At 49.2% G+C, this 144,179-nt stretch overlaps 1 protein-coding gene across 4 annotated transcripts; it reads right to left on the reverse strand.

Moving 5' to 3' along the window:
- Positions 1 to 10,315: 10,315 nt before the first annotated feature.
- Positions 10,316 to 99,179, reverse strand: ATP10A (ATPase phospholipid transporting 10A (putative)). Of its 4 annotated transcripts, none has more exons than XM_029046665.1 (21): positions 98,698 to 99,179; positions 73,854 to 74,058; positions 59,955 to 60,040; positions 57,579 to 57,685; positions 57,350 to 57,481; positions 54,239 to 54,372; positions 50,963 to 51,215; positions 44,483 to 44,700; positions 41,621 to 41,815; positions 40,212 to 40,491; positions 35,275 to 35,378; positions 34,495 to 34,621; positions 32,534 to 32,718; positions 30,310 to 30,547; positions 25,064 to 25,140; positions 23,259 to 23,384; positions 19,887 to 19,973; positions 15,968 to 16,048; positions 15,781 to 15,885; positions 12,693 to 12,880; positions 10,316 to 10,557 (listed from the first exon to the last, which is right to left on the reverse strand). In XM_029046665.1, the coding sequence occupies exons 1-21, from the start codon at positions 99,114 to 99,116 to the stop codon at positions 10,392 to 10,394; spliced, it is 3,513 nt and encodes a 1,170-aa protein (XP_028902498.1). In that variant the 5' UTR covers positions 99,117 to 99,179; the 3' UTR covers positions 10,316 to 10,391. The 4 variants fall into 4 exon arrangements, with proteins under 4 accessions (XP_028902498.1, XP_028902496.1, XP_028902500.1 ...); XM_029046663.1 differs by having other exon boundaries at positions 19,887 to 20,087; XM_029046667.1 differs by lacking the exon at positions 23,259 to 23,384 and having other exon boundaries at positions 19,887 to 20,087.
- Between the last annotated feature and the right edge of the window lie 45,000 nt (positions 99,180 to 144,179).

Genomic DNA, 144,179 nt, shown 5'->3' on the forward strand with positions numbered 1-144,179 from the left:
GAACTCTCTCAATCCGAAATCACACCTCCGTGCCCCTGTCGACGGAGCTGGATTTGTCTGGGGCCGTGAGCTCTCGGCCCGGTGCTTTTCGACAGCGGAGTGCGGTGAAGTCACACAAGCCCTGCCCTTCTCGCTCGGGCTCCCGCAGATGGGAGAAATGCGATGGAGGGCGTATCCGTGGAGCTATTTTAATGCCGCTCAGAAATACAGCTCAAGTCATGCTGCGTTAAAATAGCTCAGTGTATGCGCGCTGAGGCTTGTTTTCCATCCGCAGGAGCTTGAGCGGGAAGGAAACTTCCCTTTCCCTCGGGAGGTAATAATAATAATAATAATAATAATAATAATAATCACAGTAATCGTTAAGGGTGTAAATACACTGCTAAACACTGAGGTAGAGAAAATACGATCAGATTAGACTTCTTCCCTGTCTCACCCGGGAGCAGCGCATGAGCTCGGGAGTCAGAGGTCGTGAGTTCCAATCTCGCCTCTGCCACTCGTCAGCTGTGTGACTGTGGGCAAGTCACTTAACTTCTCCGTGCCTCAGTTACCTCACCTGTAAAGTGGGGATGGAGCCTGCGGGCCCCACGTGGGACAACCTGATCACCTTGTATCTATCCCAGTGGTTAGAAGAGTGCTTGGGACATAGTAAGCGTTTAACAAATACCGTTGTTATTATTATTAAAGGGGAGGGAGACCGGCTATTTAATCCTCATGGTACGGAGGAGGAAACTGAGGTACAGAGCAGGGAGGCACCTTGCCCAAGCTCACCCAGCAGACCAGTGCAGAACCAGAAGACCACACCGCTTCTCTCGCTGGGACAACCGGCCACTTGGTAGTCGCCGGTCCGTAATGATCGGCGCGGAATGCGGTGCCTCCCACCGTGGGGACGCTCAGTCAATCCCTGGTATTTATTGAGCTCTTACTGTGTACAGAGCACTGTACTTTTTCTTTATTATTACTCCTAAATCTTCTAATACTATTATTACTATAACTATATCATTACTATTATACTATTATTACTCCCATGATAACTAGGAAGGCCCGAAGGCTTGTGGTAAAATCCCGCAAAACATCAGTCTTGTCAGCCCGGAGTGATTCCCGTGATTGTTTCCTCAGCACCAAAGATCGGGCTACCCCAGACAGATTTGGGTCAGAAGAAAATTTTCCACTCGAAATTTCTTTTCCGAGAACAGTTCTAGCCCCTGCAGACTCAGCCACCGCGTTAACCTTTCTGTTGGAGAGAAACATCTCCCGACTCAGAAAATGAATTTAAGAACTCCTCATTAAATAGGCCTCTTCACGTGTTCATCCGGTTGGAAAATCCGCTTAATGAGCAAATTGAAGCTCGGGGAGCCCATCATCCCGGCTCACCCACTGAAGGAGGCTCCTTCGCCTTCCATCCGATCGTCCCACGCCGAAGACGGCGGAGTCGGAGGGCCACATCTGATGGGGAGACTGGCCCAGTTCTTTGCTGGCTGTGGTATGACAGTTACTCTGGAGGCATCTATGCCGGACATCTCCATCCTCTCTGGGTGCTGCAGAGGCTGCTTTCAGCGGGATTTCCCCACGGAGCCCTTTCCTATGGAAAATCCCACCATCTCACCCGCTGGTTCCATTTCTCCATCATTCAGCTCCAAGGGGTCCCAAGGTGACCCCGGGTTGTCACCATCTCAAGGTCAAATGCTATCTCGTGACCGACCGAGTCAACAGGAGGAAGTGGGAAGTGCGGGCGGGATCCCGTCCCCTAGACCAAAACCGCTAGATTGCCTGCCCAAGCCGGGAATACAGAAGGTGCCGATCAGATTAGGCACGGAGGAGGGGGGAGGGAGGAGATCGGATAAACTGAGGCCAGAAGCTGGAATGGCCTAGGAGCACAGGTGATAAATACCTGCGGCCTCTGATCTGCGGTTCGAGACTCGCAGCAGCCGGCTGCGGGTCGCCTCTGCCCAGAGCGTTAGATGCCCGCTCTGCTCGCGTCAAGTGAGGAGCCGTGGGATGGGCGAGTGTCCCGCTGAGCGCTCGTGGGACTGGAAGCCAGGTGCTTCACCACGTGTGAACAAACCTCCTGGGTGGGACCTGGGTATTTCTGCCACACGCGAGTAACACATGTCTATATTCTTCCCAATAGGGAAGCTCTAATATCATTAATCGTATTCCTCCTGAATGGGGAGCTTCAATTCACCAAAACAATCAAGTAATTCAATTCGCTGCATCCACAATAATCTAATAATTCAATTCGCCTCGTGGAATAAATTCTGTATAAAACTCAGCCTGTCGCCGCTCTCTCCCTCTCGCCATGCCGATTCCCCAACGAACCCGTCCCCGGGTGACGGGGTGACCCGAGGGTGTCGGAACGCGGCTCGCCAGCAGTGAGCTTTCACTCTATCTAGAAGACTTCGATTAATACTGTATTTTCAACGCTTTCTGTGTGCAGCTCTCAAGCTGCTTACAATCCGCTAGGAGAGCAGACACTAGAATCACTTAGAACTAAGAGGAAGAAGGAATCTCTATGACCTAGAGAAGGAGCGTGGCCCATTGGTTAGAGCACGGGCCTGGAAGTCGGAAGGACCTGGGTTCTAATCCCTGTTCTGCCACTTGTCTGCCGTGTGACCCGAGGCGAATCTCTTCAATTCTCTATGCCTCAGTTACCTCGTCTATAAAACGGGGATTGAGACTGTGAGCCCCATGTGGGACAGGGACTGTGTTCAAACTGATAACCTTGCATCTATCCAGGCGCTCAGTACAGCGGCTGGCATACAGTAAGTGCTTAATAAACACCACAGTTCTTATCGTTTAGAGCTTCAGTATTTGCCGGTGTAAGGTAATAAGTAATTACTACTGGTGGCTGGAGAGGAGTTCCTGAAATGGCAGTGGGGGAATGTAACCTGGGAGAGTAACAATTGATCGGAGAAGGCCTCCTGGAGAAAATGCCATTTGACGACGGGGTGGCTATGAGCCATTGGATTTAAAAATGAAAGGAGATGGTGGCAGAGGGGAGGATATGGGCCCTAGGTCAGTGGGGGACGGGTATGAACGAGGCCCCACGAGTAGGTCAGTTACCTTGACGAGAACGAAGAGTGTGATAACTGGCTCGGGTGAGAGAACAGAGTTGGCAAGTAACGGGGAGCCGATTCCGATCGCGCGCTCGACGCCACTGGTCGGGATTTTCCGCCTGACGCAGAGAGGAACGGGTGGCCGGGGGAGGTTTACGAGGAGCGGCCAGACGGGAGCAGAGCGCCACTATAGAATGGCAGCAGAGTGAAGTACGGACTGGAGAAGGAACAGATTGGAGGCAGGGAGGCCGATGCTACTGGATGTTAGTAACGAGGATGACGATGACGGTATCTGTTAAGCGCTTACTATGTGCCAAGCACTGTTCTAAGCGCTGGGGTAGACACAAGGTAATCAGGTCGTCCCACGCGGGGCTCACCGACCTACTCCCCATTTTACAGATGAGGGGGCAGAGAAGCTAAGTGACTTGTCCGAAGTCACCCAGCTGATGAGTGGCGGAGCCGGGATTAGAACCCACGACCTCTGACTCCCGAGCCCGAGCTCCTTCCACTGAGCCTTGCTCCTTCTCTAATAATAATGGTAATTTTTAAGTGTCTACTTTGATCATGAGCCTCATGTAGGACAGAGGACTGCGTCCAACCTGATTATCTTGATTCTACACCACTATTACAATTACAAACCCCATTACTATCATTAGTGATAACAGTAATAATAAATATCAATCAATCGGTGGCATTTATAGAGTGCTTACTGGGTGCAGAGCACCGTACTAAGTGCTTGGGAGAGTACAACGGAGTTGGTAGACACACTTCCTGCCCATAAAGAACTTACAATGTAGAAACTATAGTAAAGAGTAATAAATCAATCAATAGTACTCGTTTTGAGCACTTACTAATAATGTTGGTATTTAATAATAATGTTGGTATTTGTTAAGCGCTTACTACGTGCAGAGCACTGTTCTAAGCGCTGGGGGAGATACAGGGTAATCAGCTTGTCCCACGTGAGGCTCACAGTCTTCATCCCCGTTTTCCAGATGAGGTAACTGAGGCACAGGGAAGTGAAGTGACTCGCCCACAGTCACACAGCTGACAGGTGGCAGAGCCGGGAGTCGAACCCATGACCTCTGACTCCCAAGCCCGTGCTGTTTCCACTGATCCACGCTGCTTCTCCGCTGCTTCTACTCTGGGCAGGACACAACAGAGTCATTATTAATGATGGATGAGTTCTCATTTTGGACACGGAACATGTCTGCCAACCCGGTTACACTCTCCCAAGCAATGAGTACAGTGCTCCGCACACAGTAAGCGCTCAATAAGTACGACTGGCTGATTGACCGATGAGCCTCAGTCCTGAGGCTTCTGAACGGAGATGGTGCAGAGAGGGGTGTCAGAGGCTCCCTCCGTGCCACGTGGACTTTCTTGCGCTCCACCTAGGGAATGGAGAACAAATTCACGGACGGGGAGGCAGCCCGTTGCAAAACGCCGTTGCCGTTGTCACCCACATTTGCCTCCGAGCCAGGACTACAACCCAGGTCCCCCGATTCCCAGAGCGGATTCTAGCTACGGGCCCACCGGCAGGTAGAGATCCATGGTGAGATGGCAGGTCGTGAGCGAAGCGAAGCTGGAGTCAACTGGAAGATGGACGGAGGGAAAGCAGCGTTACGCAGAATTCTGTTCGTTGCACGTAATGGAGTTGTCTCCCCACTCATGTCGTTTAGGTTTTACTGACCCTCCCTTGTGGGATTTTGGTATTAGTGTTTGTAAAGCCATTTATTATGTGCCGAGCACTCTACCGAGCACCGGGGTAGGTACGAGCTCATCCCTTTGGACGCAGTCCATGCCCGCCCTGAGCTCGCGGCCCGAGAGGTAAGGAGGGAAAATACTTAATACGAGATCGTCCCTTTGGACACAGTCCATGCCCACCCTGTGCTCGCAGTCTGAGAGGTGAGGAGGGAAAATACTTGATCCTCATTTTGCAAAAGAGGAGATTGAGGCCCAGAGCAGTGAGGTGCCTTGCCCGAGGTCCCACAGCCCGGGAAGGGCAGAGCTGGGATTCGAGCGGAGCCATCCTGACTCCTTATCCTGTGCTCTTTCCGCTAGGCCGAGGCGTTTCTCTAATTAGCTCATTTGGAATGAATTGGTTTCAATTCCCAAATTCAACCTCTGATTCCCTTCCCGCAAGCCCCAGGGCAAAAGACGGCTCCGGGGTTTGATATGGAATTCTACCCGGGAAGCCCCGGGGGAAAACTGAGACGCCATGTGTCCTTAGGTGGTTCTCTGGCAGGGGCACTGCAAAGAGGAATTTTAGCAATTAAGGGAGAAGAGCTGATATAGCAGAGTTTATTTTAGTTACACCTGACATCAATTAGTGGCACCGGGATTTCCTCCTTGCAAAGCCAAAACAGCTAATTAAACAAGTTTCCTTTTTTTTGCATTCAGCACTTCATCACAGATTTGAGGAGGGCGGGGGATGCGTGTGTGTATGTGTGTTTGTGGCCCGGGGAGAGAGGAGACAGATAACAGACTCTTGGTGGTTTCTCTTCTCCTCTCCTGGAGCTCCCGGGACTAAAGCAGCGGGATCCGTCTCCCGAGGCCATGGAGAATCGCAGGATCCACTACCGGGACTTTAGGGATCATTCGTTCACTCGTGTTTACCGAGCGCTCACCGTGTGCGGAACACTGAACTGAGCTCTCTGGGGAGCACGACGTAAAACTAGACTGACACGATCCCTGCCCTCAATGAGCTAGAGGGGGAGATGGGCATTTCTAAAAATGAATAAATGGCAGATATGGACGTAAGTGCTTTGGGGCTGGGAGCGGGGGATGAATAAAGGGAGCAAGTCAGGGCGACGCGGAGTGGGAGAAGAGGAAAGGAGGGCCTAGTCGGGAAAGGCCTCTTGGAGGAGATGCGCTCTCGGTAAGGCTTTGAAGGGGGGCAGATTGCCCGACTAATCAATCAAGCGTATTTACTGAGCACTCACTGGGTGCAGAGAATCCCTGCCGAGCAGGAGCTTAGAGTCTACTGAGGGAGACGGATGTTAAAATAAATAACAGATAGAGGAGGTAGAGATTAAGGACATGAATAAAGTATAAGGGCAATCGGACACGTGCTTAGAGCGGTGCTCCGTACGCCGCAAGCGCTCAATAAATACCACTGACTCGGGGATGGTAGGGTTGGGCATTTTGGTAGGGTTCACGTGGCTGAAGGAGGAGTGGGGGATGAAAACGTTTTGTGTGAGCCCCTTGGCTGACATGCAAGCCTCCTCCTTCCCTCTCTCGCCAGTGCTGAGAGCGGCTCTGAGATCCGCAAGCCGCCACGTGCGCCGGCTCATCCGCTTTAGGTCTTAGGCTAGGAGGCGACGGGGCCCAGTGGAAAGAGCGTGGGCCCGGGAGTCTTCTAATCCCGGTGCCGCCACTTGCCAGTCCGTCAGTCGTATTTATTGAGCATTTACTGGGTGCGGAGCACTGTCTTAAGCACTCGGGAGAGTACAGTACACTTTCCCTGTCCGACGAGCGATTTCGAGTCACTTCTTTGTGCCCCAGTCTCCTTATCCTAGAAGCAGCGTGGCTCAGTGGAAAGAGCACGGGTTTTGGAGTCAGAGGTCATGGGTTCGAATCCCGGCTCGGCCACTTGGCAGCTGGGTGACTTTGGGCGAGTCGCTTCACTTCTCGGTGCCTCAGTTACCTCATCTGTAAAATGGGGATGAAGACGGCGAGCCCCACGTGGGACGACCTGATTCCCCTGTGTCTACCCCGGCGCTTAGAACAGTGCTCGGCACACAGTACGCGCTTAACAGATGCCGACGTTCAAATGGGGATACGATGCTTGTTCTCCCTCCTACTTCTGGACTCGGAGTCCATGCGGAACAGGGACTGTGACGACCTGACTGACTTTCATCTACACCAACACGTAAATATATAGTACCGCTTAACAAATGCAACCCCTCTCAGGGTCGCACGTGGAGAGTTTCCAGTCCTCCGCCGGTCTCGACTACGGGAGGGAGAGTCAAGCGGAGGCCCGCCCGTCCCACTCCCGGCTTGGCCAGCGGCGAGCGAGCGGAAGGCCGTCTGCCACGAGTCAAAACTCAGCCGTGATGGGCGGCGGCGGCAGGGGAGAGAGTCGAGGGCGGGGACTCAGGTTTACCGCGCGGGAGGAGGCGGTGGTAAACCGCTTCCGGATTTTTACCAAGAAAACCGTATGGATCCATTACCGGAAGGATCGCAGATGGAGACGGGGCCTTCCGGGAGCGATGTGTCCATGGCGTCGCTACGGGTCGGACTCCACAGCATAAGACAACAACAGATGCGGTGATTATTATTAAGGTTTTAGCCTCTGTTAAGAAGCGATCATAAGTTCATCGGGGGCAGGGAGGGGGTCATGTCTGCCAACTCTCTTCTAATAATAGCAGTAATAGGATTTATTCGGCGCTTACTGTGTGCAGAGCATTGGAAAGAATACACAGGTGGGAATTAGATATGATTCCTTCCCTTCGGGGGGCTCACAACCGAAAAGACTCGCGGTCTTTAGCTCAGTGTTCTGTCCACAGTTAGCAATAAATACCACCCATGAGGGTGATGATAGGAGAGGCGATTGAAGCAGCTTTGCCATACGGCCTCAAATGCCCCCTTCGACCCCCCCCAACCACCTCTTCCCCCGCCCCGGGTCGATGTCAATCTGGACCCCGGGGGGCTGAGGGGTCCGCCCGCCAGCTTTTCATTCTGAATGCCAGGCGCTCTTCGGTGTGGGATGGGCAGGAGTGAGAGGGAGAGAAAGACGCGAGCGAGGCACCCGGACCCGACTGGTACGAGAGGAACACAGAGGGTGAGCTGGGGTGTAGCGGGAGCGCGGTGTGGATAAGTCCAAGGGAGAGAGCTGAATGAGTCTTTGGAGAGGGGAATGATCGGAGGTCCACAGCGACCCATCCAGGAGGCAGATGAGGAGCCCTTCCTCCTCCTCCTCCTCCTCCTCCACCTCTTCCCTTCCCCACGCTGCCAGGAGTCCCTGGCGGAAACCACGGTTAGCGAAGCAGCGTGGCTTCGTGGAAAGAGCCCGGGCTTGGGAGTCCGAGGTCGTGGGTTCTAATCCCGGCTCCGCCACTTGTCGACTGTGTGACTTGGGGCAAGTCACTTCACTGGGCCTCAGTTACCTCATCTGGAAAAAGGGGATCAAGACTGTGAGCCCCACGTGGGACAACCTGATGATCTTGTATCTCCCCCAGCGCTTAGAACGGTGCTTGGCACGTAGTAAGCGCTTAACAAATACCAACACTATTATTGTTCCTGTTGCAAAGACACTTGGTTCCGGGCCGAACACGGGGAAGGAAATGAACCGAACCCACGGCGGTTTCGCACAGAGTGACGTGAGAAGTGAACAGAAGCAATTTAGGAAGACAGATCTAGGGGAAGGAGCTCGGGCCTCACCATGAGGTGTGAGTTCTAATCCTGGCTCTGCCACCGAGCTGTCGGGTGACCTTGGGCAAGTCCCTTAGCTTCTCTGGGTCTCAGTGTCCTCATCTGTAAAATGGGGATTAAATGCCCATTCTCCTTCCCCCTTAGTCCGTGAGCCCGACGTGGGGCAGGGACTGTGTCTGATCCGATCGTAGGGTAACTAACCCCTCGTTTGGCCCATAGTAAGTGCTTACTAATATCACTATTTTTATCTGGCATCATCACTTGTCCCCTCTAGCCAAGCTCCCTCCCCTCCGAGACGAACGTCCCCCACGCAACCATCAGCCGGCTTCACCCCCCAGGAAGGAAGCGCTCGCCGGCCCAGAGGCCCGGAAACGGTGGGTAGGAACACCTCCTCTGCCCAGCCCGCCGGCTCTGAGTGGCGCCAGCTAAGGAACGCCGGGACCGGCCCACTCGCTCCCCAATTTTGCACTTGAAAACTCTCGTTCAAGATCCCAGAGACCCAGAACGAATCATCGCGGCCTAGCAGAAAGAACCCGGGCTTGGGAGTCAGAGGATAATAATAATGATGGCATTTGTTAAGCGCTTACTAGGTGCAAAGCACTGTTCTAAGCGCTGGGGAGGATACAAGCTGATCATGTCGCCCCACGTGGGGCTCACAGTCTTAATCCCCATTTTACAGATGAGGTGACCGAGGCACGTAGAAGTGAAGTGACCTGCCCAAAGTCACACAGCTGACAAGCGGCTGAGCCGGGATTTGAACCCATGACCTCTGACTCCCAAGCCCGGTCTCTTTCTACTGAGCCACGCTGCTTCTGGGTGGCTGATAGTGGGCAACCGTGGGCAAGTGACTTCGCTTTGGGGGGGGGCCTCTGCTTCCTCATCCGTAAAATGGGAATTCAATGCCGAAGCAGCGTGGCCTAGCGGGTAGAGAATGGGCCCGGGAGTCGGAAGGTCATGGGTTCTAATCCTGGCTCCGCCACTTGTCTGCCGTGTGAGCTGGAGCAAGTCGCTTCACTTCCTCTGTGCCTCAGTTACCTCTTCTGTAAAATGGGGATTTCGACAGTGAGTCTTAGGTGAACTGTGTCCAACCTGATTACCTTGGATCTACCTCAGTGCTTAAAACAGTGCCTGGCACGTAGTAAGCACTTAATAAATACCAGAAAAAAAACCATAACCTTGTATCTAGTACAGCGTATGATACACAAGGAAGCGCATAACAAATATCACTGTTATTATTACTATTAATAAAGGCATGAATATAAATTACCAAGTGCCATTCTTCTTTTTACTGTACAGTCTGACCGTCTTCGTTACAGCATTTAAATGATATCCTCATTACAGCATCTAAATACACATTTTCGGATGCTCTGACTTCCTGATTTGATAAACCCTAAGCGATCAATCCTGAAAACGCGTAGAGCTAATTCGCTAGGCTTCCGCACGTGTAGAATACAGAAATATCAACAGCCAAGGCATCAAACATCCATTTCAAGATCGCCTCAGCCTGCCCTTAAAGTTAAGCCGGAATAGTTCGGAGGACTGGAAGGCCAGATGGAGCTGAAAGTAGTTGGACCACATTTCTTAGCAGGTCAGAAAGGAAGCTGTTCCGGGGCTGACCCAGTCGAACGGTCGATGGTATTGACTGAACGCTTAATACGTGCAGAGCGCTGTACTAAGCGCCGGGGAGGGTACGACACCGTGACAGACACGTTCCCCGCCCACGGCTAGTTTACAGTCGAAGGGTGGCCCGCGCCGCTCAGATGACCCCGGGGCCTGGTTGCTTCTCTTTCACCGATCTGCTCCCAGGCATCTTATGTCATTTGCCGAAGCCCCGCCCGGGAGCAATTGAGCCTTGGCGTCCCCAAAGGGTCCGTCTCCCCCCCCCCCCGAAATCTTGCAGCTCCGGGTGACTCCCCCCCGCCGGAGTCCAGGCGGATCCCCCCGCCCGGAGGAAGCCCGGAAACCCATCTAGGAAGGGTCACCGTCCCCGGGGGCCGAAGGTCCTCGTCCTGCTCGGCGACGAGCCCCGCCGCGTGGTCCCGCCCCAGTTCCGGGCGGCATCGGGCGGTCGCGGAGGCGTCCCGACTGACGAGGGTCCGGGGAGAGGGTCCCCCGGATGGCCCGGCACAAAAACCTGGGGGAGAAAGGTCACGTGAGAAAGCCCCAGAAGACCCAAATCCCGCTGGACGGATCCGAAAGACCGTAACAGGAAAAGGAGTTGGGGTAATAGTGATGATAATAATGACGATGGCATTTGTTAGGCGCTCACTGTGTGCCAAGCACTGTTCTAAGGGCTGGGGTAGTACAAGGTAATCGGCGGTCGGGGGGGGGGGGCTTCATCCCCATTCTACGGATGAGGGAACCGAGGCCTAGGGGAGGTCACGCAGCCGACAAGCGGTAGAACCGGGATTAGAACCCACGTCCTCTGACTCCCAAGCGGCACCAGTGGGAATGAAAGCGGCAGCGGTAAGAGTCGTGGCAGTGCAGTAGTCGTTAAGGTCGTAGGAGGAGTGAACCTGGGCAAGTCACTTCCCTTCCCTGTGCCTCGGTTCCCCCATTTGCCAAATGGAGATTCAGGCCTTGTTCTCTCCCCTCCTTCTCCTCCCATGTGGGACCTGATTAGTACAGTGCTTGGCGCCCAGTAGCCTCTTTGCAGAAGCCACAATTATGAACTATTATTATTAGTAGTAACAGCAACAGAATTGGAGAAGCAGTGTGGCTTAGTGGAAAGGGCACGGGGTTGGGAGTCAGAGGATGTGTGTTCTAATCTTGGTTCTGCTACTCGTCTGTTGTGTGACCTTGGGCAAGCCGCTTAATTTCTCTGCGTCTCAGTTACCTAATCTGGAAAATGAGGATTAAGACTGTGAGCCCCACGAGGGACAACCCGGGGATTAAATACCTCTCCCCGCCACTTTAGACTGTGAACTCTATGTGGGACAGGAACTGTGTCCCATTTCATTCATTCATCCACTCACTCAATCGTAATTATTGAGTGCTTACTGTGTGCAAAGCACTGAGCTAAGTGCTTGGAAAGTGCAATTCAGCCATTTGATGATGATAGTAACAAATGTGGTATTTAAGTGCTTACGATGAGTCAAACACTGTATTCTAAATAGGAGGGAGAACAGATATTGAATTCCCATTTTCAGATGAGGGAACTGAGGCACAGAGAAGCTAAGTTCATTCATTCATTCATTCAATAGTCTTTACTGAGCGCTTACTATGTGCGGAACATTGTATTAAGCGCTTGGAATGGACAATTCGGTAACAGACAGAGACAATCCCCGCCCAATGCCGGGCTCACATCTAACCCGGGGAGACAGACAGCAGAGCAAATCAGAACGAAACAAAAACAAGACATCATCAAGATAAATAGAATCAAGGGGATGTACACCTCATTAACGAAATAAATAGGGTAATAAATAATATATACAATTGAGCACAGTGCTGAGGGGAGGGGAAGGGGGAGGATCAGAGGGCGGGGGAAAAGGAGGGGGACTTGCCCAAAATCACACAGCAGATCCGGGGCAGAGTTGGGATTAGAACCCAGGTCCTCAGACTCCCAGGCCTGTGCTCTTTCCACTCGGCCATGCTTCTTCTCTGCATTCTTGGAGCACTGAATGTACTCTAAATTACTTGTTTTCCGCCGTCCCCTCGATGGGTGCCCATATATCTTTCCCCAAGAATGATTATTGCGTCCCTTTTCGCCAGGCTTCTTAAGTCAGACTCACGTCAGAAAATGTTAGATAAATGTCGACCTCCGGGGTCAATCTCTCAAAGAAATTTACACGTCTACATAATATCTCTGTTTTCCTTCTGCTGTCTCTTAAAGGATGCCTACCTTACTTCAGGAAGTAATCTGAGGCGCCGGAAGAAGGGAATTCAATAAGAATCACCAAAGCAACATCATTTTAGTGATGGGAAGCAGCCTGGCCTTGTGGGAAGAGCCCAGGCCTGGGCGTCAGAGGACTTGGGTTCTAACCCTGGCTCCGCCACTCTTCTGCTGTGCGACCTCGGGCAAATCACTTTACTTCTCTGAGCCTCGGTTTCCTCAACTGTGAAACGGAGCCCCGTGCGGGATGGGACTACGTCCAGCCTAACTTGTGTCTACCCCAGTGCTTAGAGCAATGCTCGACCCACAGACAGCGCTCAACACCTGCCTCGAAACAATTAAAGCAAAATAACACTTGCGAAGCTACCAGGGCTCGGCCCACAGTAAGCGCTTAACACATACCGATATTACAAGACGACAAGCTCCGAGATACGTACCGGGGAAGCAGAGCTACCACGGGCGCCAGGACACACGTCAAATAAAAGACAGGGTCACCCAGGAGGTTCTGTAGGGTCCAGTATGGGTTGGATGGAGGGAAACAGGTTGAACAGAAAGCGTTGTACACCAAAGCCACCAGGAAAAACAAAAGGATGCTGCAGCCACAAGACACCACATGGAGCCACGTCTGGGAGGGACGAGGATAACAACAATTGTGATATCTGTCAAGCACTTCCTCTGAATCGGACACTTTACTGAGCGCTGGGGCGGGTACAAGAAAATCGCGTTGGATACAGTCCCCGTCCCGCATGAGGCTCACCGTCTCAAACTCGAAATACAGAAGGGGTAACTGAGCGCAGAGAAGCAAAGTGACTTGCCCAAGGTCACACTGAGCAGACAGGTGGTGGAGTCAGGAATAGAACCCAGTACCTTCTGACTTCCGGGCCGGTACTCTATCCGCTATGCCATCCTGCTTCTCAAAGGAAGGGTCTCTTCAGTTTCGTTTGCTCGTTGGGTTGAACGCTGATGGGCTCGGCCTTCGGGGCGCTTAGCGGAGCCACGACAGAACTCAACCCCGAACCCACTCTCAAGGTGAACTGCCTCCAGAGCGACTGAGCGTCACATCCCTCCTCGACTACCGCATCAGCCTCCTCGCTGACCTCCCTGCCTCCCGCCTCTCCCCTCTCCAGTCCATATTTCACTCCGCTGCCTGGATGGTTTCTCTGCACAGAGTTTCGCGCACATATCCCCACTCCTCAAAAACCTCCACCGGTTGCCCATCCACCTCTACAACAGACAGACACTCCATTAGCTCTCCCCGTCCTACCCAACTTCACCCCACTGCCCCTACGACCCAGCCCACGCACTTCATTCCTTCAACACCAACCTTCTTAGTTGCACTCCATCCGTCTGTCTCTTTTTTGGCCCCTCGCTTACATCCTCCCTCGAGCGTGGAACTCTCCTCCCCATCATATCTGTCAAACCACCACTCTCCCATCTTCTGAGCCCTACTGTAAGTCAGTCGATCGTATTTATTGAGCACTTAGGGTGTAAAGAGCACCGTACTAAACGTTGGGGAGAGTACAGTACAACGATAAGAAGACACATTCCCTGACCACAATGAGCTCACAGTCTTATCTTATGCTGTCAAGCTGTCTCCGACCCATAGCGACGCCACGGACACGTCTCTCCCACAACTCCCCACCTCCAGCTGCGATCGATCTGGCAGTGGATCCAGATACTTTTCTTGGTGAAAATCCAGAAACGGTTTACCATCGTCGCCTTCCGTGCAGTAAACCCGAGTCTCCACCCTCGACTCTCTCCCGTGCCGCTGCTGCCCGGCACGGGTGAGGTTTGACTCGTAGCGGATTGCCTTCCGCTCTCTAACCGCTGCTCAAGCTAGGAATGGAATGGATATGCCTCTGCTTGACTCTCCCTCCCGTAGTCGAGACTGGTAGAGGACTGGAAACTCTCCAGGTGCCACCCTTAGAGGACAGCTTACAGTCTAGAGGCGGGGAAGGACGTTACCATGAATAAATTTCAGATTTATACGTTAAGTGCTCTGGGGCTGGGAGGGAGAATGAAGGAAGGAAGGAACTCAGGGAGATGCAGAAGGGAGTGGGAGAAGAGGGAAGGAGGGCTTAGGCAGGGAAGGCCTCCTGGAGGAGATGGGCCTTCAGTAAGGCTTCGAAGGAGGGAAGGGTAACTGTAGGATTTGAGGAGGGAAGACTCAAGAATAACGCCAAAGTTATGGCCTTCTGAGACAGGAAGGATGGTGGGGGCATCTACAGTGATGGGAAAGTGACGGGGAGGACAGGGTTTGGGTGGGAAGATCTGTTTTAGACATATTAAGTTTGAGGTGATGGGCGGACATCCAAGTAGAGATGTCTTGAAGGCAAGAGGAAATGGGAGACTGCAGAGAGGGAGAGAGATCAGGGCTGGAGATGTAGATTTGGGAATCATCTGCATAGAGGTGGTAACTGCAGCCATGGAAGTGAATGAGTTCTCCAAGGGAGCGGGTGTAGGTGGAAACTAGAAGGGTGAACCTTGAAGGACCCCCACAGTTGGCGGGGCCTGGGGTGGGGGGAGGCAGAGGAGGAGCCCACAGAGATCGAGAATGAGCTACAAGACAGATAGGGGGAGGAGCAGGAGAGCGTCAGTAAAGCTGAGGTTGGATATTGTTTCCAGCTGATGGGGGTGGTTCACAGCATTGAGAACACCTGAAGCAGAGGAGGATTAGGATGGAGATGAGGCTGTTGTATTGGCAAGGAGGAGATCACTGGTGACCTTTGAGAGGGCAGTTTCTGTGGAGTTAAGGGGATGGAAGCCAGGTAGGAAGGGGTCAAGGAGAGAATTGCAGGAGAGGAACTTGAGACAGCAGGTGTAGACAACTTGCTCAAGGAGTTTGGAGAGGAATGGTAGAAGGGAGATGGGGCGATAACTGGAGGGAGATGTGGGCTCAAGGGAGGGTTTTTTTTTTAGGATAGGGGAGACATGGACATGACAGCAGTGGGGAAGAAGCTATCGGAGAGCCAACACTTGAAGATGGCAGTTAGGTAGGGAAGAAGGGAGGGGACGAGTATTTTGATAAGGTGCGAAGGAATAGGGTCGGACGCTCAGGTGGAGGGGGTGGATTTTGTGAGACGGCAGGAGATCTCCTCTAGGAGAAAGGAGATCTTTCTCTACTGGGAAAGATGGGAGAGTTGAAGAAGGGGCAGAAGGGGGGGAGAATGAAATCATATTTCCTCCAAGAAGCCTTTTCTCCCTCCTTTCTGTCTCCTGTGAACTCAGGTTCATACCCCTTTGCAGTTGCTACTCTCCCCATTTCCTCCCCCAGCCCCACCGCACTTTATGTACATAGCCTTCACTCTCCCGATTCCCCTATTTGTTTTAATGTCTCGTCTCCCTCACCAGCTCCTAAGTTCCTGGAGGGCGGGGATCCTATGGACCAACTCTACTGTACTCTCCCAAGCATTTAGTTCAGTGCTCTGCACACTGTGAACACTCAGTAAATGCCATCGAGGAATCGACGGATGGTTAAAGAGGACGGATGCGGCTCCGGGCGCTGGATCACCGGGGGCAGCTTACCCACGTCTTGGTTTCGATGCCCAGGTGTGATATGACGGTGAAGAGGGCGATGGTGGTGACGGGGGTCCCCCAGGAGAACACGTCCACGGTGGAGTCGGCGTAGGCCTGCAACGAAGGGGCGGCTCTCAGGGTGGGTCGCCCGGCCACCCGCACCCCCCGAAACCGGGGACGGGACGTGCCGACTTACGAAGTAGGGGATGAAAAAGCAAACGAGGCTTTGGTAGAAGGCGTCCACCATGGTGATCCAGAACATCTGAGGCTGGAATTCCTGAGAGACAAAAGTGAGCTGTGAGGTAGCGGGAAAGAGCTGGTCTCTTCCGAAACCTGTGGCCGTGAAATACGGAGCCTGAGTTTCCTGGCATCCCAGGATGGAGCCCGGTGGAGGGATCTATTTCCGGACGGGCAGGGACTATGGTATTTGTTAAGCGCTCACGTTGGGCCGAGCACTATTCTAAGCGCTGGGGTAGATACAAGGTAATCAGGTTGGACGCGGCCCCTGACCCAGATGGGGCTCGCGGTCTTCATCCCCATTTTACAGGTGAGGGAACCGAGGCCCAGCGAAGTGAAGTGACTTGACCAAGGACACACTGCAGGCAAGTGGTGGAGCTGGAGGTGCGGCAGCCGTGAGTCCGGTTAAAGGCCATCAGGGACCCGGGGATTAGGGTCCTGGTCGCCAGCCAAGGTGGCTATTGGGGGAAGCAGCGTGGCTCAGTGGAAAGAGCCCGGGCTTGGGAGTCAGGGGTCATGCGTTCGACTCCGGCTCTGCCACTTGTCAGCTGTGTGACTGTGGGCAAGTCACTTCGCTTCTCTGTGCCCCATCTGTAAAATGGGGATTACCTGTGAGGCTCACGTGGGACAACCTGATTCCCCTGTATCTACCCCGGCGCTTAAAACGGTGCTCTGCACATAGTAGGCGGTTAACAAATACCAACATTATTATTATTATTATTGGGAAGTTTTTTGTGACCCGGATTGACCTCAGCCGGGAGGACTTCTAGGGTTCAGCTGGACACAGGAGCAAGGAGCGAGAGACTCCTTTCCATCGGTGCGAAAGCACTCCGTCACCTTGCTCCCTCCTCCCCCACTTCCCTGATTTGCAGTTACAATCAGGCCGCCCACTTCGCTCCTCTAACGCCAACCTTCTCGCTGTACCTCCATCTCGTCTTTCTCACCGCTCACCTATAGTCCGCGTTGGGCTGCTGACCCGGAACGCCCTCCCTCTTCGTATCCTGCAGACAACTACCCTCCCGCCTTCGAAGCCTCAATGATGCACACCTCCTCCAAGAGGCCTTCCCTGATTAAACCCTCATCTCCTCTTCTCCCGCTCCCTTCTGCATCGCCCTTGCATCAGGATCTGCTCCCTTTTTTCTCCCCTCCCTTAGTCCCACAGCACCTATGTACACACCTGTAATTTATTCAAGTAATAATAATAATGTTGGTATTTGTTAAGTGCTTACTATGTGCAGAGCACTGTTCTAAGCGCTGGGGCAGACACGATATTACTTTCCATCTCCCCCTCTGGACTGTCAGCTCACTGTGGGCAGGGAACGCGTCCATCAGGTCGGTCGTAACGTTCTCTCCCAAGCGCTTAGTTCAGTGCTCTGCACACGGTGAGTGCTTCATCAATATGATTGATTGATTGATTGGTGCCGTCTGCCAAAGAGGCAGGGAAGCACTTCCCTATCCCATGATCCACCTGGAGCCCAGGGGACTCTCCCCTGCACACCTAGAGCCGGGTTCTTGCCTCTCTCCCCACTGTCCCTTGCCCAAGAGCCCGCTGAGCGAAATAATAATAATAACCGCATTTGTTAAGTGCTTACTACGTGTCAAGCACTGTTCTAAGCGCTGGGGTTGATGCAGGGTAATCAGGTTGGACACAGTCCCTGTCCCACATGGTGCTGACGGTCTTAATCCCCATGTTACAGATGGGGGAACTGAGGCACAGAGAAGTGAAGTGACTTGCCCAAGATCACACAGCAGACGAGTGGCAGAGCAGACGAGATAAAGTGAGAAGGTGGCATGAATCTACTTCTAGGGCTATTATTTCTACTAGTACTACTAGTACTCTCACGTGTCCGCTAAATCGGCTGTATTGGACTCTCACACGCGCTCAGTACATTGCTCGGCATCTAGTAAGCGCTCCATCACGTCCAGTGACTGATTACCATTCAGTCGTCTGGTGAATGCAAAGATGAAAAATTTTTGTTCCTTGATCTCCGGGAGCCGCAGAATTTGCCCATCCACTACGGGGCTCAGAGGGCAGAAGCCTCAGTGGTTATTACGGCTTCTACTGCTCACCCGTCCTTAGGGTCCGGGAATCAGCGGAAGGTAATTTTTCCATCTCCCAGAGGATCTCGACAATTCAACAGATTGGAAAGACCAGTTACTGGTGGCCGGTCTCAAGAGCCAACTGGCAAGTACTGTGAGGCCTTGAGATGAATCGCGGGTTTGAAAGCGAACGGAAGATCTACGGTTAAAGGTCGCCGCTGATAATTGTGGCATTTAAGTGCTTACTATGGACCAGGCACTGTAACCAAGCTCTGGGCTGGATACAAGCCTATTGGGTTGGACACTGACTACCGATCTCTTGCCCACAGCCTCCCTCTGGCCCGGAACTCCTTCCCACTTCATATTTGACAGACCGCCGCTCTCCCCACTTTCAAAGCCTGACGCAAATCTCCTCCAAGAGGTCCTTCCCGACTAAGCCCTCGTTTCCATCCTCCACCCCCCAATTCTGTATTGGATCTGTACCCTTAAGCAACTGGTATTCACCCTACCCTCAGCTCTACCAGCACTTGTGCCCATAACTATAAATTATGTATTGCAAATTACCTATTTCAATTCAGGTCTGTCTTCCCCTCTAGACTGTAAGCTCGTCGTGGGCAGGGAATGCTTCTACCAAGCACACAGTGAGTGATCACTAAAAGACTGGTTTATTGATTGATAGATTAAGCTAAGCATCACGCCAGTCTCTTGATTTACCAAAAGAGTTTTAAAAAGAGATGACGGCAAGCGAAAGATCAAATATAGCATTCCTTTCCAGGGCGGTAGTCGGCCTCCTAAAATAAGCACGCACTTTAAGACAGCCTTGCAGTTATCTGGCAAAAGATTCCATCCGACTGGCAACATTTCTGTTGGCTTTTCACCCGCCTGCTCTCATTCTATCCTGTTCACTTCCAAGCGAATACCATTTCCTTCTCCTGCTCTCCGGATTTCTAGGTTATGGGATCGAAATGATAACTGTGGTATTTGTATAATCCCTTCCCCACATGGGGCTCACGGTGTAAGGTGGGGAGAGGGGGAAGGAGAAGAGGAATGACTCCCCATTTTCCAGAAGAGGAAACGGAGGCACAGAGAAGTTAAACGACTTGCGTAAGGTCACCCAGCGGGTGAGTGTCAGAGCCGGGATGAGAACCCAATCCCGTGCTCTTTCCGTTGGGTTCCGCTGCTTCTCCAGGGCACTGGCCTGATGCCTCTCCGGTCCGCAGCGTCCGCTGAGTTTCCAAACGGTGGCAAGAGGAAGGAGAACCCCGTGAACAGTGGGTTTCCTGGAGGCCCAGTGAGTCTCCATAGCCCTGCCTCAACTGCCAGAAGCCCCAGGGCTAGGGCTAATGCATCGAGAGGAATCACATCCCTCTGCCTGGCGGTTCATTCACTGGTTCAATCATATTTAACGAGCACTTAACGTGGGCAGAGCACTGTATGAAGCGCTTGGGAGAGTACAATATAACAATAAACAGACATGTTCCCTAGCCACAGTGAGCTTACGGTCTAGAAGGGGAGACAGTCATTGATATAAATGAATTACAGATCTGTACATAAGTGCTGTGGGGCCGGGAGGGAGCAAGTCAGGGTGACCCAGAAGGGAGAGAAGAGAAAAGGGGCGCTTAGTCAGGGAAGGCCTCTGGGAGGAGATGGGCCTTCGATAAGGCTTTCAAGGGGGGGAGAGTCTCTGTCTGTCGGATTCGAAGAAGGAGGGCGATCCAGGCCAGAGGGAGGAGGCGGGCGAGGGGTCGGCAGCGAGATAGATCGACCGGATAGATGGTTCACGGAAATATCCCTTCCGGGATGGCGGGCCGGGGTGGGGCTGGGGTACTCCGGTTTACCTCCATCTTCCGGCCCCTTTGGTAGAGCTGCGGGAGGGCCAGCAGGACTTCGGCTGGAAGGTCCCTGTCTAGCATCCCGGTCACCAGCTGGGGGACGGAGGAGAACAGCAGATTGAAGAAGATCAGGTACCACGGGTCGATCATCGAAGACCCGGAGAAGCCACAGTAAAACTGATACCAAAACAGGAGGGACACGAACATCTGCAATGAAAGCAGGTGGTCTTGGGTGAGCCGGGAGGTAGCGAATTTTCGGATGAGTCGATCGTATTTACCCAGTGCTTACCGTGTGCAGAGCGCCGTACTAAGCTCTCGTGAGCCAACAATATAACAACAGACACCGGCCCTGCCCACAACCAACTCACAGTCTAGGGGGCTGTTTCTTAATCATGTTTAGGCACTTACTAAGCTCCCCTCTCAGGATCACCCCTGGAGAGTTTCCAGTCCAGCTCCGGGAGGGAGAGTCGAGCCGAGGCCTGTCCATTCCATTCCTAGCTTGGCCAGTGGCTAGCGAGTGGCAGGCCAACGGCTACAAGTCACAACTCACCTGTGCTGGGCAGCAGCGTCATGGGAGAGAGACAAGGGCGGACACTCAGGTTTACTGTGAGGAAGAAGGTAATGGTAAACCACTTCCCTAATTTTACCAAGAAAACTCTCTGGATCCACTGCCGGAACGAGTGCAAACGGAGGTGGGGCGTTCTGGGAGAGATGTGTCCACGGAGTTGCTGTGGGTTAGAAATGACTCAACAGCCTAAGGCAAGACTTACTAAGTCCTTCTAGACTGGAAGCTCATGGTGGACAGGGAATGGGTCTACTAACTCTGTTGTACTCTCCCAAATGCTTAATTCAGTGTTCTGCACACTGTAAATAATCCATCAATCGTATTTACTGAGCGCTTATTCTGTGCACACAGAAATGCTCTGCACCCAGCTGGGTTTTAATCCTGGCTCCGCCACTTGTCTGCTGTGTTACTGTGGGCAAGTCATTTAGCTTCTCTGTGCCTCAGTCCTTCATTTGTCAATGAGGACCCCTGGCCCGTGTCCCACCTCTGTCCTGGAATGCCCTCCCTCCTCAAATCCACCAAACTAGCACCCTTCCCCACTTCAGAGCCCCACTGAAATCTCACCTCCTCCGGGCGGCCTTCCCTGACTCACCCCCCATTTCCTCTGCTGCCCTTCCCCTCCCCATCAGCCCGACCCGCTCCCTTTCCTCTAACCCCCCTCCCAATCCCACGGCACTTGTGTATATATGTACATATTTATAATTCTATTTTTATTAATGATGTGTATCTACGATTCTATTTATTTCTAACGGTGCTACGGACGCCTGTTTGCTTGTTTTGATGTCTGTCTCCCCCCTTCTAGACTGTGAGCCCGTTTTGGGCAGGAATTGTCTCTATTTGTTGCTGAATTGTACCTCTCAAGCACTTAATACAATGCTCTGCACACAGTAAGTGCTCAGTAAATAAGACTGACTGAATGAATGAAATGGGGATGAAGACTGTGAGCCCCATGTGGGATAGGGACTGTGTCCAATTCTTCTAGACTGTGAACCCGTTGTTGGGTAGGGATTGTATCTATCCGTGGCCTAATTGTACTTTTCAAGAGTTTAGTACAGTGCTCTGCACACAGTAAGAGCTCAATAAATACGACTGAATGATTGAATTTGAATATCTTTTACCTACCCCAGCATTTAGAACACTGCCCGGCACATAGTAAGTGCTTAACAAACACCACTGTTATGATTATTATAATACACTAGAGTTGGAAGACACCTTCCCTACCCACAAAGAGCATTGTTCCCGTCTGTCCGTCTCCCCCGATTAGACCGTAAGCCCGTCAAACGGCAGGGACCGTCTCTATCTGTTACCGATTTGTACATTCCAAGCGCTTAGTACAGTGCTCTGCACATAGTAAGCGCTCAATAAATACTACTGAATGAATGAATTCAGTCCAGTAAGCGCTCCATAAACCCCGTTGCTTGATTGGTTGACTGACACACGTCAAGCACCGTTTTAAGCACTGGGGTAGATACAAGTTAATTCACTTAGACACTGTCCCTGCCGCACACGAGGCTCACAGTCTTAGTAGGAGGGAGACTGAATTGAATCCCCATTTTACAGGTGAGGAAACCGAGGCCCAGAGATGTAAAGTGACTTGCCCAAGGTCACGCAGCAGGCCGGCGACTCCTGGGTCTGTGCTCCTTCCCCCTAGGCCACTGCGCTCCTCCTTCACGCCTGCTGCATCAAGCATGACGGCGGAGAGACGCTCCGACAGTTGTCCCGACCGAGGCATCGGCTGAACAAAGCCCTCGGGGGAAAGGAGGTGCTCAGTTCAACCGCAGATTGGGGAGCGCTCCCGGAGATGGGGAGAAAAGGAGGCTCACGAGTCAGTGTCCAGTACAGACTCGGATGGAAACGGTCTGGCTTGGTTCTTGGGGTAGAGAAGCAGCGTGGTCTAGTGGAAAGAGCGGCCTGGGAGTCAGAGGACTTGGCTTTCGATGTCGACTCTGCCGCTCGCCTGCTCTGTGACCTGGGGAAGTCACTTCACTTCTCTGGGCCATCACCTGCAAAATAATCTGGTATCTTCCCCCGTCCTGGCTGTGTGCCAGTTATCGCTGAGATTATCCGAGGTACTGTCAGTGTCCAGATCAGCGGGGATGGCCTCCAGTACCTGCGGGCGGGTTCATTAAAAATAATAATAATAATTGTGGTATTTGCTAAGTACTTACTATGTGCCAAGCACTGAGGTGGATCAAAGCAAATCGGGTTGGACACAGTCCCGGTCCCAAATGGGGCTCACAGTCTCTGTTAGCCCTTCTGCTAATAATAATAATAATAATAATAATAATAATAATAACTACGGTATTTGTTAAGCCATGTGCCAGGCACTGTACTAAGCACTGGGGTAGAGTACGGTGCAGGGGATAGAACACGGGCCTGGGACTCAGAAGGTCATGGGTTCTAATTCTGGCTCCGCCACGTGTCTGCTGTATGACGTGGGGCAAGTCACTTCATTTCTCCGGTCTCAGTTTCCTCATCTGTAAAATGGGGATTAGAACTGTGAGCCCCACGTGGGACAACCACATTTGCTTGTACCCACCTCAGAGCCTAGTATGGTGCCCGGCATGCTTAACAAATACCACAGCTATTATTATTATTATAATTATTACAAGGTAATTGAGTTGAACACAATCCCTGGCCCACATGGGGCTCACAGTCTTAATCTCCATTTTACAGATGAGGTAACTGACGCATAGAGAAGTTAAGTGACTCGCCCAAGGTCACACACAGCAGGCAAGTGGCGGAGCCGGAATTAGAGCCCAAGTCCTTCTGACTCGGTGGCTCTTTCCCCTGAGCCCCGCTGCTTCACTTACTGCATTCTTGTAGAAGAAATAGAGCACCATGTTAGCCAGGCGGGAGTAACACCAGTGTCCGTGCACGAGCAGGAGCCTTTCCAAATGCCGGAAGCGCGGGACTGCAAAATCACTTGCCATCACCGCCTGGAAGGCCAAAGAGCGAAAGGGCCTATGGGGACCTAGGACTCTAACAGTGGTAGCCAGTCCCGGGAGAACCCAACCACCCGTCCCGGGCCGAGTGGCCGGTTCTCCCCCTGCGGCTCCCGGGAAGCCCCCCCCCCCCCCCGGATGTCCTCGGGCTCCTGGGGCTGGTGGTCTCCCCGGGCCCATAGAAGCTGGGCCGGAGCCCGAGGGCGGCAGAGCCCTGCGCCCGCAAGGAACCAGGAGGTCCCCCCAGAGTCGGGGCCCTGAGGGGGATCGCTCTAGCGTTCTCCGGAGTGGGGGTCCCCTCAGAGACGGCTCCAGTCCCCCCCAGAGCGGGGGCCCCGACAGAGATCGCCTCAACTATCACCAGAGAAGGGGCCCTGACAGAGACTGCTCCGGTGGCCCCCCCGGGGCGGGAGACCCCACAGAGATGTCTCAGCTCCCCCCAGAACAGGGGCCTTGGCAGAGAGTTCATTTTCCAGATGAGGAAACGGACACGGAGAAGTTAGGTGACAAGCCCAAGAACGCACAGCAGGCAAGAAGCAGCAGCAGTGTGGCTTCGCGGAAAGAGCACGGGCTTGGGAGTCAAGGGTCGTGCGTTCTAATCCTACCTCTGCCACTTCTCAGCCGGGTGACTTTGGGCAAGTCATTTAACTTCTCTGTGCCTCAGTTACCTCATCTGGAAAATGGGGATTAAGACTGTGAGCCCCAAGTGGGACAACCTGATTACCTTGTATCTACCCCAGTGCTTAGAACAGTGCCTGGCACCCAGTAAGTGCTCAACAAATTCCATCATCATTATTATTATTATTAAGTGACGGAGCCAGGACAGGAACCCAGGCTGCTTGACTCCGAAGCCCGTGATTTTCCCACTAGGCCTATCGAAGGGCTTGGCTCTCAGAAAATGCCGGGTCTTCACACGGGGGAAAAGAAAGGGTGGTTTGGATCTGACGTAGCTGAGGTCTTGAACTGATCCAGAAGGATCAGACGGGCAGAGTGTGATGCTTACGCAGATTCAACCCAAAGGACCTTCCGTTTTCTAACATTACGATACGTGGGGCCTCATTCCCTCTCAGAGGGAAAATGGACAGACCAGGTTAAAGAGTTTTTTCCTTCTAGAGGAACGGCTTGATAGCCCGGGAGGCGGTATTTCTTAGTTTTAGAAATAACCTATGTAATTAACAAATGACCTCTAGCAATGTTTGAGGGCTTCGTGGCCTAGTGGGTAAAGGAGGTGCCTGGGAATCAGAAGGAGCTGGGTTCTAAACCCGGCTCTGCCACTTGTCTGCTGTGTGACCTTGGGCAGTTCACTTAACTTCTCTATGCCTCAGTTACCTCATCTGTAAAATGGGGATTAAGACTGTGAGCCCCATGAGGGACAGGGGCTGTGTCCAACCCTATCAAATGATATCTACCCCAGCACTCAGTAAAGCGCCTGGAACGTAGTAAGTGCTTAACAAATACCACAATCATTATTCCCGTCCCATAGGATCATAGATCTCCAGGGCTGGTCGGGCACCGAAACCAGAATCTCATCACCCGGCAAGGAGACATTTTCACCGATATCTGAGCACATTTTTCTAGGACTCCCCAAGCTCAAGGTGCACCCAAGACTGAGGAAAGTTTGGCAAGACGGCAGACCCACGGTCCCCCTCGTCTCTGCCCCGGACAGACGTTACCTGCACGCCCTCCTGGCCGGCGATTCCGACGCCCACATCGGCCACTTGAATCATGCTGACATCATTGGCTCCGTCGCCTGGGAATGCAAAGACAGGATTGACCGATTCGGGGAGAGCCGGGGCCGGGACGCAGCTGGAATGGGAAGAGGATCTGAGGCACAATGTCGTCTGAGTCGACGGAATCTCACGTCATCATTTGGTGGAAACGTATTTTTGAATCATCAAGACGATGAGCGAGGCCCATCTATTTTCACCTCAAAAACGTCTAATGACTTGCATAGAAAATGTAAAATGGCAGCGGGGCAGGAGACGGTGGTTGGAAGCAGTCCCCTTGCCTCGGCAGTCCGTATCCCAGTTTGGGCTCACAGAAAATATGGCCCAATTAAAGTTATTTGTTTTCCATCCCTTAGGATTTTTCCTCCCTAGGACTCTTTTGAGTTTCTAACCCTGTGTCCCACATCCTTCTGTGGAAGGCAATCGCTCCCACCCTTCAAACAGAGTCAGTCAATTGTATCTACTGAGCACTTACTGCGGGAACAGCACTGTACTAAACTGTACTATCTATAACAATATAACAGACCCACAGTGAGCCCACAGCGAGCTTAAAGTCTAGAGGGCTGACGGCATTTGGAGAACCACAGATCCCTTCTGTAAGAGCAAAGTGAAATCAGAGCACTGTACTAAACTCTTGAGAGAGGAAAAGAAACAGAGTGGTAGACAGGTTCCCTGCCCACAAGGAGCTCACAGTCTAGAGGGGGGGACAGACATTAATACGAATAAATCACGGACTTCCCTCCTGCCCCACGGGGCAGCCGAAGAGATGAAGAGCGGCCGGCTCTTCCGGCCGTGACACTGCCCCACTGGGGGATGAGTCTCTGCTGTGCCGCTGCCTTCACCTGCTGCACCGTCAGTTGGGAATTCACTATTCTGGAGAGGCAGCGTGGCTCAGTGGAAAGAGCACGGGCTTTGGAGTCAGAGGCCGTGGGTTCGAATCCCGGCCACTTGTCAGCTGTGGGACCGTGGGCAAGTCACTTAACTTTTCCGTGCCTCGGTTACCTCATCTGTAAAATGGGGATTAAGACTGTGAGCCCCACGTGGGACAACCTGATTCCCCTGTGTCTACCCCAGCGCTTAGAACGGTGCTCTGCACATAGTAAGCGCTTAAGAGATGCCAACATTATTATTATTATTGTTCTGGCATCATTTTCTGCAGAGCTCTCCCTATCGTTTCAATTTGGTTCCTCCCTTTTTCACTTCAAGGAGACCCCCTAACGTCACCTCTGACCTTCTCGCCAAATCCAACTCCCTAGTTGTCTGTAGCTTCCCTGCAGTCCGGTATTTCCTCCTGCCTCCAGAACATCTCTACTCTTCGCTTCTTTTCCAGCTGGACCTCCTTCTCGATTCTCCCACCTCTGCTCAGGTTCTTCCCCCGGCCTGGAACTCCCTCCCGCTTCAAATCCTCCAGAGCACAGCTCACACCATCTCCGGGGTCCTTCGGAAATCATTCCTCCACCAGGAAGCCTTACCAAATCATTTCCCTTCCCCCGAGATTATATCCCCCCCCGGGATTCCCAATTTCACCACTTCGGTGCCAGTTACGCCCCCGTAGCTCTTCCGTGGACGTCTGACATTTCCTAATTATTTAGCTTGACTTAATGTTTTCACATATCTAAACATACCTAATTGTATGTTTATTTATAATCAACGATGATTTCATATACATATATGTATGAAAACACTGTTAATTATATTTAAATATATATGAAATACATAAATATATATGAAAGCAGCATAGCCTATTGCATAAAGCACAGGCCTGGGAATCAGACGGCCTGGTTTCTAATCCTGACTGGTGTTTGACCCTGGACAAGTCATTTAACTTATCTGTGCTTCAGTTTCCTCAACTGCAGAATGGGGATTCATTACCTGTTCTCTCTCTTCCTTAGACATGTGGGATAGGAATTTTAACGTGACCTGATTAACTTCATTCATTCATTCATTCATTCATTCATTCAATTGAATTTATTGAGCGCTTACTATGTGCAGAGCACTGTACTAAGCGCTTGGAATGTACAAGTCGGCAACAGATCGAGACAGTCCCTGCCCTTTGACGGGCTTACGGTCTAATCGGGGGAGACAGGCGGACGAGAACGATGGCAGTAAATAGAGTAGAGGGGAAGAACATCTCATAAAAACAATGGCAAATAAATAGAATCAGGGTGACGTACATCTCATTAAACAAAATAAATAGGGTGATGAAGATCTATACGGTCGAGCGGAAGAGTACGGTGCCGAGGGGGTGGGACGGGAGGGGGGGAGGAGGAGAGGGAAATGGGGGAGAAGAGGGTATAGCTGGGGAGAGGTGAAGGGGGGCGGGTAGAGGGAGCAGAGGGGAAAAAAGGGGGGAGCTCAGTCTGGGAAGGCCTCTTGGAGGAGGTGAGCTTTAAGAAGGGATTTGAAGAGGGGAAGAGAATCAGATTGTGGGAGGTGAGGAGGGAGGGCGTTCCGGGACCGCGGGAGGACGCGGCCCGGGGGTCGACGGCGGGACGGGCGAGACCGAGGGACGGCGAGGAGGCGGGCGGCGGAGGAGCGGAGCGTGCGGGGTGGGCGGTGGAAAGAGAGGAGGGAGGAGAGGTAGGAAGGGGCGAGGCGACGGAGAGCCTCGAAGCCTAGAGTGAGGAGTTTTCGTTCGGAGCGGAGGTCGATAGGCGACCACTGGAGGTTTTTAAGAAGGGGAGTGACGTGCCCGGAGCGTTTCTGCAGGAAGGTGAACTTGCATCTACCCCAGCGCTTAGAATAGTGCTTGACACATAGTAAGTGCTCAACAAGTACCTTGAAATACACACACACACACACATGCTTATTTGTATACACATCCACGTATATCAAACCTTCCCCTAATCTCAGTTCATTCTTACTGCTTTGGAGTTCTCATTCTCTTCCATTTCCTCAGCTAACACCTCTGTATGGAGAGCTCCCCAATCTATCCCACTAGGCTCAAACTCTCACGAGAAGCGGTATTTCCTAGTAGATAGAGCATGGGCCCGGAGGTCAGATGGACCTGGGTTCTAATCCCAGCTCTTTCACTTGTCTGCTCTATGACCTTAGTCAAGTCACTCACTTCTCTGTGCCTCAGCTACCTCATCTGTAAAATGGGGATTAGGACGGTGAACCCCATGTGAGACGTGAACTGTGTCCAACCTGATCAGTTTGTATCTACCCCAGTGCTCAGTAGAGTGCTTGGCACATAGTAAGTGCTTAACAAATACCATTTAAAAAAAACCCCTCGGCACTTAAGCGTTCACAATCAAATAATAATAATAATAACGTTGGTATTTATTAAGCGCTTACTGTGTGCAGAGCACTGTTCTAAGCGCTGGGGGAGAGGCAGGGTCATCGGGTTGCCCCACGTGAGGCTCACAGTCTTCATCCCCATTTTACAGATGAGGGAACTGAGGCCCAGAGAAGCGAAGTGACTCGCCCACAGTCACACAGCTGCCAAGTGGCAGAGCCGGCATTCGAACCCATGACCTCCGACTCCCGAGCCCGGGCTCTTTCCACCGAGCCACGCTGCTATCGCGAATCCTCTACTTTTTAAGCACTTATTTCTCTGCAGATCCACGTTTTCATTCTCTTCCTCATACCTGCAAATTATCAAAATGATCTTATCAAATCATCTTATCAAATTATTTCCTCCCCATTGGATTGAATTACAGAAGCAACAGAGTCTAGTGGAAAATGCAGGCCCAGGAGTCAAAGGACCTGGGTTTTAATCCCGGATCCACTGCATACTCTGTTGTCTGACCTTGGGCAAATCACTTAACCTCTCTAGTTAAGGGCCGGTAACATGTCACTAATTCTCCCGCCGAGCATTTAGTACAGTGCTCATTTTAAGGGCTCAATAGTTACCATGGATTGATCGACCGATTGATCCCCTGGGCCTCAGTTCCCTCATCTTCCAAATGAGGTTTCAATCCCTGTTCCCGCTCCTATTTAGATTTGGAGCCCCAAGTGGGATCTGATTATCTTGTATTTATCCCAGTGTTAGTATAGCACTTTGCACAGAGTAAGGACTATTTTAAGTTCCCCGAGGGGAGAGAGCCTATGGTTTCCCAAATGTTTCGGACACTACTCAGTGAACCGCAATGGGACTTGCACAAGCGGGGAGGAGCGAATAAATGTCTTGTAGACGGAACGAAGCGAACACCTCGGCAACACGGAACCACCGCAGGGTCCCGGTAGCAGCAACAGGGTCGTCCGGGCTGTAACGCTGGAGAAGGTTCACGCCCTCCCTGAGCACGGGTTTCTGGAAGGTCGGGAGATTGTGATTGTGAACCCCGCAAGGGATGGGAACTGAGTCTCATTCCCCCCTCTATTCTCTCCCAGCGCTCAGGACGGTGCTCGGCACAGAATGAACACTTAATAGATTCTATTTCCACGACCAGAGGCAGACCGGAAAATAATCAGAGAGGCAGCGTGACTTAGTGGAAAGAGACCGGGCTTGGGAGTCGGAGGTCGTGGGTTCTAATCCCGGCTCCGCCACTTATCGGCTGTGTGACTTTGGGCAAGTCATTTAACTTCTCTGGGTCTCAGTGACCTCATCTGTTAAATGGGGAGTATGACTATGAGCCCTTCGAGGGACAACTTGATTACGCCAGCGCTTAGAACAGTGCTTGGCACATAGTAAGCGCTTAATACCATTATTTTTATTAATATGATCATTATTAATAATCAATCCAATCAATCAATGGTATGTATTGAGCACTTGCCGCATGAACGGCAGTCTGCTAAGTGCTTGAGAGAGTTCAAGAAAGTTGGTAGACACGGTTCCCGCCCACAGCGAGCTTGCACTCTAGAGGGGGAGACAGACATTAATATAAATTAATAATTTATCATCCATAATTTATCATTTAAAATGGCAACAAGCAAGCCACCCACGCTTAAAGTGGGGGGCAAAATGTCGCTACTATTCTAAAGGGCTTCATTTGTTCCACGGCTGCTATCAAGAGGAGCCTCATCTCTGAATGTGAGGGAGCCCAGATAGTTACGTGGTTTATATTGGTTCCCTGAGGCCAACTAATTCCTTAGTGTCACATTTTTAAATGCAACAAAAATAAACAAATCCGGCATAACTCCTGGGGGTAACGGCTTCTCCTCTTGCGAGGGAGGAAATTTCACTTTTCCCCAAAAGGAAGGCGTTTTGCAGGGAGTGTGTTTCCCCTGCCCCTCGGGAAGGCTCGGTTTACCTACGGCCAAGGTCATGGCTCCGAGCCTGCTTCTGACCAGCTTGACCACGTGGCTCTTCTGGAGCGGGGCGGCGCGACAGCAGATGACGGCCCGGCACCTCCCGGCGACGGACAGGAATTTGTCTTCCAGGTGCTGGTCCAGGACGTAGGCCAGGGTCCTCCCGTCGATCACCAGGCCCGGCCGGGCCCCGCGGCCCGTCAAGCCAATCTCTTTGTCCAGCAGGGCCGCGCAGGCTGCCTGCCGCAGGTGGAGAAGGGGCACGAGAGCGGGACGGGATGGGACGGGACTCCGACCTTCCCGCCTCCCGACCGCGGGCTGGGACGGACGGGTCCGGCTCGGACGAGCGCGTGGACGAGTCCAGCTCGGCTCCCGCGGGGGCTCTCGGGGTTCTCGGCTCAGGGATCCCTCCCCGTGCGGCCTCTGACTCCCCTTCCCCCCCCGCCCCGCCTCCCGCCCCACGAATGGCTCTCTGCAGACCGCCGGCCCTCCTGCACTGACTCGTGCCGGGGCAGTGGGTTCTTTTAGTGAACGGTAAGCGGGCCAGGCACGTATCTGGGGGAACCTGCCCTCGAAAGGCCGACGACAGCTCCCTCTAGCACATCTTTCGGCTCTGGAGGTGGAGTGGTTGGGCAGCGGTGGCCAGGCCACAGCGAGGCCTCTTCCTCTTCCCGTTCAACGGTGCCAGCGGAAACCGCCGCTGCTGAAGTGGCCCATTTTGGGCCCTACGTCGACCGGTTAATCCATCGGTGGTATTTGTTGGGCCCGTACTGCATGCAGAGCGATAGCGGTGGTTTCCGGTGGGAAGGGAACTACAGCAGTGCCCAAGCGTGGCCCACGACCCACCAGTTCATCAGCGCTTAGAACAGTGCTTTGCACATAGTAAGCGCTTAACGAACACCATCATCACTATTATCATTATGAGGGGTACAGTCACTATCTCAGCTACCAACACCACCTAGGCATAAGGGCAGGGAGATGGGAGAAAGAAATGTCCCTACGACTTTTTCTCTCTCCTCTTCCTCTCTCCCCTCTTTCTTTGCCCCCGTCCCTCTCCGTTTCCTCCTTCACTCCCCTTTCCGTCTTACTTTTCTCTCTGCTACTCTCTGTTCCTCCCCCTCGCCCGTTGCCTGGCTCTGATTTCTCCCTCTCTGTTTCTGGACACCACACACTCTGGGTTTTCACTACTGGGCCCCTTTAGATTAGGCTGGACAGAGCGAGGATCCGAGAGTAGGAAGGTCACGGGTTCTAATCCCAGCTCCGCCACCTATCTGCTGTGTGACCTTGGTCGAGCCGCTTCGATTCTCTGTGCCTCAGTTACCTCATCTGGAAAATGGGGATTGAGACTGTGAGCCACAGGGGGGACGGGGACTGTGTCCAACCCGATCCGCTTGTATCCACCCCAGTGTTTAGTTCAGTGCCTGGCACATAGTAAGTGCTTAACAGATGCCGGATTTATTATTATTATTCTTAGTCTGCTTACAAGCCATCCTGGCTTGGAAAGATCCACAGATGCTTTTTTCCTGGAATCCTATAAGAAGTGACTTGGAAATGCACAAAACTGGGCTTAAAATTGACATGGGACTTGTTTATATTATTTAATATATAATATTATATATATAATAATAATTGAGGTACCGGTGAAGGTCGTCCATACGCCAAGCATTGGGGTGAATAGAAGATAACTGGATTGGACATAGACCTTGTCCCACTTGGGGCTTACAGTCTAAGGGGGAGGGAGAACGGGAGTTTAATCCCCATTTTTCAGATGAGGAAACTGAGGCCCAGTGAAGGCCCGAGGTCACAGAGCCGGCGAGTGGCAGAGTCAGGATTAGAACGCAGGTCTCCCTCCAGGCCTGTGCTCTTTCCAACAAGCCACAGTGCTCCTGTATGAGCCTATTTCCACAACCAGTTGGGAACTGCAGCTTGGGCTGTATTGGGGCCCGAAGGTGGGGTGCGGGGGTACTCGAGGCCGGATCGCTGAAAGCACGGGGGCACTCGCCAGGAACTCAGGTGAAGGAAGAATCGCTCTCACCCACATCCCACGCCCCAACTGACACAATGTGACAGCGAGGAAGGAGGCGGGGGAAAGAGACAGGCCCACGAGGAAAGGGAGAGGAGAATCAGCCTGGACTTGCCAGCGACCGCTGCCCTGAGGCCCCCCCGCCCCGCAACGTCCGTTAGCCGGTGTGGGCGCCGGGTCCCGCCCTCCCCTCCGCGGCCTACCTGGGAGTCGGCGTTCAGAGCGATGACGTCCTCGTCCCGATCCAGGAGTTTGCAGGCGTAAGCCACGTTAAGGGCCGTCTCCTGTTTGTCTCCGGTCAGAACCCAGATGTGCAGCCCGGCCCGGCACAGCGTAGCGATGGTCTCCGGGACTCCGTCCTGTAAGCGGTCCTCGATGGCGGTCACACCTGACCACACGAACAGGGGAGGTGAAAACCTTTAGCTGACCGCCACGCGGCCCACTGGGTTGGCCGGTTCTCCGTGAGGGTCGGGGACTGTGCCTCATCTGATTACACTGGATCTACTCCCGTGTTCTGTACGGTGCTTGGCGAACAGTAAGCACTCGACGAACCCCACGATCATTCACTGTTATCGCCCTGGCACAGAAGTGTGCCGGAAGCCTCTTCGCTGTCCCTTTCTCCAACACGGCATGATTTATGGGTGTTCACCCCAGTTGTCAGAGGAGCAGGGTGTATTTCTCCAGGGATGGCAAGAGGAGAGAAAGGTCTGGGCCAGGATCACCGGCCAAGGACCCGAGCCCACAGAGAAACCCGTGAAAGCCATCTCCAGCCTCGGACGGTCTCGAGCACGGCATTTCTCGACCGTTAACAGGAGGGTTATTTCTGGGGATGAACAGTAAGAGGGAAGAGTCCCTTCATTTTCACCTTTATCCTCCTCATCACATTTCTTCTTATAGATTTTTTCCTGAAAGAAAAGATCTAACCGCACAGTATCCTTCAGGATTGAGGGGGCCCAGGCTCAAGGCTCCTGGATCATTCGCTCCTACCTTGTTCAGTCCACCCACCGACCGGTTGTATTTATGGATCGCCTACCGTTTGTCTGACAGACGATTGCTCTCGCCCCCTTCAAAGCCTTATTGAAGGCCCATCTCCTCCAAGAGGTCTTCCCTGACTAGGCCCTCATTTGCTCTTCTCCCTCTTTCTTCTGCATCACCCCGACTTGCTCCCTTCATTCATTCGCCCCGTGCCAGCCCCACGGCACTTAGGTAAATATCCTTGATTTATTTATATTAATTTCTGTCTCCCCTGCAAGCTCCCTGTGGGCAGTGAATGTGTGTACTCTCCCAAGAGCTTAATACAGTGGTCTGCACACAGTAAGCGCTCAATAAGTATGATTGCATTGACAGAGTCCCTGTCCCACAGGGGGCTCACAGTCCGAGTAGTAGCATGGTGTAAAAGTTGAAGCACAGGTCTGGGAGTCAGAAGGTCACGGGTTCTAATCCCGGCTCCACCATTATGTCTGCGGTGTGACCTTGGGCAAGTCATTTCACTTCTCTGGGCCTCAGTTACCATCTGGAAAATGGGGATTGAGACTGTGTGGGGGCAGGGACTGCGTCCAACCCGATTTGCTCGTATCCACCCCAGCGCTTAGTACGGTGATTGGCACATAGTAAGCGCTTCATAAATGCCACGGTTATTATTATTCTAAATGGGTGGGAGAACCCCGTCTTAGGATTACATCTGGAGAGTTTCCAGGACTCTACCAGTCTCAGCCAAGGGAGGGAGAGTCATGTAGAGGCCTACCCATTCCACTCCTAGTTTGGGGAGTGGCTAGCGCTACCAGTCAGAACTCACCGGCGCTGGGCAGCAGTGGCACGGGAGAGAGTTGAGGGTGGAGACTCAAGTTTACTGTGCGGAAGAAGGCAGTTGTAAACAACCGCCGGATTTTTACCCACCACCAGATCCGCTACCGGAACGACTGCAGATGGAGGTGGGGCGTTCTGGGAGAGATGTGTCCACGGAGTCGCTGCGGGTCGGAGACGACTCGCCGGCATAACACAAGGCAAGGAGGGAGAAAATCCCCAGCTTGCCGAGAAGTGAGATGACTCGCCAAAGGTCGCCCGGCAAGCGGCAGAGCCGGGATTAGAACTCGGGTCCTCTGGCTCCTAGGCCCATGAGGCCACGCTTTTCCCCGGGATGTGAGCCAAGCCCCGGGGCGGTTACCTAGGAGATGCAGGTCGGTCTCCAGACGGAGCGCAGACTGAAACAGAAGTTCGTCATGGTTTTCCACTGTGGATTCGGCTTCCAGATGGCTTTTCCGCCAACAGGCGTACTCCTCCTGCCCTAGGACCTGTTTGAAGAAAGCGCGTTTTTGGTTGCTCAGGTCGGAGCAGTGGGGTCTACCCTGAGGAACCCAGAGAAGCCCCAGAGGGTCTAGCAGACTGCTGAGGCCTGTGCAGCGTGGCTCAGTGGAAAGAGCCCGAGCTTGGGAGTCAGAGGTCATGGGTTCGAATCCCAGCCCCACCACTTGTCAGCTGTGCGACGCAAGTCACTTAACTTCTCTGGGCCTCAGTTCCCTCATCTGTAAAATGGGGATTAACTGTGAGCCTCACGTGGGACAACCTGATTACCCTGTATCTCCCCCAGCGCTTAGAACAGTGCTCTGCACAGAGTAAGCGCTTAAATACCAGCATTATTATGTTGACTTTTAGAGGAGCAGCGTGGCTCAGTGGAAAGAGCACGGGCTTTGGAGTCAGAGGTCATGGGTTCGAATCCCCGCTCTGCCACTTGTCAGCTGGGTGACTGTGGGCAAGTCACTTCACTTCTCTGGGCCTCAGTTCCCTCATCTGTAAAATGGGGATTATCTGTGAGCCTCACGTGGGACAACCTGATTCCCCTGTATCTCCCCCAGCGCTTAGAGCAGTGCTCTGCACATAGTAAGCGCTTAACAAATACCAACATTATTATTATCTCCCCTCCCTCCAGAGAACCCCGTCCCCCTACCCTTTTGGCGATACAGAGGGTCCGAAGTCCATCCGCAGCATACCGGCTCAGGGACTTCTGCGTTTGGCTTTCAATTTTCCTTTGCTGTTCTGCCTCCGGGACATCTACACCAGAACACAAGACGGGCCGTCAGAGAGGGAGCAGGAGCCTTGTCCCGAGGCCGGGCCTCTGTGGAAATTGGAGCTGGGAAGTACCGAGCTCCCCGGGGAACGAATTTCTTCTTTCCTCCCCGCCTCCCCAACCCCAACACGCACATCCCATCACGCCCAGGATCCCCCAGCTCCTTGGCAGACTGGGACCAGGGACTCGGTGAAATCCAGGGACGGGAGAAATGAGGCGGAATGATTGGGAGTAAAAATTGTGAAAGTTGTTAAGCGTTCTCCCCCGCTCTAGATTCTGAGCTCGTCGTGGGCAGGGACCGTTACTCTTTATTGCTGTATCGTACTTTCCCGAGCACGCAGTGGAGTGCTCTGTACATAGTGAGCACTTAAGAAATACGATTGAATTGAATGGATTTACTTTGTGCCAAACATCATGCTAAAGGCCGGAGTACACACGGGACGATGAGATCGGACTTAGAGCTTATCGCTCAGGAGGTTCGACGTCCAAGGGGCTCGTTTCCTCATTTTACAGATGAGGAAACTGAGGTACAGAAAAGTTAGGTGACTTGTCCAAGGTCACAAAAGCAGCCAAATGGCGGAGCGAGGATTGGAACGCAGGCTTCCTGACTCCAAGTCCACTAGGCCATGGGCACTAGTAAGGGGAAGAGTGCCAGTGTGCCTGTTCTAACTGGAAACATTGCAAAGTGGGTGTGTTTTTTCCTTTCTTTCCTTTCTTTTCTTCTTTTGTTTGGTTCCTAATCAAGACTCCAGAGCTGCAGACTCCCTGCTGCCCTTGGCCGGGCATGGATTCCGAAGCTCGGACAAAGCCCTGACCCAGCGCCAGCCCCTGACCGAGGCCGCGGCTCGGGATCGGGGCTGTGGACTGACCAGGGGTCAGTTGGCCACCGACTGCCGGGAAGGAGAGCCGGAGCTGGGAGAGGAGCAGGAGGGGAAAGAGGAGAAGGAGAATAATAATAATTGTGGTATCTGTTAAGCGCTTACTATGTAAAATGTAAAATTCATCTGTAAAATGGGGATTAAGACTGTGAACCTCACGTGGGACAACTTGATACACTCGTATCTACCCCAGCGCTTAGAACCGTGCTTGGCACATAGTAAGGGCTTAATAATATTACTGTTATTATTATTATTATGTTCCAGGTACTTTACTAAGTGCCAGGGTGGATACCAGCAAATCGGCTTGGACACAGTCCCTGTCCCACGTGGGGCTCACAGTCTCAAACCCCATTTTACAGATGAGAGAACTGAGGCACAGAGAAATGAAGTGACCTGCCCCAAGTCACACAGCAGACAGAATGGCGGAGGCAGGATTAGAACCCATGACCTTCTGACTCCAAGGCCCGTGCTCTATCCACTACGCCCTGCTGCTTCTCACTACGCCATGAGAAGGAGGAGGAAAAAAAGGAGGAGAGGAAGAGGGCAAGGAGGAAAAAAAGGAGGAGAGGAAGAGGGCAAGGAGGAAAAAGAGGTGGAAGAGGAGGAGAAAAAGGAGGAGGAGGAAGGAGAGGAGGAGGAGGAGCAGCGTAGCTCTAAGAGAGGCATCTGCAGGTAGTAATAGCGAAAAAACAAAATTTCCAAAGCCAGTTTTACTCGGTAATAATAACGACGATGATGTCTCTAGACTGTGAGCCCAATATGGGCCGGCAGTGTGTCTGTTTATTATTATATTGTGCTCTCCCAAGGGCTTAGTACAGCGCTTGGCACACAGTAAGCGTTCAATAAATCTAACTGAATTGAACTGATGATGACGATGACCGAATAAGTGCTCACTATGTGCTAAGCACCGGAAAGAGCCCGGGCTTGGGAGCCAGAGGTCACGGGGTCTAATCCCGGCTCCGCCGCTTGTCAGCTGTGTGACTTTGGGCAAAGGCACAACTTTTCTGTGCCTCAGTTACCTCATCTGTGAAATGGGGATTAAAACCGTGAGCCCTACGTGGGACAACCTGATTATCTTGTATCCCCCCCAGCGCTTACAACAGTGCTTTGCACATAGTAAGCGCTTAACAAATACCATCATCACTGGGCTAGACAGAAGCTGAGGGGACTGTTAGCGCACTGTGGCCAGGGAACACGTCTGGCTCGCTGCCAGTTTCCCAAGTAATTCCAGGATGTTTCTTGTGGTTCATGAAATTCAACACCCACTGGAGGATTCTACCACCGCTCCCCCGAGCATCCACGTAGCATCACCACGGACCCCGTCTCCCTCGCCATCTGGGAAACGGGACACGGAAGCGGCACGGCCTAGCAGAAAGAGCACGGGCCTGGGAGGCAGATCACCAGGATTCTAATTTTGGCTCTACCGCTGCTGTGTAAAACCCGAGGCGAGTCACTTAACATCTGCAAAAGGAGCATTAAATTCTCCTCCCTCTGACTTAGCCTATGTGACCCATGTGGGACGGGGACGGTGTCCAACCTGATTATCTTGAATCTACCTCAGCACTTAGAATAGTGCTTGACACATATTAAGTGCTTAGCAAATGCCATAAAAGAAAAATGGGTCCACCACGAGATTTCTCCGCGATTAACTTTAAATGCTGGGAGAGATTTTGTTCATTTTTAATGGGCGCCAAATGTGTAATAGTGCGGTTGCAAAATTTGATTAAAATTAGAAACTCTAAAACAAAATGCTCCCTAGTAGTATCCTTGTACCTCTTAATGAATCGACTAAGTCGAGGCTCAATTTTTTTCCCATTTCATTAAAATCCCCAAACTTCCATTACACGGTTTACAAAAGTAATCATTGCACATTCCCCCACGTTAAAGAAGTCTATTTCAGAGAAGTAGAGAAGCTGCCAAGTAGCCTTCACAGAAGTTTCCCTAACTTTTGGGATTCTTTTTGGAGGGGTAAGGTAAAACAAACCCCCTTAGCACACGGGAATTGCTTTCTGTAAAGGGAATGTGGAGGATGAAAGGTGACCCTTAGTTAAGAAGAAGCTCAGAGCTAAAATCACTAAATCACACACAAACAAAAAGTCTGTGTTAAATGCCAGGTGATCAGCTCGGACACTAGTCTTTTTCCATCACGGGGATTGATGTCTAAGGGGGATGAGGAACGGATATTTTATTCACATTTTGCGGATGAGGAAACTGAGGCACAGAGCAGTCAAGTAACTTGCCCACGGTCAAACAGCAGGCAGGTGGTGGAGCCAAATTTAGAACTCGGGTCTCCTGACTTCCAGTCCTGTGACCTTTCCACTGCCTGAAGGTCTGGCCCGGCCAGCCCATCCCCAGTTCACTAAGAGAGACTGGCTGGCCAGAGAAGATCGACAAGATCAGTCGATCGACCGATGATTATTTATTGAGCGCTCACTGTGGGCAGTGTTGGAAAGTGCGATTCGGCAACAGATAGAGACAATCCCTGCCCAACAGCGGGCTCACAGTCTAGAAAGGGGGCAGACAGACACCAAAACAAGTATAAAGGCATCAGCGGCATCAACATGAATAGAATTCTAGATATATACAGCATTAATAAAATAAATAGAATTATAAATATGTACATATATAGACAAGCGCTGAGGGGCGGGGAAGGGACGGAGAGCAGAGGAAAAGGGGGCTCAGTCTAGGAAGGCCTCCTGGAGGAGGTGAGCTCTCAGTAGGGCTCTGAAGGGGGGAAATGTACTAGTTTGGGGGATGTGAGGAGGGAGGGCATTCCAGGCTAGAGGTAGGACGTGGGCCAGGGGTCGACGGTGGACAGGAGAGAAGGAGGCACAGTGAGAAGGTTTGCATCAGAGGAGCAGAGTGTGCGGGCCGGGCTACAGAAGGAGAGAAGGGACGTGAGGTAGAAGGGGGTAAAGTGATGGAGAGCTTCGAAGCTCTTTCTACCGCCCACCCCGCACGCCCCGCTCCTCCGCCGCCCGCCTCCTCACCGTCCCTCGGTCTCGCCTATCCCGCCGTCGACCCCCGGGCCGCGTCCTCCCGCGGTCCCGGAACGCCCTCCCTCCTCGCCTCCCTCAAACTCATTCTCTTCCCCTCTTCAAATCCCTACTTAAAGCTCACCTCCCCCAAGAGGCCTTCCCACACTGAGCTCCCCTTTTCCCTCTGCTCCCTCTACCCCCCTTTCACCTCTCCGCAGCTAAACCCTCTTCTCCCCCCTTTCCCTCTCCTCCTCCCCCTCTCCCGTCCCATCCCCTCGGCACCGTACTCGTCCGCTCGACCGTATAGATCTTCATCACCCTATTTATTTTGTTTAATGAGATGTACGTCACCCTGATTCTATTTATTTGCCATTGTTTTAATGAGATGTTCTTCCCCTCGACTCTATCGCCATCGTTCTCGTCCGCCCGTCTCCCCCGATTAGACCGTAAGCCCGTCAGAGGGCAGGGACTGTCTCTATCTGTTGCCGACTTGTTCGTTCCAAGCGCTTAGTCCAGTGCTCTGCACATAGTAAGCGCTCAATAAATACTATCGAATGAATGAATGAGGCCAATAGTGAGCAGTTTTCGCTTGATAAGGCTTTGAAGGGAGGGAGGGTCAATTTTCCGTTGGATTTGAGGAGGGAGGATGTTCCGGGGAAGAGGCAGGATGTGGGCGAGGGGTCGGCGACCGGCTAGTCGAGACTGAGGTACCGTGAGAAGGTTAGGGCGACAGGAGGGAAGTGCGCGGGCTGGGCTGTAGAAGGAGAGTAGCGAGGTGAGGTAGGAGGGGATCCAAGCCCTTCGGTGCTAACATCGAAAGCCAGGGCCACCAGAGGTAGCTAGCACGCCGCCGGAGAAGCGGAGCCAGAAGCAGGAGCTCCTAGGAGCCTCTCCGGGCCGCAGCAGGAGGAGACCGGAAGGGATGGGAAACGGGGGAGGGACGAGAGGGAGAACGCCGAACCTGCCGGGCAAGCCCGAAGAAGGCCCAGCATGACGGAATCCGCTCCTTTGGTGTACACGTTGATTTCCCCGGTGAGCGGGTGTCGGACCACCACGGACATCCTCTTCCTGACGGCGTCGAAGGCCAGCGTGTGGAAGAGGCGGAAGGAGAGCCTCCCCAGGAGCGGCAGGGTGACGGAGACCCGGCCCGGCCCCCGGCCGGCCAGCTCGCAGCCGTAGGCCCGGGCCGCCTGCACCAGGGCAGCTTCGTCCGGGCTCTCGGCTTCGTATCGCGCTTCTCCCTAATCATCGGGATAATGATCACCGTGGTGCTTATTATCATTAATGATGATAATAACAACTGTGATATTTCTTAAGCACTGACCGCGTGCCAAGCACTTTACTAAGCTCTGGGGTGGTCCCAAGGAAATCCGGTTGGACACGGTCCCCATCCCCATTCTACAGATGAGGGAATTGAGGCCCAGAGAAGTGAAGTGACCTGCCCAAGGTCTCCCAGCAGAGAAGTGGCGGCCCTGGGATTAGAACCCATGACCTTCTGACTCCCAGGCCTGTGCTCCATCCACTATACCATGCCGTTTCTCACGCTTACTGTGCGCCAAGCACTTGAGCAAAGAGCATGGGTTCTAATCGCGACTCTGCCGACTGCTTGCCGTGTGACCTTGGACAAGTCACTTCACTTCTCTGAGCTTCAGTTTCCTCAACTGTAAAATGGGGACTACAGATCCCACTCCCTCCTACTTTGACTGTGAGCCCCATGTGGAGCAGGGACTGTGTCCAACCCGATTAACCTGGATCTACTCCAGCGCTTTAGTTCAATGCTTGACGCGAAGTAAACACGGAACAAAAATGATAAATAACAATAATAATGATCTCAAAAGGGCAGAGAGTTACCATCTCATGTCAACCAAGGCCACATTCCCAAACCACTCTCCCTCCTGCCAATCTGCATGAAAAGAGACAGGAAAATCCTTTGGGAACCACATCCAAAATAGCAAGAGTGAGTTTCATGGTTTTGGTGATTCTTTTTACCAGGGCCGTCCCTTCGCCCAGTGGGCCGTTTTCCTAGCGACTGGGTGAATCACCGTCACGGTCCTCTTCCTCTGGGCAGTGTCAGATTCTAGAAGGCAGGGCCACGCTTACCTCACGTCGGATGGTCCCGGGGAGGAAGATTCAGTTTTACCGGTGAGGACCGGAGAGCGATGTTAAATAATAATAATAATAATAATCTTGGTATTTGTTAAGGGCTTACTATGTGCAGAGCACTGTTCTAAGCGCTGGGGGATACAAGGTGATCAGGTTGTCCCACGTGGGGCTCACAATCAATCCCCATTTTACAGATGAGGTAATAAAGCAGAGATAGTCCCCAAAGAGGACGTTCACTGGCTTTGTGGGCTCACTTTTCTAACTCACCTTTGGTTCGGACCGCCGGGGAGATGTCACCACCACCGTGTTGCAGATGGTCAAGGCTATGAAGAAATCCAAGACATCTGCCAGGTCAGGGCTGAGTTGGATTCCTGGCTGTCCCTCGTATCTCATGGTCTGCAGAACCCTGGCACATTCATTCACCTTCTCGAGCAGGACAGGATCAGGGCTGATGTCTTTTTCCTGGAGATGGTAATAATGATAATGAGAATAATGATTATTATCGTTGTGATACATGTTAAGCACTTACTAGGGGCCAAGCCCTGCTCTAAGTGCTGTGGGAGGACATCGTCCCTGTCCCACCTGCGGCTCCCATTCTAAATAGGAAGGAGTAGGATTGGACCCCCATTTTACAGACGAGGTAACTGAGGCACAGAGAAGGGAAGTGACTTGCCAAGGTCACACAGCAGACAAGTGGCGGAGCGGGGATTAGAACCCAGCACCTTCTGACTTCTAGGCCCGGGCTCTATATGGAAAGGAATCGGATAAGAGCGATGATGCAGTGATATAAACATTCTTCTCTAGTTGGGTCCTCCCATCAGTCAATCTATCAGTGGTATTATCAGAGTGCTTTCTGTGTCTAGGGCACGCAACGGGGCTAAGGAGAGGCAGCGTGACTTAATGGATTGGGCACGGGCCTGGGAGTCAGAAAGTCATGGGTTCTAATCCCGGCTCTGCCATATGTCTGCTGTGTGACCTTCGGCTAGTCACTTCACTTCTCTGGGCCTCAGTTACCACATCTGTAAAATAGGGATTGAGAGCGTGAGCCCATGTGGGACAGGGACTCTGTCCAATCTGATTAACTCTCATCCACCCTAGCACTTAGAACAGTGCTTGGCACACAGTAAGTGCGTAGCAAGTACCACGATGATTATTATCATTATTATTACTAAGTGCTCAATAGAATACAGCGGCCCACAGTGAGCTTAGAGTCTGGAGGCGGAATCAGACGTTAATATAAATAAATTACAGTTGTGGGGCTGAGGGTGAGGCATATACCAAGTGCCTAAGGATCTAAGTGCCTCCTCCCCCTCCCCCTCCCCTCAGCAGTGTGCTCATTTGTGTATATTTTTATTACCCTATTTATTTTGTTAATGAGGTGTCCATCCCCTTGATTCTATTTATCGTGATTATGTTGTCTTGTTTTTGTCCGTCTCCCCCGATTAGACTGTGAGCCTGTCATTGGGCAGGGACTGTCTCTATCCGTTGCCGAATTGTACATTCCAAGTGCTTAGTACAGTGTTCTGCACATAGTAAGCGCTCAATAAATACTGTTGAATGAATGAATGAATAAGGATACAGGCCCTTTTTTTTTGGCAGCCTTTTCGGTCGTTCGGTTGATCGAATGGGGCCTTTCGGGGCTTTGAGTGTTTGTCAAGTTGGGGGATCGGGGAGAGGCTGAATGTATCTAGGGCTGGAACCGTGGGGCTTAGATGTGATTGTGGAGGGCTGCGTTAGAGTGTTCGATTTTATTTTGTTAATGAAATGTACATCGCCTTGATTCTATTTATTTGCTATTGTTTTAATGAGATGTTCTTCCCCTCGACTCTATTTATCGCCATCGTTCTCGTCTGTCCGTCTCCCCCGATGAGACCGTAAGCCCATCAAAGGGCAGGGACTGTCTCTATCTGTTACCGATTTGTCCATTCCAAGCGCTCAGTACGGTGCTCTGCACATAGTAAGTGCTCAATAAATACTATTGAATGAATGAATGAATGAATGTACCGGAGAGGGGGGAGAGAGAGGGTTGATAGATTGTAAGCTTGCTGTGGGCAGGGAAGGTGTCTGTTTATTGTTATATTGTACTCTCCCAAGTGCTTAGTACAGGGCTCTGCACACAGTAAGTCCTCAATAAATACGACTGACTGATTGATCTGCTCCAAGAATCTATAGGGGTTCCCTTCCATTCCACTCAGCGCTTAGAACAGTTCTTGGCACATAGTAAACGCTTAATAAATACCATTAAAAAAAAAAATCCGTTCCCTTTGGGCACTTGATAGTCAGCACACCCTCAGCCCCGCAGCATATAGGGATAGATCTGTAAATGACTTATTCACATTATTGACTGTAAACTTGTTGTGGGCAGGGAATCTGTCACTCTGTATTCTCCTAAGGGCTTAGCACAGAGCTCTGCACCCGGTAAGCGTTTGATAAATACCTTTGGTCGACAGACTGATTGATCGACTGATAGGATTTGGGAGTGTAGAGGGGATTCCAGCCCACAGCCACAAGAGAAGCAGCGGCGTGGAACGTGTCTGCCAACTCTGTTTATTGTACTCTCCCAAGCACTTGGTAAAGTGTTCTGCACGGAGTAAGTGCTCAATAAATACGGCTGATTGATTGATTCGCCTCACTTCCTGAGACAGAAGGGAAGACAGCAAGTCTTTCCCCTTGTGTGATGACGCACGAATACACGCACCCACACTCGTACACATATTGAAAACGGAGGTGCTTCCCGTAGCCGCACGGAAGACCTTGGAAAGAGAAGCAGTTCGGGAATTAGGAGGGCTGGGATTTAGTTCCTCCTCTGCAAATGGGGCTTCAAACCCTGGTCTCCTCCCTATTTTAGACCGGGCAGAGAATGTGTCTGTTCGTTTTTACATTGTACTATCTCAAGCTCTTAGAACAGTGCCCTGCACACAGTAAGCACTCAAAAAATACAATAGAACAATTGAATGACTGTAAAACCCAGGTGGGACAGAGACCGCATCCGACCCGATCACCTTCCATCTACCCCGGCGTTTACCGTGCCTGACTCGTCGTCAGGGTTTAACAAATTCCACCATCATCGTGGTTGTCGCGGCCCGACGCAGCCCGTCCAGGGAAATGGTTTCCTGCTCCGAAACTCACCGTGGGGCTGCTGAACGCTGCGTTCTTGGACAGGATGCGGTCTCCCTGGGCTTCGGTCCTGCCGCCAGGCCGGCGGGGGGACTGGCTAGGCTGGAGTCCGGGGATGGTCTGGGCGCCCCCATGGCCGCCGATGTTTCCCCGCCAAGAGAGCGCCCCACCTGTCGCCGCTGTTTCCTCTTCCTCGGGGTCCACTTCCTGGTACATCGCTAAGCGCCTGGCTATTGTTAGAGGTTCACAAGAGAAAATGTTACATCAGAGGGGAGGGGAACCTAAGGTGACTTGTTTATGGTTCGGAAGGAAGGGAGTAGTCTCAGCCGAATAGCACAATCGATAAAGATGGAGGCCAAAATAATTGGAAAGATCACTCGGCTTCTGCAGTTTCTAGATTCTGACTGGGAAGATTATTCGAGTTTCTCATAATTCAGTGCTAACCCACCGGGATGTCAACCGCGACCGAGTGTTCTGTAATGCCGTGAACAAATAAGCAAGACTCAGGGATGGGTGGACAGAGTTAGACATTGAAGTGGAGGGTCCTTGTTAGAATTCTGCTTCCTAGATGGTTCTCCACAGTTTTAGAGAGCTTGAGGGTGGAGACGTCTCATTTAACACCTTTCGTAAACGATAAGGAAGAGGAAGTGTACGATGAAATCTTCAGGTTTGCAGACAGAGATTAGCTCTTTTGGGCAGGGATCACATCTACCAACTCTGTTGTATTGTACCCTTTCAAACACTCGGTACAGTGCTCTGCACACAGTAAATACCACTGACTGATTGACTGATGAAGTACTAGGCAGGTCAATCCACCAATGTTTTCGATCGAGCACTTACAGCAATAGGTCTAGACGATCCCTGCCCGTGAGGAGCTTACAGGCCAGAGGGGAAGACGGACATTGAAATAAATTACTGATGGATACGTAAGTGGGGGCAAAATGCAGGGATATTTCCTCTAGCTGAGGGATTGGACTGAAAAATGGCAGGCGTCGGCTTCACTCTGAGGGACTGCAAGGTGATGCAGCCAGAGAACGACCGTACAGATTCCAACTGCTTTTGGTGAAGGCTCAGAGCTCTCAGGTGGGATTCGGGAACAGATCTGAAAAGCATCGTTGGCCTTTCCTTCAAGCCATGTCCAGCGTGTGACGGAAGCCTAAAAGGCCAATTGGCTGACCTCCTCCGGGAGGACATGAAAATCAAAACTCTAGACTGTAGGCTAATTGTGGGCAGAGAGTTTGTCTGCTGTATTGTTATATTCTCCTAAGCACCAGTACAGCGCTCTGCTCACAGTAAGTGCTTAAGTAATAGGATTGAGAAAACTTAAACGCATAAAACTCCCCGAGCACCTGCATCTAACAATGCTTGGTACATAGTAAGAGCTTAATAAATACCATTGTTATTATCATTATTTAATTCTGATCCCAGACTCTCTAAGAAAGGAGGAAGAGGCCCAGGGCAAGGACTCGGTGGATGATGGAGCTTCTGTAGGAGGAAGAACTGATGAGGTTTGGACTCTTCAGTCTGGAACCTTTCCAAATACACTATAAACTGCTTGTGTCTACCAACTCTGCTGTACTATATTCTCTCAAGTGCTTAGTACAGAGCTCGGTACACAGGAAACGCTCAATAAATACCAATGATTGATTGACGTGCATGTGGGGAAGAAGGAAATGTGGTTTATGGACACACAATGGGTCCCCACTGAAGCTTGAAAGCGGTAGGTTCAGAACAAGGCAAAGGGAAACCAGAAATATGCCAAAATATAAGGATGAAGAAAGCCCCGAATAATAGCCTGTTAGAGAAAAACTTTAAAAATGGTTGGAGAGTGAGGGTGGGGGGAAGTTAGGCAAGTTAGATTGTCCATTTCTATTCATGAAATTCGATGTCAAGTTGGTCAGTTAGCCCACAGGTTTTCAAAATGTTGTGTCGCCACTCTTGGGCACAGAATACTGGGTTGAAGAATGAACCACACACAGGTAGAAAAGCATTAAAGATTCTGTTGCCTGATTTATACGGCTATAATACAGATCACCTCTGAGGACTGTCATACCCACCTGATTTGAAGATTGGACCAATCTCCGGTCAGCAAGTAGCTAAGACCCCAGTATTTCCTATTGCAAAGAGGGTCCAAATACCAATAGTGGGGTGAAAAGGGAGGTAGTAAAAAGAGGAGCCTGGTGGAAAGAGCACAGACCTGGGAGTCCAAGGACTTGGATTCTAATCCAGGGTCTGCCACTTGTCTGCTTTGTGACCTCGGACAAGTCAATTCACTTCTCTGTGCCTCAGCTATCTCATCTGTAAAGTGGGGATCACTACTTTTAGCCCAGTGCGGGACAAGTGCTGTGTCCAACTTGATTAGCTTGATTCTACCCCAGGACTTAGTATGGGGGTTGGTGCTTAATAAATGTCGCTATTATTATTATTATTGCTAATAATAATAATAATGATAAAAATCAGGTGAGGCTGCAGCACAGAGGTATTCTATTCCACCGCCAAGGTTTCATCTCTAATTCTGGCTAGCCATCTTTCAATTCATGCCGGTCTATGAGAGACTGTGGAGAGCCCCACCTGGCACATGTCCTTTTAACACGATAAAGTAATAATAATAATAATGTTGGTATTTGTTAAGCACTTACTAGGTGCCGAGCACTGTTCTAAGCGCTGGGGTAGACATAGGGGAATCAGGTTGTCCCACGTGGGGCTCACAGTCTTAATCCCCATTTTACAGATGAGGGAACTGAGGCACAGAGAAGTTAAGTGACTTGCCCACAGTCACACAGCCAACAAGTGGCAGAGCTGGGATTCGAACTCATGAGCCCTGACTCCAAAGCCCGTGCTCTTTCCACTGAGCCACGCTGTCACTATAAAGTTCTAAGCAGGTATCTGGCCTTGTGGGCACTTGATAGTTAAACAGAGAAATAAAAATCCCAGAGGAATTAAAAGAGACTCATTGTCAGATATTGCCAATATCTGACACATCTGTCAACAGATATGCAAGGTGTGGTGGTAGTAAATGAAAAGGGTGGGAAAATAAAGTCAAACTGCACAGATCTGGAAAGCTAAATGACTCTTTTTTAAGTTATTTGTTAGGTATTTACTATGTGCCAGACACTGTACTAAACCCTGGGGTAGATATGAGATAATCAGGTTGGACACAGGCCATGTCAAACATGGGGCTCGCGGTCTTAATCTCCATTTTACAGATAACCAAGAGGGGAATCTCCTCGTCAGGGATTCTGCTAAATATTCACCTACACCATCTTCCACCTTTTAAATAAGAGAGAATGTCACGGCTGCTCCCGTCGATTAGCTCTTGGAGGAGGATATCATCAATATTTAGAGATGACAGAGTACTGCGGCCAAGCCAGAGGCTGAGGGTTGCCTGGGTCACTATCTCGTAGTCACTGCATTTAAACTGACAGTGAAAAGGAGAAGTGTTGAATAATGCCATAAAAGCCACCGGGACAGTTCAGAGTGGAGGTCTCGGACCTATCTCACACGCCCTTCTCTAACAAAGAACTCTAGGTAAAGAATCAACACAGGCAATAGATTTTTAAGCTACGGTCAAGACTGTCATCAACAGTGGAATTTATGGAGTGTTTACTGTGTGCAGAGCACCGAACTAAGCACTTCAGGTCCTTCTGACTTGGAGGCCTGTGCTCTTTCCGCTAAGCAGTGCTGCTTCTCATATGAATCAAATATTATGCGCTATACATTAATTTCATTCAATCGTATTTATTGAGGGTCTACTGTGTGCTGAGCACTGTACCAAGTGCTAGGAAAGTACAATTCGGCAACAAATAGCGACAATCCTTATCCAACAACGGGCTCACAGTCTAGAAGGGGGGAACATTATGAACCATCCCTCCCCCGATCGGATCTTGAAGAAAGGAATTGTGTCCCCCAATGCTACGATATTGTCTCAAGCACTCAACACAACGTTCAGCTCACGGTAGGCACTCAGTATACACCTCCGTTTGATCGATCATTAGCACGGCCCTGTAGTGTGAGGAAAGCCAGTCTACACCCGGGAAACCCTATACACCATCCAAACCTTTCATCATTTACCAAATTCTGATTCCTAGGCAGAGTGCTATCCTAAGATGCATGGAATGAAAAAGAATTAGGAAAATGAATCAAGAAATTTCAGCATATCCTTCAGGAGATGGACAGGCAGAGCTTGACAGCAGCGGAGCATCGTGATTCGTTCCAAGCAGTAAATCCACAAAGCTGTGATCACAGAGAGCATATATAGCTTTCAAAGTAGCTTGAAAATTGTAACTTGCAAGCCACTGACACAGGCCCATGTAAACACACACGTGCAGACATACCGACATGAGCACATATATTCACACACAGCCACATATTCGGACATATATGTCCTCATGTACAGGGACTCTTCCTAAACAATTCAGTGCACTGATAGTGATTTTTTAGACTCCATCTTCCTTCTCACAAGATGAAGTATTGGCTTCTTATCCCACCTCTGGTTTGGGAGTTGAGGGGTACCAGAAAAAATGAGATAGGAATTCATCCAAAGGAAAGGGTGAGTGATATTGTACTCTCCCAAGCTCTTAGTACGAGGGTTTGCCCACACTAAGCACTCGATAAATACAACTGATTGTTTGATTGATAGATGGTGAATAAAACCCCAAAGTGTAATCCCATGGTGGGTTAATTTTGATCCCATCTTCAAATAAAATCAATCGACAATGAACTTGAACCTACGCCCCCTTGTTCTTCCCTCTCTCAGCACTTACATACATATCCATAATTTATTCATTTATATTAATATCTGTCTCCCCTTCTAGATTGTAAACTCGCGAGCGGGGAATGTTTCTACCAATTCTACTATATAGTATTCTCCCGAGCATTTAGTATAGTACTCTGCCCACAGTGAGCACTCCATAAACAGAACTGTTTGATTGATAATCACGCAGTAGTGTTTAATAAACACCTACTGTGTGCACAGCAGCATCCTGGATTATTCTTATTATTACATTAGAATGAGCAGACATGCCGTTAAAGTAAAGTAGAAACTATAGTTCAACAATCAAATCATAGCAGACTACTGATTTCTGAAATCGCAACCTCAGTCTGGGGAATTGCAGGGGTCAGTAGCAAGCTTCCTCTTGTGTAAACAAGGTGGGTTAAAAGCTATGTCTGTTCACTCCCCTTGATGTTTCCTGTTGGCCCTGCATTTAAGACTTCAAAAACAATCCATGTTTTTAAATTTAGGGAATTTGTGCTTGATACATTTGTACGTAAGTGCAGGGAACATTCATGCTCGAAAACACTGAGGAATTCTCGCCTGATAAATTTGGGAATGCATTCAGAGAAGATTTATGTCTCAAGGAAAGATAAGGAATGCACACTTGACAGGTTGAGGGTATATTTAAGACACTTAAGATAGGATAAGTGCTTGGACTAATGTGGAGGCTGCTGGGATGGAGAGGAATGGTATTTATTGAGCACTGACTGCAGACCACTGTACTCAGCTTTAGCAACAAGAGTTGCCAGGGAAAGTTAGGGGTTGTCCAGAGTATAGCTTGGGATGATTGTTTTAAGTCACCCCCTCTAGGTGGTAAGCTCCTTGTGGGCAGGGGACGTGTCTACCAACTCTGTCGTATCGTACCCTACCCAGAGCATAGTACGGTGTTCCGCGCACAGTTAGTGTTCAACAAATACCACTGATTAATTGATCCAGGCCCTTGAGGTTGTCTGAGGCAAGTGGCCTTTGGAGATTTGTGGAGTGTGATTGGTCGTAGGGGCTACTGATGGATCAGGTCGTAGGGCTCATGAGTTCGAATCCCAGCTCTGCCACTTGTCGGCTGTGTGACTGTGGGCAAGTCACTTAACTTCTCTGTGCCTCAGTTCCCTCATCTGTAAAATGGGGATTAAGACTGTGAGCCCCACGTGGGACAACCTGATTCCCCTATGTCTACCCCAGTGCTTAGAACAGTGCTCGGCACATAGTAAGCGCTTAACAAATACCAACATTATTATTATTATTATTAGTTTAAATAACTGGTCGCCTGACCTTCGGAGCAGGGGGCAGAGTCAGGGAAGAGGGAGGCAAGATTTTCCGAAATCTGGGTTCTAATCCCGGCTCCTACTACTTGTCTGCTGTGTGATCTTGGGCATGTGACTTCACTTCTCTGCACCTCAGTTACCTCATCTGTAAAATGGGGATTAAGACTGTGAGTCCCATGGGGGGCAGAGATAGCCTATAATCTGATTAATTTATATCTGCCCCAGCACTCAGTATAGCATCTGGCACATAGTAGGCACTTAACAAATTCCTTCCAAAAAAAAAAGAGTGAGGGAGTGACTAGAGTGAACCACAAACAGAGCCTTGAGGGACACTGACAGATAGGGGATGCTTGGTAGAGGAGGTGGAAAAAGTGACCTGAGATCCCTAGAGGGTTTTAGATCTCAGCCCCTGCTTTAAGATAAAATGTTGTTTTACACGTGAGATATCTGACTCACCACTGGCATCATGGGAATACTCAATGCCGGAGATGGTGCATCTTCGAAAAACCATCTTATTCTCCGTTAGAGTTCCAGTTTTATCGGAAAAAATGTACTGTATCTGCCCCAGGTCTTCAGTGATGTTCAGAGTTCGGCACTGCAGCCGAGAGTCTGTTTCTTCATCATAGAGCTCTTTATCTTGATGAATGAAGAACACTTGACATATTTTAACAATTTCGATGGAAACGTATAAAGAAATTGGAATCAGAACCTAGAAAACACAAGAGGCAGACGGATGAGAGAGAATTTCAAACAATAGGATTTTCAATTGCTTGGATCTACGTGAATAAACCCATGCCGTACTGTACCTTGAAGGGTTTAAACAAGTTGCTTTAGAGTCAGTATGGAAACATGCTTAGAACACGGCAAAATTTTACCACAATAAACACGAAGAGCTTATGGTGATACCACAGAGCAGAAATCCATTTGTCTGGAAGTGCGAATATCACGGCTTGGACAGAAGCAAGCATTTTCAGACTAATTAGTTGGACTTGAAAAAAGCTGAGAAAGGAGAGAAGAGAGGGGAAAAAATACAAGGAAAAGTCAGAATCCTGGGAAAGCCAAGGGAATTTTCCATCAAGAAGTCCCCACCATCTCCCCTGCATTTCCTTGGATTCATAGTCCCAGCTCAATCACCATTTCAGCTTCAGAAAGATTGAAAAACAATGATTAGAGCAGCGTTTTGTCCAAATAAGGACATTTTTTCAGTTACCGGTCTTCAGTACCAGTTTAAATGGGTCAAGGCCCCATTTGACAATTACAGCAGGGCAATACAGAGAAAGAGGGTTTTCTAGAAAAAGGACTTGAGTAAAGACAAGACACCAAGTAAGGGCAGTCAATGGTTAGTGTGACGAGGACATCCGGGTGGTCGTCCCAGGCTCGGACCCGGTTCGGGATGTTGTTTTACTAGAAATCGCCAAAATGACTAGAGATGGCCCAGATTCTGTGACCAAGCCAGTGTTTCTGGCAATTGTAGAAACCCTATCTTGCCTACCTGAAACTACAAATGCCAGAGACCTATGGGACATCTAGGTTCTACGTAGCACCATGTCTGAATCGTCATGGAACCAGTTGAGTGTGGCTTCAGTGTTCCAAAGTGTCCCCTGAGTAAGGGGAGCAGGAGGAGGTGGAGGAACCAGAGTCAAAAATTGCCAAGGAGATACTCCTCCTCATTCTCCTCATTCTTACTCTCCTCATCTCTCTCCTCCTTCTCCTCCTTCTTCTTCTCCTCCCCCTCCGCCATCTTCTGCTCCTCTTCCTCCTGCTCCTCCACATCCTCCTCTTCCATTTCCTCCTTCTCCATCTCCTCCCTCTACCTTCTACACAACCTCCTCCTCCTCCCTTGCACCTTCTAATCATCCTTGCATCCTCTATGGAGACACCCCTTCTTCTCCTCGCCCACCCTGTCCTCCTCCTTCTAACCATCCTTGCCTTCTCTCTTCTCTCCTTCTTTTCCTCTGGAAGGTGGAGGGGTTTGTTAGAAGCCGGGGCTGGGAGAGCAGTGTCACTAAAGGAGGGTGGGAATTTCAAAAAGGGACTCCCACGGCCCCATTCTTTACATCTTGACTGTGAGGATGCTAATCTCTAAACATGCTCATATCCGCCTCCCCTGTTAGAATGTAAGTTCTCTGTGCGCAGGGAAGATGTCACTTCTTTGTTTTATATTTCCCAAACGTTTAGTGGAGCGCATTGCACCCTGTAGTAGTAATATAATTTATGAAGCACTTACTGTGTGCAGAGCACTGTTATAAATCCCAGGAAAGATATATAGGTGGGAATTAGATATGGATCTGGTGCTCGATAACTATTAATGCCCTTTCTACTTCTACTGAGCCCCCCGGATCAGGGCTATCTAGTCTGTGGGTACAAGGGCACTGCTTCGGGGCTCAAAATTTCATGGTGAGATGAATTCACTTTGTAGATTTAATGTAATTGAGGAACGCCTCCAATTCCTCTACCCCAAAATGGGTGAAATTATTGTCCAAACTTCCCAAAAAGCCTAGGTATGGGGATGATGGGTCTTGTAATGTGGAACTTTCTGCAGGTCTGGAAAATCATTCATTCAACCAATGATATTTATTGAGCGCTTCCTGTGTGCAGAGCACTGGGCTAAATGCTCGGGAGAATACAGTAAAAAAGAGCTGGTATTCAAGGTTCCCAGCCCACAAGGAACTTACGGTCTAGAGGGGCTACAAGCTCCCCACTCTCCGGCAGCATCTGGAAGTTCTTCTCCCTTTTTGGGCCTCTTCTCCACTTCTCTGCCGGGCCTCTCGGCCAGCCTTGTTGAGGCAGGCTGCCATGCAGATGGTGGTGTGAGGGGCGGTGGGAATGGGGAGAAAACCATGTCCTCCTACCTCACTTCACTACTCTCCTACTACAACTCAGCCCGCACACTTTGCTCCTCTAATGCCAACCTACTCACCGTACTTCCATCTCACCTCTCTCACCGCCGACCTCTCGCCCACACCCGGCCTCTGGCCTAGAACACTCTCCCTCTTCATATCTGATGGATGATCATTCTCCCCACTTTCAAAGCCTCATTGAAGGCACATCTCCTCCAAGAGGGCTTAAGCCTCTTCTCTCACTCCCTTCTGTTTCACCCTTGTGCTTGGATCTGCTCTGTTTATTCACCTTCCCTCAGCCCCACAGCACATCCGTGCATATCCGTAATTTATTTATATTAATGTCTGTCTCCCCCTCTAGACTGTAAGCTCACTGGGGGCAGGGAACATGTCTACCAACTCTGCTATATTTTTATAGCGTACTCTCCCAAGTGCTTAGTACAGTGTTCAATGAGTACGATTGATTGATTGGATTGGCCGACTCCATGCATGCAAGAACAGCACTTGCAAACTCTACAAAGCCCTTGCCAACTTCATCCACTCTTCAAAGTGAATAATTATGATACTTATTAAGAATGTTCTCTGTGCTAAGCGTCGGGAGAAGCGCCAGGCTTTAAGATCAGACACCACCCCTGATCTATGTGGAACTCCCAAACAACTTTATCCCCATTTTAAAGATGAGGAAACTGAGGTCTAGACCGTTCAGTTACTTGCCGAAGGTTGCCCAGCAGACCAGGGGCTGAGCCGGTCTAGGACTGAGTCTCTCAATCTTATCAATAGGCCCCATTGCTCCCGATACTGTCACAACGGGTCAAACGAGGAAAAGTCACGGACCTATTGGGCCTGAGCTGCTTGGTTAGGACTTCTTCAGATGATACAAGAAATTGTCTACCTGAAGAAGAATCATCATTGTCCAAAAAAGGTAGATTGCCGCTCGCCCTGGGGACAGGACTTGTCCGTCGGGAGCGGGGACGTCAAACGGCGGTCTCTGTCTCTCTCCGTATCGCCACGCCCAGAGTCCATGACCTATGGGGCAATTGGAAAAGGATGCTTTTCATTCCAGCTAGACAAAGAAACGATGATGTCATATCGTCTTAAAGCGAGGCTAAAGTCGAGGTTCATAATCATATATTATAATGCAGTCACATTAGCCTTTGATATGAGCTCATTTCACTGTAAGGAAGAAGTCGAAGGCGAGGCTGAGGAAATCCTTGAAAAGATAGTAGGGCACAAACTGGAAGCAGAAGGAAAATGATACCATAGCATGGAAGTGCACTGGGGAAAAGCCCTATAAAATGTGGAAGGAGCAAAAGAGGCTACCGGATTAGAATAATTTAGCTTGGACAATCCATTCAGAATGGAAACTGGAATCCAAGAGATATAGCGCACTCTCAGACTGGGAAGACTTTCAGAGAGAGCGAGAACTGCTGGGTGGGAAAGGGTAAGGGCGAACCCTGAGACGAAAATAGTAATAGCAGTAATAATAATACTGACATTTATTATGTTCTTACTACCTGTCGAGCACTGTTCGAAGCGCTGGGACGGATACACGTTTATCAGGCTGGAAACAGTCCCTGTCCCACTTGGGGCTCCCAGTCTAAGTAAGAGGGAGAACAGGTAATGTATCCCCATTTTACAGATGAGGATATTGAGGCCTAGAAAAATGAAATACCCACGCCCAGAGTCAGACAATAGGTGAGGGCTGGAGCCAGGATTAGAACACGGGTCCTCCGGCTACCAGTCCTGTGCGTTTTCCACTAGGCCGTGCTGCTGGGGTGGATCTATATTTGGAAATGCCGGGTTGCAATAAACCAAATCAGCTTGTAATAAATCCACCTGGTAGTGGTAACCACAGGAATGGTATTTATTAAGTGCTAACTCTGGGGAGAACGCTGTACTAAGAGCTGGGAAAGAGTATCCAAGTGGAATTAGACACGGACCCTGCTCCTTGAGGGACTCAGGTGCTCCTATTCATCTTTCTTAAAATTGCTCAAAAAAGCCAACAAAAGTCTGCGATCTGTCCCTGCTGAGAACCTGGTCATCTTTTAGAGGAATGTATACAGTGAGCTCTTGATAGATCGAGAGCCAGCTTTGGCATGGATGGACCTGGAGGCTCTGGGTAAAAGTCGGGTCCCGGGGCCAACGCCAGCCACGGGAGTCATTTCTGGAAACCCACCCCGCCTGACCCTGGAATACTCCCCAGGGGAGAGGCGGGGTGTTGGGGCTGAGGTGGACAGTCCAGTTGGAGCTGTAGGGTGTTGGAGCTGAGAAGCGTGGTCAGTTTAGCTCTTCTCCAGGATCCCGGGGTGGGCAGGAGAGGAAACGTGTGTCTGTTTGTGGGGGGCGCTTGAGGGGGTTAGGTTCACCATCACTTGCCAACCCTAGACCCACTCTCTCTCAGTCAGGAGTAATCAAAATAATGCGGTATTTGTTATGCACTGATTTTGGGCCAAGCACCGGGTTAGAGCCAATACGATACAGTCAGACCCGACCCAGTCCTTGTCATTCACTCATTCAGTCGTATTTAAGGAGCGCTTACTGTGTGCAGAGGACGGTCCTAGTCCCACATGGGACTCACAGCTGAAGAGGAAGAGAGACCGGAGATCTTATCCTCGGTTTGCAGATGAACAAACATAGCACGGAGAAGTGAAGGGACTTGCCCAAGGTCACACAGCAGGCACGTGGTGGCAAAGTGGTAGGAATGGTAATTACTAAGCACCTACTATGCAGGGCACTGTAAGGAGCCATGGCAAATAATACACAAATGTGAATTATTTCTGGTGAAAGGTGATGTAAGCCCGGTGTGGGCAGGGATCGTCTGTCTTTATCGCCGAATTGTACTTTCCAAGCGCTTAGTACAGTCCTCTGCACACAGTAAGCGCTCAGTAAATACGACTGAATGACTGAATGAAAGGGGCTCACAATCTACAAGCCGGGATTAGAACCCCGATCTCTTGACTTCCTGGCCCATATTTTTTCATTCATTCATTCGTATTTATTAAGCGCTTACTGTGTGCAGACCACTGTACTAAGCACTTGGGAAAGTACGATACAACAATAAGCAGTGCCATGCCCTGCCCACGACGGTTTCCATTATGCCACCCTGATCCTTTCATGTCGCTTTCGAGAAGGAAAATGTTACAGTCCTTCTAAGCTCCCTGTGGGCAGGGACTGTGGCTTCTAATTTATTGGGTACCCCCAAGCACTTAGCATCGATTAGACTGTAAGCCCGTCAAAGGGCAGGGACTGTCTCTATGTGTTGCCCATTTGTACATTCCAAGCGCTTAGTACAGTGCTCTGCACATAGTAAGCGCTCAATAAATACTACTGAATGAATCTAGTACAGTGCTCCGCACACAGTAGGTGCTCAGAACACACTGATGCTGCTGCGGCAGGGATGGAATCACCCAGAAGCTCAGGCTTGCTCCCCGCATGGCTCAGTGGAAAGAGCACGGGCTTTGGAGTCAGAGGTCATGGGTTCGGATCCCGGCTCGGCCACTTGTCAGCTGTGTGACCGTGGGTAAGTCACTTCACTTCTCGGTGCCTCAGTTCCCTCATCTGTAAAATGGGGATTAAGACTGTGAGCCCCACGTGGGACAACCTGATTCCCCTGTGTCTCCCCAGCGCTTAGAACAGTGCTCTGCACATAGTAAGTGCTTAACAAATACCAACATTATTATTACCCACCCCAATCTATGCTTGGACACGGCGAGAACTGGGCTTGTCTCTCGGCAAATAAGCGAGGATGTTGGGAGGAGAAATCGATGCAATTGCTTCCTTGTCCAGAATTGGAATCCAGGGTTACCTGCCACAGGCTCTAAGCTCGCCGTGGGCAGGAACCGGGTCTGTTTATTGTTACATCACCCTCTCCCAAGCGCTCAATACAGGGCTTTGCACACAGTAAGCACCCAATAAATACGACGAATGGACAGACGTCCATGCCATTCTCAGGCAAAGAGACTCGAAGGGAATCTGGACTTCGGGCCCGTCTGATATGACTCACCGACAGCTGAAAACCCACACAAGAAAACGAGGATGAGGATGCACCACAGGACGTCGGTATTCATCCGCCTTTCGAGTCGGCTGCGCTTGTAGCGGGGGCCCTGGTTGTTCAGCAAAGTCTTGGTCTCGTGGCCTGTGAGCAGAGCGACCAAACCAACGCCCAGATATGGCAAAGATTCAGATCGGATCTGAATCGAAGCTACAGCGCGACAGCGGGAGCCAATGCCTACCTGCATAGATTACTATTCCCTCCACCTCTTCTGTATTTCTAACTGTACACCCTCGCAGCAAAAGATTTTCTTTATCCAGTCCAACTTTCTTCCCATTTTCCAGTATGCTGTTGGGGGATATAAGCACACAGGGCTGTGAAGAAATGGGAAGTGGGGTCAAAGGAATAGTATCCGTAACTACCGACGATGAACCGAGCACCGTACTGAAAGGTGGGCAGACACACTGTGAGCAGAGCAGACACGCTCCTCGTCCCTTCTAGGGCTCACGGCCTAAGTAGGGGCGAGAACTGGTATCGAATCCCCATTTTACAGCTGAGAAGTTAAGCGACTTGGCCAAGGTCACTCAGCAGGTCAGCGGCAGAGACAGGATTAGGATTCTGTCGCCGACTTGTCCTTTCCAAGTGCTTCGTACAGTGCTCTGCACACAGTAAGCGCTCAGTAAGTATGATTGAATGAATGACTGAATGATTAGAAACCAGGTCTCTTGATTCCCAGGCCTGTGCTCTTTCCACTAGGTTATATTAGCTTCTCAAACAATCACCTAAGGTGCAAGCCAAAGCCACGGCTACAAAGACTCTACCTTCCCTCTCTGTGTACACAGAGTTGGACGGCAAGCTGGACCCCTTAAAGAGGCCTCCCTGCCTAAAGCTGAGGCCCAGAGTTGGTGACAGGGTGTCGCGTTCATGATATTTAAACTGATAATTCTCCACAGTAGGGCGATGTCAATCACCCTGTCACCCAGTGGTGAGTAGAAAAACGTCTCCGTAAAGTCCATCGAAGGATCGACCTAGTCTAAATTAGATCAGAAAATAGGCAGGCCTCTACTTTCAACTCTCTGTGGGCCACTGCTCACACCCTCTCTCCCCTGCCCGGAGAGCCGTCTTTAGTCCGCTTCATCAAAGCTTGGCTCTTCTTTCCTTCCGAGCCCTTCTCAAAACCATCCTCTTTCAGCAAGCCTTACCCTCATGGCCATCCCTCTTCCTTCTCTCGCTCCCTGCGAATGCCATCCATTCCTCTGGAACTCGGGAACTGAATTGGACCTGCTCCTCTGTTGGCTTCTCAAGTTTTACGGGCTACCGGCTGAGGCTTGGTGACCAACCGTTAATTCAAACAACGTCTCCACCCCCATCCCTTCCTTTCCTATCCGGTGGGAAGCGGGGATGTAGGAATTGATTTGAGCTTTGAGTTTCCATCAAGTATCTGTGAAGCATTTGTCATACTCAGAATCTATTGAGAGGCTCCTTGGGAGCGGGCCAATTCCTCGCGTAGAGGGCCACGAAAGTCAGTTTTATAGGGGAACATTCGGTGTTTTATTTTCCCTGTTTAAGATGTGGCGAAAGGAGGTGTGCACGGTTAATGGACATATTAATCCCTTCCTGAGGTTTAGAACTCTGTCTTTTCGTTTTCAGTCCAATTTCAACGACGTTCCCATAACAATAACCGGTTCCTATCCCAGTGCATCGGACGGTACTTGACACAAAGTAAGCGCTTGACAAATGCCATGATAATAATTGCATTTCTGTATTTATTTACTGTTAATGGTATTTGTTATAGGCTCTTACTAGGTGCCAGGCACTGTACGAAGCACTGGGGCAGATACAAGATAATCGGGTTGAATGGAGTCCAGGGCCTCACGGGGCACGCGTGTAATTCCCATTTTATCAGTGAATTTGTTAAGCGCCTACTATGTGCCAAGTAGGTGGAAGAACGGGTATTGAGTCCCCATTTTACAGGTGAGAACACTGAGGCCCAGATACATTAAAGTGACTCGTCCAAGGTCCCAGAGCAGGTAAGTGGCAGAGTCAGGATTAGAGCCCAGGTCCTCTGATTCTCAAACCCGTGCTTTTCCCACTAGGTTCCGCTGTTTTTCCGTAGATGTCTCCACCGCTTTCTGCATGCGTGTAGTTGTAGGTGAACGTTTGGGTGCCTCCCACAGAGAAGCAGGATGGAGTAGTGGATAGAGCAGGGGCCTCGGAGTCGGGTCGTGGGTCCTAATCCCGCCTCTGCCCCTTGTCAGTGGTGTGACCTTGAGCAAGTCACTTCTCTGTGCCTCGGTTACCTCATCTGCAAAATGAGGATTTGAGACTGTGAGCCCCATGTGGGACAGGGACCGTGTCCAACCCCATTTGCTTGTATCCAGCTCAGCGCTTGGTACAGTGCTCGGCACGTAGTAAGCGCTTAACAAATACCATCGTCGTTATTATTATTATTATCGTAGCTGAGTTTTTCCAGGCTCGTTGTGATACGTCACAGTTTGGATGCTCTCTCTGTGTCTTTCTCAAACTCACGCAGTGTTTGGGGTTTTTAGACAGAAGTAGACAAAATGGGCCTTCTGGAAGATAAAGTGTGGATTTCAGGCTACCAGAAAATACTTACAGGGAACCGCAAAACCTACTGATGTCGTTGTTGGGCTTCTCACACTCAATTATGCTGGTAAAATTCAGAGGATTGAATTCAGAACCCTGAACGATAAAGCATTAAGCGTTAGATACTTCTGAGCCCAGATGGGCAGTTTCGTTCTTTCTTCGCATTAGCAATTCATGAAAATGAGCTTTCCTCTCCCAAACTAACACACACACACATCTCAGAGTCTTTGTTAAACACTTTCATGAGACGATTAACTGGGAGTTGATCTTTCCCCTCAATCTCGCTCACCTTCCCCTCCCCCAGTTACTTTCAGCATTGTATGGGAATGAATACCCACCGATTTTCTTTCCAAGCAACAGGAGTTGCAGTCATTTTGATACCTTATTCTCCCTTGGTCACATCGATCAAAAACAACAACATCATCAATGATGATAATCACGATGACGATGATAATAATAATGATAATGTGATTACTATGTGCCAAGAACTGAGGTAACGGCAAGATAATCACAGCATACACAGCCTCCATCCCATATGGGACTTAATAATGATGTTGGTATTTGTTAAGCGCTTACTATGTGCCGAGCACTGTTCTAAGCGCTGGGGTAGATACAGGGTAATCGGGTCGGCCCACGTGAGGCTCACAGTTAATCCCCATTTTACAGATGAGGTCACTGAGGCACGGAGAAGTTAAGTGACTTGCCCACAGTCACACAGCTGACTTGTAGGGAAGCAGCGTGGCTCAGTGGAAAGAGCCTGGGCTTCGGAGTCAGAGGTCATGGGTTCGACTCCCGGCTCTGCCACTTGTCAGCTGTGGGACTGTGGGCGAGTCACTTCACTTCTCCGTGCCTCAGTTCCCTCATCTGTAAAATGGGGATTAAACTATGAGCCTCACGTGGGACAACCTGATTACCCTGTATCTACCCCAGCGCTTAGAACAGTGCTCTGCACATAGTAAGCGCTTAACAAATACCAACATTATTATTATGATTAGTCTGAAAGAGAGGGAGAACAAGTATTTTGTCCCCAATTTACAGATGAGGAAATTGAATCATTAAAAGATAGGTGGCTCTCCCGAGGTCATAAAGTAATAATAATAATGTTGGTATTTGTTAAGCGCTTACTATGTGCAGAGCACTGTTCTAAGCGCTGGGGTAGACACAGGGGAATCAGGTTGTCCCACATGGGGCTCACAGTCTTAATCCCCATTTTACAGATGAGGTAACTGAGGCCCAGAGAAGTTAAGTGACTTGTCCACAGTCACACAGCTGACAAGTGGCAGAGCGGGGATTCGAACTCATGACCTCTGACTCCAAAGCCCGGGCTCTTTCCACTGAGCCACGCTGCTTCTAAAGCAGCATAAACAGTGGAGTAGGGACTAGAATTTGGGTGTTTTGACTCCCTGTCCGCTGCTCTTTCCACCAGACTGCTCTGCCTCTCCATCCTCCTTGACTTTTGTATCAGTTTGCCATTTTACCATAGAGGCAGATAAACTGTCTTTTGTTCAGTTCATCATGGGTCAAAGCATGTAATGCAGGACGTGCATTTTGGTAGAGAGGACGGCGATAGTCATGGTGATGACGAAACTAAGGGAAGCAGTGTGGCTCCGTGGGTAGAGCGCAGACCTGGGAGTCAGAAGGACCTGGGTTCTAATCCCAGGTAAGTCACTCGTCTGATGTGTGACCTTGGGCAAGTCATTTCACTTCCTCTGGGCCTCCATTACCTCATCTGTAAAACGGGGATTAAGACCGTGAGCCCCACGTGGGATGTGGACTGTGTCCAACCTGATTAGTTTGTATCTACCCCAGAATTCAGAACAGAACCTGGCACATATTAAGCGCTTAAAAATACCATAAAAAAGGACAAGCAGTTGAGATGTCTTCTTGTATATGCACCCCGAGAACACGGTCTTTCTGTGATTGTTTCCAAGACTTTCGACGATGTTTATCTTATTGAGTTGAAGGAGTTTCCCAGTGGGTGGAGAGTAATGAGCAGCCGATGGATGATGATTTGTTGAGCACTTACTTTGTGCCAAGCACTGTTCTAAGCGCTGGTGCAGATACGAGGTAATCAGGCTGTCCCACGTGGGACGCACAGTCTTAATCCCCATTTTACAGATGAGGGAACTGAGGCGCAGAGAATAATAATAATGTTGGTATTTGTTAAGCGCTTACTATGTGCCGAGCACTGTTCTAAGCGCTGAGGTAGACACAGGGGAATCAGGTTGTCCCTCGTGGGGCTCACGGTCTTAATCCTCATTTTACAGAGGAGGTAACCGAGGCACCGAGAAGTTGAGTGACTTGCCCAAAGTCACCCAGCTGACAAGTGGCGGAACCGGGATTAGAACCCACGACCTCTGCCCCCAAGCCCGTGCTCTTTCCACTAAGCCACGCTGCTTCTCGGTGGCGGTATTAGAGGTACGGAAGACATGTCAGTCTGTCAGACGACCGTATTTATTGAGAACTTATCGGGCGCAAAGCACCGTACCGAGCGCTTGGGAGAGAACGATATAACAATAAACCGACACGTTCCCTTCCCACAAGACACGTGCGGACCGATGTTTCGGGAAAAATGAAGTACGGACTGGAGAGAGGCAAGGAGTTCGGGGAGGAGGCTGATGCAGTAGTCAAGTTGCGACATGCCGAGCTTCCGAATCAGAGTGGCGGCGTTTTGGCTGGAGATGAGGGGGAGGATTCTGGAAATGTGGACGAAGAAATGACAGGATTTGGTGATGGACTGAGCATTGGCTTAAAGGAGAAGGAGGCCTTGAGAATAATGCCAAGGTTCAAGCTTCAGAGGACAAAGAGGATGGGAACATCACAGTCGACAACACCATCAATATCATAGGTGGAGGAGAGGAGTTGGGAAGGAAGATCTACCCCACTGAATCGTCGGTCAATCATATTTACTCAGCGCTTACTGTGTGCAGACCACTGTACTAAGCACTTGAGAGAAAACAACGATAAACCGACACACTTCCAGCCCACTGTGCACTCACAGTCCAGAGAGGGAGACATTAATAGACATAAATAAAGGCAGCAAGTCTGAGCGATGCAGAAGCGAGTGGGAGAAGAGGAAAGGAGGACTTGGTCAGGGAAGGCCTCACGGAGGAGATGGGCCTTCAATAAGGCTTTGAGGCGGGCGACAGTAGTGTCCGATAATTGTGTGTTTAAACTGATTTATTGATTGACCCACTCCATTATTAACTCACGGAATGTGAGTGCTAAGTACAGCGCTTAGCACTCCAGCAGGAGCTCAATAATTGCGATTGACTCTCAATCAATCATATCTACTAAGCACTTATTGTATGCAGAGCACTTTACTAAGTCCTTGGGAGAGTAAAATACACCAGAGTTGATAGATACATTCTCCGCCCACAGTGAGTTTACAGACCAGAGAAGCAGCGTGGCCTAGTGGAAAGAGGCCTGGGAGATAGAGGACCTGGGTTCTAAACTTGGCTCCGCCGCTTGCTCCCTGGGTGACCTTGGGCAAGTCACGTAACTCCTCTGTGCCTCAGTTACCTCGTCTTCATAATGGGGATTAAGACCGTGAGTCCTATGTGGGACATAGCCGGTGTCCAACCTGTTGATTTTGTGTCTACCCCAGTGCTTAGTACAGTGCTTGGCATTCAGTAAGTGCTTAACAACCACCATTAAAAAAAATGAGGCCTGAAATATGCCAGTGCCCTGAATCACGAGCCTCTGTGGCACAATTTAAGGCTTGAAGGCCACAACCGCTGACGGAAAAGAATAAAGGAGCTGGTCCGATGACAGTGATGCTCCCTGCTGTCAGATAAGCCATGTATTCAAAACATCTGACGGAAGCAAACCGCTGTCGTTTAAAAGGGGACACCGCGGCCTGGTGAATGGCTTTCCAGGGCAGGGTTTCAAGGATCAACATCCGGAATTGAAAGTCCTAATGCCAGCGAAGAAGTAATAATAATAATAATAATGTTGGTATTTATTAAGCGCTTACTATGTGCCGAGCACTGTTCTAAGCGCTGGGGTAGACACAGGGGAATTAGGTTGTCCCACGTGGGGCTCACAGTCTTAATCCCCATTTTACAGATGAGGGAACTGAGGCACAGAGAAGTTAAGTGACTTGCCCACAGTCACACAGCCGACAAGTGGCAGAGCTGGGATTCAAACTCATGAGCCCTGACTCCAAAGCCCATGCTCTTTCCACTGAGCCACGCTGCTTCTCACCGAAGTCCTTCGGTGGGGTCCTGGGGCTGTGTCAGAGGGGCCTCTCTGGGCTCTATCTGCTTCCTCAGCCTCAACGGGCTCCACACTGATCTCTGTGTTAGGCGGACAGGTTGCAGCTTGGCTCTTTTCGTTTTGTTTTGTGTTAGTTTTTTGTTCTTTACGGTACTTGCTAAGCGCTTACTCTGTCCCCGGCACCGTACTAAGCACCGAGCTAGACGCAAGCTCAAAGTCTTAATCCCCATTTTACGTATAATAATAATAGCAATAATAATGACGATGGTATTTGTTGAGTGCTTACTATGTGCCAGGCACCGTGGTAAGCGCTGGGCTGGATCCCAGCAAATCGAGTTGGATACAGTCCCTGTCCCATCTAGGGCTCAAGGCTCAATTCTCATTTTACAGATCCGGTAACAGGCACACAGAAGTGAAGTGACTCGCCCAAGGTCACACAGCAGACGAATGGCGGAGCCGGGATTAGAATCCCTTTCCTCTCCAAACTGGTACCGTGCTGGTACAAACTCTCCTAATATCCCGACTGGATTATTGTGTCAGCCTCCTCTCGGATCTCCCTTCCTCCTGTCTCTCCCCGCTCCGGTCTATTCCTCATTCTGATGCCTGGATCATCTTCCTACAGCAACGCTCTGGGCCTGTCACTCCCCTCCTCAAAAACCTCCAGTGGTTGCCTATCAACCTTCGCACGAAACAAAAACTCCTCACTCTTGGCTTCAAAGCTCTCCATCACCTTGCCCCCTCCTACCTCACATCCCATCTCTTTCTACCGCCCACCCCGCACGCTCCGCTCCTCTGCCGCCCAACTCCTCACCGTCCCCCGTTCGCGCCTCTCCTGCCCTCGACCCCTGGCCCACGTCCTCCCGCTGACCCGGATTGCCCTCCCTCCTCACCTCCGCCAAACTAACTCTCTTCCCCTCTTCAAAGCCCTACTGAGAGCTCACCTCCTCCAAGAGGCCTTCCCAGACTGAGCTTCCCCTTTCCCTCTGCTTCTCCTCCCCTTCCCATCCCCCCCGCCCACACTCTGCTCTTTCCCCTTCCCCTCCGCACCGTGCATATTTGTATATATTATTACCCTGTTTATTTTAATGATGTGTACATCTCTATGATTCTATTTATCTTGATGTCTGTGCCAGACTGCTTGTTTTGTTTTGTTCTGTTTTGCTTTGCTGTCTGTCTTCCCCCGTTTAGACTGTGAGCCCGTTACTGGGTAGGGATTGTCTCTATCTGTTGCCAAATTGTACACTCCAAGCGCTTAGTACAGTGCTCTGCACCTAGTAAGCGCTTAATAAATCCACCAACCTTCTACCTGCTGCTACCTTGCAACTGAGGCACAGAAAAATGAAGTGACTTGCCCAAGTTCACAGGGTAGACAAGCAGTGGAGCGGGAATTAGAACTCAGGTCCTTCTGACCCCCCGGCCCAGTCTTCATACTGATTCTCGTTTTGGACATTTCAGTGGGGCAAAGAACCCTCCCTGCTGTCTCCCCTCAGCCAACTTCATTAGGTCAGGTCCTCAGGGACCCCATTTCGCCGCCTCACCAGCATCCATCGTCCTGGTTTAGGAGCGGGCCGAGAACCCAAATAATTTGGAGGGAAAATGATGAGATGGCTATAAACCTTAGGTTAAACAGCCACAGAGGCGGTATTTTTGGAAAAGCCACTTCTGAAATTCTCTGACACTTCAAGCACTTTGAAACCTTAGTGGGGCATTTTGTTTTGTCAGAAAATGGAGTGGGTGCAAGTGGTTTGGCAATTATTATTTTTAAAAAACAGCTTGCCCTTTTCCACCAATAAAAATAGATGCTGATAAGTCAAGGGCTGTTCTGTTTGTTAGAAGATAACTCTTCGGTGAGCAAATCGCTTTGGCCCTAGGAGCTGCCTCTCCTGCAAAGTCCTGCAAGAATCGCCCATAAAACTGGGTGGAAATTAGCAACTCTGATGAACCGTCTTTCATCATCAAGTTGAAACTTTAATGTTCCCTGACCTCTGAAATGGACTAGCATTCCTCTTCCTCTCTGCATTCAAGGAGACTTGGACGTCATCCGAACAATTTCCTAAACCCCATGTTTCTTCCATTTTACAGATACAAACGAGCAAAACCTAAGCCGTGATCTGTTACGGGTTCCGAATTCTGCGCTGTATTTGAGATGTGCATCTTAATACACCGTTAGACTTTAGGGGAGGCTCAGTTTATATTCCAAGGAGACACCACTGAACTTCTTTAAACCCTCTGCTTCCAGCGGTTGGAATCCAGGTTAGCTTCCCTAATAATAATGGTCTTTAATCAGTGCTACTTTGCGCCGAGCACCGTGCAAATACACAGGTGAAAATTAGACAAGATCTCCGGTTCTCACAAGGACAACGATAGATACAAGTGGGATAGAGATTTATGGCTAAAGGAATAGAGAATGATTCCTGATTGGTGGGAACATATATAAAATTCATTAATTATTGTTTTGGGGGTAGCTTTCATTTGATCAGTTCAATTACTCTTTTTTGTAGTCAGATATTAGAAATGATACAATCACATCAGATTAAAACTCTGGACAAAGCTTTTAAGCCAATCAAGCCGTGGGATCAATTTCAAGCTTTGAACACGTACTGGGTCCAGGTCTGGAGGGATGTCCCTCCCACTGAGGATGGAATGGGGCTGAGGGGAGGATGAATATCAAGTGCTTAGCTTAGTGCTTAGCCAGTACAGATCCAGGTGCAAGCATAAATCAGCACTGCACTCGTCTGCTCAACTGTATATATTTTCATTACCCCATTTATTTTGTTAATGAAATGTACATCACCTTGATTCTGTTTATTTGCTATTGTTCTAATGAGATGTTCATCCCCTCGATTCTATTTATTGCTATTGTTCTTGTCTGTCCGTCTCCCCCGATTAGACGGTAAAGCCCGTGAAAGGGCAGGGACTGTCTCTTTCTGTTACCGATTTGTACATTCCAAGCGCTTAGTACAGTGCTCTGCACATAGTAAGCGCTCAATAAATACTATTGAATAAATGAATGAATAAATCAGAAGGGAGAGGGATTAAGGGAAATGAGGGTTTAAATTGGGAAAGCCCTCCTGGGAGACAGGAGATTTTTACAAAGCTTTGAAGGTTTATAAAATCAATCGATTTTAATCGATGGGCACACAGTAATTGCTTAACAAATATGATAATGATAATACTAACAATATTTTCCCAAGGGCTTAGTACAGTGCTCTACACACAGGAAGCTCTCAATGAATACCACTGATTTATTGAAAAGAGCCAACTGTTAAATGTCATTAACAGCGATCAATCAGTGGAATTTATTGACCGCTTACTGGGTGCAAAGCACTGTGCTAAGCACTTAGGAGAGTACAAAACATCAGAGTTGGTAGACATAATAATAATAACGTTGGTATTTGTTAAGCGCTTACTATGTGCAGAGCACTGTTCTAAGCGCTGGGGTAGACACAGGGGAATCAGGTTGTCCCACGTGAGGCTCACAGTTAATCCCCATTTTCCAGATGAGGGAACCGAGGCACAGAGAAGTGAAGTGACTTGCCCACAGTCACACAGCTGACAAGTGGCAGAGTCGGGATTAGAACCCATGAACTCTGACTCCCAAGCCCGGGCTCTTTCCACTGAGCCACGCTGCTTCTCTATGCCTCTTGACAAGCTATTATTAATATTATTATTATTGTCATATTAGTTAAGCTTTCCGTACAGCAGTTGGGTGTCCTGCTATCATTCATCCTTTTCAAATGTCCCATGCAGGGTAGTTGCATTGAGGCGGGCAGAGCGTCAATGCCAGGAGACTGGCTGCATTCCAGAACTACGTCATTTGTGAACTGAGAGAAAATACCCAGCTAAAATTAATACTTTCCCAATCGACAGCATTTACTGCACACTTATTCTGCGCAGAACACTGTAGTAAGCATTTGGGAGAGGGCGAGTCAATTAACGCGGGCCTCCCCGATTGGCTGCACACCTCGACCCAGATAACGCAGACTGCATTTTCTGCATTTGCTTGTTTAGTATCGCTTGTAATATTTGAATGTCGGAGTGATAGTGGCACTCATAACAAAATTTCTCCGTCCCCAGGTTTCATCAGCTCGGGAAAATGCAGTTTCATCTACAGTATTTATGAGCTAAAGAGCTACGGCATTAAATCAGGATTTAACAGCTTTGTTTTCCGCATAGAGAGAGAGACTTCTATAATTGGATTCCTCTCCATCACAAGCAATAATTGGTTAAAGAGAAGCGGGGCACGGAGGCTGGTGAGTTGTGGAATAAGTGCAGAACCGGGACACGCATGAAATACACTTTCAACGAATGCTAATTCACCCTTGAATAAATACATCTATTACATTTCTCAAAGCATGTAAGACTCCCAAGAACGTTATTCTGTCTCCTCGCCTTCTCCCAATCGGAATCCCCCTTTCTGCAGGATCAGTATAGCGGGGTGGGGAGGATTTTGGCAAATGAGTGTGAACGCCTTTTTTTAATGATCCAAACACACTGAAGAAATCTTTCTTTTATGCTCCAGCTCCCATTACAATCTCCGCTCCGACTGTGGTAGAATCAGCAGACAAATCCTCCTGGCTGTCTGCTTTCCTGCTTCTCTCCCTTTCTCCCTCCTGCTGGGGTCCCAGGTTTCCAAAGCTGGGGCGCGGGGGGAGGTGGATATTCCGAGCAGCGGAGGAGTGTGGGGGTGGTTTAAGTAGAAGGAAGTTCAGGGCTCAGTGTTTGCTGTTTCTCAGTCTCGATGCTGCCTGCAATTCCTCCAGGAGATAGCCAGCCAATTATTTTACTAGAGATGAAATGTGGTACCTTATGCCTGGATGCGTTGCCCGTAGAAACTGTTCTAGACTCCACCGGCCTAAGTAGTTTTCATCGCCAGCGGGTTTTTCAGGGCACGGGCCTGCCGGGACCACTTAGGGACTTGTGATTTTAAAATTCAGATTTTTTTAAAGGTATGTGTTAAGCGCTTACTACGCGCCAGGCTAATTAGGTCGGGCCCACTCCACGTCCCATGTGGGGCTCACCGTCTCAATTCCCGTGGTACAGACGAGGTCACTGAGGCCCAGAGAGATCAAGTGACTCGCCCAAGGTCACACAGCACACAGCACTCCTCATCCGTGTTGGGGTTTCTGGCACGGTTGCCCCGTGAGCTACGATCCCGCGACTGAGTTGAACTTCCAGGCCATCTGCAGAGTTCTATCTCCCTTACTTCTCCTTGATTTAAAGGGAAAAACTAGCGGGAAAAAGAAGGGAGATCGGAAACTCCATAGCCCTCTTGGGCATCGGATTTCTCACCTGTAAAACTGGGATCCAACCACATTCAAGAAAAACTCCTTACCGTGGCTCTAAAGCACTCGATCAGCTTGCTCCATCCCACTTAACCTCACGGATCCACTGCAACCCAGCCAGCACTCTCCGGTCGGCTACCTCCGGCTCACACACCGTGCCCTGATCTCGTCTATCCCTCCGTCGACCCCTTTCCCACCTCCTTCCCCAGATTGGAACTCCCTCCTCCTCCACATACACCGACCACCACCCTCTCCACCTTCAAAGTATTATTAAGGTCACGTCCTCTCCAAAAGGCCTTTCCTTGATTAAGCCCTCTTTCCCCCAGCTCACACTCCCTTCTGCGTCGTCTAGGCACATGAATCTGTGAACTCCGGACACCGGATATTTGCCCCACTCCAAACTCAAAAAGTCACAACGTGTGTCACGGTATTGTGGAAGTGCCTTTGTGTGTTGGTCACTGAGTGCCACAGTGACGTATCAATCACGATGCAATAATGTCGGTATTGGTTAAACGCTTACTATGTGCCGAGCACCGTTCTAAGCGCTGGGGGAGATACAGGGTAATCAGGTTGTCCCACGAGAGGCTCACAGTTAATCCCCATCTTCCAGATGAGGGAACTGAGGCCCAGAGAAGTGACTCGCCCACAGTCACACAGCTGACGAGTGGCAGAGCCGGGATTCGAACTCATGACCTCCGACTCCCAAGCCCGTGCTCTTTCCACTGAGCGTGACGCAGTGTGTGTCAGCATTAGATACCAACACTTCTTTAGGCTTCCAAACCGTGGGATATCAGAGAAGCGGGGTTTTTAAGAACTGACTTCCTGGAAGGGAGGACGATATGACGGTTCCTAGGTTTAGTTAGAAGAGAGGGATGTTGAGAAAGCAAGATACAGAGAAGCAGCAGGGCCTAGTGGCAAGAGCCCGGGATTGGGAGTCAGAGGACGTGGGTTCTAATCCCGGCTCCGCCACGCGTCTGCCGCGTGACTTTGGGCAACTCACTTCACTCCTCTGGGCCTCAGTTGCCTCCTCTGTAAAATAGGGATTAAGACTGTGAGCCCCACGTGGGATGACCTGATTACCTTGTATCTACCCCAGTGCTTAGAACAGTGCTTGCTACGCAGTAAGCATTATTATAGAGAAGCAGCGCGGCTCAGTGGAGAGAGCCCGGGCTTGGGAGTCAGAGGTCATGGGTTCTAATCGCGGCTCCGCCGCTTGCCAGCTATGTGACTCTGGTCAAGTCACTTCACTTCTCTGGGCCTCAGTTCCCTCATCTGTAAAATGGGGATTAAAACTGTGAGCCCCACGTGGGACAACCTGATCACCTTGTACCTACACCAGCCCTTAGAACAGTGCTTTGCACATAGTAAGCGCTTAACAAATACCACCACTATTATTATTAGAAAGTGTTTTAAGCCTCATTTTTTTGATTATAGAAGAAAGCACAGGCTTTGGACTGGATAGAGGTGAGTTTTTAAAATAGGAACCAGTGCGACCTTCTCTCAATATCCAAGACCAGACTGCTATGACGACTTCCACAATACTAGTAATTTTTCTACTACTACTACTAATATTAATGATAATAATGATAATAGTATTTATCTCAACTGTTAAACGCATAACGGGCAGGGAACACGTCTGCTAATTCTGTTGTATTGTCCTCTCCCAAGGGCTTAGCACCATGCTCTGTGCATAGTGAGCACTTAATAAATACCATTGATTGATCGATTAAGATTTTGCCATCTGCCAAGCACGGGGTAGATACAACATAATCAGATCAGACACATTCCCGGTCCCATTCGGGGCTCAGCCTCTAAGGATGAGGGCGAACAGGTACTGAATCCCGATTTTACAGATGAGGAAACTGAGACCCAGAGAGATCAAGGGCCTTGACCGAGACCACGCAGCAACCAAGTGGCGGATCTGGGATTAGAATCCAGGTCCTGCGACTCCCAGGCGCAGCTTCACCCGGTTATGGCTGCTTTCCACGGCCAGCATCACCGCAAGATGAAACCGCCACATCTAGGTTCAGTGACCAGTCTCGGCACATATGATAATAATGCTAATAATAATTGTGGTGTTTATTAAGCACTTATTATGTGCCAGTCACTGTACTAAGCGCTGGGATGCACAGAAGCAAATTGGGTTGGACACAGTCCCCGTCCCACATCGGGCTCACAGTTTTAATCCCCGTTTTCCAAACGAGGTAACTGAGGCCCGGAGAAGTTAGGTGACTTGCCCGAGGTCACACAGCAGATAAGTGGCAGAGCCGGGATTAGAATTTATGTCCTTAATAATAATAATAATAATGTTGGCATTTGTTAAGCACTTACTATGTGCAGAGCACTGTTCTAAGCGCTGGGGTAAACACAAGGGAATCAGGTTGTCCCACGTGGGGCTCACAGTCTTAATCCCCATTTTACAGATGAGGTAACTGAGGCACAGAGAAGTTAAGTGACTTGCCCAAAGTCACACAGCTGTCCTTCCAAATACCAGGCCCGGGCTCTAGCCATTAGGCTTCTGTGTGTGCAAGAGGGGGTTCTCCAGGCCTCTGTCTCTGAGCTCAGCCGCAGAATCCCCCCGTAGTTGGCCGATATGGACGAGTTGGGGATTTTCGGACCGTTTGGGAGGGTTTTTTTGGCGGCCAGTCTTGTTCGGGGATGGTGTTTTCGGATTTATTTTGGTTTGGCGGAGCGTTCTCAGAAATCCCCGAGACGTTACCCCTGATTTCTATAGTTAGGAGGAAGCTCAAGGCAAGCACAAAGCCAGTGTGCTATCGGTCTACTTTTGGCAGAGGCTGCGGAGAGGAAAACGGATTTATCATTTTAAAAACCACCACAGATCCGCAATTTTCCAAGGCATTTTCTGAGCGCCATCGGAGAGCGTGAGGGAGGGCTGAGGAAAGGACAGCGCCTATTCTCTCTCCGAGTTGTCCGAAAGGATAGAGAAGCAGCGTGGCTCAGTGCAAAGAGTACTAAGTACAAAGAGTACTAAGAGTACTAAGAGTACAAAGAGGCTTTGGAGTCAGAGGTCACGGGTTCGAATCCCGGCTCGGCCACTTGTCAGCTGTGTCACTGTGGGCGAGTCACTTCACTTCTCGGTGCCTCAGTTACCTCATCTGTAAAATGGGGATTAAGACTGTGAGCCCCACGTGGGACAATCTGATTCCCCTGTGTCTACCCCAGCGCTTAGAACAGTGCTCTGCACATAGGAAGCGCTTAACAAATATCAACATTGTTATTATAGCTGATACTCCTTGGGCAGAGCCAGTGTTTCGATGAAACGCGTCTCAGTTGACAAGGGAGTTTTCATTAGTGTTTCATTCGATACGGTTCGGTGATTCCGCGGGAGGATGCACTGAGAGAGGGCTTTAGGTCCTTTAAGTCTCTTGACTGACCTCGTGGCTTTCTCTGATTGAGCAGGTGGGGCTTGCCCAAGGTCACACAGCGGACAAGTGGCAGAGCCGGGATTAGAACCCACGTCCTCTGTCTCCCAATCCCTTCCTTTAAGATTTCATTTTTTCCTTGCTCCCACCGTGTCTGTCTCCAGTTCTCTCACCAACCTATTTTCATAGATTGCGAGCGCTTGAAAGGACAGAGATCGGTGCTTAGTACAGTCTTCTTCGAATACCGAGTGCTTACTAAATACTACTAATAATCATGGTATTTGTTAAGCGCTTACTGTGTGCCAAGCACTGTCCTAAGCTCTGGGGGAGACGTAGGGTAATCAGGTGGTCCCACGTGGGGTTCCCAATCTTAATCCCCATTTTACAGATGAGGTAACTGAGGCACAGAGAAGTGGCTTGCCCAAGGTGACACAGCAGACAAATGGCGGAGTCAGAATTAGAACCCACGACCTCTGACTCCCGAGCTCGGGCTCTTTCCACTAAGTCAGGCTGCCGCTCTAGCAGGGTGTGAGCAATGACAAATCAGGCTTTGGAGGGCCTAAGAAGCGGGAATCCTGGGATCAGATTGGCTCGATTTATGAGGATGATTCTTCTTCTTAACAATATTGATAACAATAATTGTGGTATTTGTTAAACGCTTACTATATGAAGCAGCGTGGCTCCGTGGAAAGAGCCTGGGCTTCGGAGTCAGAGGTCACGAGTTCGACTCCCGGCTCTGCCACTTGTCAGCTGTGTGACCGTGGGCGAGTCGCTTCACTTCTCGGTGCCTCGGTTCCCTCAGCTGTAAAATGGGGATGAAGACTGGGAGCCCCACGTGGGACGACCCCATTCCCCTGTGTCCACCCCGGCGCTCAGAACAGTGCTCGGCACATAGTGAGCGCTTAACAGATACCAACATTCTTGGTATTTATCTAGGCCGGGATGCTTCAAACCCGCACCGCGTCCGCGCTGCGACGGGGCGTCGGGGGCCCCGCCGCCGTCCCCTGGGAGGGGAGGACTCACCGGCTCCAAGAAGCCCCGCACCACTTGCCTCTCCTTCAAGTTGGTCTCCCCGTCCAGGTTGGCGGTCTCTACGTGGCACATCCCCGCGGGGTCGCTGGAAGCAAGGAACAGGACGTCGGCGGGGACGATCTCGTCACCGCGGAGGAGGACAAAGTCGCCCACTCGGACATCCTTCCAGTATCTGGTCACGTATCTCTTGTCGTCCCTGGCAAAGAGACGCGTTCCCCCCGGAGAGGTAAGGTACACGCGGACGAGCCCGGGAGCGGCTCCGTGGCAGACTGTCCCGGGCCGGGTGAGAAACCACACATTCGACCTTTGGCGATTACCAATCGATTAGACCGTGAGCCCGTCAAAGGGCAGGGACTGTCTCTATCTGTTGCCGATCTGTCCACTCCAAGCGCTTAGCGCAGTGCCCCGCACATAGTAAGCGCTCGATACATACTACTGAATGAAAGTGGCCGTCACTGAACTAGGCCCCGGGGCGGAGAGAGCAAATCAGATTGGACGCAGTTCCCGCCCCACGTCCGGTTCACAGGCTCAATCCCCCATTTTACAGATGAGGTGACTGAGGCACAGAGGAGTTAAGCGACCTGCCCGGGGTCACACGGCGGACAAGCGGTAGAACTGGGATTAATAATAAATAATAATAATGTTGGCATTTGTTAAGCGCTCACTATGTGCAGAGCACTGCTGACGGAGATACAGAGAAGAGCTTAAAGAAGCGACGTGGCTCAGTGGAAAGAGCACGGGCTTTGGAGTCAGAGGTCGTGAGTTCGAATCCCAGCTCTGCCACTTGTCGGCTGTGTGACTGCGGGCGAGTCACTTCACTTCTCTGGGCCTCAGTTCCCTCATCTGGAAAATGGGGATTAAGAATGTGAGCCCCAGGAGGGACAACCTGATTACCTTGTATCCCCCCCCCAGTGTTTAGAACAGTGCTTGGCACATAGTAGGTGCTTAACAAATATCACATTACTATTAGTATTACTACTAATAAAAATCAGTCAATCGATAGCATTTTTTGAGCACTTACCGTGTGCAGACCACTGTACTAAACACCTCTCCGCAGCTAAACCCTCCTTTCCCCCCTTTCCCTCTGCTCCTCCCCCTCTCCCTTCCCATCTCCTCAGCACCGTACTCATCCGCTCAACCGTATATATTTTCATCACCCTATTTATTTTGTTAATGAGATGGACATCGCCTTGATTCTATTTAGTTGCCACTGTTTCAATGAGATGTCCATCCCCTCGATTCTATTTATCGCTATCGTTCTAGTCTGTCCGTCTCCCCCGATTAGACCGTGCGCCCGTCAAAGGGCAGGGACCGTCTCTATCCGTTGCCGATCCGTCCATTCCAAGCGCTCAGTCCAGTGCTGTGCACATAGTAAGCGCTCGATAAATACTATTGAATGGATGAACCAATGCAACAGAGCTGGTAGACACATTCTCGGCCCACCAGGACCTTAGAGTCTAGAGAGAGGGTTGCCGTCCAGCGAGAGCGCTGATCTACTTCCCAACAGTTCCCAGAGTGTGGTTACATTCTTGAATTCCTGGAAAGAGCAAGTGAATGCTTTTTTTTTTTCTTTCTGGAAAGGGCTCGCAGCTACAGGAATTACAGCAAAAGATGGGGAAGCATCTGAGTACCCTCTTAGCCAGCTGTGGGAGCAATTTGGATTCCCCGAATGGCGCGGGACGGAGCCCGTGGAGCCCTTTCATCAAAGCAATTAAACCGTCATTGCCGCCTGTCACGGCCGCCGTTTCACCTTCCCGGCGTCTGCTGGGACGCGACTGTGACTGAGGCCCTCTCGGCAGCTCTACTAGCTGGGGGCTATTTTTGACATCTGCTTGGGGATTTGAGCTTCGTACGAAAATATTTCCGTTAGGCAGGCAACCAATGTGGAATGTATCAGCTACGGCGGGGCGCATCCGTTGGGGGATATGGCATTCATTATCGCTGGATAAGAGGCAGGGTGGCCAAGCGGAAAGAGCGCGGGCCTGGGCAGCGGAGGATCTAATCCCAGCTCCGTCACTTACCTGCTGTGTGACCTTGGGTAAGGCCTAAACGCCTCTGTGCCTTAGTTTCCTCATCTGCAAAATGGGCGCTCCCTCCTACTTAGAACGTGAGCCCTCCGTGGGACCCCATTATCTTGCATCTACCCCGGGGCTTAGAACATAGCAAGAGCTTCGCAAATACTGCTATTATTATTCGTCTGAAAAATAACTATGGGTTAGGAGGGCACCAAAATAAGAAATTAAAAACCTGAGGCGCCCTTTGTGTAAATAACTCGGAAAAGCATTAGGGCCTGGGTCCCGGGAGATAGTTTTACTTCCAGATAATTATAAAAATATTTCCTTAGAATAATGATAATAATAACAATAATATTACTAAACGGTTGATATATGCCAAGCACTGGGGCGTATACAATATAAGCAGATTGGATAGAGCTTCTCTCCCCCATAGAAGCCTTCTCTGACTAAGCCCTCCTTTTCTCTTCTCCCACTCCCTTCTGCATCTCCCTGATTTGCTCCCTTCATTCATCCTCCCTCCCGGGCCCACAGCACACACACAATAATAATAATAATAATGATTACGGCATTTGTTAAGCGCTTTCCATGTGCCAAGCACTTTCCTAAGCGCTGGGGTAGATACAAGGTAATCAGGAGGTCCCGCATGGGGCTCACAGTCTTCATCCCCATTTTACAGAAGAGGAAAGTGAGGCGCAGAGACGTTAAGTGGCTTGCCCAGGGTCACACAGCAGACAAGTGGCGGAGTCGGGATTAGAACCCACGTCTTCTGATTCCCAAGCCCGTGCTCTTTCCATAAGCCTTGCACATTTACACACACAAATATATATGTGATTCTTCTCTGTATATTAATGTCTGTCTTCCTTTCTAGACCGTGAGTTCATTCTTAATGCGTCTGTTGTACGGTACTCTCTCAAGTGCTTAGTAGATTGCTTTGCACACCGTAAGTGCTCAATAAATACGACTGAATGAATGAATGAATGTTGGACTCAGTCCCTGTCCCACTGAGGGCTCACAGTCGTAATCCCCATTTTACAGATGAGGGAACTGAGGCCCAGAGAAGCAAAGTGCCTCGGCCAAGATCACACAGCAGGCAAGTTGCAGAGCCAGGATTAGCACCCAGGTCTTTCTGACGTCCAGGCTCCGCTCTAGCCACTAGATCATGCTGCTTCCCAACGGAGAAGCAGCTCAGCAGAGAAAAACTCTTCCAAAATGTTGCATATGACATCATTTAGGTATGGCATGTGCACAGGCAGCGTGTGATAATGACACGGTGCGGATCGCATCTTCTAGGTGGGAGCAGATATTTGTCTCCTGAGTCAGACCGCAGCGAGTCGGAAGCCAGCCCTGCTACTGCTTTCCGTTCAGACGACTCTGACCAGAAGCACCACGGCAGTGTGTCCGACCTGATTTTCTCGTCTCCACCTCAGCGTTTAGTACAGTGCCTGGCACAAAGGAAGCACTTGAATACCACAGTGACTATTATTATTATTAAAGCCCGGGCCTGGGAGGCAGAAGGGATCTGGGTTCCACCACTTGCTGCTGTGAGACCCTGGGCAAGTCACTAAGCTTCTCTGTGCCTCAGTTCCCTCATCTGGAAAATGGGGGCTAAGACTGTGAGACCTCTGTGGGACAGGGACTCTGTCCAACCCTACTGTCTTGTATCTACCCCACCGCTTAGAACAGTGTCTGGCACATAGTAAGTGCTTAATAACAACACAGTTTAACAACACAGTAAGTGCTCGAATCCCGTCTCTGCCACTTGTCAGCTGTGTGACTGTGGGCAAGTCACTTCACTTCTCTGTGCCTCAGTTACCTCCTCTGTAAAATGGGGATTAACTGTGAGCCTCACGTGGGACGACCTGATTACCCTGTATCTCCCCCAGCGCTTAGAACAGTGCTCAACACATAGTAAGCGCTTAACAAATACCAACGTCATTATCATTATTAACAAATACCATTATTATTATTATTATTATTATGATGACTTCCTCACCAGATCCAACCTTACATCAGCTCCATGATCTTGCATTTCCTCCTGCCTTTGGACCTGGATAAAATTGATCTATTTATCTCTCTTCCTAAACATACTCCCCTTCCTAGCTTTCCTCTTTCGGTCAACGGCACCACTTTCCTCCCTCATAAGTTTCTGACCCCGGTGTCAGCAACCAGAAGGAGAATGGGCCTGGGAGTCAGAAGACCTGGGTTCTAATCCCGGCTCTGTCACAGGTCTGCTCTTTGTCCTTGGGCAAGTGACTTAACTTCTCTGGGCCTCAGTTTCCTCATCTGCCAAATGGGGAGTCAATCCCTCTTCTCTCCTACATAAACTGTGAGAGCCACGAGGGGCCTGATTATTTTGTATCTACCCCAGTGCTTAGTACAGTTCTTGACATATAGTAAGCGCTTATCAAATATCACAGTTATTATCATGGCACTTCCTGCAACCTTCCCGCTGGGCCCTGAAGATCTCAGCTAAATCACCTTTCCGGGGCTTAGAATCCCTTTCTCAAGCTGTGATGTCTGAAGCATTTTCGGTGCTCAGGAAAATCTCCAACACTCCCTCGATGAGGAGTTGGGAGAAAGAACACGGAAAATACATCCATCTTGACCTGGATGCCCACTTCCTGTTATTATTGGTGAGGTCGAGGCTGATACGGCTGTCGCTCGTTCTGGCTTGCTTCGGGTTATGCGAACGCTGACAAATTACACGGGACAGAAAAGACAGAGACTAAACACTCCTCTCCCCCCACCAACGACCCTCTAGGCTTTTTCTGCTGATGGTTACAAATTGCTTGGCACTGGGTGGGACAATAACCTGCAGTGTTACAAGTTGACGGATCACAGAACTGAAACGTCTGCCCGCCTTGGGAAGCTGCTGGAGAGGAACTACTTACCCTCCAGACGATTCTCTCCATCACCTCCTTCCTTTTCATTTAACTGATGGCTTGGAAGACTTTCAAGTTGGTTTCTACCAAGCTCGAGACTAGAAATGATCATAATAATAACGGTATTTCTTAAGTGCTTACTGCGTGCCAAGCCCCGAACTAAGCGCTGAGGTAGATATAAGATCATCAGGTCCCACACGGGGCCCTCAGTCTAAGTAGGAAGGAAAAGAGGTGTTGAATCCCCACATGAGGGAACTGAGGTCCAGAGAAGTTGGGTGACTTGCCCAAGGTCACACAGCAGACAAGTGGCAGAGTCGGGTTGAGAACCCAGGTCCTCTGACTCCCGGGCCTCGGCTCTTTCCACTAGGCCACGCTGCTTCTCAGATGATACAAACGGTTCTAGACTACAAGGAGTAGAGGCATTAAATGATGACGATTAACAACTTGTCATTCCTTTCATTCTCTTCTGCCTTCAAAAACTTTATTTTCTCCTCTACCCAACAAAAACCCACAAAACTCTTCTCTCCATCCCACTGAACCCCCTCTAGCTAGTTTCCCCTCGCCCTGCAGTTCCTGTTCAAACTCCTTGAATGGGCTGAATGAACCTGCTGCCTCCATTTCCTCCTCTCCAACTCCCTTGTTGATCTCCTACAATCCGGCGTCCAACTTCTTCACTCCTCCGAATCTGCGCTCTCGAGATCACTCATGGTTTCCACCTTGCCAAGAGTAACAAGATTCTAATAGCCAAAACTTCCTCCATTTCTCTGCTGCCTTGGACAGTGTGGACCCCTCCCTTCTCCCAGAAACTCCATCTAACCTTGGTTTTACAAGCAGTTCGAGCTCACTGTGGGCAGGAATGCCTCTGTTTGTTGTTATACTGTACTCTCCCGAGTGCTCAGTACAGTGTTTTGCACACAGTGAGTGCTCAATAAAATACGACTGAATGAGTGAACGGTTCTCCTCTTACCTCTCTGACCATTCCTCTCATTTCTTCTCCTCTTCCTCTGCCTGTATGTCTTTTCTGTCTCTCTTTTTCCCTCCTCCTCACCCCCTTCATTCTCTCACACCATAACTAGGTCCCTCAAGGCTCAATTCCTCTGGTTCTCTTGCCTTTCCACTCTACACTCCCTTCTCGGGGAAGTTCATCCACTCCTATGGCTACAACTCCTAATAATTCTAATTTGGAGAAGGGCGTACTCTGGGCCAAGCAGTTTGTAGATTAAAAACAGTCAACTCTGTCAAGGTCCCCATCCCACCCGGGAGTCCAGGTAGAAGGGAGAATAGATATTTAATCCCCATATTCAGATGGGGAAACTGAGGCCCAGAGAAGTTTAGTGACTTACTGAAGGTCACAGAGCAGACAAGTGGTAGAGTTGCGATTAGTATCCAGATCCTAAATTGCCCACCAGAGTTAACAAGACCACCATCCTCCCAATCTCCGATATTTAAACCTCAGTGTTATGTTTGATAAGTATACTGGTATTAGAAGCAGCAAGGCGTAGTGGATAGAGCAGGGGCCTGGGAGTTGGAAGGTCATGGGTTCTAATCCTAGCTCTGCCACACGTCTACTTTGTGACCCTGAGCAAGTCACTTTACTTCTTTGGGCCTCAGTTACCTCATCTGGAAAATGGGGATTGAGTCTGTGAGCCCCACGTGGGACAGGGACTGGGTCCAACCCGATTTGCTTGTATCCACCTCAGTGCTTAGTACAGTGCCTGGCACAAGGTAAGTGCTTAACAAATATCACAATTATTATTATTATGTTCATCTTCGCCTTTCCCTTCAAACCCTGCATTCAATCTTGCCGTATACTGTTGCCTTTTCCTTTGGAATATTACATCTTCCGGAATCTGCTCTTTCTTCTCCATCAAAATGGCCAACCATCATAATTATTATTATTTTCAGCATCATCTTTTTAATGGTATTTGTTTGTGCTTCCATTATTATTAATACGGTATTTGATATGCACTTACTATGCATCCAGCACCTTTCTAGGTCAAACCGGTCAGATACAGTCCCTGTCCCACAAGGGCTCACAACCTAAGTAGGAGGGAGAACAGGCACTGGATACTCATTTTACAGATGAAAAAAGCCAAGGCACAGAGAAATTAAGTGACTTGTCCAAGGTCACACAGCAGATGAGTGGTGGAGCCAGGTTTAGAAGTCAGGGCCTCTGACTCCCTGGCCTAAGCTCTTTCCACTAGGCGAGACTGCTTCCCTGGAGCAGAAATGTTCCAGGATTCAGGGGAAGTCTTTGCCATCACCAATTTGAGGCTGGAAGCCTGCCTCTACCAGAGTCCTGGACAACAGACTCAGGATTCTGATTGTGGTGATTAATGAGTGATGGTGGCTAGAGAACTGGGAACCCACAGGGATGGCACTCCTTGTCCACTGAGGAAGGAGACGCCCTTGCCCTCAGGACTGGTATGAAGAAGCAGCGTGGCCTAGTGGAACGATCACCGGTCTGAGAGTCAGAGGACCTGGATTCTAACCTCAAGCTCCGCCACTTTCCCGCTGTCTCAACTTCTCTGGACTTCAGTTACCTCATCCATAATATGGTAATTAAATCCTCCCTCCTCCAACTTAGACTGTGAGCCCTGTGTGGGCCAGGCCTGTGTCCGACCTGATCAACTTGTATCTACCTCAGCGCTTAGAACAGCTCTTGGCACATAGGAAGTGCTTAACAAATGCCATTAAAAAAAAAAAAAGGACTTGGAAGTTGAGAGCAAGGGAGTCTCCTTACCCTTTCTCCTCCACATCGCACTTCTTATACAACCTCCGTAGAGAGAAAGGTAAAAGTCCCAAGCCAGTCATCTCAATAACTCATCAGGGCTGGGGCTTTCCCGAGAGGAAATCTGGCCTTTTCGACTTCCGCTCGATCTCATTCTGTCCCGAGCCCCGGAGAAACTTGAGGCCCCCGACTGATTTCAGCCGCCACTTTCTTTCCCGGCCAGTGAGTTCGATTGTGATAAATGCCGCCTCCCCAATTTTAGGGGGATGGTTTGGAAATTGCTCAATGCGAATTGCCTTCCCAGCAGAGGAGATGACATGGTCTCCCAGCCAACTTGCAAACATGTCATTTTCCATTTATTCCATTTGCCAGGTTTCATTGACACTCTCATTTATTTTATTTTCCTCAGCCTGCCTGCCCATAACAGCCTCCCTCTGTGTCCGTATTCAGCCCAAGAGATTCGATTGCTTTCTCAGAAATACCTGAGCACCGGGGTATAAAGACTATCATCAGGAAAGGGATGAAATCAAGCAATTCTCCCCCTAACTGAGAGTGCTGTCCCAGTGTCCTGTTGGAGCTTGTGGGGTAGTTCCTGGGTGTGGGCCTAGAATCACGGTGACCCTCCATCAATCAACCATTCATTGTTTTTACTGATCATTTACTGTACGCAGAGCGCTGTACTCAGCACTTGGGAGAGTGTAAAAGAGTAGAAGAGGTAGACACGATCCCTACCCACAAGAAATTTACAGTCTATGGGGAAGACAAACATTAAAATAAGCTATCTGAGAAAGCAGGGGTAGAAGCAGAGGGGAGCAGAGTCAGGATCACCCTTATAGGTGAGGAGACTGCAAGAATCCCGTGGAATTCAGATTAGTTACTTCCGTAGAGAGAGAGTGCCTTGGATCGGGAAGAAATCAGGTTCACCTGTCCATATTTACGGGATGGAAGAATGGGAACTGGAGTGGAAACAGGATGGTCGAATGGAAGCTCGCTCTGGGCAGGGAAGGTTTCTATTAACTCAGACTGTTCTTTTCCAAGTTTACTGTGGTGCTCTGGATACAGTAAGTGCTCAGTGGATACCATTGATTGATAATAATAATAATAACGCTATACATTAAGCAGTTACTATGTGCGAAGCATTTGATTGACGATAATTAGATTGGACGAACTCCCTGTCGCACAGGCGGCTAAGTAGGAGGGACAGGTAATTAACAGATGAGGAAACTGAGGCACAGCTGAGCTTTACGTGGACTGGGAGGATTGCTCTCTTTGATTCCTAGGGGAAAAGCAATCTGGAATGGTTTTGAGGTGCTTCTACAAACTTTTCCCGCATTGTTTGAGTGTCAGCCCCCGGAATCTAGATTGTGTATTTTTTTCCCACGCAGAACAGCGCTCTGCTCATGGTGAACAGATATAAACTACATAAATACTATCAAACTACTACATGAATAACTACTAGTTGAAGGGAATCTGACTCCGGTCCCAGAGAGCTCACTGCCCTTCCTCAACTCTTGACATGCCAAGGTGAAAAGTCTGGAGAGATGAGGAAGACGGTGGTGTTGGAAAGGGTTCATTTTTGGACCCGTTGAGCTCGAGGTGGAGACAGAAATCCAGGTGGAGATATCCTGAAGGCGGGAGGAAATGTGAGATTGCAGAGGAGAGAAATCAAGGTTCCGTGAGGTAGATTTGGGAGTCATCCACATAGAGGTGGTAGTTGAAGTCATGGGCGCGAATGACCTCCCCAAGGAAATGAGTGTAAAGTGAGAAGAGAAGGGCATCCACGACAGAGTCTTGAGGGAAACCCAGAGCTAGGGGGTGGGGGAAAGGCGAGAGGAAAAGCCGATTTACCAGCAGTTTCCTAGAGCTAGAAACGAAATGCCACCGATTTATTTAGCTTCCATTCTTGGAACCCAGCTAGTTCCAGAAGGCCACTGGGCACACGTACTCAGCTTGGTATCGTTTCAAAGACTCCACGTGTTTTCTGCCAAGCAAAGAGCTGCCAAATGGAATCCAGATTGTGCTCCAGTCCGGGCAATGTTCCTTCTTTCTCTCTGCCCCCCGTGAGCCCAGAGCAATAGGTTGGTTTTGCAGTCAGCCTTGGGCTTTGTCAGATCAGAAGTCTCAAGAACACTCAATCTCTTGGATGATCCCAGAGCTCATTCGCAAAATCCCTGCTCTCCACTGCCCCAGAACCGCTCTCTCTCTCACCTGGGATGTTAGGAGCTACTAGGAGGTCCCGGTTGCTTCGAGGAATGGAGTTGAGGGAGTCACTGGACATTGATTCTATTTATTGCTATTTTTCTTGTCTGTCCGTCTCCCCCGATTAGACTGTAAGCCTGTCAAAGGGCAGGGACTGTCTCTATCTGTTGCCGATTTGTACACTCCAAGCGCTTAGTACAGTGCTCTGCACATAGTAAGCGCTCAATAAATACTACTGAATGAATGAATGAATTGATTATGTGTGGGGAATATTGGTTTTGCTTCCGTTGAAGAACATTGTAAGCGCTTAAATGCCATTAAGTTCAATTCAATTGAAGTCTCTCGAGACAGTATGAGACTCTGCACTCAGGAGGCATCCAATAAGTACACTTGATCCTTTCATTTCACTCCATCCCTTGGGGCTCTGCTGAAACCTGAGCCAGCGGAGCAATGGGGAATCCAGAGTAACTAGCCAGCTGGCCAAAATGGCTGAGTTCCTGCCAGGTCAGACAGAGGCTCCTGGCACCATGAGACGGAATTCTAGCAGGAGCCCTGAAACCTCTAAAGGGTTTTTTAGCAGGAACCAGGGGGAAATTGGCAGAGACTCCACCTTGGAGGTTAAAAATAGCCAATGCGTAGCAGGCTGGGTTTTATTAATGGTATTTATTAAGAGCTTATCACGTGCCAAACACTATTCTAAGCAATGGGGTAGATACAAGTGAATTAGGTTGGACACAGTTCCTGCCCTGCATGGGGCTCGCACTCTAAGTAGGAGGGAGAACTGAGGCACAGAGAAGTTAAGTGACTTGCCCAAGGTCACACAGCAAACACTTTTCAGAGCTGGGATTAGAACCCAGGTCTTCTGACTCCCAGGCCCGGGCTCTTTCCAGTAGGCCATGCTGTTTCTCTCAGCTTTGTTCCTGAAGCGTCTAGAAATTCCCACTTAAGGGAATGAGAATTCAAGAGGTGAATGAGGGGAGGGAGCACCAGAATGGCAACTTCACAGCCCTTCCCCTCGAAATCCAGTTCCTCTCTACTGTTTGTATTCCCCTAATGACTAGAGGCATAGGGGATAATCAATCAATTAATCAACCAATCAAGTGTATTGACTGAGCTCTTACTGCGGGAGAGTACAACCTAACAGATTTGGTAGACATATTCCCTGCCCACAAAGAACTTACAGTTTAGAGAGGAAAGCAGATATTCACATAAAATAATAAACTATGGATATGTACATAAATGCTTTACGATCGAGGGCGGGGCGATTAAGAGTCCAAATTCAATAAGGCTTTGAAGGTGGGGTGAGTGATAGTCTGTTGGATATAAAAGTGGGGGGCCTTTCGGGCCGGGGCAGGATGTGGGTGAGGCGTCGGCAGTGAGATAGACGAGATCGAGGTACAATGTAGGGTCATATTAGCAAATCAATGAGGTAAGATAGAGGAGGGCAAGGTGATTGAGTGCTTTAAAGCCGATAGTTATTGTTATGGTGTAGTTTGCCAAGCATTTCTTACAGCGCTCTGTACACATTGAGTGCTCAATAAATACGACTGACTGGTCGGGAGTTTCTGTTTGATGCAGAGGAGATGGACAACCACTGGAGGTTCTAATAAATTATGTATATTCCTCGATCCGTATATTATTTTAGCATCATCTACCTCATAGATTGTAAGCTCTCTGTGGGCAGGGGTCATCTCTACCAACTTCAATGTAGTGTACTTTCCCTAGTTCGCAGTACAGTGCTCTGCACACAGTAAGCACTCAATAAATACCATTGACTGATTGATGACTGTGCTGGTTTGGATTGGAACTAGATTGCCTTCACATCAATTAATCAAACAATGGTTTTTATTGAGCGTTTAATGTGTGCAGAGCACTGTACTAAGCGCTTAACGCACAGAGGGATAGCTGTGGCTTTGGATGGGCCCTGAATTCTGTGCCACAAGGAGCCTACAATTCTGCTGCTCTAGCCACAGCACACTAGTGACTTCTGTTTTTGATTTGTGCATTTTCCTGGTCTTTTATGCTACTGCAGGGATTTATCTTTCCATCATCCTTGATGTGTCTGCCTCCAGTCCCCTCTCCTCTACTTATAGTCTTAGCTTATGACCCACTGCCGGGTTAAGGACAGCATCTAATTCCCGCCCGTGTTATCTTTCCCCATGCTTAACAGAATGCTCTGTGCAGACTAACTGCAGAGTAAATATATTCACTACCTACTACATGGAGAAATGGAGGGAAATTGCCAAAAGACGGTCATCCTGTCTCCTTTTCTGTGAGGGCGATGAGAGTTCACCAAGAGTCACCCCCAAAGACACTCTCTCAGGATAAGTCCTATACGATTGTCCAATACAGAACTGCTTATCTCCCTACCCAAACCTGATTTTCCTGTAACCGCAGACAGCACCATCATCCTTCCTGCCTCAGAAGCCCTTAACCTTGGTGTTATCCTAGACTTAACTCTCTCATTCAACCCACGTATTCAATCTGTCACTAAATCCCATCAGTTCAACCTGCACAAAGTGCTAAAATCCGCCCTTTCCTCCCCATCCAAACTGCTACAACGTTAATCCAAGCACTTATCCTATTCTGCCATGATTATCGTGTCAGCTTCCTTGCTGATCTCCCAGCTTCCTGTCTCTCCCCACTCCAGCCCATACTTCACTCTGCTGCCCACATCACTTTTCTGCAAAAATGCTCAGTCCATGTTTCCACACTCCTCAGAAACCTCCAGTAGTTACCCATACACCTCCACATCAAACAGAAACTCCTTCCCATCGTCTTTAAAGCACTCGATCACCTTGATCCCTCCTACCTTACCTTGCTGCTCTCCTACTACATCCCAATCCACACACCTGGTTCCTCTTGTGCCAACCTATAGATTGCCAGCTACGTCCAACCCGATTATCTTCTACGTACCCCACTGTACCTCAATCTCGTCTATCTCGCCACCGACCTCCTGTCTGCGTCCTGCCTCTGGCCTGGAACGCCCTCCCTCTTCGTATCCGACGGACTATCATTTCCCCCATTTTCAAAGCTTTATTGTAGGCACATTTCCTCCAAGGGGCCTTCTCTAAGTCCTCAGTTTCTCTTCTCTCATTCCCTTCTGCATCGCCCTGACTTACTCCCTTTATGCACCACCTCATCCTCAGCCCCACAGTACTTATGTACATATCTGTAATTTATTTATTTATATTGTCTGTCTCCCCCTCGAGTCTCTAAGCTCCTTGTGAGCAAGGAATGTCGAGTCATATTTACTGAGCACTTACCGTGTGCAGAGCACTGCACTGAGAGCTATGGAGAGTACAAATACACAATATAACAAATACACAACGAGCTTAGAGTCCAGAGGGGGAGAGAGACAATAATATAAATAAAAAGTAACAGTTTGGAACATAAGTGCTGTGGGGCTGAGTAAAGGGAGCAAGTCAGAATGACACAGAAGGAAGTCGAAGAACAGGAAAAGAGGGTTTAATCAGGGAAGGTCTCCTTGAGGAGATGGGCCTTCAATAAGCCTTTAAAGGTCGGGAGGGTGATCGTCTGTCAGGTATGAAGACGGAGGGTGTTCCAGGCCAGAGGCAGAATGCGAGCGAGAGGTTGGCGGTGAGCTAGAAGAGGTACAGTGGGAAGGTTAGCATGAGAGGAGTGAAGTGTGCGGGCTGGGGAGTAATAGGTGAGTGGTGAGGTGAGGTAAGGAGGGGGCAAGGGGATTGAGTGCTTTAGAGATGATGTTTAGGAGTTTCTGACTGAGAAGGATATGGATGGACAACCGCTGCAAGTTTTTGAGGAGTGGGAAAACATGGCCCGAACGTTTTTGTAGAAAAGTGATCTGGGCAGCGGAGTGAAGAATGGACTGGAGTGGGGGAAGACAGGAGGCTGAGAAGTCAGCAACGAAACTGACACCGTAATCAAGGTCGGTTAGATTAAATGCCTGGATTAACGTGGTAACGGTTTGGATGGAGGAGAAGGGACAGAATTCAGCGAGGTTGTGGAGGTCGAACCGACGGGACTTAGCGATGGATTGAACGTGTCGGTTGAATGAGAGAGTTAAGTCAAGGATAACGCCAAGGTTACAGGCTTGTGAGACAGGAAGGACGGGGGTGCCGTCTAAAGTGATGGGAAAGTCTGGGGAAGGACAGGGCTTTGTTGGGAAGGCAGAGCCACTGGAAGGCAAACGGCTGAAGATGTTCATTAGGGAGGAAAGAAGGGTGAGGGCTAGTGGTTTGAATAAGGTGCGAGAGGATGGAGGTCAGATGTACCGGAGGAGGGGTTGAGAGAAGACAGGTGATTGCCTCGAGGTACTGCTGTGAAAGAAGGAAGAATTGAGGAAGGGAGAAGATGGGGGCGGGACTGGGGAGGCGCAGGAGAAATTTTAGGGATTTCACGCCTGATGGTTTCAATTTTCTCTATAAAGTAGGTGGCCAGGACATTAGGGGCTAGGAATGGGGGAGGCGGGGGCACGGGGATCTGAGGAGGGAATTAAATGCCTGAAACAACTGGTGAGGGAAATGGACATAGGTGTCAATAAGGCTGGAGAAAGGATTTTGCTGCGCAGAGGAAGAGCACCGACTCCATTATCTCTACTCTCCCAAGTGCTTAGTACAGTGTTCTGCACACAGTAAGCACCTAACAAAATATGATGCATTAATTGATCGACTGTGCCTCACGCAGTGTTTCACTGAAACTCCTTCGTCCAAAAGAAAGGAAACATTTGCAAGGTGCAGTGTGGGAAGCAGCAAGCCGAAGTGAATAAATCAGGGGCTTGGGAGTCAGAAAGACCTTGGTTTTAATCCTGGCTCTGCTACTTGTCTGCTGTGTGACCTTGAGCAAGTCACTTTACTTCTCCGGGCCTCAGTTGTCTCATCTATAAAATGGGCATTAAGAGCACGAGCCCTATGTGGGACAGGGACTGTGTCCAACCAAATTATCTTGTATCTACTCTAGTGCTTTGCACAGAGTTAAGCGCTTAACAAAAGAAGCAGCGTGGCTCAGTGGAAAGAGCACGGGCTTTGGAGTCAGAGGTCATGGGTTCGAATCCCGGCTCGGCCACTTGTCAGCTGTGTGACTTTGGGCAAGTCACTTAACTTCTCGGTGCCTCAGTTCCCTCATCTGTAAAATGGGGATTAAGACTGTGAGCCCCACGTGGGACAACCTGATTCCCCTGTGTCTACCCCAGCGCTTAGAACAGTGCTCGGCACATAGTAAGCACTTAACAAATACCAACATCATCATCATCATCAAATACAACTTTTTTTTTAAAAAAAAGATGCCAAATGAAGGACTGGTGTTTCTGCAGCAGCCAAGAAAAAAGAGTTAAAGATGTTTCAAGCATGTTTCTTTCCTGCTGTTATCAGTCCAATTCATCAGATCTTGACTCCGACCCATGATTTGGAGCAGCATATCAAAACCCTGCAGATTCTTCATTGGATTGAAAAGCCCTTTTTTTTTTTGTCCCAGGTCTACTTCACTCTGAACCTAGTACAAAGTGGCATTTGTTTACCCTTCATCTGGTAGACCGTGTGCTTTACTGATGGAAACAATCACCTGGAGGAAGTGCTACTGTAAAAATAAACACTTGCCTTTGTTATTCAAAAGGGGAAAATAACAAGGACACCTAGCACACCCACAAGTCGATTCCAAGAACATTTGCATTGATGGCAAAAGGACTAAGGATGCCTGGCTAACATCAAAACGTGTCTAAAATGAAACAAATAACAATCAACTAAAACGCCAAAAATATTTCCCCTTTATAGCCCAAGATGTGGTCGAGGCGAATGGGGCACCACGCCCTGTGTGGGGAGGGGGAGTTTGGGGGAGCGTCTCTCAATTTCTGGACAGAACCTTGTGGGAACAATCAACCCGTGGTATGTATCGCGTGCTTTCCATGTGCAGAACACTGTACTAAGCAGTAATACGGGGCTAGGTGGTGGATCCAGAGCTGTGCCTGAAAGAGACCCGGGGTGAGGCTGGCAATCATAATCCATCTTGCTGAAGGGAGGTTGATCCTTCTGCTGTCCCTTACTCCCACACTTCTAAAAATGGTGGAACCAAGAGGGGACTCGATGGCTCCACTATTACTCAGCTTTTCTGAGCGAGACATAGAAGTAGAATGGACAATAATAGATAGCCAGATGCTTAGTACAGTGCATTTCAGCCAGTGGGTGCTCAATAACTGCTTTTACCTCTACCGCTATAAACAATTGCTGTGTGGAGAAGTGCATGGGTATCAGTGACAGAATAAATGTCTTGAGGACACAGTGAAGTGGTCTCGAACATGGGGCTGCAGCAGTGGATTATCAGGTGATTTATGCAGCAGACGGCCCAGGCTGGCAAGAAGCAATCCGGAGAGGAGTGTTGCTCTCTGTGAACAGCGATGGGGAGGAGGAGAAAGGAGAAGAGGAGGAGGAGGAAGAGAAGGAAGAAGAGAATGAAGAAGAGGAGGAGGTAGAGAAGGCAGGAAGTAGAGAAGGGAGGAGGAAGAGAAGGAGGAAGAGAATGAGAAAGAGGAGGAAGAGAAGGAAGAGGAGAAGGAAGATGAGAAGGAGAAGGAGGAGGAAGAAGAGGAGGAGGAAGAAGAGAAGGGATAAGGAGGTGGAAGAGGAGAAGGAGGCTGAGGGAGAGGAGAAGGAAGAGGAGGAGGAAAAGGAGAAGGAGGAGGAAGAAGAGATGGAATAAGAGGAGGTGGAAGAGGAGGAGGAGGCAGAGGAAGAGGAGGAGGAGAAGGTGCTAGATTATAAAATAGCCACAGGAGAAGCAAGTGACCAGCTCATCAGGGCAGCAAAAGACGGTCTTTCGTAACACAGGGGCAATGGGGCATCCGTCACTCAGGTACCAATCTTACAGCTCTAGCAGCTTGGTATATGTCCGTGACGGGAGGATGGCCACTAATTAGAGGCTGCAGATTCTTTAATGTGTCCCGCCAGCAAGCCAAGGCACAGAGTGGGGCTTGGGGAAAAAGACGGTTTCTGTTCCATATAGCCATCCTGATCTGTTCATTGGCCCCTCTAGGTTCTCTTTTACCTTAAACTCCTACCCATCTGGGGAAGACCCTGATAAAGACCTTGCTCTCAAAACCTATATTTCTGCCGGATTTTATGACCCTTCCGATACGTAGAGATCCAAACGCCATCGCTTTCAGGACAAGCTTAAACCAGAACGTTGTCTTCCAGTCATAATCCGTCTTTCGGGAGTGTGAGGAGGAGGATACATTACTGTGCTGATCCAAGCACTCACTCCATCGTGCCTTGATTACTACATCAGCCTCCACGCTGACTTCACAGCCTCCTGTTTCTCCCCACTCCAATCCATACTTCACTCTGCTGCCCAGCTCATTTTCCTGAATAAACGTTCAGTCGATATCGCCTCATTCCTCAAAACCCCCCGATGGCTGCCCATCCACCTCCACATCAAACAGAAACTCCTTATCATCAGCTTTAAGGCCCTCAGTCAGCTCTCCCCTCCGTACCTTACCTCACTGATTCTACTACAACTTAGTCCGTGCCCTCTGCTCTAACGCCAACCTAATCTCTGTACTTCGATCTCACCTATCTCGCTGCCGAACCCTTGCCCACGTCCTCCTTCTGGCCCGAAACTCCCTCCTCCTTCACGGCGGACAGAGCGCCACCCTCTCTGCTTCCAAACCCTCCTGTAATCGTAACTCCTCCAAGATGTCTTCCCAGACTAAATCCTCATTTTCCCCACTGAGCACACCAGTAAACCAGTTATGAAATGACCCGGACTGAAAGCAAGCCTCTCTTCCGTAAGAACGGTTTGTCTCCTGTAAAAGGGAGTTCCGGCTCCCTTAGCGGTGTGGCTTAGTGGAAAGCTCACGGGCCTGGGAATCGGGAGACCTAGGTTCTAATCCCCACTTTGCCCCTTGCCTGCTGTGAGACGTTGGATGAGTCACTTAACTTTTTCGTGCCTCGGTTTCCTCATCTATCAAATGGAGATTAAATACCTCACTTCTCTCTTCGTATATGAGCCCAGAGATAGCGTCTGATCTGATTGTAGTCTCTACCCCAGCGTTTAGCACATTTCTTGACACATAACTTACCAAATGCCACAATTACTATTATTGTTACTAAGAATAAACAAGGAAAGGCTGTTTGATTTTTACTTTGAATTTCGGCAGAAATCTGCAAACAGAGGTGAATACCCATTCCAAAGAGGGAGGAATTCAAAAAGGGTTTCTGGCGGGGGGAGTATGAATTAAAAAAATACGTCAACTGCAGTTTACACACACGCATGCACTAAATAGATCCCCCCAAACCTACACAGACCCAGGTACACACACTCTCCTTCCCCACCCCCAAGTCTCTCATCTGATCCTCAAATGGGTCCTGAAGGGGGAGGTTTTTGAGGGAGCCTAAGGAATCCAGGGAGAGGGGTTTCAGGTGACTATGGGATCTGAAAGGAGAGGTTTGTGAGGAAAGAAAGAGCTCTGAGGGAAAGGAGTCCAGGGGGAGGCAGAAGTCCTTTCTCCAGAGAAGCAGTGTGGCTCAATGGAAAGAGCAGGGGCCTGAGGGTCAGAGAAACTGGGTTCTATTCCTGACTCCGCCACTTGCCGGCTATGTGACCTAAGGCAAGTCACTTAACTTCTCTGTGCCTCAGTTCCCTCATCGGCAAAATGGAGATTTAGTATTTGTTCTCCCTCCTGCTTAGACTGTGAGCCCCATGTGGGGCCAGATTATCTTGCATCTACCCCAGTTTACAACAGTATTTGGCATGTAGTAAGAGGTTAATATATGCCATGGTTATTATTATTACAGATAATAATAATTATGGTATTTGTTAAGTGCTTACTGTGTGTTAGGCACTGTACTAGACACAGGGGTGGATATAAGCTAATTGGGTAGGACACAATGGGTAGCTCACAGCGCAATCCCCATTTTACAGATGAGGTAAACAAGGCACAGAGAAGTGAAGTGGCTTGTTCAAAGTCACACAGCAGACAAATGGCAGAGTCGGAATTTGAACCCATGACCTTATGACTCCTTTACCGCTGCTCTATTCACTATGCCATACCCACCCAACCCATCTTCTTTCCAGTTCAGAACCAGGGTGGGCAGCAAGGGGATGATTGGGGAGCAAGGCCTGGAGGGTGGCATGACCTGGGGGACTGAGTTAAAGTCTCCGGTCAGCTGGCGGAGCGTTAGCCAGGTGGATGGATGACCCAGAACCAGCACAGGGAGTTTCCAGTGGTTTTGACTGACCTAACTTGAATCTTGGTGGGACTCTGCCGGTTGCTAATAATAACAATAATAAAAAAAAACCTGTAGTATTTGTTAAGCACTTAATATGTGCCGGGCACTGTTCTAACCGCTTGGGGTAGATTCAAGCTAAGCAGTTTGAACGCAGTCCCGGTCCCACATGGGGCTCGCAGTCTTAATCCCCATTTTACAGATGAGGCAACTGAGGCACAGAGAAGCTAAATGACTTGCTCCAGGTCACACAGCAGACAAGTGGCAGGACCTGGACCAGACTCAGGACCTTCTGACTCCCAGCAGAAGTCAGACTTGTCCGAGGTCCACGCTCTATCCACTGGGCCGCTCTCTGGAACCAGAGCCTAGTTTTGGTCAAGGTGGGGAGACAAAGTTTCTCAGGAGGTATAAGAAGAATTCTAGCGAGATCACCCCAAACTTCTGGAAGAGGTTCAGGGTGGAGGGCTTTTATTAGATGAGTTCATTAATCCCAACACTCCTGATTCCTTATGGAATGTAAAGCACCGAGAGAAAGGACAATTAAAGAGGCAAGGAAGCTGCAGGCCAGACATTCTGGGAAAGCACCAGGCCCAGCCCCATCTCACCCACTCAGAGTCTGTGTAGGACAGTTCTTCAGTCGTACGTTTGCCAGAAGGGTCAAATTTTCCGGTGAAGAAACCAACTCTTTCTTTCACCGATTCAGAAAAAACCCCAGTCACGTGTATTAGAAGTAGCCTTCTCTTCGCTTTCATGTGAACATCTTGTCATTGCCAAGAAATGGTCTGAAATTCTCCTATTTAAGTATTCCTCTTTAAAACACTCTCCATATGGAGTTTCGTTTTCCTAAGCGATAATGGCAGGAATTAAAAAACAAAAAACAAACAAACAGTAACCACTCAGAAGCATCCTCAAGAGTTTAAGACATTAAATTATGTGGGGCATTTTAAAATCCAAGGAGTGGAGATTTATTACAAATCTTCAGCTACTGATTATTCCTTTTAATAACAGTTGCGCTATTTTCTAAGCACATACCGTGTGTCCGGTTCTGGGCTAAGTTCTGGGATGGATACAAGAAAATCAGATCAGACAGAGTCTCTGTCCGACACAGCATTCACAGTCTAACAAGAAGGGTATTTAATCCAGAGCCAGAGAAGCTAAGTGGATAGAGCAGGGGCCTGGCAGCCAGAAGGGCCTGGGTTCTAATCCCGGCTCTGCCACTTGCCTGCTGGGTGACCTCAGACAAGTCACTTAACTTCTCGGTGCCTCAGATACCTCATCTGTAAAATGGGGATTAAGGCTGTGAGCCCCATCTGGGGCTAGGGACTGTGTCCAACCTGATTAGCTTGTATCTACTCCAGTGTTTAGAACAGTGCTTGGGACACAGTAAGCGCTTAACAAATACCATCATTATTATCAAGTAACTTGCCCAAAGACACACACAGGCAAGCAGTGAAACCAGTATTAGAATTCAGGTCCCCTGATGCTCTTTCTACTTTTCCAGTTCCCTCTTGTCAATGAGTTGAGGATCACCACCCTTAGCCATATTTTAAATCCACCTAAAATGACATTGTGATTCACAAACAACGTACGGGAAAGCGATCCAGCACAACAGGAACGATTTGCTCTGCTCATAGTGCAGATGGAGATGCCCAACAAAAACTTGGAAGCAATCTTACCAGTGGCCATTCTAGGACTTCAAAAAGAACACAGGGCTAAAGGGAGGGCAGAGAGAGGGAGGGAGATGTCATTTCTCTTTGGAAATAGGTTTCCCAAATGACTATGTCCTGCTCTGGGTTTTGATCAGATTGTAAAAATGAATGTACTCCGAAAGCTAACACACCCCAGCTGCTTCCTCGGGTTGAGGGGTGGCATACAACAATCCCAAACCGGCTACCAAGTTACCAACCTAAGGAAATAAATATTGCTTTTTCCTAGGAGATGCTCGAAGACCAGGAACACATTCCTGGTCTCAAAAGCACTGGCTTGGTGACAGGGAGAAGAACCAAGGGAGCAAGTCAGGGTGACGCAGAAGGGAGTGGAAGAAGAAGAAGAAAGGGAGGTTAAGTCAGGGAAGGCCTCTTGGAGGAGATATGCCTTCAATAAGACTTTGAAGGGGGAGAGAGTAACTGTCTGTCAGATTTGAGGAGGAAGGGTGTTGCAGGCCAGAGGCAGGACGTGGGCAAGTGGTCGGGGGTGAGATAGACGAGACGGAGGCACAGTGAGAAGGTGAACATTAGAGGAACGAAGTGTGCGGGCCGGGGTATAGTAGGAGAGGAGTGAGGTGAGGAGGGGGCAAGGTGACTGTCTGCTTTAAAGCCAATGGTGAGGGTGTTTTGTTGGATGCAGGGGGGATGGACAACCACAGGAGTTACTTGAGGGGTGGAGAAACGTGTCCCGAACGATTTTGTAGAAAAATAATCCCAGCAGCAGAAGTAAGGATGAACCGGAGTGGGAAGAGACAGGAGCCTGAGAGGTCAGCAATAATCCAATGAGCGATTGTATTAATGTGGTAGCATTTTGGATGGAGAGGAAAGCGTGGATTTTAGCGATGTCGTGAAGGTGGGACCTACAGGATTGAGTGATGGATTGAATATGTGGGTTGAATGAGAGAGAGAGGCGTCACGGTTAACTACAAGGACATGAAACAGGAAGGATGGTGGTGCCGTCTACAGTGATGGGAAAGTCGGAGGGGAAAGGGTTTGGGTGGGAAAATGAGGAGTTCTGTTTTGGTCGCGTAACGCTTGAGGCGAAGACGGGAGGACATGCAAATAGAGATGTCCTGAAGGCAACAGGAAATTTGAGACTACAGAGGGAAACAGAGATCAGGCCTGGAGGTGTAGATTAAGGTATCATCTGCATAGAGGTGGTAGTTAAAGCCATGGGAGTGAATGTATTCTCCAAGGGAGTGAGTGTAAATGGAGAATAGAAGGGGACCCAGAAATGAACTTTGAGGGACCCCCACAGTTAGGGGGTGGGAGGCACGGGAGGAGCCCACGAGGGAGGCCGAAAATGAACGGCCGGAGAGATGAGAGGAGAACCAGGAGAGGGCAGTCAGTGAAGTCAAGGTTGGATAACGTTTCCAGGAGAAGGAGTGATCCACAGTGTCGTAGGCAGCTGAGAGGTCGAGGAGGATTAGGATGGACTAGAGGCCACTGGATTTGGCAAGAATGTGATCACTGGCAACCCTAGAGAGGGCGGTTTCTGTGGAGGGAAAGGGACGGAAGCCAGATTGTGGGGATCAAGGAGAGAACTGGTGAAGAGGAATTTGAGACAGTGGGTGTTGACAGCTCACCCAAGGATTTTGGAGAGGAATGGTAAGAAGGAGATGGGGCGATACCTGGAAGGAGCCTTGGATTCAAGGGAAGGTTTTCAGTACAGGGGAGACACGGGCACGTTCGAAAGCAGTGGGAAAGAAGCCAGTGGAGAGCAAACAGTAGAAGACGGCTGTTAGGGAGGGAAGAAGGAATGGGGCAAGAGTTTGGATAAGGTGCAAAGGAATGGGGTTGGATGTGCAGTTTGAAGGGGGTGGATTTTGAGAGGAGGCAGGAGTCCTCCTCTAGAGATACTGCTGGGAAGGATGGTTTCATCGGTAGAGGCGGAGAGCGTTCCGGAAGTTTGGAAGGATGGCTGAAGAAGAGAAGGAGAAGGATTCTCACTCCTGCCTCAAAAACCAACCCTTAGGGTCATGTCCTCGGGATGGACCGCGCAGCCAAGCGGGTCGACCCCTCCACATCCCTCCTTGAGTTTAGACAGATATTTTTGACGTTTTCTGAGGTCAGAGGATACAATGTTCTCCACCACACAGTAAGCACTCAATAAACACGATTAAATGAATGGACATCAAGTGAGCTCAGATTCCCTTCGAGATCCCTCACAGTGATGCTAGTTTCACCCTGACACATTTTTAGCTCTCCCTCTGCTATTACAAATACCACAGTGATTATTATTAGCGGTGTAATTTTTACCTTTGCAAAAGGCCAGCCCGCTCCATTCTTCTGCCCACCACGTTGGGCCCCGACAGACCCCCCCACCTTCCTTCCGTCTGGGCTCCCCGCCCCCCAACCCCCCCAAAACCGTCCCCCTTCCAACCCCCGGTTCTCCCCCAGCCTGGCGCATTCCTGGGTCCCTCCCCTCCAACCCCATCCTAGCCCCGATCCCTAGGCTCCTCATCACGGCTTAGTGGAAAGAGCCCGGGCTTGGGGGTTAGAGGACGTGGGTTCTAATTCCGGCTCTGCCACTTGTCTGCTGTGTGACCCTGCTCACGCCATTTCACTTCTCCGTGTCTCAGTTACCTCACCTGTAAAATGGGGATTAAGACTGTGAGCCCCACGTGGGACAACCCGATTACCTCGAATCCACCCCAGCTCTAAGAACGGTGCTTGGCACCTAGAAAGCGTTTACTACGGTTATTATTAGTATTATTCATTCATTCATTCAATAGTATTTATTGAGCGCTTACTATGTGCAGAGCACTGTACTAAGCGCTTGGGATGAACAAGTCGGCAACAGATAGAGACAGTCCCTGCCGTTTGACGGGCTTACGGTCTAATCGGGGGAGACGGACAGACAAGAACAATGGCACTAAACAGCGTCAAGAGGAAGAACATCTCGTAAAAACAATGGCGACTAAATAGAATCAAGGCGATGTACAATTCATTAACAAAATAAATAGGGTAACGAAAATATATACAGTTGAGCGGACGGGTACAGTGCTGTGGGGATGGGAAGGGAGAGGTGGAGGAGCAGAGGGAAAAGGGGAAAATGAGGCTTTAGCTGCGGAGAGGTAAAGGGGGGATGGCAGAGGGAGTAGAGGGGGAAGAGGAGCTCGGTCTGGGAAGGCCTCTTGGAGGAGGTGATTTTTAAGTAAGGTTTTGAAGAGGGAAAGAGAATCAGTTTGGCGGAGGTGAGGAGGGAGGGCGTTCCGGGACCGCGGGAGGACGTGACCCGGGGGTCGACGGCGGGATAGGCGAGACCGAGGGACGGCGAGGAGGTGGGCGGCGGAGGAGCGGAGCGTGCGGGGTGGGCGGTAGAAAGAGAGAAGGGAGGAGAGGTAGGAAGGGGCAAGGTGATGGAGAGCCTCGAAGCCTAGAGTGAGGAGTTTTTGTTTGAGAGCGGAGGTCGATAGGCAACCACTGGAGTTGTTTAAGAAGGGGAGTGACATGCCCAGATCGTTTCTGCGGGAAGATGAGCCGGGCAGCGGAGTGAAGAATAGACCGGAGCGGGGCGAGAGAGGAGGAAGGGAGGTCAGAGAGAAGGCCGACACAGTAGTCTAGCCGGGATATAACGAGAGCCCGTAATAGTAAGGTGGACAGGGCTCTAAGAACGGTGCTTGGCACCTAGAAAGCGTTTACTACTGTCATTATTAGTATTATTATATGGGACAGGGACCGTGCCCAACCTGATTAACTTGTATCTACCCCGGCACCAGTAACTGGTACCTAGTAAGCGCTTAGGACGGTGCTCGGTACGTAGCGAGCATGGGGCTTAGCGGAAAGGGCCCGGGGTTGGGACGCAGAGGGCGTGGGTTCTAATCCCGGCTCTGCCGCCTGTCAGCTGCGTGACCCTGGCCAAGACACTTCACTTCTCCGGGCCTCATCGGTAAAACGGGGATCCCGCCACGTGGGACAACCTGATGACCTCCTATCTACCCCAGTGCTCAGAAGAGCGGTTGGCCCATAGTAAGCGCTCAACAAATACCACCATCGGGATGATTATCATTAGTCCCACCGCCGGGCCTGACTCCAGGGCCGGGACCGTCTCCCCTTGGGCTCCCTCCTCGACCTCCCGGCGGCCCCGGCCCGCGAGCCTCACCGACAGAAGACGAGGCAGAGCCTGTGGTTGAGGCGGCGGTCTGAGCAGCGGCGGCCCAGGTCCTGCCACAGGTCCTTGGCGGCGGTGGCCGCCAGGATGAGCAGCAGCGGGCCCAGGCCCAGCTCGGGCTGGAAGGCGTTGAGGGCCGGCACCAGGTTCAGCAGGGCGATGGCCACGAAGTAGACGTTGGCCAGGCGGTGGAACTGCTCGAAGAGGTTCTTGGGCAGGAAGGAGAGCGCCGTGTACTTGGCCGTTCGCAGACGGTTGTCGGCCACGGACGGGGCCCCCGGGCTCGCCCGCCCCGGCGGGACCAGGTTGGACCGCACGGTTCGCCCAGAGCCACTGGGCCTCTGCGTCTGCTTCGGGCCCGGGCCCTGGCCCTCTCCGGCTCTCTGCCCCCGCCTCCATCGCCGCCCCATCTTCTGCCACTGTCTCCCCTCCTGTCTCTCCTCCCATTTCTGTCTCTGGTCCTGCCCTCGTCTCCCCTCCTCTCTCCGCTCCCGTCTCTCTTGCCTCTGCTCCCGTCTCCGCCTCTGGTCCCGCTCTTGTCTCTGCCCCCGTCTCTCCTCCTGTCTCTGCTCCTTTTCTTGTCTCTGCCCCTGCATCTCCTCCTGCTCTCGTGTCTCCTCCTTTCTCTGCTCCCATCTCCGTCTGTGGCCCTTCCCTGGGCTCCCGGGCCGGGGCGGGACCATCGGCCCGCCCCGGGCCGGACTGCGGGGGCTGCGACCCGGCCGCGATCCCACCCCACCGGCCGCGATCCCACCCGACCGGCCGCTCGGCTCCCCGACGGGCCCCGGTCCCCGCCCCGCCCCCGGACCCGCCCCCGGCCCCCAGATCCCGCCCCCGGCCCCAAGGGCAGAGGTCCTCGGGGTCCTCACAATGTCTGCAGGCCTTCCTGCCTTCCTTCCCTCCTTCCTTCCTTTTTAATGAGCGCTTACCGTGTGCGGTTCACTGAGCTAATTCTTATTATTATGTTGGTATTTGTTAAGCGCTTACTGCGTGCCGAGCACTGTTCTAAGCGCTGGGGTAGATACAGGGTCATCAGGTGGTCCCACGCGAGGCTCACAGTCTTCATCCCCATTTTCCAGATGAGGTCACTGAGGCACAGAGAAGTGAAGTGACTCGCCCACAGGCGCACGGCTGACAAGGGGCAGAGCCGGGATTCGAACTCACGACCTCCGACTCCCAAGCCTGTGCCCTTTCCACTGAGCCACGCTAAGCGCTTGGAAAGTACACCTCGACGACCGATAGAGACAATCCCTATCCATCAAAGGGCTTTACGGGCTAGAAGGGGGAGAGGGACAACCAAACAAGTAGATAGAGGCAGGGTTGGGTCACCTGGGGTTAGTGGGGGTCGGGCAGGGAGTCCGAAGGGGCAGGGGGAGAGGGCTCCTGGAGAGATGGGGGTTCTGGGAATAATAATAATAATAATAATGTTGGTATTTGTTAAGCGCTTACTACGTGCAGAGCACTGTTCTAAGCGCTGGGGGAGATACAGGGTCATCAGGTTGTCCCGCGTGAGGTTCACAGGCTTCATCCCCATTTGACAGATGAGGTCACTGAGGCACAGAGAAGTGAAGTGACTTGCCAAAAGTCACACTGCTGGCAAGCGGCGGAGCGGGGATTTGAACCCATGACCTGTGACTCCCAAGACCGGGCCCCTTCCACTGAGTCACGCTGCCGCCCTTACCTGAAAGTCTGGGTCCGGGGGTCAGAGGGTCAGGCGGGGACTCCGGAGTCCCATCCGGGCTTGGACGTTCCGTGGGGGGCTCCGGAGCGGGACGGTGTCACCCACCTTCCCGGGTCCCTCGGCCAGGGGCCTGCTCCCGGTCGGCCCCACTGCCCCCCCCGGACTGCTGTGGAGTTGGGGGACTGCTCCCCAATAAAGGGGGTTCCCTGCCCCAGGGCTCCACCAACTCCTCTGCCCCCCCACTCTCCAGTGCCACCTCCTTCCAGGGGCGCGGGTCCTATCCCACCTGGGCTTTCCCCCTTTTCCTTCTGCCCCAAACGCTAGACGGGGTGGTTTAGGACGGGCCCCGGTGCCGCCGGTCCTCGAAGCCCTGTCCCCGATGGACGCCATCGATGGCAGCAGAGGGGGCACGTAGGCTCCTCTGCCCTCTGCCCCCCGAGCTCCTCGTAAGCATCCGCTCCGACAGTGCCCGGGGTCCCCTGTTGTAAATGCTGGGGCGCGGGAAGCTACAGACGAGTCACCCTGCGTTGCCCCGGGACAGGGAGAGGCTGATCTCCTGGAGAGGCAGCATGGCCTGGTGGATAGAGCATGGGCCCGGGCATCAGAAGGACCTGGGTTTTAATCCCAGCTCCTCCACTTGTCTGCTGTGTGACTTTTGGCAAGTCACTTAACTCCTCTGGGCCTCAGTTACCTCATCTGTGAAATGGGGATTAAGACTCTGAGCCCTATCTGGGACCAGAACTGTATCCGACCTGATTTGATCGTATCTACCCCAGAGTTTAGTGCAATGCCTTGCACGTAGTAAGCTCTTAACAGTTTATGTATATACAAAGGCTCTATTCTAGGGTTCTTTCCCTTTTAAATTTACGTTCTCTCCCTGGGGGAGCCCATCCACACCTATGACTTCAACTCTGTCGTCTGTCCCGAAACAGATAATTCCAAAATGTACCTCGCTTGCCCTAAACCTCTTCTCTTCCTCTGCAATCTCGTATCTTCCCGCCTCCAAGACGTCTCTACAGGGATGCCCTGCTGGTACCTCAAGCTCGATTTGTCCGACATTGAACTCCCCGCCTTCTCTCTCCTCCAACTAACTTTCCCATCCCTGTTTGCAACACGATATCTTCCCTGTCTCTGAAGTTGGCGTTATCCTTGATTCCTCCCTGTCTTTGAACCCCCAAACTCAGAACGTCACTAAATCCCGCTTGATTTTTTCCTCCATATTTCCAGAAATTTTCATAATTATTTCCTCTGCCCTTTTCTCTCCATCCAAACACCCATCACGCCGGTCCGGACACTCGTTACTATCCCAGCAGGACAACTGCGTCAGCATCCTCGCTGGTCACCCGGCCTCCAGCCTCTCCCTTTTCTCCCATTTTACCCCTGCGATCACACACTCACACTGGGATCTTCACTGTGCTTCTTTCTCTCTCTCCCACCATCTACCTCTTGCTTATCCTCTCCCAACTGCCTAAAACTCTCTCCACTTTCATATCAGACAGACCACCGCTTTCTTCATCTTTACAACCTGGATGAAATCACACCTCCTTCAGGAGGTCTTCCCTGACTAATATCTCCCCCTTCTCTCCTCCAGATTCCACTTCAGTCCGAAAACCCTTAAGCACTTAAATACTCACAACCCTCACAATGAAACCCTTATATCTTATAAGGGCTTTAGAATGGGCTTTATCTGCCTGTCTCTAAGATCCCAGAGGGCAATAAAAATGTTTTATAATTCTGTTCTATTCAAATCCTTAGTACAACGCCCTACCTCCAAAAGGCCTTCAATAATTGCTATCAATTGATTATTCCATTCATTCCTTTATTCATTTTTTACCTTTGTTACCAGTGGTGTCTATGCATTCCCTCCTGTAGACTCCTGTATGTGTAGACTACACGCAGACTAACCCTGTCTTGTCCCCCCTGTTGTATTCTCAACTCCTCAAGGACAGGGACAGAGTGCTGTACTTTGGGTCGATATTCTAAAGCACCTAATACAGTCTCCTGGATGTAGTAAGTGCCCACCAAATATCGATGACAACGGTGATGCCCCTTCACTCACAACCTACCTAGACCCACACACCCCCTAGGTATCTAAATACATAGTCACAACATCACATACACCTAGACTTCCAAGTACGTCAACACATACCCAGACAGACCCAAGTACAGTCACCAGGCCCTAGATGCAATAACAATAATTATGGTATTTGTTAAGCTCTTACCATGTATTAAACACTGTACTGAGCGCCTGGGTAGATACAAGTTAATCAAGTTGTAATCAACTTCACTTTGATACGCCTCAGTTGCCTCACCTTTAAAATGGGGATTAAGACTGTGAGCCCCGTGGAGACACATGGGCTGTGTCCAACCTTATTTCCTCGGATCTCACCCAGTGCTCAGTACAGTCCCTGACACATAGTAAGCGCTTAACAGACACCTTAAAAAAAAGTTGGACCCAGTCCCTGTCCCGCATGGGCATCACAGTCTGAGTAGGAGGGAGAACAGGTTTGGAATCTCCATTTTACAGTTGGGGAAACTGAAGCACAGAGAAGTGATGTGACTTGCCCTAGGTCACTCAGCAAGTGACGGTCAGGATTAGAACCCGGGCTTCTGACTTCCAGGCCTGTGCTTTCTCCTCTAGGCCACACTGCTTCTACACCTAGACACAAACACACACACATACACTAGAACAGGAATGGGATATTAAGTTTTCTGTTCTTGAAATCACAAATAATAATGGTGGTATTTGTTAAGTGCTTACTATGTGCAAAGCACTGTTCTAAGCGCTGGGGGGAATACAAGGTGATCAGGTTGTCCCACGTGGGGCTCACAGTCTTAATCCCCACTTTACAGATGAGGTAACTGAGGCACAGAGAAGTTAAGTGCCTTGCCCAAAGTTACACCGCTGGCAAGCGGCAGAGCTGGGATTCGAACCCATGACCTCTGACTCCATAAATGTGCAACTACCAATGTCCTCCCAGTTCAAAGGGTTGGGTAGCACCGGGGAACGAACGGATTTCACTTGCCTTGGGGAGGGTTCATCGTAGTCTTCCTGACAGCCCCGCAGTAATCACATTTACAGTGAGGCTGATTTTCGATATAATAATCGCGAGTGCCGGTCTAGCCTTCTAACAGAAACATCCCCTGCCCACTGTCACCCGGGTCTCTGGAAACTGGACTCCAGAGTTAGTTCGATCTGAGCCAAATTCTTACAGTGGACCCAGGTGGGCACCAAGTGAGGAAAAGTGCAATTATTTGTTTTGATTCCTTTCGATGTCCTCTGAGGAAGTGTGACTCTCGCGAGGCCCGCCGTGTTAATCCTGCTAGGGTCGGTGATCCGAGGCGCGTCTCCCCGAGTTCACTAAACTTTCCGTTCCGAACTGGTCAGAAGCCGTTACCCTTAGGTTCGGATTTTCTCCTAGGATTTGCAGCAGAGAAGCCCGGCACCTGAGCCCCCGAGGAAGCGAGGGACAGATTTCCTCCTGATTCCTCCCTCTCCAGAGAGCAAATCTGGTGTCCTGAAGCGTGAGATCGAATTACTGTTTGCATTCATATTTGCTACAGCTGAAACTGCTGTTACTAATGATTGCAAAATTATCCAGCTCATAAAGCCCAGCTGTGCTGATAGAGGCTTCCACCCTGCTTCATAGGCTGAGCCATCCCCCTCCAGGACAGAAGAGCGGGAAGTGTTTATTCACTGCTAGTGCCCCTATAAGCCCTTTGGTAATAAAAATAATAATCATTATGGCATTTGTTAAGTGCTTACTATGTTCCAGGCACCGTTCTAAGCGCCGGGGTAGATACGAGATGATCGAGTTGGACACCGTCCCTGTCCCACGTAGGGCTCAGAGTCTTAACCCCGATTTCACAGAGGAGGGGACTGGGGCCCAAAGAAGTGACTTGTCCAAGGTCACACAGCAGACGTGTGGCAGAACCAGGAATAGAACCTTCTGACTCCCAGGCCCGTGCTCTATCCACTAGGCCATCCTGCTTCCCACCCCACCCTCCGGGGATTGCCCCCTCTGCCTGCCCTGCCCTACCAAGCTCCCAAACCTTCGGATCACAGGACAACTGTCCCTTCTGTCTGCAACTGACCCAGACCTTCCTTCGGGCTGGATTTCACTGCAGCAAAACCCGGCTGGGGATCTGGAGGTAACGGTGCCCACTGAGGGACGCAGGTGACGTGGAGCCGGAGAAAAAGGAGGTGGCAAGATGAGTAGAGGGCAGAGAGAAGGCAGGATCGCCGTGTCCCCCCACGACTCATTTCTGCTGATGCCTGTCTATTTCCGCTGTCGGTCGGTTAAACAAGAGACCGGCGATGGGTTAGGCCGCTGGCTAGTCGACCCCCGCAGTGCTCCGGATTTGATTATTTCTGTCTTTCATGCTTAATGGAAATTTCATACTTGGCACTTTTGATATAGAAAAATGCGATAGTGCAGCAGTGATTATCACCAGCCTGAGGACTTGGAACAAGGTCAGGTCCCAGAAACATAGCTCCGGGGGGCAGGACGTGTGAGGAGGATGGAAGGCAGCGGGATGGCCAAGCAGCTATTCGGTGAACTGAAAGGATGCACAGTAGCAGGGGGCCCGAACAAACATCTGACAAACATCTAGATGTCAAACATCTAGACTGCAAGTTCGGTGTGGGCAGCAAATGTGACTGATAAATTATGTTGAACTCTCCCAAGCACTTAGTACAGTGCTCCGCACTTAAGCATTCAATAATCTCTTTCTAGCAGGATCAAGCAATCCTACCAGGTATTTACGGAGCACTTCGTGCAAATCAATGCACTAAGCGCTTGGAAGTGTGCAATAGAGTTAGTAGCCTCAATCCCTGCCCTCAGAGGAGGAGAGGGACACTAAAATGAGTGACGGGTTCAGCTGAACACCTGTGTCCACGGAGGCTTCACTGCCAGACAGATGGCTCCTTTGGAGAAGACCAGAGGGGTCTGTTTGCCCACTTCTTTGGAGTCCAAATTTCTCTGGGAAATGAAACAGGGCCTTATTGCTAGTTATCAACACATATCGTCTCAGTTAAATACTTCAAAATTAATCAATCAGTGGTATTTTTGAGCACCCAGGTGCAGAGCACTCCCCTAAGTGCTTGGAAAAGTACAATACAGTGGAGTTGAGAATCGCCTGCATAAAGGTGGTGAGCTCAGCAGACCATCCTGGGAGCATCTGAGCCGCTTTTTGACCATCAGACCCGCCTGGCTTCCCTTGGCTCGGGAGCTGGAGACTTCAAGGAACGAAGGCTTTTATGGTCATGAGAAAAGCCTCTTCCCCGCTGCCAGATGGGAAGGTAGCCGGCAGCAGCCACAGGCGCGGAGGCAGAAGCCGCCCGAGAGCCTCCCGAACCCCTCGGTCTTCCCGTCCTCCCTGGGCTCCACGGAACCCGGAGATGCTCAAAGGTCTAGTCACGGTCCCCAGAACGGCCTCTAAGGGAAAAGTATGGCGAGAGGTGGAAAGAGCACAGGCCTGGGAGTCAGAGGACTTGGGTTCGAAACTTGACTCTACTGGTCTGCTTTGTGACCTTGGATGAGTCACTTAAGGGCTCTTTGCCTCAGTTTCCTCAACTAAAAATAAGGATTTGCCTCTCCTCTGCCAGGCAAAATTATTTCTCCATCCTTATTGACACCCAAGCCCATCACCCTCCCCATTTGGTCCAGAAGTTTAACTCCGTCCTCGAACTCCCTACCCCCACCCCTCCCGCCAGCCCATCCATTGCCCTAATGACCTGGCCACCTACTTTACTGGGAAAATTGACTCTATCAGGCATGATCTCCCTAAAATCTCCCCTCCCCCTCCCCAGTCCCTCCTCCTCCTGCTCCTTCCATCTTTCCCAGAAGTATTTCAAGAGGAGATCTTCTGCTTTCTTTCAGAATGCCCCTTCCTTGTACGGTGCATCTAACCCCACCTTTTCACACCTTATCAAAACACTTGCTCCCCTCCCTTCTTCTCTAATTGTCATCTTCATCTGTTTGCTCTCCGGTGGCTTCTTCCCCACCCCTTTCAAACATGCCCATGTCTCCCCTGACCCCGCGGTTCTCTCCAGTTATCACTCCATCTCCCTCATACCATTTCCCTCCAAACTCCTAGAGCAAGTTGTCTAAACCCACTGCCTCAAGTTCCTCTCCTCCAATTCTCTCCTTCAACCCCTCCAATCTGGCTTCCACCCCCTTCACTCCACAGAAACCACCTTTTCAAAGGTCAGAAATGATCATCTTCTTGACCAATCCAGTGGCCTCTAACTCCATCCTAATCTTCCTCGACCTCTCAGCTGCCTTCCACACTGTCAACCACCCCCTTCTCCTGGGACCATTATCCTAACTCGGTTTCGCTGACACTGTCCTTTCCTGGTTCTCCTCTTCTCTCTCTTGCAGCTCATTCTCAGTCTCCTTCATGGGCTCCTCCTCTGCTTCCCACCCCCTAGCTGTGGGGGTCCTTCAAGGTTTAGTTCTGGGTCCCCTTCTATTCTCCATCTACACCCACTCCCTTGAAGAACTCATTCGCTTCAATGGTTTCAACTACCCGAGAAGCAACGTGGCTTAGTGGAAAGAGCAGGGATTTGGGAGTCAGAGACTGTGGGTTCTAATCCCAACCCTGCCACTTATCAGCTATGTGACTTTGGGCAAGTCGTTTGACTTCTCTGGTCCTCAGTAATCTCATCTGTAAAATGGGGATTAAGACTGTGAGACCCACGTGGGACCTTGTACCTACCCCAGCGCTTAGAACAGTGCTTCATTCATTCTTTCATTCGATCGTATTTATTGAGCACTTACTGTGTGCGGAGCACAGGATTAAGCGCTTGGAAAGTACAACTGGGCAACAGATAGAGACAATCCCTACCCAACAATGGGCATCCAAGCAGTTCTATTTTGCCTTGATTACTGTATCGGCCTCTTTGCCGATTTCCCTGCTTCTTGCCTCTCCCCACTCCAGTCCATATTTCACTCTGCTGCCTGCATCGTTTTTCTACAAAAAACATTCAGGCCATGCTTCCCCATTCCTCGAGAACCTCCAGTGGTTGCCCATCCACCTCCGCGTCAAACAGAAATTCCTCACCATCGTCTTAAAATCACCATGCCCTCTCCTATCTCACCTCGCTTCTCTCCTACTCCAACCCAGCCCACACACTAAGCTCCTCTAATGCCAACCTACTCACTGTACCTTGATCTCACTGTCAATCTCTCACCCGTGTCCTGCCTCTGGCCTGGAATGCTGCCCCTTTTCATAACCAGCAGATATAACTGGGAGCAATCTCTCCCCTGCTTCAAAGCGATTGAAATCACATGTCCTCCAAGAGGCCTTCCCTGACTAAGCCCTCCTTTCCTCTTCTTCCACTTCTCTGTCACCCTGACTTGCTCCCTTTACCGCCACACCCTGAGTCCCACCGCGCTTATGAATATATCTACAAGTTATCTATATTAATGTCTGTCTCCCCTTCTAAACTGTAAGCTCACTGTGGGCAGAGAACGTATCTGTAATATTGTTGTGTTGTACTCAAGTGTCCTGCACCCAGTAAGCGCTCAATAAATACAATTGATTGTTATATGGGGAATATAATGTAATCAGAAAAATTGGGGCCAAAATGGTTTCACCATTTCTCATGGAGGTACGTGAGGCATACGAAGGCCACTTTCGGGTCTGAATATACATGGTTTTCCAGCTAATAATAATGCACCTTTAGTACAAATTTTAAGTGTAAGATCCTTGGAATGAGCTCAATATTTACTTTCTGCTGATGTGTATGGAGCTTGTGTCTAATTTGAGTTCACAGGGGCTGAACTCTGGATCTGAGGGGTGGAGTTCCAGCCAGATAGAACCGCTCCCCAGACCCATTCCTTGCCTCTTCTGACCTATTTTTAGGATGCGGTCTGAACACTGTACTTTTGAAAAGTGACGGGTCCACACTTTTTTTTTAAAATCTGAAAATACAACTACAGGCCCAGAGCTGAAGCCACCCTTTGGAAAACCATTTCAACCTGCATCGGTCTCCAACGTATTAGTATTCTTCATTGGAAAACATCCATGTTTGAGGACAAAGAAAGCTTGGTCAATTTTTAAAAGTCTCCAACAGATTTAGATAGCTATATCCAGCCTTGAGGTCACAGTTGGTTAAGCATCCAGACAGAAAAAGCCTAATCTATTTCTCCTCTATCCTGGAGATTCAGATTCCCACAGTCTGCCCTAATTTGATGTCAACACACTTCTTTGTGCCTGCATATGTGTTTGGGGAAGAATATATGCCCCTTCGTAGTATTTATCTAACTGTTCTTCGGGTGCACAGATGAGATTATTGGGGGTGAGATCTAAACTGACATATTTCCCAAACTCAAGAATCTGCTGCTGCCTTTGTGCCACATCCATATTTAAGCATAGCTGCCTGGTAGACCATATTTTGTAAAATTGTCCATTGACTGTTCGTGCTGGGACTCTTAAGAAAGTCCAAAAGGAAGCAAAAATATGGTGCCTGCTCTCAATTTGCCATGGCCCAAACACAGGATAATGTCCCAGGCCCGTGCTCTTTTCCTTAGGCAACACTGTTTCTCTACGGAATTAGCGGACGCGTTCCCTGCCTGCAAGGAATTTACAATCCGAGCCCAACCCAGCTCCAGCCCATCTCTACCCAAGAGCCTAGGATAATTCCCCGGACAAATCTCTGCTCAAGTGTTGATAAAGTGAGTAAAATATCACGTGATGAGGCTTACTGATTTATCTGTCTGAAAGCTGCCTCTTATTTATGAATGAGCATGCGAAGAACTGCAACCATTGGTGATTTCATCTGTAAATTTCAATTTTATTTCACTTGGAAATACTTGTTTATTTCTTTCCGTCGATATGTTGGCAATTGCTAGAGGGTCACATGACTTCCCTAAGATTTCAGAACTGAACAAACGCATCATTATCAAAGAGACACATTCTCTTTGATCAGCAACTATTCAAACTTGCCCTCTTCTATGAACGGCACTGAATGAACTTGCCGTTAGCTTTGTTCTCCTACAGACTGAAATCAAACTCCCGTTGAAGCGATGTTGATCTGCATAAGGCGGAAGTTGGCTATTTTAGATTAAATCTAATTGAATTCAGCTGTGTATTTTATCTGGCAGCTTGAGACTCACGACGTATCTTTCCGTAACGCTAATCAGAGAAAATATGGCATTTGGTTGAACGACAACTCACTTCTGCTGGCTACTCGAAGTTAGCAGACGTGACTCTCCACGATTCTTTCTAGTTCAGGGCTTCATAATGGGAGTCCCCCAGGTACCTGACAGCTGGTGGAGGACTTCTGAGATGTCCCAGATGGACAGTGATGAGAACAGATGGAACCGGACAGAGAGCCGGGCAGGCAGAGACGGAGACAGATCCGGACAGAGTAGAGACTCCGTGAGGCAGAGACACGGGAAGGCAGAGAGAGCTCCAGACAGAGACACAGGGTCAGAGACAGGACCAGAAAGAGACAGTCAGAGACAAAGAGACGGAACCAGACAGACACAGGAAGGCAGAGACGGCTTGTGAGAGAGACATAAGGTAGGCAGAGACAGGTCTATTCAAAGACCCAGGTAGGTAGAAGCGGAGACAGATCGAGAGACACAGTTTGCAGTTCCCTGAGACAGTTTAACAGTTTGCAAGACAAAAATAAAATTCAACACGACCTTGAGAGATTGTAAAAATAGACAAACTGAAATAGGAGGAAGACTTGAAGACTAGCTAATGCGCTTAGAGATAAAGAATAAACCACACTAATACAGGATGGTAAGAGACCAGCTAAGCATAGTACAGTAGAAAAAGACGTGGAGGCCCTAGTCAACCCCGAGATAAATGTGTTCAGTATAGCCGTGATCTTATTTAAGAAGCAAATTAATGCCAAAGATGTATCCCTCAACCCCACAGCACTTTTGATTATATCTGTAATTTATTTTAATTTCTATCTCTCCCTTTAGACTGCAAACTCCTTTGTGGGCAAGCAAAAACAGCTCCAGGAAAGCAGAGCAACAGAGGAAGATCAAGAAAGAGGCAAAGTCAGGCAGAGATAGTAAGAGAAACTGAAAATTGTGGGAAGCAAAGAAACAGGAAAATAGCACCGTGGTCTTCGAGCTCCTACTAGTTTTTCACCGTTGGGGTAATGCTTAAAAGGGGAAAGAAGCAGCATGGTCTAGTGGATAGAGCACGGGCCTGTGAGTCAGAGAACCTGGGTTCTAATCCCAGCTCTGTCACGTGTCTGCTGTGTGAACTCGGGTAAGTCACTTAATTTCTCTGTGCCTCGGTTTCCTCACCTGCAAAATGGGGATTCGATACTCTTTCTCTCACCTACTCAGACTGTGAGTCCCATAGAGAGGCATCGTGGGCGAGTGGCAAGAGCACGGGCTTGGGAGTCAGAGGACGTGGGTTCTACTCCTGGCTCCACCCCTTGCCTGCTGTGTGACCTGGGGCAAGTCACTTAACTTTTCTGTGCCTCAGTTACCTCATCTGTAAAATGGGGATTAAGACCGTGAGCCCCACATCGGACAACCTGATAATCTTGTATCTGTCCCACTGCTTAGAACAGTGCTTGGGACATAGTAAGCACTTAATAAATACCATTATTAATATTATGCAGGACAGGGGCTGTGCCCAACCTGATTAATTTGTAACCACCCTTTCACTTAGAACAGTGCCTGGTCCATAGTTAGTGCTTAGCAAGTACCATAATTATAATTATCATGGTCATCACAACGTGGCTGCATCAAAATTTTCTTTTGAAACTTCTATTTTCTATAATTTTGTTATTTGTAATGTTACTTCTGGCCCAGAGTTAGAACAGTACTCGGCCCATAGTAAGCATTTAAGAACGACAGTTATTCTACGATGAGTGCTTGAATCCCGGTGGTGGCTGTTTGGGTGGAGAGGAAGAGGTGCATCCCCAACGTGATTTTGAGGAAGAATCTGCGGGATGGGAAAAACGACTGAGCCTTCTGATAGTGAGGAATCAAGGTGGCCCAGACGTGGCCGGTTTCATATCCGATTTGCGATGGTGGGGCCGTCGATGTTGAGTTCCGTCAATCCACGGTCTCTATTGAACGCTTAAGGCGTGCAGACCACTGTGCGAAGCATTGAGGTGGGAGGAGGGAAGGGGAGAAGCTCGCTTTTGGATCAGCCCCTGGATTGGGTCTCTGGTCAGACATCCCCCAAGCTATGGCACTTAGCTAGATGCACTGACTGACATCAGACCTTGCAGAAGAAAAGAAAGAAAATTCAGGTGGTGCTTAGACTGTGACCCAGGGAGGGACAGGGACAGTGTCCAACCTGATGATCTTGTATCTAACCCAGCGCTTGTAAGGGCTGAACAAATGCCATTATTATTAAGGAAATTACAGTTGACTGGAGGAGATAGATGGGAAAATAAATTACAGGAAGAGGAAAATAGGACAGACTCATGCCACCTCTTCCAGAAAACCTTCCTGGGTGAATTTGCAAAATCCCAATTCGTAGCCACCCAACAGCCACCCAAAACCCTTCACGTATGATGGTGATGAATGGGATGGTGATGGATGGATGGAATTGCCCTTTATTGATCTTAGCCTGAGCCTTCTAGGAAAGAACCTGGGTGAAAGGATTATCACCATCACTGGTAATGCCTGAGCACTTACTCTGTGCAGAGCACTTTACTAAGCACTGGAGAGTATGACGCAACAGAGTTTGGAGTACCGTGATAGCGGCTTGTGATGCACCAATCACCTTTCTTATCCCTGGAGCTGGGCCCTTGCTGGGGCTCAGCGTACAATGGATGAGTAGGCCAAAAGGGAAACAGAAGACAAGATGACTTTTTTTACGCGCAGGATTCTTCTGGGGCTGAAGTGACCACACCATAATACTATAGCATTTTTTTTGGTTGGTATTTGTTAAGCGCTTACAATGTGAAGAGCACTGTTCTAAGCGCTGGGGTAGACACAGGGGAATCAGGTTGTCCCACGTGGGGCTCACAGTCTTAATCTCCATTTTACAGATGAGGTAACTGAGGCACCGAGAAGCAAAGTGACTTGCCCACAGTCACACAGCTGACGAGTGGCAGAGCGGGGATTCGAACCCATGACCTCGGACTCCAAAGCCCGTGCTCTTTCCACTGAGCCACGCTGCTTCTCAACAGTGCATAATACTGTTGTGCAGCAATAGGTAGGGCGACAGGAAATGGAGCGGCAGGAAGTAAGGCAACACAAAGTAGTGCAAGAGGAAGGAGTTCAGCAGGAAATAATGCAACAGGAAGTAGGGTCCCCAAAAGTAATATAGCAGGAAATAATGCAGCAGAAAATAGTGCAGCAAGAAGTAATGCAGCTGGAAGTACTGCTACAGGAAGTAGTGCAGCCACCTGGTTCGGGTCCCGGATCACCTTCCATTAGAGAGGCCTAATTCCAGCCTGTCACAGTAAGAATCACAAGCCACAACTCCAGGGTCACCGTCCCGAAACAAAACGTCTCACCTCCCAGAGTCCCATGGTGTTTACGGCCCCTTTTTCCACTGCTTGAACCCTGTAACGCGTTGTGCTTAAGCAGAAGGGACGGGGATGATTTGCAAACCGAGGTACTTCCAAGTACATACCGCAGAAAAATCCCGCAGTTCTTAGTCCTGACGAAGCCCGGAATTTGCGGTATGTCACATGGTAATGCTGCTGGGGAGATGCGTCTCTCCAAAGCCCCGTATAGATGCAATTTGTCTCAATTGAAGAAAAATACACTTTTCTGTCCATTTCTGTTGCCAACTACACAATCTGTTTTTGCAAAGGAACTAAGCGCGGCTCTGAAAACCAGTGCTAGGCATTAGTTTTCTATAATTAATTGTAAAAAATACCACAGATTCCACGAAGGGTGGTTGAAAATCTTCTAGCGGTTGCTTCGTTTGGGAGCTGCAAGTTATTGCAAGTGACTTGCCCTCAGTCACATAGCTGACAGGTGGCAGACCTGGGATTTGAACCCATGACCTCTGACTCCCAAGCCCTTGCTCTTCCCACTGAGCCACGGAGATGGAGCCTTCTCTCTCTGCTCTACCAGGGAACGGGCCGAACAAATCAATAATCTCCACGTAGAGCCACAGCTGTGACCCCTAAGACAGATGAAAGGGGGCCGTTCTGAATGGCGAGGAGGCAGGCTGCAGAATCACGCAGGGGAAGAAGTACCTGGAGCAGAAACACGCAGAGGAAAGAAGCGTGTGGAGAGAAGGAAGCAGGAGAGCAGCATTCAAGCAGAAGCAGCAGCACTTGGAAGCAGAGAAAACGCATCAGAAGAATGGTCTCCCTTGGCCAGCAGACTGGTATTGGACCCTTGGTGGAGTGGAGGGAGCGTCACTCCCTTCCACGTAGGTAAAACTAAGTAAAGAACTTTCCGCAGCAACCTTGGTGATCAGAGGTGTGGTTTGACTCTGCTGTGGTCACTGAGGCTCCCTCCATCCAAGAAGGTCCCAGTTGGCAGGAGCCGGGGGGGCTCGTGACTTTGGCAATAAAAATTGTGGTATTCGTTAAGCACTTACTATGTGCCAGACACTATACTAAGCACTGGGGTAGTTACAACATAATCGAGTTGGACACATCCCTGTCCCACATAGGGCTCCCAGTCTCAGTCTCCATTTTACGGACGAGGTAACCAAGGCACAGAAAACTTAATAATGATAATGGTATTTAAGTGATTACTATGTTCAAGGCACTGTACTAAGTGCTGGGGTGGATACAAACAAATTGGGTTGGACACCTTCCCTGTCACCTTCACAGTCTCAATCCCCATTTTACAGATGAGGTAACTGAGGTCCAGAGAAGCGAAAAGACTCACTCAAGGCCACAAAGCAGAGAAATGATGGAGGTGGGAAGTGACAGAGGCCACCTGATGATTCCAAGACAGCCAATCCCACATCTCTTTTTCCTGAGAGACTTGCCTCTTGGCCACATGGGCTCCTCAGGTAAGTGATTTTTGACCTTTCATAATTTAGTTTGGATCCTTTCCTCAGGACCATTTACACCAGGTTGGAGCTCCACTGTGTCCTTTTTGGTGGAAGAGATGAATATATTTCCCTGGAAATTGTTTGGCCTTGTTTCTTTTCAGGATAATGGGGTTTCTGTGCCTCCACCTAGCCCCAGATATCCCCCCCCCCAACCCATGCCAGGAGTCAAACCCAAAAGGGAGCTTTGGAAAGAGGGATGATCTTCCTCAAAGCCCAGCTCATCTGCTTCCTGTAGCTCGGCCCCAAGCCGGGAGATAATTGTTGAGAAATGACAGGCTGGTATCTCTCAACGTTTCTAGCTGGGCCTGGGTTGCTGTGGGCTAGGGATTGGACAAGGACAGAGAGTGGGAAAGGGGAAATCTTTCCCTGGTCAGGTGCCTGATCCAGGCTCCTGCCTCTGCAGGTGGGCAGTGCCAGAAGATGTTGGCATGAGAGATTCATGGAGGGTTAGCGGGAAAGTGAAATAGGAGACAAGATAAAGATGAAAAGAGAAAGGTGGAAAAATGTAGAAACAAACTACCAGTCAGAGAAATTTGTGTGAAAAGACCAAGTCTGTATCTACACCATCTACTTGGACTGTGAGCCTTATGTAGGACAGGGACTGTATCCAACTTGTTTCTACCTCGGCACTTAAGACAGTGCCTGACATATAGTAAGTGTTTAACAAATACCATTATTTTTGTTATATAGACAAAATAAAGTGGAACATGGATCAACTGCCCATAAAACTCAATCACTGCTGAAAACCAATCTGGGCCATTTCACCCAACTCCCTTCCTTACCATATTTCAGTTCATCAAGGGTATTTATCGATTGCTTGCCCTGAACTAAAATGCTTGGGATGATGAGGTAACTGAGGCACAGAGAAGTTAAGTGACTTGCCCCAAATCTCGGAACAGACAAATGATGGAGCCGGGATTAGATCCCAGGTCTTCGAACTCTTAGGCCTTCCAAGGACTCCCAGGGCCACGTTCTTTCCACCAGAAAACACAGTAAGAGTATTGGTAGACACATCCCCTGCAAAGAAAGAACTTCTAGCCAACACGATTTGGCCCGAATTAACTAGTCATTGCCTCGATATCAGTTTTCCCTCCTACTTAGACTGTGAGCCCCATGTGAGATAAAGACTGTGTCTGACCTGATTATCTTGTATCTACCCCAGGCTTAGTACACTGCTTGACACAGGACACTTCAATCAATAGTATTTACTGAGCACTTCGAACATACAGAGCACTGTGCTAAGTACTTCGGAGAGTACAGTTCAATGAATCATATTTATTGAATGCTTACGCTGTACAGAACATTGTACTAAATGCCTGGGAGAGTACAGTGTAACAGAATTCCCTGCCCACAGTGCGCTTAGAGTCTAGAGGGGGAAACAGATATTAATATAACACAATAAATTATAGATATACACATAAGTGCCGTGGGGTGGTGAGGGAGGAGTGAATAAAGGGTGCAAATGTGAGCGCAATGGCAATGTAGAAGGGAGTGGGAGAAGAGGAAAGCAGGGCTTAGTCAGGGAAGGCCTCTTGGAGGAGATGTGGCTTCAATAAGGCTCTGAAGGTAGAAAGAGTGATTGTCCTTCAGATATGGAGAGGGAGGGCATTCTGGGCCAGAGGCAAAATGTGGATGAGAATGTGGGGGAGAGATATGAGATCAATGTACAATGAGTAGGTTGGATTAGAGGAGCGAAGCATGTTGGCTGGGTTGTAATAAATCAGAGAGGTAAGGTAGGAGGGAGCAAAGTGATTAAAGTTCTTTAAAGCCAGTGGTAAGGAGTTTCTGCTTGAGGCCGAGGTGGCGAGGTAGCCACTGGAAGTTCTTAAGGAGTGGGACTGAACGTTTTTGTTCAGGCCCATCAGTGCCTTCACCAGTCTCTTCCTTGTTGTTGTTCTTGGGATAACAAACTATCATTAATCAGGCAGCTTGTTGTGAGCTCACTACAGTTTTCATTATTGTTAATAATAATAATGGAAAGTGCACATGGTGGGGAGTCAGGAAACCTGAGTTCTAACCCATGCTCCCACCACTTGTGTTCTGTATGACCTTGGGCAAGTCACTTAACTTCTCTGTGTCTTCTTAGTTTCCTCAGCAGTAGAATGGGGATTAAATACCCGGCTTCCCTTCTTCTTAAACTTGGTGCCCCATAAGGGAAAGGGATCGTACCTGATCTGATTAGGTTGTATCTATCTCAGTGCTTGGCACATTAATGTTTAACAAATACTAATACCAAAATTTATTATTTTGATTAAAACGTATTGAAGACCTTTCTGGCCATTGTATGATTTCTTAATAATAATAATAATTATCATTCTTATGGTACTCATTCATTCAATAGTATTTATTGAGCACTTATTATGTGCAGACCACTGTACTAAGCACTTGGAATGTACAAATCGGCAACAGATAGAGACAGTCCCTGCCCTTTGATGGGTTTACGGTCTAATCGGGGAAGGCAGGGAGACAAGAACAATGGCAATAAATAGAGTCAAGGGGAAGAAAATCTCATAAAAACAATGGCAAATAGAATCAGGGTGACGTACATCTCATTAAACAAAATAAATAGGTTGATGAAGATATATACAGTCGAGCGGACGAGTACAGTGCTGAGGGGGTGGGACGGGAGGGGGGAGGAGGAGAGGGAAAGGGGGAGAAGAGGGATTAGCTGTGGAGAGGTGAAGGGGGCGGGTAGAGGGAGCAGAGGGAAAAAGGGGGGAGCTCAGTGTGGGGAGGCCTCTTGGAGGAGGTGAGCTTTAAGTAGGGATTTGAAGAGGGGAAGAGAATTAGATTGTCAGAGGTGAGGAGGGAGGGCATTCCACGACCGAGGGAGGACGCGGCCCGGGGGTCGACGGCGGGACGGGCGAGACCGAGGGACGGCGAGGAGGCGGGCGGCGGAGGAGCGGAGCGTGCGGGGTGGGCGGTGGAAAGAGAGAAGGGAGGAGAGGTAGGAAGGGGCAAGGTGATGGACAGCTTTGAAGCCTAGAGTGAGGAGTTTTTGTTTGGAGCGGAGGTCGATAGGCAACCACTGGAGGTTTTTAAGAAGGGGAGTGACGTGCCCAGAACGTTTCTGCAGGAAGATGAGCCGGGCAGCAGAGTGAAGAACACACTGGAGCGGGGCGAGAGAGTTAAGCTCTTACTATGTGCCAAGCACTGTTGTAATCACTGGGGCAGATACAAGTTAATCATGTTGGATACAGTCCCTGTTCCTCATGGGACTCACACTCTCAATCTCCTGTTTTACAGATGAGGTAACTGAAGCACAGAGAAGTGAAGTGACTTCCCAAGAGCACACAGCAGACACGTGGCAGAGCCGGAATTAGAACCCAGGTCCTTCTGCCTCCCAGGCCCGTGCTCTATCCATTAAGCTACAATCTCTCTGTTCTGGCCTGTTCTGCCTGCACAATCTCTTGGCCAGGGCACTACTTCCGGCATTCAAAAATTCCTGCCCCCTAAACTTCGCCAGCTCCTTGGTCGGCTTCTCAAAGGTAGTCTGTAGGATCTCTGAGATTGTACTCTCCCAAGTGTTCAGTACAGAGTTCTGAAAACTGCAAACTCCTTAAGGGCAGTGATCATGTTTACTAACTCTGACGCACTCTCCCAAGTGTTCAGTACAATTCTCATAACAGAATCAGCTCTCGGTAAATACCGCTGACTGATGTTTTGTTCTGTACATTTAATAGGTTTTGTAACACGATGCAGCGAAAAGGTTCTTTACAGAAACCCTCAGAACTCAAAATATGTTGGCAGCGGGACCTAGTGGATAGACCGCGTTCCTGGGAGTCAGAAGGACCTGGGTTCTAATTCCGGCTCCGCTACTTGTCTGCTGTGCAGCCTGGGGCAAATCACTTCACTTCTCTGTGCCTCGGTGTCCTCGTTTGTAAAATGAGGATTAAGATTGTGAGCCCCACGCGGGACATGGACTGTGTCCTACCTGGTTACCTTGTATCTACCCCAGTGCTTAGAACAGTGCTTGGCACATAGTATGCGCTTAACAAATACCGTCATTATTATTACTGGTTTATTTATGGAAATCCTTCACCCTGTCTGGAATCGACCTAGCCTGCACAGAGTTTGTTCCCTTCCTTAGCTTTCCATTCAGAGAGTTCCCACTTCCTGTTTAAATGTTCTCACCGGCAGAGGGATGACCACGGTGAACCAAACAACTTGGGAGAGGTTTGCCGCTTCAAGAAAAATGAAACGATATCTTTTTAAAGGTGATTTTCTAACTTTAACCTAAGTTGAGAGAGGGAAGCAATCCGTTTTAATTACTTGTCCTCAAGCTTCCACACAAAAAACTGCCAAGCACTTAGTCTTAGTGAAAAAGGCTGTCGAGGTATTCGGAAGACGGGTGGAGAACTTTCGATGCTGATATATTTTGTGGTAAATTGGAAGATACTCTGTGGCTTAACAACCAATCAATCCACAGAATAAGGACAGCGAAAGGACAAAATCCAGTTTTCCCCAGTTGGAGAAGCTAGGGGATTACTGTGTCTGTACAGTTTATAGTTTATTGAATGACTTTGGTAAGGAAAACAGTCCAAAATGAATATTAGCCCCTCCTTTGCTCTTCTCCCACTCCTCTCTGTGTCACCTTGACTTGCTCCCTTCGTTCATCCACGACATTTATGTACATATCTATAATTTATCTATATTAATATGTGTCTCCACCCCCACACTGTAAGCTCATTGTGGGCAGGGAATGTGTCCGTTCATTGTTGTATTTTACTCTCCCAAGTGCTTATTACAGTGCTCTGCACACAGTAAGGGCTCCATAAATACGACTGAATGAACAAATGAATGAACTGAATATTGACATTTGCCTCAGAATGATTGCCTTAAGCCACTACTCCTAGAAACAATAGTACAGACAGGGGTCTAACATCTGGGGCTTCTGAGCCCAGATCAGAGGTAAGTCAGAGACCAGGGAGGAGTGAAAAGGCACCTAAGCCATAATCAGTCCATTCTGCCAGTGTCAATCGATCAATCGTATTTATTGAGCACTTACTATCTGCAGAGCATTGTATTAAGTGTTTGGGGGAAATACAATATAATATAAGAGACACATTTCCCGTCCACAAGGACCTTCGAGTCTAGAGGAAAAACAATCAGTCTTATGGGGATAGGAGACCGTGGAAATGGCAGAGCTAAACATCGCCAGCAAGGAGTCTGGCCTAGTGGAAAGAGCACAGGCCTGGCAGTCAGAGGCCCTGAGTTCTAATGCCAACTCCACCCCTTGTCTACTGTGTGACTTTGGGCAAGTCACTTAACTTTCTTTTCTTTGTCTCAGTTACCTCATCTGCAAAATGGGGATTGAATACCTTACCTCCCTCCTACTCAGAATGTAAGCCCCACGAGGAACCTGATCGTCTTGTATCTACTCCAGTGTTTAGTTCAGTGCTTGGCAAACAGTAAGCATTTGAAAAATACAATATTACTATTATTATTATTTAGAAGCTTCTACCCTGAAGTCATTTCTATCCCCAACCATAGCCTGAAGGAAGGAAAAAAGGCCTACAGAGCGTACCAAGACCTAAGCTTCAGTCTCACAGTTACTCATACTCTCATGAAGATGTATCCGCAGATACACGTAATCGTGTGTACACGGACACTTGACTAAAGAGAGGGAACCAGCAACACACATAGGCACACAAACACATGCAGACTCCATTCTAGATGGAAGCTTTCTGGACAAACTCAATCACAGGTTAACCAAATCACAGTGAATACTCACATTAAGGACTGCATGTGACTCCCGATCTTTGAAGTAAGAGAGGCGCAGGAGAAGAATCAGGAATAGCACCAAGACCTTCCTTCAAGTTGACTCATGATCCTCCTTTAACTTCATCTCAAAAATATATATCGTTTTGTTCATCATCATTGACGTTTATTGTGTGCCGTCTGTGTGCAGAGCATCTCACTTGGCACTTCAGAATGTACAATAAAAGACAAGTCTGAGTTCCTGCCTACGAAGAGCTTAAGAGTCAATAGGAACAATGTGGCTGAGTGGAAAGAGCCCGGGCTTGGTAGTCAGAGGACCTGGGTTCTAATCCTAGCTCTGACACTGCTGTATGATCCTGAGCAAGTCATTGTACTTCTCTGGGCCCCAGTTTTCTCACCTATGAAATAGGGGTTCAATTCCTGTTCTCCCTCCTACTTAGACTGGGAGTTCCCTATAGAACCGGGTCTGAATCTGTCCTGATTAAATTGTATGTACCACAGTGCTTAGAATTTTGCTTGACAAATAGCCCTTAACAAATAACGTAATTATCGTTATTAATTTATGGGACAGACTGGTAGGTGCAGATAGTATTGACAGTGGGATCCAGATTTAAAGCATAAATATAACAGATAAATGCAAAAATGAGTAAGCAAGTAAACAAGTGTGTGAAATAAACAGATATATATTTGAGGGCTAATGCAAAATGACGGGATAACATGATTAGAACGGCGGGACTAAAACGGACTGCATCCTGGAGAAGACGCCTCTTCAGGAGAGCTTTGAAGATGGAAAATAATGTGGCTTGGAATGTTTGAGAAATCAATCAATCAATACCATTTATTGAGCACTTGGGAGAGGACAGTACAAAACAAAAACCACCATGCGGGAGGAAAAATTATACATAATAGATCACCTTGCTTGGTTTGTTTGGGAAAGCAAACCCTAAGAGCGTACAAAACAGAGATGCCATGTTCTAGGAGCTTACAGTTCTGTGGGGAGACAGACAAGTAAATATTTGCAAATGGAATAATCCAAGTATGTAATTGAATTTACAAACGAAGAACCTATTTCTAAATGCCCAGGATGGGTAGAAAGAAGTGCTGGGAATTGCTGATGGGTCTGTCCAACCAGAGGTGCTGGGAATAAGCTGGAAGGGGTGGACTAATAGGTGAGCATTGAATGTGGGGAGAGCTGTGGACTGTCAGATCTGGAGAGGGAGGGAGTTCCAGGCAGGGAGAGCAGCGTGGGTGAGGGGACGGAGGCTGGAGAGGCAGGAGTAAGGTTAGAAGGTTCTCCTTCACCTCCACATCAAACACAAACTCCTTATCATCGGCTTTATTAAATCACTCAATCAGCTCTACCTTTCCTACCTTAGCGCACTGATTTCCTATTTTAGCCAAGCCCACACACGTCACACACTAACACCACACTACCTCCGTCTTGCCTAGCTGACCACCGACCCCTCCCTCAAATCCTGCTGCTGGTCAGGACCTCCCTCCTACTTCTTTCATTAATTCATTCAATAGTATTTATTGAGCGCTTACTATGTGCAGAGCAATGTACTAAGCACTTGGAATGTACAATTCGGCAACAGATAGAGGCAATCCCTGCCCACTGACGGCCTTACAGTCTAGTCGGGGGAGACAGACGGACAAAAACAAAACAACTTAATCACGATAAATAGAATCAAGGGGAGGTACACCTCATTAAGAAAATAAATAGGGTGATAAAATTATATACGAAAGAGCACAGTAAGACCATGATTCTTCCCACCTTCAAAACCTTATCAAAATCACATCTCAAACAAGAGAGCTTTCTTTTCTAAACTCTCATTTTCCCTCCTCCCTCCTGCATGTCTTATGTGCTCGGATATGTACCCTCTAAGCACTTGATATTCACCTTGCCCAAGTCCCACTGCACTTGTGTACATATCTGTACCTGTTATTAATGTCTGTCTCCCCCTCTAGAATGTAAGCTCCTCATGGGCAGCGAATATGCCTGCCAAATCTGTTTATTTGTACTTTCCTAAGTACTTAATACAGTGATTTGCACACAGAAGAGGCTCAGTGAATGCCCTCTATCTTCAAATCTCATAGACGATGACTCTCCCCACCTTCAGAGACTTGGCACATCTCCTCCAAGAGGCCTTTCCCAACTAAGCTCTCATTTCCTCCTCTCCCACTCCCTTCTCCGTCACCCTTGAACTTAGATTTGCACCCTTTATCCAACCGTCCCTCAGCCACATAGAATTTATGTACATATCTATACAGGATGATAAGGTCAGATACAGTCCCTTCCCAGCATAACGCTTACCCGTGCTCTTTACAGTAGACCATGCCACTTTTTAAAAAGAATTAATTTGGCTTTTAAGAGAAATTCATCAAAATTTTTAACTCGGTCCATAATAGCCGTATTGGGGTTGCCCTTTCTAGTTCATTCCCTGGGCCAATTTGGAGGGAGGGGTGGAGAAACCTATGTAATAGCTCTAATCTTCTTCAGTGTATTCTATGCAATCCTACAGGAAGACATTACAAAGGAACTGGAGATTTTTCCTCTCAAAGAGTGTGATTTTTAGTAGACCAAGATATATGAGATTGATAATCATCCTTCAAACCAACTTCCCCTCTGTGGTTTAGCTGAGTGTTGAGGCTACACTAATTGCCCACAACCGAACCAAAACATTCCAAACTCATCATTTCTTGATGAATAACCATCCCCTGCAAAGTCGTTCTCCGTCTATAGTAAACTGATTTTACCTCTCGGAGTTAGTTTCAGAAATGAGCCTCAAAGTCAACTCCATCATTTTTGATGGAGGCAAAATACTTGTAGCATTTGATAAATAAAGAACAATCACCTCGCTATATTTTTCTTCAAATAGTTAAGCCATAGGACAATTTATCACGGTTGTTGCGACGGCTTACACCCAATTTCGGAGATGTCCATACATCCATGTAAAGCGTTAAATAGCAGGGATCTGCCGTTGCATGTTTCGGGAACAAACAGGGCTTGCACCATCTATCTAAGGAATTCATTTTAAAAAGTTATAATACCTCAATTTCATGTGCATTGGCCTAAATTTAAAACTGTATATAAATTATCTACTTAGTGCAGTAGCAAATATCACTAAATTACTTTCACTTCAACTACATCATTATTCCTGAACTATTGCTTTTCGACGCACCAAGAGACTTAAAATAAACTAATAAAAAAATCAAGGGGATGAAAAAGCCATTAAGCTGAATTTATGTAATGTTATAATCTGTGGTATTCTGCAATTTTTCTTGATACAGATTTGGGCAGATCTATATAATTCATTTTTCTGCAGCTAATGAAAAATGTTGTTATTCCAATTTCTTAGTAATAACATTTGGGAAAGACTCAATATATGAAACGATAATTGTAATGTGCTGAAAGCGTTGATTGAAAATTAGCTGAAGTTCTGCCTCCATGCTTTGGTAAAACAACACAAGACTCATCCCCCATCCCTCTGCAAACTGTTCGAGTGAGCCGTCTACGCTCACTGTGTCAAGTTCCTCTCCTCCAGTTCTCTCCTTGACCCCCAAATCTGGTTTCGTTCCCTTTCATCCCACAGAAACCACCCTCTCACAAGTCACCAGTGATCTCTATGACAAATCCAATCTCTTCTACTCTATCCTAACTCCCCTCGATCTCTCAGCTGGCTTCGACACTGTCAACCATCTTCTTCTCCTGGGGAATTATCCAACCTTGGCTTCACAGACATTGTCCCCTCCTGATTCTCCTCTCACCTCTCTGGCTTCTCCTTCTCTGCCTTCCACCCCCTAACTGTGGGGTTCCCTGAGGGGTCAGTTCTAGATCTCCTTCTATTCTCCATCTACCCCCACTGCCTTGGAGAACTCATTTGCTCACATGGCTTTAACTACTGCCTTTGGGTGGATGATTCCCAAATCTACAAATCTCTCTACCTCTCTGCAGTCTCACATTTAATAATAATAATGTTAATAATGTTGGTATTTGTTAAGCGCTTACTATGTGCAGAGCACTGTTCTAAGATAGATACAGGGTAATCAGGTTGTCCCACGTGAGGCTCACAGTTAATCCCCATTTTACAGATGAGGTAACTGAGGCACAGAGAAGTGAAGTGACTCGCCCACAGTCAGCTGACAAGCGGCAGAGCCGAGACTCGAACCCATGACCTCTGATTCCCAAGTCTGGGCTCTTTCCACTGAGCCACGCTGCTTCTCCTGCTTCCACGCTGCATTTCCTCCTGACTTCAAGACTTAACACGTCTCAGATAGAACTCACCTTCCCACCCAATCCTGTCCTTCTCCTCACATTCCCATCACCGTAGAACGGCATGACCGTGTTTTCTGTCCCAACATAACACTGGCTTTATCCCTGGGGCCCCTTTTGCATTCAACCCTCTTATTCAATCTATCACTAAATCCTGTCAGTTCAATCTTCACAACATACCTAAAATCTGCCCTTTCCTCTCCATCTAAATTGCTATGTTATTCCAAGCTCTTATCCTATCCCATCTTGATTACCGTTTCAGCCTCCTTGCTGACCTTTGCCATCTGCCTCTCACCACTCCAGTCCACACTTCACTCTGCTCCCCAGATCATTTTTCTACTAAAACGATCCACACTCCTCAAGAACTTCCAGTGGTTGCCAATCTACCTCCGCGGTAAACAAAAACTCCTTGCCAATGGATTTAAAGCACTCAATCACCTTGCCCCTTCCTAACTCACCTCACTACTCTCCTAATACAAGCCAGGTGTACACTTTGCTCCTCTAATAATGATAATAATAACAATTATATTTGTTAAGCGCTTACTATGTGCAGAGCGCTGTTTTAAGCGCTGGGGTAGATACAGGGGAATCAGGTTGTCCCACGTGGGGCTCACAGCTTTAATCCCCATTTTACAGATGAGGTGACTGAGGCACAGAGAAGTTAAGTGACTTGCCCACAGTCACATAGCTGACAAGCGGCAGAGTTAAGATTCGAACCCATGACCTCTGACTCCCAAGCCCGGGCTCTTTCCACTCATCCACACCTTCTCACTGTACCTCGATCTCATCTATCTCGCTGCCAATTTCTCACCCACGTCCTGCCTCTGGCCTGGAACACCCTCTCTCTTCGTATCTAATAACGATGGGATTTACTAAGCATTTACTATGTGCCAGGCACCGTACCAGGCTCTCGGGTGGATACAAGCAAACTGAGCTGGACACAGTCCCTGTCCCACGTGGGGCTCACAATCTCAGTCCCCATTTTACGGATGAGGTAACTGAGGCACAGAGAAGCGAAGTGTCTTGCCCAAGATCACACCGCAGACGTGTGGTAGAGCTGGGATTAGAATCTATGACCTTCTGAAACCCAGGTCCATGCTCTTTCCACGGTCATGCTGCTTCACTGACAGGAAATTACTCCCCTCAACTTCAAAGCCTATTGTTTGCATTTTGGCTGCCTTATTTCACCACCCTTGTGGAGCTTTTTCCTTCATAATAATAATAATAATTATTAGTGTGGTATTGGTTAAGCACTTACTACATGTAAGGCACTGTATCCCGGCTCTGCCACTTGTCAGCTGTGTGACTGTGGGCAAGTCACTTCACTTCTCTGTGCCTCAGTTACCTCATCTGTAAAATGGGGTTTAAGACTGTGAGCCCCACGTGGGACAACCTGATTCCCCTGTGTCTACCCCAGCGCTTAGAACAGTGCTCTGCACACAGTAAGCGCTTAACAAATACCAACATTATTATTATTACTAAGCACTGGGGTGGATATAAGCGAATCAGGTTGGACACAGTCCCTGTCCCACATAGGGCTCACAGTCTTTATCCCAATTTTACGGTTGAGGTAACTGAGGGACAGAGAAATGAAGTGACTTGGCCAAGGCCACACAACATACAAGTGGCAAAGCTGCGATTAGAACCCATGACCTCCTGATTCTAGTGCTCTATCCCCTATGCCACGCTTCAGAAGAACCATTCCTTTCCCGACATCCTCCCTCCGGCTCGGAACTCCCTCCCTCCTCATATATGCCAGACCACCACTCTCCCCACCTTCAAAAAGCCTTATTAAGATATCTCCTCCAGGAGGCCTTCCTAGATTAACCTCTCTTTTCTCCAGCTCCCTTTCCCCTTCTGTTTCACCTATACACTTGTATACCCTTCGGGTATTTGGCATTCATGCCCCTCGTGAGGTAGGGCTGTGTCCAACCCAATTTGTCCGTAACCATCCCAGCATATAACACGGAGTCTGGCACATAGTAAGCGCTTAATACCACAATTATTATTATTTAGTGCTTACTGTGTGCAGAGCACTGGATTAAGTGCTTGGGAGAGGACGATACAACAGTATAACAGACACGTTCCCTGCTCAAAATGAGCTTAGAGTCTAGAGAAGCAGCGTGGCATAATTGGAAAGAATATGAACCTGGGAGTCAGAAGGTCATGGGTTCTAATCCGGACTCTGCCACTTGTCTGCTGGGTGACCTTTGGCAAGTCACTCAATTCATCTGTGCCTCAGTTTCCTTATCTGTAAAATGGGGATTGAGCCCGAGAGTCCCATGTGGAACAAAGGACCGTGTCCAATCCAACTTTTTTTGTATTCACCCCGGCGCTTAGTACAGTACCTGGCACAAAGTAAGTGCTTAACAAATACCGTAATTATTATTACTATTAGTGGGGATACAGAAAATAATATAAATAAAATTATAGCTAAGTACACAAGTGCTGTAGGATTGGGCAGGAGGGATGAATAAACCGAGCAGGTCGAGGTGACAGAGAAGAGAGTGGGAGAAGAGGAAAGGAGGGCTTAGACAGGGAAGACCCCTTGGAGGAGTTGGGCCTTCAATAGCCTTTGAAGACGGGGAAAATCGCTGTCGGATGTGAAAAGGGAGGACATTCCAGGCCGGAACAGGATGTGGGTGAGAGAACAGTGGCGAGATAGATGAGATTGAGGTACACTGAGAAGGTTGGCATCAGAGGAGCAAAGTGTGCATACTGGGTTGTAGTAGGAAAGTAGAGAGGTGAGGTAGGAGGGGGCAAGGCGATTGATTGGGTTTCAGTGAGGTGACTGAGTAGATTGGGAGAACAGGTATTCATTCAATAGTATTTACTGAGTGCTTACTATGTGCAGAGCACTGTACTAAGCGCTTGGAATGTACAAATCGGCAACAGATAGAGACAGTCCCTCCCCTTTGACAGGCTTACGGTCTAATCGGGGGAGACGGGCAGACGAGAACAGTGGCAATAAATAGGGTCGAGGGGAAGAACATCTCATAAAAACCACGGCAAATAAATAGAATCAGGGTGATGTACATCTCATTAAACAAAATAAATAGGGTGATGAAGATCTATACGGTCGAGCGGACGAGTACGGTGCCGAGGGGGTGGGACGGGAGAGGGGGAGGAGGAGAGGGAAAGGGGGGAGAAGAGGGTTTAGCTGCGGAGAGGCGAAGGGGGGGCGGTAGAGGGAGCAGAGGGAAAAAGGGGGGAGCTCAGGGAGGTATTCAATTCACCCTTTAAAGATGAGGAAACTGAGGTCCAGAGAGGTTAAATGACTTGCCCGAGTTTGCACAGCAGAAAAGTGGCAGAGCAGGGATTAGAACCCAGGTCCTCTCACCTACGCTCTTTCCACTCACCACGCTGCTTCCTTGAAAATGGACTCCTTTTTCCATTTTTCCTTGAAGGGCACCAACCTTTCTAGTTGAATTCTGGATGCTTCACCCCGGGAGTACCAAAGGACGGGCTGACTTACTGTCCGAAGTCTAAAGCTTTCATTTCTCTCTTTCTAGGTTTCTTCGACATCTAAACTGTTTTCTTCTGCTTGCTTGTGCCACCACCTTTTCCCCAGATTCTTCTCCGATTCATTCTCCTGTTAATTTAAGAGCGAGCAGTAGATAAGTGACTGACACAACCCATCAACTGATTTAGCTTGCAACTTTCTCTTCCTATGTTATCGAGACTCCTTTAACTCTATTCCCAGGATTTTAGCTATTATTTGTCAACTATCATCCCAAGCAGTATAATCACTTTCATCAGGAGAAGCAGAGTGGGCTAGTGGAAAGTGGATGGATCTGGACCGCAGTGGACCGCGATTCTAATCCTGGCCCTGCCCCGTGTCTGCTCTGTGACCTTGAGCAAACCCCTTAACCTCTCTGTGCCTCGGCTTCTGTTCTCCTTCCCCTTAGACTGTGGGAAACGGACTGCATCTGATTAATGTGTGCCTACCCCAGTCCTGAGAAAGGTGCTTAAATCACACTAAGTGCTCAACAAACAATATTATTATTGTTATCGCTACGGTCCACTCTGTGACCTTCTTGAAACTTTATACTTTGCCAGTTTCTTCTCAGTAGTTTAGAAGTGTTTTAGTTAAATTTTCCTTCTAACTAAAGGAACATGTGGGAATGTACGTGGGGAAGAGTGTGAGTAAACATATGTGTGTTGGGTGCCTGTGTTTGGGTATTCCTTACGTGTGCCCTGTGAGCCTCAGACTGATACTATCCCTGTGTTCAGTGTTGAGGGGGGAGGAGGAGGAGGAGAGGAGGAGGGAGCCAGAGGAATATCAGCAGGATTTCAGTAATAATAATAATTATGGTACTGCTTAAGTGCTTACTTTCCTGTTCTAAGCCCCGGGGTGAAAACAAGCAAATCAGGTTGAACACAGTCCCTGTCCTATGTGGGGCTCACAGTCTCAATCCCCATTTTACAGAGGAGGTAACTGAGGCCCAGAAAAGTGAGGTGACTTGCCCGAGGTCACACAGCAGACATACGGAGGATGCGGAATTAGAACCCACGACGTTCGGACTCCCAGCCACTACGTCATGCTGCTTCTCTGGATTTCAGTAGCAGTAACAGAATCCTAGAAATAAGCGGAGAATAAATACACAGCTGTGTGTGTTCGGAGGTGGCTGCTGAGAAACATGACCAGAGATAATGGTGAATTGACCTGGGAAGGCCACCTGGAGGAGGAGGCTTTAGGAGAGCTTCGAAGGAGCCGCTGGGCTAGTAGACTGAGCTGTTAATGATCGTCAGGTTGGTGGGATTTCATATGGTATCCCCTCCTGGTCTCCTGATGTCCAGCACATAGCAAGCGCTTAACAAATATCATCATTATTAAATACCCCTGGATTGTGAGCCCCACGTGGGACAACCTGATCACCTTGTATCCCCCCAGCGCTTAGAACAGTGTAGCACATAGTAAGCGCTTAACAAATACCATCATCATCATTCAGGTAATAATAATATCAATCATTGAGCCCTTACTATGTGCAAAGCACCGTACTAAGCACTTGGGAAAGCACAACAGAATTAGTGGATATATTCCCTGCCCGAAATGAGCTTACAGTCTAGAGGGGGAGACAGACATCAATGTACATAAATAAGTGTTACAGTATGTAATTTTAAATTGTTTTAAAACTTTAGTATTAAATTTAAGCTACATACAAAAGTGCTGTGGGTCTGGGGGTGGGGTGAATATCAAATGTTCAAAGGTTGCATATCCAAAAGCATAATGACATGGAAGGGAGAGCGAGCTGTGGAAAAATGGGCTTTTTCGGGGAAGGCCTCCTCCTGGAGGAAATGTGAATTAGTAATAATAATATTGATCGGAATACTAATAATAACGACTGGCATCTGTGAAGTATTTACCATGTCCAAGCGCTGATGTAGATACAATACAATCAAATCATAGTTCCTGTGCCATAAAGGGCTCATTGTATAAGGTGGAGGGAGGGAAAATCAATCAGTGTTATTTATTAAGCGCTAACTTTCTGCAGAACACCGTACTAAGTCTTTGGGAGCAGAGTTGGTAGGCATGCTGCCTGCCCACAACGAGCTTCCATTTTAGAGAACAAATATTTATTTGTGGAAGCAGGGTGGGCTAATGGAAAGAGCACGGGCCTGGGAGTTCTAATCCCAGCTCTACCACCTGCCTGCTGTGTGACCTCGGGCAGGTCACTTAACTCCTCTGTACCACAGTTCGCTCAACTGTAAAATGGGGATTCAATACCGGTTTCTCTCTCCTACTTAGACTGTGAGCTCTATAGGGGACAGAGACTATGCCTGCCCTGATAAATTTTATCTACCCCAGCACTTAGAGCAAAGTTTGACACATAATAAGCGCTTAACCAAATACCATTTTAAAATTCCCATTTTACAGTTGAGGAAACCGCAGCACGGAGAAGCTAAAGTCACATAGAGGCAACCGGCAGAGGTAGGATGATAACTGAGGTCTCCTGCGCTCTTGCCACTAAACTTTGTCACTTCTCCAAGCTCTTAATGTAGTGCTTTTCACACAGTGAACACTTAACACGTGTCATTATTACAACATGAGCAGGCCTATGGCAGAGCTGGGATTAGGCCCCCAATCTCCCCTCTCTGAGTCCCACAGCCTTTCCGCTCGACTCCGTGCCGCTCCTCGTCCTCTTGGTGAACCTTGAGAGAGGGGCCCGTTTCCTTTCCCCGGGACTCTCCGGGGCACAGTCAACTTCTCCGGCTGGAAAATCAGCAGGCGTCATCGCTGCGGCCCGGAAGCTTGGTGATCTGCGCAACCATCACATTGCGGAAAAAAATCTACCTTCTAGGAAGGAGGACGCCCATCAAAGAGCTGTAATTGCTGTAATTTAAAACAAAGCAAGTACAGAAAAGAAAGTGGGTCAGACGGACATCAGCTTGGCGTATTCCTGATGTGACTGGAAGGGGAAAAGGATGCTGACGGGAAGCTAGCCCCAATAACTATTCAGCAAGAAATCGTGCTGCGTTTCTAGAGGATTGCTTCAGGAAACGCCGGCTGCCAAGAGATTTTTCTCAGCCTCGTGACTATGAGGAGATGGTGCCTCTGAGAGGGGGATTACAGGGTGACCATGACAGAAGAGTGAGGTGGTTACAGTCCATTGGAGAGAGAGGAAAGGGTCCGATGGGTCTAGTGGACAGAGCACTGGACTGGAAGTCAGGGGACCTGGGACCTAATTCATTCAATAGTATTTATTGAGCAGTTACTATGTGCAGAGCACTGTACTAAGCGCATGGAATGTACACTTCAGCAACAGAGACAATCCCTGCCCAATGAGGGCCTTACAATCTAATTCTGGTTCCACTGCTTGCTTGCTGGCTGACCTTGGGCAAGCCACTTCACTAACCTCATCTGGACAATCAAACTGAAATTCCAATTTTCCCTCTCCCTTGGACTGTGATCCCCCCGGGGGCAGAGATTGTGCTCAATCTGATTATTCTATTATTATTAATAATAATGATGATGATGCTATTTATAAGTGCTTACTATGTGCCAGGCACTGTATCAAGAGTGGGGTGGATACAAGCAAATCAAGTTGAACACAGTCCCTGTCCCATGTGGGACTCACAGCCAATCTCCATTTTATAGATGAGGTAACTGATGCCCAGAGAAGTGAAGTGACTCGTCTAGGATCACACGGCAGACAAGTGGTCGAGCCAGGATTAGAACCCACGACCTTCTGACTGCCAGGCCCGTGCGCCATCAACCACACCATGCTTCTAGGTCTAGCCCTGTGTTTGGCACAATGTAAGTACATAACAAATGCCACAATTATGGTTTTCAGCAAATGAATGATGCAAATGAATGTGGGGTTTGTTCCAGTGTTTCTTGGAAATTCCCTTCCAGCTTCCCTCATGGGGCTTTCGTCCATATTAGCTTGTCTTTCTTTGGGAACCGGTCCCTGATTTTCACACCCTTTCCACATTTCCTGGAGCAGCTGGATCTGGGACAGGGACACCACCCCCACTTAAGGGCAAGGAGATGATAACCCTTCCAGCTCTGACTCTCTGTTTCCGCTTGGCACGAGGCCCAAGAACGAGCCTCCAGCTTCACGAGGGATGGAGCTACGATACCCCGTCATTTTCACACCCCCTCCAGCTGCCAGGTTTCAGATGCACCCCTTAATTTACTATTCCCGAGCATCCCCCGTCCACACGTTCACGAGATTTAGGTCTCCTGACCCATTTGTCGGCCACGACTGAGCGATGGCTCTAACGACCCTGATATTCTGCCCATCTTTCCTGAGCTGGGTAATAAAGGTCAGGTTTCTGGAGCTTAGCAATTGCCTGGTGAGAAGGGGAGGATTTGGGAGGGGAAAAACCTATCAATACTTTCCTGGAACTAATTTGTAAAATTATTTTAAATGGCCCCTGCAAAGGAATAATTTTTCAGAGATAATTACTAGGTAGAATAGTGCCGATCTTTACTGAACACGAATCCTCAAGCTGCAGATGGCCTCGTGTGTGTTATACTGCCATCTGAACGTGGACAAGATGATTCTAATGATTTTTAGGCACCCCAAAAAGAAGTTTCCCGTAGCTCCTTGGACACGATGTTGATGGTCTCCTCCCATTTCATGCCTTCCCAGGACAATGCGAACTGATTTAAAAGACTTGTGCAAAGGCATTATAGTTAAATTATTGATTAATGCCTACCCCTTCACTTTGTTCATTGAAATTGGGTATTTTTAGAGACTTTAACTGCTGCTTCTTCATTCTAATTTAGTTTTCTTCCTCTCCCTCCTCAAATGAGGCTTACCACGATCCACTGGTAACATTTGATGTTTTTGCCTCCCTAAAGGACTAAAAGTAACTCACTTTTAGTCATGGGATGTTGAAAAGCTAGCTTTTCTGTGAGGTTAAACTGAACAATTCTGGTCACTGTCCAGAAAGAAGAAAACTGAAGGAAGAAGCATTATTAAAGTTTAGAAAATCCTGATGGGTGAGGAAAGGGTAAGTATAGAATTGTCGATCAGTAAATTCCTTAACTTCAGGATATGTGCTTCCTGTTCTTCTCTGGAAAGAGCTAAGCACGTTCTTGCTCAAGGAATGATCTTCTTTAGAAACTACTCAGAGGGTTTAAAAATTTAATTAAGGCTTTTATTAAGTGCTTGCATTGTGCTAAGTGCTGGATAGATATGATTATGAGACTGGAGGAGGCCCAGAACCATATGGAGTTCATGAGCTTTGCCCCTCCCATTTTACAGATGAGGAAATTGAGGCCCCAAGAAGTTATGTGACTTGACCATTATCAAACGACTGGGATTTGAACAGCCACAGAGTGCAGTTGGTAAAAAAAAATCCAAATATCTAGCCGACCTCATCTGCCTCAGGCTCATCCTTGCCAGCTTTAATTCTGAAGCAGCGTGGCTCAGTGGAAAGAGCACGGGCTTTGGAGTCAGAGGTCATGGGTTCAAATCCCTGCTCGGCCATTTGTGAGCTGTGTGACTTTGGGCAAGTCACTTAACTTCTCGGTGCCTCAGTTACCTCATCTGTAAAATGGGGATGAAGACTGTGAGCCCCACGTGGGACAACCTGATTCCCCTGTGTCTACCCCAGCGCTTAGATCAGTGCTCGGCACATAGTAAGCACTTAACAAATACCAACATTATTATTCCCATTCCTCTGCCCGGCAACATTTCTCCATCTGAAATGACGCTCATGCCTATTGCCACCACCAGTTATTTCAGATGTTTTAACTCCCTCCTCAAATGCGCTCCCTCCTCATCGTCCCCCATTTCTTTCCCCTAATGACCTGGCCATGTACTTTACTGCGAAAATGGAAACCATCAGGCGTGATCTCAAAAATATCCCGTTCCTTTCTGGTCCCTCCCTCCTCTTGCTCCTTCTTCAACTCTCCCATCATTCCCAGCAGGATCTCAAGAGGATATCTCCTGTCTTCTCTCAAAATCAAACCACTCCCCCTGCACCTCCGACCCCATCCCTTCACACAGTATCAAAAGACTTGTCTCCTCCCTTTTTCCCTCCCTGACTACCATCTTCAACTCTTTGCTCTCCAATGGCTTTTCCCCCCACTGCTTTCAAACATGTTCATGTCACCCCATCCTAAAAAAACCCTCCCTTGACCCCGTGGTTCCCTCCAGTTATAGCCCCACCTCCCTCTTACCATTCCTTTCCAACCTTTTTGAGCGAGTCGTCTACACCTATCTCCCTTCCCTTCCTCCAGTTCTCTCCTTGATCCCCTCCAATCTGATTTCCGCACCCTTCATTTCACAGAAACTGTCCTCTCAGAGGTCACAAATGATCTCCTTCTTGCCAAATCCAATCTCCTCTATTCCATCCTAATCCTCCTCTAACTCTCGGGTGCCTTCAAGACTGCCAACCACCCTAATCCTGGAAACATTATCCAACCTCGGCTTCACTGACACTGTCCTCTCCTGCTTTTCCTTCCGTCTCACCGGTTGCTCATCTTCAGTCTCTTTCGCGGGCTCCTCCTCTGCCTCCTACATCCTTACTGAGGCAGTCTCTCAAGGCTCAATTCTGGATCCCCTTTCTATTCTCCTTTTACACCCACTCCCTCGGAAAACTCGTTCTCTCACCTGGCTTCCAGTACCACCTCTATTCTGATGATTCCCAAATTTACATCTTCAGCCCTCCTCTGCATTCTTACATTTTCTCCTGACTCCAGCCATCACTATTTAGATGTCCCCCCGTTACTTCAAACTTAACATGTCCAAAACAGATCTCCTAATCTTCCCACCCAAACCCTGTCCTCCCCCAATTTCCTGTCACTGTAGACAGCACCACCAACCTCCCTGTCTCAATAGCTTGTAACCTTGGCATTATCCTCGACTCATCTTTTTCATTCAACCCACATATTCAGTGTCTCCAAATCCTGTCAGTTCAACCTTCATAACATCGCTAAAATCCATCCTTTCCTTCCAAACAGGTATCATGATAAAGGAAGCACTTAGCCTTTTATGTTTTGACTACTGAATCTCTCTCCACTCCAGTCAATGCTCCACTCTGCTGCCCAGATGATTTTTCTATAAAAATGTTCAGTCCATGTTTCCTCATTCCTCAAGAACCTCTAGTGATTACCCATCCTCCTTCACCTCAAACAGAAACTCCCTATCTCCGGCTTTAGGGCCCTCAATCATCTTGATCCCACCTATCTTACCTTCCCGCTTTCCTACTGCAACTCAGCCTACCCACTGTGCTCCTCTAATGCCAATGTCCTCACTATACCTCGATCTCATCTATGTCGCTGGTGACCTCTCGCCCACATCCTGCCTCTGGTCTGGAACATCCTCCCTGTTTGTGTTCAACAGACTCTCACTCTCCCTGCCTTCCAACCTTTACTGAAGGCACATCTCCAAGAGGCCTTCCCCAATTAGGTTCTCATTTCCTCTCTCCCACTCCTTCATGAGTGTCCTTGCATTTGGATTTGACCGCTTTATCCACCTTTCCTCAGCCCCAAACAACTTACCAACGTGTGTAATTTAATTATTAATATTAATGGCTGGCTCCTCCTCCAGACTGAAAGCTTGTTGTGGGCAGGACACATGTCTACCAACTCTATTAGCTCGTCCTCCAGACTTTCAGTTCATTATGGGAAGGGAACGTGTCTGCTAACTCTGTTGCACTGTACTCTCCCAAGTGCTTAATCCAGTGCTCTGCAGACGGTAAGTGCTCAGTAATATGATTGATAGATTGAATCAGATCATCATCATCACCATCCACGTTGGTATTCTTTGAGCACTTCCTTTGTGTACAATACTATAGTAAGCATTTGGGAGAGTAAAATACAACAGAGTTGGCAGACTCATTCCCTGACCACTGACACCGTCCTCTCCTGGTTCTCCTCTTTTCTCTCCGGCCGTTCATTCTCAGTCTCCTTCGTGGGCTCCTCCTCTGCCTCCCGCCAAAAACTCCCTCAAAGATCAGTTCTGGGTCCCCTTCTCTTGGAGAACCCATTCGGTCCCATGACTTCGACTACCACCTCTATGCAGATGAAACCTAAATCTACATCTCCAGACCTCATCTCTCTTCCACTCTGCAGTCTCGTATTTCCTCTTGCCTTCAGTGCGTCTGCAGACAATCAGGTCAGTCAGCCCCTTTTCCCCCTTGGGGTTTACAGTCCAAATAAGAGGGAGAATAGGTATCTCCTTTTTTTTTTTTTAGATCAGGAAACTTAGCGCACGGTTAGACAGCACAAAAGTGGCCGAGCCGGGATTAGAACCCAGGTCCTCTAACTCCCAGACCCATACCCTTTCCACCGGACAATGCTGCTTCTTTTTTGTTGTTGTTGTTGCTTGTTGTGTTGCCATATTGAATGGTTGAAGCTCCTGGCGTTGTTTTCTCTTTTGCCCCCTTGTCTCTCCTTCCCTGTGAAAGATTCTCTCTCCTCTCTAGAGAATAATAATAATAATAAAGTTGGTATTTGTTACGTGCTTACTATGTGCAGAGCACTGTTCTAAGCACTGGGTAGATACAGGGTAATCAGGTTGTCCCACGTGAGGCTCACAGTTAATCCCCATTTTACAGATGAGGTAACAGGCACAGAGAAGATAAGTGACTTGCCCACAGTCACACGGCATGGTTTGCTGGAAAGAGCCCAGCCTTGGGAGTCAGAGGTCATGAGTTCTAATCCTGGCTCTTCCACTTGTCTGCTGTGTGACTTTGGGCAAGTCACTTCACTTCTCTGTGCCTCAGTTATGTCATCTGTAAAACGGGGATTAAGACCGTGAGCCCCATGTGGGACGACCTGATTACCTTGTATCTACCCCAGAGCTTAGAATAGTGTTTGGCACATAGTAAGCACTTAACAAATAACATTATTACTATTATTATTATTATTATTATTATTAAGCTTCTGCTCTAAGAGGGCTCCTCCATACGGAGGGCTGTGCTTTACCATTTCCTTAAAATGCTGCTTCTGCTCTCCTTCCTATTGGTTTCCCAATTTCAGCTCTTCGGGCACCCTGCTGTTCCGTATTCTCCTGCCAAGTCCCATCCAGCAGTGCTGTGTTGAGGCGAGGATAGCTCTGATGTTATGAGACTACATTCCGGAACTTCATTATTCGATCTGTAATTTATTTTAATGTCTGCCTTCCCCTTTGAGCTAAAAGCAAAAATCTCCGTGTGGGTGCCGAGCACTGTACTGAGCACTTGGGAGAGTACAGTGTAACAGAGTTGGCAGACATATTCCCGCCCACAAGAGGCTTATAGGCTAAAGGGGGAAACAGATATTAAAATTAATTTCAGATATGTTCATAAGTGCTGTGGGGCTGAGTGGGGTGAATATAGGATACAAATTTAAGTGCAAAGGATGACTCAGAAGAGAGAGGGAGTAGGGAAATTGTTTTTTGAATGGTATTTAAGCACTGTGTGCCAGGCACCATACTAAGGGTTGGAGTAGATACAAGCTAAACAGGTTGGACACAGTCCATGTACCACATGGGGTTCATAGTCTTGATCCCCATTTTACAGATGAGGAAACTGAGGCACAGTGAAGTGTTTTGTCCAGGGTCACCCATCAAACAAGTGGCATTTTATCCCTAAAATGTGCCCTTTCCTCCCCTTACTGCTAGCACGTTAATCTAAGCACTTATCCTATTCCCACCTTGATTACAATATCATTCTCCGCACTGACCTCCCCACCTCCCGTCCCTCCCCACCACAGTCCATACTTCACTCTCCTGTCCGGATCATTGCTCTACAGAAACGTTCAGTCCGTGTTTCCTCACTCCTCAAGAACCTCCGGTGGTTGCTCATCCACCTCCACATCAAACAGAATCTTCTTAAGCAGCGTGGCTCAGGGGAAAGAGCCCAGGCTTGCGAGTCAGAGGTCATGGGTTTGAATCCCGGCTCTGCCGCTTGCCAGCTGTGTGACTTGGGGCAAGTCACTTCACTTCTCTGGGCCTCAGTTACCTCATCTGTCAAATGGGGATTAAAAACTGTAAGCCCCACGTGGGACAACCTGATCACCTTGTATCCCCCCAGCACTTAGAACAGTGCTTTGCACATAGTAAGCGCTTAACAAATACTACATCATTATTATTACCATTGGCATTCAATCTCCTTGCCCCCTTTTACCTCACCTCACTACTCTCCTACTACAACCCAGCCCGCACACTTCACTCCTCTAATGTAATAATAATAATAATAATGTTGGTATTTGTTAAGCGCTTACTATGTGCCGAGCACTGTTCTAAGCGCTGGGGTAGACACAGGGGAATCAGGTTGTCCCACGTAGGGCTCACAGTCTTCATCCCCCTTTTACAGATGAGGTAACTGAGGCCCAGAGAAGTGAAGTGACTTGCCCAAGGTCACACAGCAGACAAGTGGCAGAGCTGGGATTCGAACTCATGACCTCTGACTCCAAAGCCCGTGCTCTTTCCACTGAGCCACGCTTAATGTCAACCTCGCAAGCACGGACCTGGGAGTCAGAAGTCATGGGTTCGAATCCCGACTCTGCCACTTGTCAGCTGTGTGACTGTGGGCAAGTCACTTGACTTCTCTGTGCCTCAGTTACCTCATCTGTAAAATGGGGATTAACTGTGAGCCTCATGTGGGACAACCTGATTACCCTGTATATTCCAACGCTTAGAACAGTGCTCTGCACATAGTAAGCGCTTAACAAATACCAACAAAAAAAACCCCTACTCTCTGTAACTCGATCTCACCTTTCTCGCCGCCGACCTCTCGCCCCGTTCCTATCTCTGGCCGGGAACACCCTCCTTTTTCATATCTGACGATTGCTCTCCCCACCTTTAAAACCTTATTTGAAGGCATCTCTCCTCCAAGAGGCCTTTCCCAACTAAGCCCTCATTTCCTCTATTCCCACTCTCTTCCGTGTAACCCAGATCCATAGCATTTATTTATTTGCATTAGTGTCTTTCTCCCCCCTCTAGACTTTAAGGTCGATGTTGACAGAAAATGTATCCGTTATAGTGTTGTTGTACCCTCCCAAGCGCTTAATACAGTGCCCTGCACACAGTAAGTGCTTAATAAATACAGTTGATCGACTGACTGAAGTGGCAGAGCTGGGATTAGAACCCAGGTCCTTCTGACTCAAACCCGCTCTCTCTCCACTAGACCACGCTGCTTCTCTGAATGAATCAATGAATCTCCTGCCATTAGTGACTTTAATGACGTGATAAATGTACTACATTTCAATTTCAGGAGGATGTCTGTCGGATACACTGTGTGGTTGTTAACTTTAATGGCTTCTTTGTTTTTAATTATCGTAGCAACTCTGGCTCCGGTCACACGCCTAGGGCCTACAGTGAAGTGAATTAATGCGATTTAGCCAGACAATAGTCTGATAGTTAGTGAGACATTTAGGAGGGACCCTCGTCGAAGGAGACAGTATATAACTTCTTTGAAAATGTCAAGAAGCCATGAGGTTGTTTGGGAAATAGAAAGAGTCACGGTCCCCTCTCAAGGTCTCACCTGGAGAGTTTCCTGTCCTCTACCAGTCTCGACTCCAGGAGGGAGAGCGTGGCTCAGTGGAAAGAGAAGCAGCGTGGCTCAGTGGAAAGAGCCCGGGCTTGGGAGTCAGAGGTCATGAGTTCGAATCCCAGCTCTGCCACTTGTCAGCTGTGTGACTTGGGGCAAGTCACTTCACTTCTCTGGCCCTCAGTTCCCTCATCTGTAAAATGAGGATGAAGACCGCGAGCCTCACGTGGGACAACCTGATGACCCTGTATCTACCCCAGCGCTTAGAACGGTGCTCTGCACATAGTAAGCGCTTAACAAATACCCACATTATTATATCCATGCTATTCCTAGCTGGAGAAGTGGCTAGTGAATAGAAGGAAGGAAATCTGCTACTAGGAAAAACTCACCTGTGCTGGGCAGCAACGGCGTGGGAGACAGTCGAGGGAGGAGACTCATTTAAAGCGCGGGAGGAGGCAGTGGTCAACCGCTTCTGGATTTTTACCAAGAAAATTCTACGGATACACTACTGGAGTGGTTGCAGATGGAGGTGGGGAGTTCTGGGAGAGCTGCGTCCATGGCATCGCTATGGGCCGGAGACGACTCGACAGCGTGAGACAAGACAAGACATTGTGATCTCTTTTCATTCATTCAATAGTATTTATTGAGCGCTTACTATGTGCAGAGCACTGTACTAAGCACTTGGGATGAACAAGTCGGCAACAGATAGAGACAGTCCCTGCCGTTTGACGGGCTTACGGTCTAATCGGGGGAGACGGACAGACAAGAACAATGGCACTAAACAGCGTCAAGGGGAAGAACATCTCGTAAAAACAATGGCAACTAAATAGAATCAAGGCGATGTACAATTCATTAACAAAATAAATAGGGTAACGAAAATATATACAGTTGAGCGGACGGGTACAGTGCTGTGGGGATGGGAAGGGAGAGGTGGAGGAGCAGAGGGAAAAGGGGAAAATGAGGCTTTAGCTGCGGAGAGGTAAAGGGGGGATGGCAGAGGGAGTAGAGGGGGAAGAGGAGCTCAGTCTGGGAAGGCCTCTTGGAGGAGGTGATTTTTAAGTAAGGTTTTGAAGAGGGAAAGAGAATCAGTTTGGCGGAGGTGAGGAGGGAGGGCGTTCCGGGACCGCGGGAGGACGTGACCCGGGGGTCGACGGCGGGATAGGCGAGACCGAGGGACGGCGAGGAGGTGGGCGGCGGAGGAGCGGAGCGTGCGGGGTGGGCGGTAGAGAGAGAGAAGGGAGGAGAGGTAGGAAGGGGCAAGGTGATGGAGAGCCTTGAAGCCTAGAGTGAGGAGTTTTTGTTTGGAGCGGAGGTCGATGGGCAACCACTGGAGTTGTTTAAGAAGGGGAGTGACATGCCCAGATCGTTTCTGCAGGAAGATGAGCCGGGCAGCGGAGTGAAGAATAGACCGGAGCGGGGCGAGAGAGGAGGAAGGGAGGTCAGAGAGAAGGCCGACACAGTAGTCTAGCCGGGATATAACGAGAGCCCGTAATAGTAAGGTAGCCGTTTGGGTGGAGAGGAAAGGGCGGATCTCTTCTTCATATAAGCAGCGGCTTTGTGGAAAGAACCCGGGCCTGGAAGGCAGAGGTCATGCGTTCGAATCCCAACTCTGCCACTTGTCAGCTGGGTGACTGTGGGCAAGTCACTTCACTTCTCCGTGCCTCAGTTACCTCATCTGTAAAATGGGGACACCCTGATTACCCTATATCTAACCCAGCACTTACAACAGTGCTCTGCACATAGTGAGCGCTTAACAAATACCAACATTATTATTATTATTATAGGCTTGCTCTAGGCAGGAAATGTGTCTACCAACTCTGTTACAATGTACTTTCCCAAACGATCCCTCACCTCGCCCCCTGCCTCCCTGAATGCCAACACCAACATTGCCTGCTTCTCCTCCAGCAATCTTGGCCCAGCTTTGACTTTTCTAATGAGCAAACCTGAGGATAATAATAATAATAATGTTAGTATTTGTTAAGCATTTACTATGTGCCTAACACTGTTCTAAGCGCTGGGGTAGATACAGGGTAATCAGGTTGTCCCACGTGAGGCTCACAGTCTTAATCCTCATTTTACAGACGACGGAACTGAGGCCCAGAGAAGAAGCGACTTGCCCACGGTCACACAGCTGACAAGTGGCAGAGCCGGGATTCGAACCCATGACCTCTGACTCCCAAGCCCGGACTCCTTCCAGTGAGTCACGCTGCTTCTCATAATAATGATGGTATTTGTTAAGTGCTTACTATGTGCAAAGCACCACTGTTCTAAACGCTGGGGGGATACAGGGTGATCAGGTTGTCCCATGGGAGCTCACAGTTTTAATCCCCATTTTACAGATGAGGTAACTAAGGCACAGAGAAGTTGAGTGACTTGCCCAATGTCACACAGCTGGCAAGCAGCGGAGCCGGGATTTGAACCCATGACCTCTGACTCCCAAGCCCGGGCTCTTTCCACTGAGACATGCCGATGCTGGGGGTGAAAGAATTTGGGGTGGTGGCAGGGGCAGTTGGAATAGCAAGGACCACTGCATTGGAGCCTTAAAAAAATAGATAATAATTGTGGTATTTAAGTGCTCACTATGTGTCAGGCATCATACTAAGCACCTCAGTGGATACAACCAAATCAGGTTGGACACATTCCCTGTCCCTTGAGGACTCAGTCTCAATCCTCATTTTACAGATGAGGTAACTGAGGCCCAGAGAAGAAGTGATTTGCCCAAAGTCACACAGCCCAGGGACCGAGAACGGAGGAACAGGTGAACAGGGGGAGAGTCTGGGAATGGGGAAGGTTCAGGAAACATTCTCAGTGGCAAAAGTTGGTCTTGGAGGAATGGGTTGGGGCTTCTTCTCAGAATTTCCCACATTTGAATGCTAATCTCGTCATGGTTTATTTCCACCCCACTAATTTCATTCATTCATTCAATCGTATTTATTGAGCGCTTACTATGTGCAGAACCCTGTACCAAGCGCTTGGAATGAACAATTCGGCTACAGATAGAGACAATCCCTGCCCAATAACGGGCTCACAGTCTGATACGGAACCACTGGTGTTAGAGAGGCCAATAAGGAAGTGAATATAGGAATCAAGCCAGGGGATTTTGAGAGTCTGGACCTGGGTGGCGACCATTTGGCATGGACGCTGAGAATTACTGTGGAGTAAAGCCAGGAGGATTTGGTGAAAGTATAGTAGCAGTAGGAACGGAAGTATTTATTGAGCCCCAAAGGAGCTTACATTCTGATAGCCAGGAGTCAAAGACTGTTACCATGGATACTAAGGCCCCAGATGTGTTGATGGAATAAGGACCATCACTATTATCTCCCAATCTAATAAAGTAGGGGAAGAAGGACAGGGAAGTTTTCCCCCTTAGACCGTGAGCACCATGTGGAACAGGGACCGTGTTTATTTTTTGTTTAATGGTATTTATTAAGTGCTTATTATGCTCCAGGGGGAGTAATCAGAATGGACACAGTCCATATCCCACATGGGACTCGTAGCCTTAATCCCCATTTTCCAGATGAGGTGACTGAGGCACAGAGACGCGAAGTGATACGCCCAAGGTCCCAAAGCAGACAAGTGGCAGAGCCGTTGTTAGAACCCAGGTCCTTCTGACTCCCAGGCCCATGTTCTATCCACTGGGCCACGCTGCTTCTCTACCTGTGACTGACTTCATTATCTTATATCTATCCCAGCACTTAGAAAAGTGCCAAAGACTCCCCGCGGAAAGTCCTTTATCGTTTTCTGTAGAATAGCACACTACACCACAATAAATCTCTGGTGTACGAGTTGAGGTTTTTAAGATTGGAATAGTGGTACAGATTTGTCCAAAAATTTCAGGCTGACATTGGAAAATGGGTTTGCTTTTAAAGTGAAATTCTAGAATGCTGAACAAGGCCATGAGGAATTAAGTCATGTTAGATGATCATAACTTTTCTTCCTTTAAACTCTGGATTTACATTGACATGTTAGAATAGAATTTCTCAGTTATTACAAACTTCTCCTGTCAGGACGTTTCTTAAAAATATATGCTCTGATGTGTAAAATCGGCATTAATGAGACAAAGTATAGCTCTTACAGCTCTCATTTTTAAATGTGAATTATAAAAATAGAATGCTCTTGTAGGAATGTTTGAATTTTATAATGGGGCCACATGGAGGGACCCCTGCACCCAGCAGGGCCTAGTCTGGGGGAAAGAGCTCAGGGCTGAGAGTTGTGAGACCTGCGTTCTAACACCAGCTCAGCTACTTGCCTGCAGTGTGATTTTGGGGGAGTTCCTTAACTTCCAGTGCCTCGGTTTCCTCATCTCTAAAATGGGGATTTAATCTCTCTTCTCCCTCCCCCTTAGATTGTGAGCACCACAGAACACTGTACCATCGTCTCTCCCTACCTATTCTTGCCCCTCCCCCAGTACAACGCAGCCTTCCTCCTCTCACAACAACCAACTCACTGTATCTCGATCTCATGTCTCTTCCCACTGACCAAACCTGGGTTTGACTGGAAGAGCCGGGATCAGACCTCGTGATGAGAGACAGTCGGGAGCAGGAGCTGAAAGAAGGACAAGAATGCTAGGATGGTCACTGTTGAACAGTCACACAGTCCTTCATGGAAAAGAGTTTTCGAAAGAGCAACATTCCCTCACCTTTTGTAACTTTGCCCCTCCAGGGCAAGTGCTTTAGACTTAAATGCCGCCGTCTATCCACATCAGACAACTGGCACTCTAAGTCTCTGTGCCTCCCACGAGAAATTTAGCCACAGATTCCAGGAAAGAATTTGCTTTAAAGGCCGGCTCAAAGAGGCTCAGGAGAGGCTGTCGGAGGGATTGGGGGGAGATGCTGAGCTGGGCAGAAACTAACAGGAAATAGAAGGCCAAAATTGCCCAGTCTCTTCTTGTAGCAGCTA

The sequence above is a fragment of the Ornithorhynchus anatinus genome, chromosome 18 (assembly GCF_004115215.2).
Source record: "Ornithorhynchus anatinus isolate Pmale09 chromosome 18, mOrnAna1.pri.v4, whole genome shotgun sequence".
Lineage (NCBI taxonomy): Eukaryota > Metazoa > Chordata > Mammalia > Monotremata > Ornithorhynchidae > Ornithorhynchus > Ornithorhynchus anatinus.

What these genes read in the sequence shown, in the direction of transcription:
- ATP10A (XM_029046663.1), bottom strand. Translation starts at nt 99,116, where the DNA reads ATGGGGCGGCGATGGAGGCGGGGGCAGAGAGCCGGAGAGGGCCAGGGC. An exon ending in GGGAATAGTAATCTATGCAG is followed by an intron (nt 57,482 to 57,578) that starts GTAGGCATTGGC and finishes CTCTGCTCACAG; the next exon opens with GCCACGAGACCAAGACTTTG. An exon ending in CTCTGAACGCCGACTCCCAG is followed by an intron (nt 30,548 to 32,533) that starts GTAGGCCGCGGA and finishes CACCTGCGGCAG; the next exon opens with GCAGCCTGCGCGGCCCTGCT.